General features: G+C 41.4%; 8 protein-coding genes across 15 annotated transcripts in view; 6 read left to right on the forward strand and 2 right to left on the reverse strand.

Moving 5' to 3' along the window:
- Positions 1-9,987: 9,987 nt before the first annotated feature.
- Positions 9,988-66,132, reverse strand: mybpc2a (myosin binding protein Ca). Of its 6 annotated transcripts, XM_035179828.2 has the most exons (33): positions 66,023-66,131; positions 48,782-48,817; positions 48,574-48,582; positions 48,422-48,442; positions 45,613-45,630; positions 45,220-45,240; positions 41,955-41,969; positions 41,188-41,271; positions 40,907-41,055; positions 38,859-38,976; positions 38,570-38,618; positions 34,979-35,035; positions 34,729-34,898; positions 34,353-34,485; positions 31,886-32,010; positions 27,478-27,583; positions 26,011-26,180; positions 24,197-24,362; positions 23,600-23,706; positions 23,477-23,506; positions 22,300-22,439; positions 21,889-22,048; positions 20,418-20,522; positions 20,055-20,243; positions 19,782-19,916; positions 18,437-18,604; positions 17,873-17,961; positions 16,256-16,451; positions 15,026-15,165; positions 13,814-13,973; positions 11,528-11,664; positions 10,656-10,842; positions 9,988-10,371 (listed from the first exon to the last, which is right to left on the reverse strand). In XM_035179828.2, the coding sequence occupies exons 1-33, from the start codon at positions 66,033-66,035 to the stop codon at positions 10,334-10,336; spliced, it is 3,441 nt and encodes a 1,146-aa protein (XP_035035719.1). In that variant the 5' UTR covers positions 66,036-66,131; the 3' UTR covers positions 9,988-10,333. The 6 variants fall into 6 exon arrangements, with proteins under 6 accessions (XP_035035719.1, XP_035035720.1, XP_035035721.1 ...); XM_035179829.2 differs by lacking the exon at positions 45,613-45,630; XM_035179830.2 differs by lacking the exons at positions 45,220-45,240; positions 45,613-45,630.
- Positions 66,133-73,670: 7,538 nt separating this feature from the next.
- emc10 (ER membrane protein complex subunit 10) lies at positions 73,671-80,826 on the forward strand. Of its 2 annotated transcripts, XM_035181266.2 has the most exons (8): positions 73,671-73,819; positions 73,943-74,009; positions 75,102-75,214; positions 75,911-76,024; positions 77,492-77,676; positions 77,935-78,028; positions 79,874-79,971; positions 80,524-80,826. In XM_035181266.2, exons 1-7 carry the CDS (start codon positions 73,727-73,729, stop codon positions 79,958-79,960), a joined length of 753 nt encoding a protein of 250 aa, XP_035037157.2. In that variant the 5' UTR covers positions 73,671-73,726; the 3' UTR covers positions 79,961-79,971; positions 80,524-80,826. The 2 variants fall into 2 exon arrangements, with proteins under 2 accessions (XP_035037157.2, XP_035037156.2); XM_035181265.2 differs by lacking the exon at positions 79,874-79,971.
- Positions 80,827-89,430: 8,604 nt separating this feature from the next.
- On the forward strand, positions 89,431-96,017 carry zgc:195001 (uncharacterized protein LOC567531 homolog). The gene is made up of 5 exons (XM_035180426.2): positions 89,431-89,532; positions 93,783-93,812; positions 93,991-94,053; positions 94,444-94,583; positions 95,235-96,017. Exons 1-5 carry the CDS (start codon positions 89,511-89,513, stop codon positions 95,637-95,639), a joined length of 660 nt encoding a protein of 219 aa, XP_035036317.1. The 5' UTR covers positions 89,431-89,510; the 3' UTR covers positions 95,640-96,017.
- Positions 96,018-96,547: 530 nt separating this feature from the next.
- Positions 96,548-104,324, reverse strand: akt1s1 (AKT1 substrate 1 (proline-rich)). Its single transcript, XM_035180425.2, has 6 exons — positions 104,174-104,324; positions 101,339-102,132; positions 100,981-101,242; positions 100,603-100,686; positions 100,344-100,519; positions 96,548-97,469 (listed from the first exon to the last, which is right to left on the reverse strand). The coding sequence occupies exons 2-6, from the start codon at positions 101,729-101,731 to the stop codon at positions 97,332-97,334; spliced, it is 1,053 nt and encodes a 350-aa protein (XP_035036316.1). The 5' UTR covers positions 101,732-102,132; positions 104,174-104,324; the 3' UTR covers positions 96,548-97,331.
- A 2,040-nt stretch (positions 104,325-106,364) lies between these two features.
- tbc1d17 (TBC1 domain family, member 17) lies at positions 106,365-114,809 on the forward strand. Its single transcript, XM_035181249.2, has 17 exons — positions 106,365-106,478; positions 107,504-107,599; positions 107,686-107,763; positions 107,855-107,966; positions 108,057-108,240; positions 108,405-108,513; positions 108,902-109,072; positions 109,468-109,593; positions 109,709-109,812; positions 109,942-110,036; positions 110,124-110,240; positions 110,587-110,687; positions 111,081-111,180; positions 111,492-111,589; positions 112,296-112,412; positions 112,498-112,584; positions 114,022-114,809. Exons 1-17 carry the CDS (start codon positions 106,416-106,418, stop codon positions 114,181-114,183), a joined length of 1,920 nt encoding a protein of 639 aa, XP_035037140.1. The 5' UTR covers positions 106,365-106,415; the 3' UTR covers positions 114,184-114,809.
- Positions 114,810-118,452: 3,643 nt separating this feature from the next.
- Positions 118,453-122,801, forward strand: ccndx (cyclin Dx). The gene is made up of 5 exons (XM_035181195.2): positions 118,453-118,530; positions 120,370-120,627; positions 120,719-120,934; positions 121,901-122,227; positions 122,416-122,801. Exons 1-5 carry the CDS (start codon positions 118,453-118,455, stop codon positions 122,578-122,580), a joined length of 1,044 nt encoding a protein of 347 aa, XP_035037086.2. The 3' UTR covers positions 122,581-122,801.
- Positions 122,802-123,271: 470 nt separating this feature from the next.
- On the forward strand, positions 123,272-130,008 carry nucb1 (nucleobindin 1). Its single transcript, XM_035181190.2, has 13 exons — positions 123,272-123,375; positions 124,962-125,085; positions 125,193-125,300; positions 125,432-125,564; positions 126,068-126,171; positions 126,751-126,936; positions 127,054-127,144; positions 127,237-127,295; positions 127,555-127,647; positions 127,744-127,833; positions 128,187-128,357; positions 129,372-129,489; positions 129,598-130,008. The coding sequence occupies exons 2-13, from the start codon at positions 124,966-124,968 to the stop codon at positions 129,681-129,683; spliced, it is 1,359 nt and encodes a 452-aa protein (XP_035037081.1). The 5' UTR covers positions 123,272-123,375; positions 124,962-124,965; the 3' UTR covers positions 129,684-130,008.
- Positions 130,009-134,991: 4,983 nt separating this feature from the next.
- Positions 134,992-143,878, forward strand: part of ppfia3 (PTPRF interacting protein alpha 3) — a 32,218-nt gene continuing 23,331 nt past the window's right edge. For both annotated transcript variants that reach the window (XR_004698565.2, XM_035180553.2), the window contains exons 1-4: positions 134,992-135,193; positions 136,218-136,932; positions 143,566-143,667; positions 143,830-143,878. The exon at positions 143,830-143,878 is cut by the window's right edge and continues 191 nt beyond it. Coding sequence is in view for 1 of the 2 variants with exons in the window: in XM_035180553.2 (XP_035036444.1) it covers positions 136,582-136,932; positions 143,566-143,667; positions 143,830-143,878 (502 nt within the window). In the remaining variant the exon portion in view is untranslated. The remainder of the gene's footprint in view (positions 135,194-136,217; positions 136,933-143,565; positions 143,668-143,829) is intronic.

The raw sequence follows: 143,878 nt of genomic DNA on the forward strand, positions 1-143,878 counted from the left end.
GTGCCTTTTGCTTTCCATTGCGTGGCATGTTTCCCCTCACCTTGTTTTCCTTAAATTCTTCTCCTTGTCATCCGCCCATGCAAGTGACTGGTGCATTAGGGGAACGAGTGAAGTGGCCCTCACTCTCTCTCTCTCTCTCTCTCTCTCTCTCTCTTCTCTCTCTCTCTCTCTCTCTCTCTCTCTCCCCATTCCTCCCTCCCCACTCTGCCTCTCCTGTCGTCCCCTTCTCCCGCATCGCTCTCACCTTCCTGCCAACCTGCTGCAAAGATCCTCCTCAAATTCATTTTATTGGCAGCTAGCATTTCCATGGAAACATCTCGAAACCATGGCAACTATGCGAACAGAGCCAAACGCTTTCAGGACTGCTGCACTCGTCCCCTCGCTCTACCTCTTTTCTCCCTCCGCCTCACACCATCTTCACTCTCTCCCTTCTCTCCTCCTCAATATAGACAAGACTGTTGTTGCAGTTAAACTAAACATGCATAGATATATTTATACATTACATAAACATCATGTGTGTGCATGTGCTAGAGATGTAGTGAACTTTTTATGCAGCTCAACATGCCGTGTCTGCACCTGTGTACACTTCATGCATGGATTTGACGGATTTGAGCTTTGATAGGTTTTGGCTGTGTGGCTTTGTGAGCCGATTGTCTTTAACACGTGTGTGTCGGTCCGTGCATGTTTTGTGTCCTCTCCGTGTGCACTCTCTGCAAGAACCAAACATGATTACGGGGCGAGTGCCTTATGCCTAAGCCTCCTTTCTCCTCCTGCACTACTTACCTTCAGCTTGTCCTCTCTCAAGTGTTTCAGCTGCACGCCTGTCTGTCAAACTCTGTCTCCTCCCCCGGGATGATGTGAACTGGAGTAAGACTGACGTGAACGACGGTCACAGCAGCCGGCCTCTGCCCGGGCCCGGCCCTGCTGCAGGCACCGGCCTCCAGCCACCAGGGAAAGTTAGATTCAGTTCTCATTGTAAAGCTGCAGTGGGTGTGGTGAATGTCTAATGACTGTAGCCCTTAAATAGCATCCCAACTTCATTTGTCATCCCAATTAACTTTGTAAAACATTTTGTACTGTTTTTTTACCGTAAGAAGTAGAGCACAACACTTTATATGAGATAATATAAAGTTTAAAATGATAATATATGTGATATAAGTCAATTCTGCCCGACAAAAGAAAAGTGAAGGAAACTAATATATGTACACAACTTAGTAGTGTATACCTCCATCAAGGCCCAACAGTCCAACAGATTTAAATGAACTAGATGCTTAATTAGATCTGTACCAAATTGTTTTAATTTATAAATATCAGCCCCCTAACCTTGTCTGTTTTTTTTCACCACTTTGAAATATTATCTTCCATACCTCATCCTCACACCAAGTTTTGTGGTGATCCGTCAAATATCATCTGTATGGGTTTGCTCATGGCACTGTGCCTGTAATGAGTTTGATGTTGGATATGTAGATGGTGCTATGTTCACTTACTGTGATATGGTTTCTAGGTTTTTACAGCGACTCTGATTTTGTATTTTTTCCGGATCTGTGAATACACAAAAGGCTAAAGTTGCACTATTTTGCATGAGAAACTGACTGTGTCGTTCCAGAGGAAGGGCAAAGCTCCCTTTACAACAGAGGAGGACATAAAGCGTGGACATTTTAGTTGAAACGGCGTTCACAGCTGACTGTCTAGTCAAACATATTTACTGCCTCATTTACCAACCCTGATAGATCCCCCTTCCTCAGATGAGACAGGAGTGAAGTAGGATGGTCGAGAATATATCTGCAGCATGAAACTTTCTGCAGCGTGTACCCTGCTTCTGTTGTGTAATAATACATTTTTTCAAAGTAAAAGTTTTCATTTACCTACCAGAGGGACTCACAACTTGGCTGGACTCCTCAACGACAGTGAGCTGGATCTGACTTCTCATCAGAGAGCTATTAAAAGTTGTTTATTTCTATTTTTTGAGGCCCCTAGCTTCTTTAACACCGAGGCTTTGAATGTGACAGTGCGCTGACTGAGACGAGAGATGTGAAGAAAGCGTTTATACAGAATCTCAACTAATAATGCTTTGTGTGACTTTTCTTTTGTGTCAAAGAGGAAAAGGGGGGAGTAAAAAAAAAAAAGTGCCAAAACTGTGAAATTTAATCTGCCCTATTTTAGATCCGTCGGTAATAATTAATATCTCTCCACAGCTCTGATGCGTCAATAGGCTTTGATTTTATCGGAAAGATCTAATTGTGAGGCTGTGGTCATACAAGCACAGGGAAACTAATAACATCACTCTTGACACGAAACTGGGCCGATAGAATAATCTCCAGCCTTAATGATAAGGGAGGAAGTGGAGAGGGATCTCTGCATCTGTTTAAAGTCGAGCTGCCCTTATTGTCCTCATCAAAGAAACCCGTGAACACACATCATGCAATAATCACTTTTATCTTGAACCATGACAATCTTCTCCTCAGCTTGTCCTCTCTCGCACAGCTTTTTTATTTTGATGTACTGTACTTTTGTCCAACCTCAGATTCTTTAAAATAAAGCACTTCCATTTCTTTTTTCTTGGCAAGTAAAGTGAAATTAGCTTAATTGTTTTAATGGGGGGAAGACCTCAAGGCATTTTTTCTTCTCCGCACTGTGATCGCAGATGAGTTTCTTCCAACTGAAGACTCTGCAAAATCAGAGAGGACGCAAACGGCGGCGAAAGCAGAAAGATATAACAAATAGTATTTTCTTTTTTAAGAAAGAGCTAAAACAATACCCTCAAATAATAATACAATTACTAAACATAATGCAGATGAAAGCGCGGCCATATACACAAGTCTATTCCCCAAAGACCTGCTCGGGATTTGCTCAGTGGGGGGAAAAAAAAACAATTGCAGTGCCATGAAATGAATAAAAGGTATATTCAGTTATCTGAGCCCTTTGAAGACGGGTGAGCACGAGTAAGCAAATCTAATTCAACACTGAGGGTTTCTCCACTGCAGAGGAAGAAAACTCCCCAAGTGCAGAGATTAGTTGTTCGTCGTGCCAGTTTCATCTTCTCTGGGGAGTGTGTGTGTGTGTGTGTGTGTGTGTTTTTTTGATGGGGAGGGTGGAGTTCGTACTGTGACAGACTGCAGAGATGACTTCAACAGTTGCAGGATTCTTGGGAGTTAATAAGGAGGAGCCGGCAGAGGTGAGGACGTTGTGATCAAACACATGCAGAACACAAACGGAGGAAGGGGGGGTGAAGAAGCAACCGAACAATATGTGAAAATCAAGCAGCTCATAAGCAGGACGGCCTGGCCCTCTGCAGCCTTCAGAACAGGCCCCTCTCCCTCCCTGCGACGCTTTAATGCCGACTCTCAGACTGCGAGTGGAGGGGTTGTGGAGCGTCTTTCAAGTGAGGAAATCTCTCGTCCTATGAGGAACAAGGGGGGGCGTGAGAATGTAAAAAAAAAAAAAGCTCACTGATGTTTAGATCTCAGATGATTCTGAGGCTGAGCTGCTGCTGCTGCTGCTCATGAATTCTTCTTCAAACCCTCTTGTTTCCTGGGACAGGGATGTCCAGACGTCTCTGAGTCACCCAGAAATATTGTTATTGTCTAGAACAGATTAAACTTATTTTATGGAGTGAGCACTGTCAGGTGTCTCACTGGGAATCAAACCCTTGAATTGTTGTCAAAGTGCCATGAACGATTTCTTGCTCTTTTTTTATTTAGTCGCTCCCAAACCTTTTCTGTCTGATATTCTCCCACAGTCCAGTCACACTTTAATCACCTGATTTTAAACTAAATCTTATTAAGCACTGATGATTAAAAATGAATCATTATTAATTATTACTTCTGCCAAGGAGGTTATGTTTTCATCTGTGTCTGTTAGAAGGATGATCACAAAACTTGTTAGGAGGGATGTGGTACGTCAGGAAAAGAACCCGTTACATTTTGGTGCGGCTCTGCCTCGGGGGACGGATCCAGGATTTATTTTTATTTTTCACAATTTCTCCGAGAACAATTTATGGATCTTGATGAAAAAAATCGGACTGATATTTATGAGCGTGTGTGATTGGGTGCAAATCTAAATAAAAATCGGTATCTCGTGAAAACGTGGTTTCATAAGGGGATTGTTGGGCCGTGATGGCCGTCATTCTAGTTGTATTCCGTGGGTTTGGTTTTTGGATTATTTGCAATTTGAGTTTATTACTTCCTGTTTTATTTTGTACTTACCTGTGTTTCTCATCTCTGAGCACTCCACTTCCTTTGTCTGCCTTCCCGCCCTTTGTGATTACGGGGCCTACCTTTCCCTAGATTCACGGGTGTATTTAGTCAGTGCCAGTTCGTTGCGTCAGTTTTCTGTAAGTGAACCAGCATTTCTCCTGGTGTTTATTCCCTGTGTGAGTTTTTTTTACCTTGCCTTAAGTGATTTGGATACCTCTGCCTGATTTGACTGCCTTTCTGTAATCAGGTTAAAGACAGTTTTTTGTTACTGTCCTGGTGAGGACTCTGTGTTAGGCTCTTCACCCGTTTCCAGTCTTGACAGTACGGGGTCAGGGTCGAGAGTTTGTTGTTTTGTTGAGGCTTCCATCGTATGGAAGTGTGCATGGTTTCATCTGAACTGCGTTGGAACAAAACGTTGGACGGGGCTGGATATCAGGGTCGTGCTCAGCATCTCCTCCAGCGTCTCCTTTCGTGTCTGCATTGCAGTATTCAGAGAAGTAGTTCTTGCTCCAACATGACCTGCTCAGTTTCAGTTGCCATTGATTGAAGGACAAAAAAAAATCTACACAGTGGCATCGAAGCACCACTGCCAACTAGTGTTTTGGACGTGATGTTAAGCGACACAGACACACCAGGTCACAAGTATCAATAACAGACTGTATATAAAGATGGTCAAAAGTGAAGCTAAAGTGTCTGGATTGGTCATAAATCCCACCTGCAGGATATTTTGGCTTCATTTCTGTAAAGTGGGAGGAAGTGGAGATGCGTCGTCCATCTTTATTTACTGTCTATGGTGTAAATGCTCACAATGGCGTAGCCCTCTTGTTGTAGCCTCTGCAACAATCCTGCACGGACGTATATATATAGCAGCCTTTAGTGATCATGAAATGAAATCTGTCTGCACTGGAGTGACATACGGTATATAATCACAGGTCAGCTCTCAGTAAGCAGTATTTTCATTTTCCCTAAGTGTGTGTGTGGGTAGTTGCGTCATGAGGAATGTGGAGACATCATGATGGAGCAGTGTTTACACCCGAGGCTGCTTCTGCCATTTCAAACGGCCTCGTAGTCCTTGTCTGTTACATGATCATGCAGATCAATCATCAGACGTAATTCCAGTAGAGAACTGACCATAGTTACTGCTCCACATCCAGTGTCATGTCACAGCCGACATCACAAACTGAAGGGGTTCTCTGTCTTTCTCCAACAGAACACAACAAAAGCTTTATTTCTGTGACTACAGTTTGCGTTTGTTAACCATCCTTCTCTCCTCATCTGAATATTTGTTAAGCTCATCATATATATTTTTTCTCTGCGACTAAGCCGTGGTGGCGGAGTTTATTATGTGGTAATATTTCAGGCTGGCTGTTTGTACTGTGCAGCCGCCATCCTATTAAGTGTCTTTCTCAACCACTCTTCGTCTTTATCAGAGCAGTTTATCAGTGTTTTGCATACATTTTTGGTGATTTTCACACTGCTATTCCTTTCACACTACGCAGATGGATTTACATACGCAATATGTGACTCACTCGTGTGTGCCAAAACATTAAACTCCTACACACAGACGCACACACACGTGTGCGCTCACACGCGTCACTTACGAGAACCTTCTGGTGACTGTGTTTTCCCCAAACTCATACTCGCAACTCAGCGTGGCAATTTTTAAAGGGTTTAACTCTAATTGTGATCTGATGCAGATTTTTACAGTCGGTCGTTCTTTTTTAAAATCATATCAACATCTTTTTTAATTCAGCGGACATACTCATAACAGTAAACCCAGTGGTTTGTGAAGTCTCTGGTTTGGCATTTAATCCAGCGCCATCTTGGTTTTCTGTAACCAGAAGTTACCATATTTGGGGGAGTGGGAGGCGGAGCCTGACTGAGAGCTTGAGGTCACTGCACGCCCACCTACACCTGCCACCTGCACTCATTGGACGGTACTACCTTTCAATCACATGGTATCCACACCTCAATGCAGCGGTACTTTATTGTCTATTTGACTCTAAGTGGGACAGTATAAGCAGTTTACTCTGTGCTGCTCAAGAAATGATCTCTGTTTGGCCAATGTGCATAGAAGGAATGATAACAGCAGTTTATTATCCTTTTCATACACGTGTCATGGATACAAGCAGCTGAAGTGAATTCACTTTTGAGGATCTGAGCTGTGCCTTAGTGACTTTTAAAGGAGTTCTGCTCATTTCAAACGGTTTGGAAGTCTCCCCTGAATGTCTTACTGTGGTTTTCCACACATTTTAAACAAGAAGGAGACTCCAGCAAAGACCCAGAACACACAGGGGGGATTATTCACCTGAGAACGCCTCAGCATATAGCAGGAGAAGCGGAAACGGGGAGAAGGCTGTGCAGAAGGACGTCCGGGGTAAATTGCTTAGCCTTTAATCCCCACTTGACCTGGACTATGAAAAGTGCCAGAAAATGGATGATATACTGAGAACAATTATGGAAAACATTTTCATTTTCATCTCATTCTGTATTTAACTGCACCACAGCCTCTGTTTCTTGTTTATGTCATGTCTATCTCGGGACTCTACAAAAACTAATAAACAAAAGTTTGACATGTTGTCCCCGTGGCCTTGGGGTCTGAGACGCTCATCATTTAATCACGGTGTCCGTGGTTCAGCTCCAGCTAGGAACCACTATCGTGTCACACCTACTCTCTTTCTGTCTATAAAAGCGAAATACTGAGAATAAATCACAGCTGTGGACTTGAGTTGGGGTTTGAATTGTACACGTTGCTTATAAAACAAGTCCCTCCCCCAATGTAAGTCCATAACTCCCAACCTAAACTCCAATCATGCTGAGCCAGAGCAGCATTTTGTAAAGATGTCCCTCATAAACTGTGCACAGAAGAAGCCTCACTAAAGGGGTTATGTTTTCGCCCCTGTCCATTTGTTGGTTGGTTGGTTAGGTTGTTTTTTTCCAAGTTCCACAAAACTTGGTGGAAGGATGGGTCAAGAAAGAAGTGAATACAATTTTGACGTTGGGTTACCTCTGTCCCATCAATAAAGGTGTTCCAAATGGACTAATAAATCAATCCTTCTATCTATCTTGCAGCTAAGACATCGTCTGGAGACAATAATGATCGTGGAGTGGAGCTATGGTAGCAAAATCCCACAGTTACACATGCTCGACAAATATGTGTCAGTCTCAGCTGTCAATCAAGATGTTTAGATGTGTAGATGTGTAGTTTGGTCCATGTCCTATCTGCTAGCTTGGACGATGCAGGGTTTATGACCTATACTTCAGCCAGCCACCAGGGGGCCATCAAGTCAATTTGGCTTCACTTTTGAGGAGCTGTCATGTCGTCCATCTTTATACACAGTCTGTGGGGTCAATAGATTAAACCATGGAAACCAAAATAAGAGCATCACACGATGAACACAAAATGATGACTGTATGTGTGTGGTGAAGGTGGATGTTGCTCAAAAGTAGATGGACAGACAGAAGAAAACAGGTAAATGTTCCTACATGACACGTGTGTGTGTTCTCCCTCTGTTTCGTTTAGTTCTCATCCTGTAATTACACGGATGAGACTCACTGCGAGGCTCTTTTCCCTCCAGTGCTCTTCCTCTCCCCCTCTGTCTCTTCCTCTCTCACTCCAAAGTCTGTGATTTCATGTATAATTACTTGCATAATTATAGTTCCCTCCATCCTACTGTTTCAGGAGGTCTGTTTCTGTCTCTCTGGTATCGCTTGTCTTTCTTTTCTTGAACACACACACAATGCCCTGCACACAGACATGAGAGTGCCCGCACCCCCACTGACTCTGCCTCCCGTTCGCCTGGTGGTAAGACTTGTCTTGTCACTCGCTTTTGTCTCGTCTCTGTCTGAGGCGGGCCTGTTCTAATATTGGAAAGACAGCAGAGCAGATACAGTGTGCATGAGGAGGCTGATGGTTTAACTCCTGGGCTGCCATGCGTCCTCATTAATTATTCATTCAGGCATCACAAACTTAAAGAGCCTTAAGGTGTGTCACAGGGAATGAGGGGGAAAACAAAATGCTCTATTGTTATTTTGTGCTTTTTTGTTTCTGGCTCCCTATACTTAAAGCTTCCTGAAACAGGGAGGGAGGACACACACAAACACACACACACACACACACACTCACACAAACTGACAGCAGCACTGTAAACCTGCACCATCTCATGTTTTGAAAGTTTCTTAAGACTTGCGGATGATGCCAGTAGATACAATTAGTTTGATTGCTTAGCAACTGAGCGTCAATTTCGAGAGCAGGAACAGAGGGCAAAGCTCAGGTGAAGTATCGAGGTTACACACTTTTTTTTTTCCTTCTTTTTCTGAAGAATCTGTTTTTCCCAAAACTTTCATGCAAAGTAGCGTGCAGCGTACCTTCAGCGCCGCTTTCATGTGTCAATCAGAAGAGCAACACACCGCGCTGTGTCTCGGGTTAACTGACAATGAGATTATATCAACACCACACATAATCCACACACTGCCACACACTCTTGCGGAGTCATTTCCTGCTCGACAGGGTTCAAAACTTAAGCTTTGTGCTGCACTGCAGGTCTACTGTGCAGCCAATCGTGGCCTACTTTCAGGTATCTGGAGGATTTTCCCTGCTTTATCTGGACATTTTCTGCCCTCACCCTATTTCAACTCATCTCTCGCAACATGCTGCAATGTAGAGGAGGAAAGTTTCTATTTTGTGCTAAATGTTTCAGGGCAGGTGGCAAGAGTTGAGATTGGGCCGGCGTGTTTCTGAAGCCTTCAGGTTCAGAGCTTGAGTCAGTGAAGTAGTGCTAATGTAATAGTTCTTAATAATCTGCCACTCACAATTACACCACAGACCCTAATGATGGTCAGTCACGGTCTTTGTCACTGTGCTCTTACCCCCTCTGCTGGAGAGACATGAGATCAAGACCTAGTCAGTGGTGGAACAGGCCTGGAGAGCCAAGTGCCGTCACGTCCCCAGAGGAGGCTGATGTTATTTGTTCTGCAGCTGGAAAACCGTTTGATGAGTTCTGTCAGAACTTCAGCTTTTTTTGGTCTCTGACTCGATCTGTTCCCCAAACCCTCTTCAGTCAGATGGTGGCATTAGGGGTGCGTGTGAGGGAGGGCGGGGGTCACCTGGGACGTCAGCCTGGGTTGCAGCACATCGGTGAGGCTTTAATTTAGTGTGCGAGGCGAGCCGCGGCGGACTCTCCCAGCAGAGACGGTGCTGTGTTTGTTTTGCGGGTGTGTAAATTAGCGGTAATTCGTTTGCTCAGTAATGACGTGGGAGAGCTAATTAGGGCAGTGTTGATGGGTGCATTAATTAGTCTCTAGTGAGTGATGCTAATGAGACCCTGATTTGGAGTGTGTGTTTGTGTTTGCATGTGCATGAGTGTAAGCTATGTATCTGTAAAGGCCTACCACTATAGGTCATGCCATTAGGAATGTAGCGTGAGAGCACGTGAAGAGCGGTGAAGACAGCGAGAGTTTGTCTGGGAGTCGGCGCGTGTCCTCTGTGTGTGCGTGTGTGCGTGAAGGACACAGCAGGTCTATATCTGTGTATAAGAACCCCTTTAATCCCAGTGGCTCCATGATGTCGGCCATGCCTGGCTGAAGGCTGATCCCTCCTTTCAACCATCACAGGGCCGACGGGGCCCTGCTCACACATCACCACACCGAACGCCACGGCGAGGAGGCGGAGGTGTGCAGGAGACCGGTCACACTGCGCTGGTTTCGGTGCAACAGCTGCATCACAATCATAAATTCATCCCAGCCTATAAAAACGTCCCGGACACAAAACAGACAACACAGGGAGCCGTAATGGATGAAAGGCTGTTTTATAAGTGTGCTCAGTGACAGGTCCACTTCACAGATAAGAAGGATCCATCTGTGTGTGGTCACAGCGGGGCAGCGCTACTACTCTATTCTGTGGCATCTCTCAGTCAAGGAGTGACAAGGTGGCAGCTTGCTGTAAGAATCTAGAATTTATGGCATATTACTGACGTGGCATTCATCATAACAGTGGTGAGAGGCAAGCGTATGGGGGGGATTGGCTTTAAAGCCTCACCAGTGATCTATTCTAATCATATTTATTCATGACTATCCCATTATACATAATCCAGTACTATTCCTGTTCAACTGTATCCTCTGCTGTTTCGTGCTGTCGCTCATTTCTTCGCCTCCTCTCCTTTCTCTTGTACGAATGCTGAGGAAAAGAGAAATTTGAATCAGCATGAGAGGCCGGGAGATCATCCTGTTTAAAGAAACTCGGAGTCATCTGTGGCTCCCAAACTTTAACTGACAAATACAATAAGGTGATTTATTTTTAGAGCAAAGCGGCGAGAATTTCAACTGATGTTTCACAACAAGAGATCAGTCAAAGGGTTGAGGAGATGGAGATTTGTCATGCTGAGCTTCATTGAAGGCTGTCAGAGAGACTTACTGCTTTGGATCTATGGCATTATGGGAGAGGGAGTTCAGAAAGCGTACCTCGAACCACCAGCTTGCAGTCCACCTCGTCTTGACCAAGGTCGTTGATGGCCCTGCAGGTGTATCTGCCCCCATCGAACAGGCTTGGCTTGCGTATCTTTAGAGTCAATACTCCCTGGTTGTTCTGCATCAGGAACTTGGGGTCTTCACCGATGATCATGTTGTTCTTCATCCAAATGATCTTTGGCTGAGGAACAGTGTGTTGGAGGAAGAGGCAAAATTGGCGGGATGGATGAGAGGAGAGAGGAGGAGGAGGGAGAGCGTGAACAGAGCGAGGGATGTCGGGGAGGGTGGCAGAGCAGAGGGAGGAGGGGAGAGGGAGAGGTGAAATTAGGTCAACATTTCGACTTGACAAATCTTTGCTGATTCGTCGGGAGAGGGAAAAAAAGGTGTTCAAAGATCTTTTTGCTCCACCTCTTGTTCTATCTTCAGACATAAAAATATACCCCTGCTGCAAAGGCATCAAAATCCTCTCTGACTGTTCTACACTCACTGTTTGACACTCCAAACTTGTACGCTCACTCACTGAAAAAGCACAAAGCATAAAATATCTGGCGCACCCTTGCAGCAGAGCTACATCAGTAAAGTGCACAAAAGCTGAGAGGTTCTTGCTCTGTAGTTTATAGTTCATTTGTAAGGTAAAGCTGGGGCATTACCTACTGTATATTCCACAGATTTGTAAGCTAAATGAGACACTTCTTTAAAAAAAATAAAAAATTAATATTGACATAATATAATATAATATTTTTTAAAATCGAATCTTTATTTTTCCTTGACTAAATGACTTTAATATAGTAAAGTGAAAACTAAATCACCTTTTCAAACAAAGCATCCCCGACACACACACACTGTTTCGCGGTAGGTGTAAATACCTTGGGGTAGCCGCGGACGGCACAGCTGATGGCGGTGGCGTAACCTGCAACCACACATCGGTCCACCAGGGGCGCTGTGAATTTTGGGGATGCAGTTACATCCTTCTCTTTGAAGGGTGGAGGTTCATAGTTCAAACCTGGACAGATGGAGAAGTGATATCAAGTTATTTCTTATTTATTCCAACAATAAATTATTGCACACACGCTTCTTAATGCACCAAATGTTTTCAGGTACAGTACATTCCTACTTTCCTTACACAGGGTATGTGAGTTTGGGAGAATATAACATGAGCTTCCTTGTGTGAATGAATATTAAACCTATTTTTAGCAATTGATGAGACAAGAGAATATTCTGAAAAGTTTTGTTTCCCATCGAAACGTGTGTGTAAGGTGTAAACCCAGATTGATTTAATGTTACTGGTCCTTTTAAAGGAGGTCGATAGTTACAGGTTTACCTGACCTCAGCATGAAAAGAAAGCACTCTGAGTGACCATCCCTCTCATCAAACAATCTTTGATATGCTTTGGCTCAGAGTTTATTGTTTTGCTCTGTTCCTCCACGGTTCAGTCGTGGAAAAGTTTCCAAGGTGCAATCAAAGTTAGAGTCTGGGTTGTGGGTTGAAGTTCATTATTGAGGAACAACAACTGTGAACCTTGATATCCCGGTAAGTAAGTGATTGTAGCTCATGATGTTAAGATATATTAGCATGCTAATTATATTAGGAAAGAGAGCACACAGGAATAAATTAGAAATGCCACTTGTACTCTTAGCATAACAAAAAGACAGGTTAGGATTATCTCAAAGAAGATTAAAAAATTCATGAATATGTGAAATGAGCTGCTTCCAGCAGGCTAATTAGATACCATGCTGTGCGTGATATGGTTGAGACCACTTGGCTTGCAGGCTAGCTAAATATTGCATGTGTTGTGGAGGCAAGTTTTATACAGTTTGTGCGTTCATGTGGTGTTGGAATAATAAGAAAAATGAGTTTAGGACTTGGAGAATTTGTGTGAATGCCAACTCAAGTTGGAGCAACTTGGAAAGTCTGAGAAAATTCTCGCACTGAAGTTGTAGAGTGGCTGAAGTCATCAACCATAAACTAATCAACATGATTTTATGTTAAACAGTAACTTGTAAATTGCCCATCTCTCTGTCCTTGCTCTTTGCTATTATGTTAATATTGGAAAGAGGTGTCTATGTCTGTGTGTGTATGTACATTTCGTTAGATCAACCATTTTACAACTCAGGAAATTGAACCTTCTGAGGAGCATGTCACTGCCCACTTTTAGAATGGCTCTGTTTCTAGAAGTAAATTTCCCCTCCATTGAATTTTCAGTTAATCCTTACAAAAAGATTTGGTTCATTCCCCCCCTGCCCCCATGGTCTCTTTGGCATGGGGCCCCCAAGGTCCCTTGAAACTCTCCAGACTGGAAACTAGCCAGAGATTGATGACTTGACCTGATCAAGCCAAAGACGGCAAATGATTCCTGGGGCACTGAAGGCAATATTTGTCCTAATTTTGATGGACATGACTTAAATTAACCTTCACCGAAGTATTTGGCTGGTTTGTGTCACACCTCTGAAGCCGCCTCTAATCAAGGACTGTGTGAAACATTCTACTGAAAGGCTTAATTAATAACCCAGTGTATTGTCTTGCCTTTAATAGCCATACCACATTCTGTTACACTAGCAAATTGTTTTAATTTGCCGATTACCATTTCAATTATGGAGACAGGGAGCTGACTTTTGTTTCATCCTGAGGTCAGGTGGGCACCATGATCAACAATTCCTACAAACGAGATTGGCTGGTTGACTGCCAAGTTTTCTGGGAGAGTAAGCAAATGCAACAACACGACAACAGTGGCAGCATTTGGCTGGTGGCAGGTGTTAATTTCCCAGCTTAGTTGCTTTCATAATCCGCGGCCAGTATTAAATTTTATTTAACACTCTGTCAAAGAATATTTCTGTTTAGCATAATCAGTGTGAATTAATTTTCTTTTAAATTAGATTCAAGCTATTAATCACGGCCAGCAATTAATCTCAACTTGCTCGGATGTTATTACTGTGTTCTATACTTAAAAATCTTATTACAGTTTGTATTTTTAGTCATTTTTGAATGTGAAATGTTAATCACCATCCCTGATAACTTCCTCTTTTCATAATGCTCAGTTTATGTTTTATCTGAATACACTGTGGCCTACAGCTCAGCGTGCATTAGATGCTTCTTGGCATGAAAAGCGACGCCATCGTGTAACGCTGCACAGTGCTCTGCAGGGATTTCATTACCTGTTTTGATAATGATGGCGGTGTTCTTGCTCATGCCAGGATTGTCACTGAGGCCGCAGATGTTTTCGCTGAACACTCGAAAGAAATACTCGTTCCCCATGACCAGGTCAGACACAGTGCAGCTGGGCCTACGGTTGTGCTCATAGACCATGAACCACTCCTGATGTGAGAGAGACAGATAGACAAACAAAAAGAGAGGGAGAGAGGAGAGGCAGAGGTTCAAAGAGGCTTATAGCTGAGGTTGAGATCTGTATAAGCTGAAGAATCTCCTATCCCTGCCACCCATGTTCCTCTAGTCCACCTTCCTGTCGAAGCATGAAACATAATGACCGTGACAGTATAGCGAGGCTTTTGCTGATACGTGACAAAACTATAAGCGGGAGCACAAATATAACCATCCTGAAAGTCCACTGGACACTTAAAGATGTTGGAAAACAGCAATGATGCAAGTTTCTGCTCAAAACAACAACCAGGCTGTTCCTTTTTATTTAAAATTTAGCGGCTATCAATATTGTCTTCTCAAAAACAACATGGAGAGAAGTGGCAGGCATATAATCACATTAATGTTTCCCAATAATTATCTAGACTGTGGCAGCCCGCCATTCTAATTGGTCCCGCCACACTTTCATTATGAACCCAAAACATTTTTTACTCTAACATAAGACATCTCTAATTGTCTTGTGCATGGTGTGTGCAGCGCTATTTGCAGCGCTGTTGACCGCGTGCTCGCTTGTGCCGTCTTGCTCTCGCGTGTGCGTCCATGTGCTACCGCGTGCTACTGCTATGGTCCATAATGTTTTTACCATCCTCGCAGACAGTCAGAGCTCATAGTTTCAGCTGCAGTTGTGCAACGCAAAGCAGCTGTATCTCTATCTATCTAACACACAAATAAAGGTTAAAATGTATTTTAGAAATACATTGATAGATGGTTTCTGTCATTGTAGGTCGTTTTTATCTCACTGATGTTTTTTTTAAAGTTTTCATGTTTCTGATAAGTTTGGTTTTAATTAGTTATTTGATGCTATAAAATGGTGTGACAGCTGAGACTGACGAGTCTGCACAAACATGAACCTTTTTCATTCTGTTAAGAACTGTAGTTATTTATTTATTTTTGGGTCACAGTCATTATCGCAGACCTCCAATATGGCAGCCAGTGAGTTGCCTCACCTGAACCCCACATCTATATTCCCATACACATCTCTTCATGCATACCTTAGTCTTCTTGTCAGCCTTCTGAATGGTGTAGCCGATAATCTCAGAGTTGCCGTCGTCTTTGGGCGGCTTCCACTCCAGCGCAGCGTTGAAACCCCAGACGTCTGAGACATGCACATCACTGGGAGGCCCGGGCTTATCTGGTGGGATTGTGAGAAGAGACAACGTTGGGGATAGAAATGGAGAGGATTTTTCATGAAACTAGGAACAAGATGAGTTTATTAGACAATTATGAGCAGAAAAGAAGAGACTGGACAGTTAGTTGAGTTAACAAACTCTGTTTCTCTGCCTGGGTAGAAATGTAGGTAAGCTGTTAGAAGTAGAGAAAGAGGGGTGGTGGTGATGAACAGATCTGGAGCAGGGAAGTCCCATAGAGGGAAAGGAATCAACAGTCGTAGGGGAGATTGACAGATTAGCAGAGCGAAAGACAAAGGTTCAAGGAAAGTAGGTGATCGCTGTATATATTCATAGAAAAACTGTGTTGGCATAGAAGTGACAAAGTACATAGAGCAGAAAAATGCAGTGTGTTTATCATCAGGCCCTCTGTGTGGCCTGCATCATAGACAGTGCAGTACAGAAATACTGTACAACATAGTCATGTATTTGTCATTAATCTTGCTCTGAGTGCTCTCTGTGGAGTACAGTACAAAGTGTGTGCAGCGCAACGGTTTCTGCCCGTTAATCCTTCATGTAGTATCTCTTGCTGAAACAGTAGGGTGACAGATCAGCTGAGGGGGGCCTGATCCGAGGAGTCGCAGCCTCTCATTAGCTCAACCTTCTCAGCAGCAGAAGTGACAGAGTAGCCCTCAAAATCCGAACCTAATCCCAGTCTAAACGCAAATAATCCCAACGGAGCCCCCCCTGTCAAATAATCCAACCAGTAACCTGACCCAGGGAGACAGGCCATAAACTGAGGAATGAGCTGGCGGCCACGGTGGCAGTGCTGGAGTCAGGATTATGCTGGAGAGAGTGGAATCAGCGCTTTGATGATTTGCTTCTTAAAGTCACAGATCCTTAGCAGTATGAAATTAGGAATTATCATCAAATTTGAAAAAACTTGTGACATGTCAGAGATTTGGGCTCAAGCCCTCATCCCGCTCACACAGGTTATTAAGCATTTACCTTGTTAAGTATGAACCATGCACGGTGTTCTAATCCTAAAGAGAGAACATGCAACAGGAGTGTTTTAAATTGAAGCTGAGAGGTTGTAGGTGCTGTGCCGGGACTGACCTACAATCTGAATGAATATGTCAGCGCTGTCCACCATGTTCTCGATCTGGACGGACAGTGTGTACTTTCCGGAGTGGGTTCTTTCTGCTGTGCGGATGAAGAGGATGGTGTCCACGTCACTGGTACGAGTTCCCACCGTTTTGTCCTCCAGGGGAACACCTTCTCTGAACCAGGTCACAATAGGGCGAGGCTTACCCTGTGGTTTAGAGTGACGAAAAAATCCAAATAAAGGAAGACATTTTTCAAAGAAGAAAGCCCTCAAAGAAATGTGATGATGTTCTGTGATTTTGGACGGTAGCCTTTTTTCAGTTGTTTGTGTTAGGAAATTCATCTCAACTAGGCACACCATCCTTTTTTTAATTTGTCTCAGCTGCAGTTAGAAAATATATCCCATCAGTGATGAAACAACCATTGGAATCGAGTCTGTCCACAGAATTCTACTGTGGGTGCTCTTTCCTCCCAGGGGAACAACGTGTAGCCACGTCCTCTGTCTCAGAACATGCTTTTCATCTATTTCTTCAAAGGCAGACAGAGCTGAGTCTCACTTTTTGTTGTCTGTTTTTATTTATAACAGTTGCTTCCCCTTTGCTACTTGAGGTTAGCTTCTTTTCCCCTTTCCAATCATTTGCAAGCTACTGTCAAATGCTGTGATGATTCTTGTGCCCTTTGAGTGCTCGCTCTCTCTGCTGCTAGCAAAGTTTACATATCGGATTTACATTTCAGAAGAAACTAGAATTTCCACCTCGCAGTTGGAAGCCTCTGCCAGCCAGTCAAGTAGAAATCCACAACCATATAGGGGAGACTTTGAAGGAATTTAATAAAAAGGTATTCCGTTTATTTTATGATTACTTTCATTTGACCTCTTAAATTATGGTAAAAAACATATTTTGGGAGGTCTTGATCTTTTTGCCACCAACGTCTAAGTAATTCATTGTTTGTGCCAAATTTGAAGAAATTCCCTTAGCATTGTGCTGAGATATCGCAGTCACGGGAAGATCTGATTCCTGAAATGCCTCGATACCAGCAACATAAAACAAACTGCCCAGTCAGATTTCAACCAAACACAAAGTCCCAGCGGATGTCCCAGAATGGGCAACCAAAAGTAAAATAGGATGTTTTCTTGCCTGTCTTCCTAGGCAAGTTGAGTTTATACTTGAAAATAAGTCACTTAGGAGATCCCATGAAACCCCTCAGTGATTAACTGTTTAATGTGGAGCAAGGGGGGAATTTGTAGGCTTCAAGCCAAATGCTACTTTTTTTGTCCATTTTTCAAGTAAACCAAACTAAAAAGTTGATTTCATTTTGAAAACTACAACAACCTCCATCCACACAAGCGTTTCAGCTCCGTATCGTCCATAGCGACAAGCAAGTAAGAGCAAGGATTGCTTTGCTTGGACCTGGACCAATGAGAAGGTGGAACTGTTACTGACTGGTTAGGATACGTTGTGACCGAAAACACCAAATCAGCAAGCAATTGTGAGTGTTTACATCATCATTTCCAAACGTCTCCATACCTACAACACTTTAATTCTGCTATTACAAACCTAGTCTGTATTACTAATCTTAACCGCAATTTAACTGAGAAAAAAAGCCAGAGTTTGGCCACCCTAAACTAACCTGGAAGGGGATGACCAAGTTGACCTTATCGCCCACAACCCTTATGAGTTTGGTTCTCAGTTGGCGCGGCAGGCGGATCTTTGGAGACTCTGGGTGGTTGACACAGGAGAAACATCAAAGGAAGAGATGAGTAGAACTTGTGGATGTGTGGGTGGTGTGGAGGAGTGTGGACATACAAAAATGTACAACATGTACAGTTAGTTTGTCATGTTAATGAGCAAGTATGTGTGTGCCAGGAGTATAAATTATTGAGACAGGAAAATACAGAGCGGAATCATTCCTTCTCAAATGCAGCACATGTTTAAGAAATAATCCTTGAGAAGATTTACAGTGATTTTATTACAACTAAGACCCAGTGGTAAGCTTGATAATTGTTTGTTTATTTTTTTTTAGCAAACAGCACTACTCTTCAATGGCTGAAAATAGCAATGGCAAATGAGTCTTAGAGTTTCTTAGAGTTCAAAAAGATTTTGCACCAAGAGCACTGTGGTCCACTTTACATCTGTTGAATTTCTGTGATAAAAAAATAAAATAATGATAGGAGACTTAAAAAGCATATCTCACCCATGATCTCTTTGATGGTGACAGCCTGGGAGAGAGTGGCAGGGCGGCTGCGGCCTGCGATGTTGACTGCCACTACTCTGAACAGCAGCTTCTCCCCCACTGGGAGATTCTTCACCCTGTAGTGGTTATTTTCCACTGGTGTCTTATTAGCTTGCACCCACTGGTCACCTGAGGGATGAGTGAAGAGGCGAGCAAGGAACAGATCAGAACCAATCCAAAGATGTCTGGATAAAGTTGAGAAACTCATTGGGTGTATAATTCTGTAATAACATTACATAATAACAATGTTCACTATTTGACTGTTTGCCGAGCCACATCACATTTCCCTTCTTTCCATGACAATGGACAATTTACCACTCCAGATTCTAGTCACAAGACAATGGGTCCTTTCTTTTTGACAGAAGTCGATAAAAGTTGGATTCCAGGCTCTACTTAGCTAATTAAGCTGACAATATTAATACGAAATCATAGTGGGGCCACCAGTAATAATAGAAATAATGTAAAGTGAATGTGCTGGTCGTAATTCTTCAAAGTCTTTCCATTTAACTTCGTAGACTGATGTATAGTTATTACCTCCTTGAGGTAATAATAATTCTATCTGCCAGGGAGGTTCTGTTTTCACCCTTGTTTAACTATTGTTTTTGGCAGGATTTCACAAAAAACATTGAACAGATTTCTACAAAACTCGTTGGAAGGATTTGGGCATTGGCCAAGAAAGAACCCATTTAAATTGTGTGTATATCCAGACATAATGATAGAAATTATTGACATTTTTATAATTTCTCCAGCAATAATTTATGAATCGTGATGAAATCAATCGGGTATATTCAGGGGACTGATGCGTTTGTGTTTTGGTTTTGTTGATTGAATTAAAGGAGACTGTTGGGCCTTGCCGGAAGTACGCACTGTACTGAGTGCTAGTTAGTGGTGTCCTTGAAAGAACAACCTGGTCACTATTGTTTGTTGGAAAGTTGGACGGATAAGATAATGTTTGCAACTTTTATAGAAAATCTACACAGTTTAATCCTTTCCTTACACTTTTGTTCTTGTGTGTTTGGTTTTGAGAATGCTAAAAAAAAAAAATAAGTCAATATAAACTTTTTAAACTCCAACATATCATTAAACAAAATTTAAGATTACTAAGCTACTGTATGATTGACAGTTTGTACAAACAACCTTTGCAGTATCACAACATCTTTTTAAATGGCTATAAAGGGTACTTACACCTAAAAGCCCCATAAAGTTATGCTGTAAATGAACAACCAACCACCCAATCGATTTAATCCTACCATAACCCTCAATAACAACTCAGTATTAAGTGGTACATATTTTTGCATATATTTACTTCCTTCCTTGCAGTACTCAATGATGTAACCGTCGATGCCGCCCGCTCCGATTCTGTCTGGAGGAAGCCACTTGAGTGCACAGGTAGTGTCTGTCACATCATCCACCATGAGACGAGTGGGTTCGCTGGTGGGGGCTGAGAGAGACAGGAGCTAATTAATACGTTAATACCCAGTGTAAATTGGATGGGAGGCAGGTTAAGCTGCCTCCATGAGCATTGTGTGGAAAAACCTCTGTTAATTAACCATTCTGCTACTGACAAATGGCAACGCACCAATGGGCATGAAGGGCTTTGAGTTTCCACTGGGCTGCGAGACGCCGATGCCGTTGACTGTAAACACTCTCATCTCATAGAGAACACCTTCAATCATCTTCTTAGCTTCGTACGTGGTGGACTCGTAAGCATCAAAGTTGAGCTTGGTCCATCTGGACGAGCCAACCTTCTTCCTCTCCATCAGGTACCCTGGAGAAAGCAGTATCAACATACGGTGAAGTCATTAAAAAATGGCTGAGCTTTCTTCAGAAGGGAGTTCAAACACATTGCACTGCAACAAACAGAGAGCATTCTAAACTGCTGTTTTCTCCTGGGAGGAAGACATCAGATGTGAACATTAGACGCTGTGTGTTCCAGGGGTACCTTTAATGGGAACTCCGCCATCAAATGCAGGAGGGTCCCATGTGATCGTGCCACAGTTCTCGCCAACTGATAAGCATTGGACATTCTCAGGAGGATTGGGCACATCTGGAGAGGCAGGTTACAGTTGGAAATGGAAGGGGGGGAAAGATGAAAAAAAGCGAGAAATGGGAGAAGTCGTGGGTATGAGAGAGGATAAGAAGGTAGATCCTTTTAAGCCATACAGTATTTAAAAAAGCCGCAGAATCACGACTTGGAAAACCTTATAATCGTAGATTAAATCATATATATACTTCAGCACCATTTTCAACCCCGGTGCTTATAATGTTAAAAGCATTCTTCAGTACTATAGATATTTTGTTTTTCATTCAGTCCATTAGTTAATGTTCATGTCAAGTGGATTTGCTGTCTGCCTATAATAGTGCCAAATTGTGGTATAATTATAACAATCTTATATATATTCATAAGGATGATGAGGAATCATTTAAAAAATGAGTTCCTTTTTTATGAAAACCTAATTAATTTAATTAATTTTAATTAAATGAAAGAGACTTGCCATGATTTCAGGGTAACTCTTACTGCCCATCTTTCAAAGCAATAAAAGCAGACTATGACATATCATTTTTATTTCTATGTGAAAATAAAAATAAAACAACGGCTGCCTTGAAATCCTGAAAGTACACCTAAAGCATGGAGGTTATGTTTTCATCTGCATTTGTTTTTTTTGTTTTTTTTTTATTCTTCGACATAAAAATTGCTTAACTGATTTCTGTTCAATTATGAGGGGAGGCGGGGCATGATCCAGGGAAGAACCCAGTAATTTTGTTATGGATCCAGATCAGGGGGCGGATACGTTTTTCAACCTTTTTTTGATTTCTCAGCGAAAAATTCTTGGATCTTGATGTAAAAAATCAGGCATGTTTAGGTGACTGACATTTATGAATATGGGCAATTTGGTGCAGATCCAAATAAAGATCTAGATCTAGTGAATTTAAATGATGTGGTTTATAAATTAGTTAGCAGTGTTACAAAAAAACAACTGGATGGATTACCACAAACCTGGTGGAAGGATGTGGTATTTGGTCCGGATCACAGGATAGATTCAGGAATTGTCCCTTTTTTTTTTTTTACATTATGAGAGTTTTGGGATGTTTTCACCAATTTCCCAGAGAATAATTGATGGATCTAGATGAAAGATGATATTTAAGGGACTGATTTCTATGAGTGTGTGAAATTTGGAGAGCCTCGATTGAATTTAAAGGAACTTGGGCCTTGGCAGAGGTATACACTGTTTTGAGTCCTATTGTAGTTTTCTATGATTTTCGCATATTTATGTCCATATTTTTTGACATAACCATTTCACAGTCTCACAGCAACATCCTACAGCTCTAATTGAGCCATGGAAAATAGTATGGGAGCCACGAAAGGAAGAATAATCAAGTGAAAAAGGACAAAGTGAGAACAAGCCACTGACCCACGACCTTGATAAAGAGTTCAGCCTTGTCCTCTCCAGAAGGGTTAGTCACTGTGATGGAGTAGTGGCCCTCGTCGCCTATCTCCGCCCCCTCTATGACAAAGCTGCTGGTGGTTTTGCACGACTCTACACGGACTCGTCCCTCGTCCTCAGCCACCACCTACCATACAGATCAGGACAGAGCAAGAGAGAGTCGGACAGGAAAAAGGAAACTGTTGAAGAGAGCGATGACGGCACAGCTGCTACAATGACAGGTGATTCAACCATCCCACTCTAGTTCATGTTTCACTCTTCCTTTGTGCTGTTCAGTGACTCACGGCTGGTTGATGCACAAAGGTAGAACGTGTCTGACGTGTGTTCCAGTGTTTATGAAGTGAATGGTGAGAATCTGCTCTATAGACTGTTCCTCACCTGGTCTCCTTTCATCCAGCACACTGTGGGGGCTGGCTCTCCCGTGATCTCAACGTCAAGGCGAAGTTTGTTTCCAGCCACCACGGTGATGAGGTTCTGGTTGCCGGTGCTGCTGGTGTCCAGGTGGATCTTGGGTGGTTCTTTCATGAGAGGTCATTGAGGTTAGAACGATAACAAGTTTGAGATAAGACACCAACATGATTTTGCTTTGTTGCGTCACATGGATGACAATCTGTGCTAACACTCAACGTATTAGATCTGATGATTTTTGGGGATTAGCATCATGTTGAAGTGGGTAATGCTAAACAAGCAAGTTGGGGTGTGCGTCCACTAGATTGCATCCCGGGCTGCATTTTTCTATCCTACCCCGTCTGAGCCCAAGAGGAAACAAACCTACATGACCCAAACCTGAAAGACATTTTTGCTTTTGTGTCCGAACCCGACCAAAGCCCAATGCAGTTTATATAAGTTGAAGTGAGTTTGTGTTACTCTGTCCCTGAAACACATCATTATTGCTTGTTTCCCCCGATTACACACATGTACAGTGTCAAAAATATCCCCAGCCAATGTGACCGACCTGACCCGAACCAGATTACCTCTTTAAAAAATGTGTCCAAAGCCGGCCTTTGTCAGGTATCTACACTCTAGTGTCCACTAGGGTGGAGTGCAAAGGATTTCAGTAAAAAAAAATTGTGTGTCATGAGCACTTCAGTTAAATAATTTTTGCTTTATTTTTGCATAGTTGCAAAGTCACTAGTTGCATTTCAACACCCTTTTAAGGAGGAAAAATGACCTACTCTACTGCAGTGATGTCATAGTGTACAGGGCATGTAAGCACACTGTGACATCACTCTACAAGGTGGACTTATAGCCGAAAGTAAAACACTGAGTGGTGCTTGTGTCATGTATCAGCACTTCTTTGTTTTCCTAAAGATACCTAGAACTAACACATCCTTATTTTGAATACTGCAACAATACTATTTTCAATCAATGCTTTCTGAATAATCTTCCTAAATCTGCTTTGTAGGTTTAGGAAATTACCTCACAGGTTTGACAGAGTTAAAGCTACAGAGTAAAAGGTTAAAGAAAACATCTGTGATATTGGCACTAGGTGTCCTGCTCTTCAGCACTGTCTACTGTTAATTACATGTCTATACAATAAGACAACAACACTAACCTTCTAGGGGAACATATTCAATCTTGATTTCTGGGGAGAAAAATATACAAATGAAAACATTGTTAGCTAATATCCAGAAAATGCATCAAATGCTTCTCATTTTGATTGTCGGGTCGCTCTCACCCAGGAAGTTGAGTTTTGCTGAGAGAGAAATAGCGTAGCCATCAGGGACAAAAGTATAATCTCCAGCGTCCGAAGGAATCACGTCATCAATCATTAGCTTGTGGATCCTGGGTACACGTTACCAGATGTAAGCAAGGAGACAACACGTATTGTGATCCACAATTATGCAAAAGACAGTTGCCCAGGCAACATACTTCATGAGGCAATATTGCAGAGTGAGAAACGTGCAAAATGGCTTTCACCTTGTGTGACCGCTGCTGCCTCCTACCATCGGCAGCTCTGACGGAGGGATTACTGAGAGAAACACCAGACCCTCGGGGAGTGTGTGTGTGTTGTGTATGTATGCGTGTGTGTTTGGACCTTAGAGCTTTACAGAATCCAAAAATTGGGTCAAACGACTAAGAAAACCGTTTCGTAATAGTTTGCCAAGCCATGTGACAGACACTGCTTACTGTGATATGATTTTGTGAGTCTGTGTGCGTGCATGTCTGTATGTGTTTGTGTGTCCGTATCTGTGCGTGACAGCCGGGAAAGGGAGCTCAAGGCAAATGCTTTCTGACGTTCATACTTGGACCCCCATAAGCAAAGTTACATTACCTTCCGATGTGCGATATTTTGATGCGATCACTGGCCTGGACTTCAACCCCGTCCTTGAACCATTTTCCCGTCACTTTGTCATCAGACACTTCGCACTTGAACACAGCCTGTTCAGCGGCCTTCACTGTCAGGTCACTTATGCTCTGCAGAATCTGCAGCTCCTTATCTGTAGCAAAAACAACAACATAGATAGATAGTGCAGCATTTACACAATGAAATGTAACATTTGACAAGTGTCATAAATGTGTGGCTACAGGTTTTCACTACAGTAATGTCATTAATTTTACGGGAACTGAGTTGTACGTATTTATTTAGAATATATTAACTCACTTAAATTTGCACTGGTAATCAGTTGGCACACACTTCATTTGGCTTAGCACAAAGACTGGAAACACGGTTGTTTTGTTCTGTCCAGAGGTAACACTAATTCAAATGCTACCACCTACACCAAGGAGGTTGTTTTCAGCTATTCTTTTGTTTGTTTGTTGCGGATCCAGGATTGTTCTTTTTTTTCACTTTCTAACATCACGAAAGAGGAAGATTTTTTAACATTTTCATTGATTTCTCAGAGATGTGTGAATCTTGATGGAAATACATGTTTTTTTCACGGAGCCAGCCTTTATTGTGCTAAGCTAAGCTAAGAAAGCTGCTGCGGCTGTAGCATCATATGAAACTGGTATCAATCATGTAACTTTTGGTAGGAAATCAACCGAGCACATATTCAAAACTCAAAATATTCTTTAAAACATACTCTCAGCTTCGAAAACATTTCTCTTTTCACTAATTGTGAGGGGATTACTTGTGGCAATTTCCCTCCAGTAAGTTTTCTTGACTCCTGTTGATTTCAGCCACAACATGACACACTGTGGTACGCTACAATAATGAGGACTCCCTCCATAAACTTGTGGTTCACCCTATGCCGGCGTGTTATTTTGCCATTTAGGTTGGAACACTCTGGTTAAATCAGCCACCTGGTGCACTCCAACTATGACTGGGGAGTCCAGACAGACTTTTTCTCACATTCTAATCAATTTAGGAGATTCGTCTGGCTCGCAGGTTCGCAGCAACTTAGACAGCTGAACAGGCGAGAGATGAGACTCCGCCATCAGTTTTCGAGGTGCTAAAGCAAATTAGCATGACGAATAGGGTGATGAACAACTGATACAAGGGATTAATGGAGTAATATTAATTATGACATGAGTAATGACAAATTTATTGCTTTTCATGCTTGTCAAAATGGAAAACATCAAGATGCGCTAATGTGTGAATTTTCTTTAAGGTCCTAATTAAGGAACCATGTCTGAAAAACTTGATACACCAGCTGATGTCTGGAACTTTCCACTTCTGTTACTATTAGATCTAACTTTGGATTTATAAGAGTATTGATTTTCTATGTTCACTGCTCTACGGTGGCTCTGAAGTGCAAATCGTCCCTCCAATCAGCAACGAGCTTCGTCGATAGCATGTACCTACCTTTTCCAGTAGATGTTTATGCCCTTTTGTATTGTTGTTGTGTTTTTTTTTTATTGGGTTTTGTGATGTGCCGTTATGTTTTGCACTTCATGAACATATATGTCATGTTTAAGCATTTAAATATACAGAATTATTCAATAGTTTTTAGAAGAAGTCAGGTCATTCAAGACCTTTAGGTTGATGAATTTTGATTCTTCAATCTTGGTTTGATGTTATTACCTTCTTGAATCTCAGGTTGATTTTCAGTGTTATGATTTCAGGAAGCACGGCATCAAAACACAGAACTAAATGTGATGAGAAATGTTGATCACTGGCAGGGACGCTACACGAAGAGAAATTACCTTCAACCTCCATTTCTGCCTTCGACTCGTCACCGTTGGTGATGGCGTAGTACATCCCAATATCCTCCTTCGTAGCTTCGTTTATGATCAAAATGTGCCTCTTCCCATCTTTCTTAAACCTGTACCTTGAACCTGCAGTTTCTTTGTTCAGCTCAACTCCATCTTTCATCCTGAGGAGAAAACACACAAACATATATGTTGTGGTGACCCAGACACACAGAGGTGAGAAAGAGCTGATTGAATGGTCTGCTCTGTGCTACTTGGCTATATAGCCTCCAGGATCACAAGGTTTTGGAACATTTAAAAAATGGTGCAAAAGGTGACTTTTTGTATTTGGACCTTTTGTTTTTATCTTTGTTTGCGTCTTGAGTTAATTATTTTCTGTTTTACTTTGAAACTTCTTTCCTTGTGTGTCTGATTTTCCTGCTCCTGTGATTGTCTGCATATTGATATAATCTATCGTGTCACACCTGAGTTCAGTTACCCCTGCCTCTCCTCTGTCACTTTGTCTGTTCACACCTATGGCCTTTCCTTGTGTTTCAGTTTCCTTATACTTCAGTTTCTTTAAACATTGCTCTTTGTCCTTGTGCCTCGTGTCTGCCTTTTCAAGAAGCCTCTATCACAACAGTGCTGTAAAACAAAGACTAGTGGCTGCTAGAAAATAATTGAAAATACACTCTTAGACTTGTGTATATTTGGAATTTACTATATGAAAGTCACTGTTATTACCAGGAAATACTTCTTGCTTTATTAAATAAAAGCAACATTCGACACTGACATCACACTTTGCAATAATGATGAGTAATTTGTAAGATGTGTCAACATTTACCATTTGTTCTCTGAGCTGGCAACCCTTTGTCTTTATAGCTGCTTTCAGACATACACTGAACTCAGGAGATCCTCCGCACTCTCTCCGGAGGAGCTGCGTTGTGAATGCAAATGTCCAAGTGTGAGCCTCCAGATTATCTGCAGAGTTTCTCCGCCTGGTCCCCTACTATAAAGTCTGCATTAAGTCCATCGAATCCGTACAACCTCCCGCCGCATTGTGCAATGTCTGAAAACGGCTTATGTTTATTCCTTTTATTGAGGAATAGTTCTGAACCTTTAGCAACAGATTATTAAATGACTGTGGGCGTGGAGGTGGCTCAGGGAGCACCTCCAGCGGATAGCTGTTGGCTGATTACTTCCCTGGTTATAAAGGCAGTAGAGAGCTGCCACATGAGGGAGAAACACGCAAGAGACTGACACACGTGGAGAGGGGAGACTAAGCCAGAGAACTGAGCTGCTACCAGAAAATTCATGTGCCTGACCATTTATGTTTGTTGTACCATTTACGTCAATACAATATTTAGAAAAGTGTGTGGTTGGTGTCTGGCTGTTGTTGGGAGACCCCCATGGCATCGTCCCTTGCCACAGTGACTAATGCATTTCTGATGTGTAACTAAACCACGGGGCACAGTAGCTCACCATTTGACGTTGGCTCCTTCCTCGGACACTTCCACCTCAAACTCCACCTTCTCATCCACCACAGTATGGACATCATCCAGATGCTTGGTGATGGTAATTGGAGGCTCTGCGGAGAAAGAGAAAGCCTTAAGTCACACCCCCAACACAGCAGCAAGGTGTTGAGTCAGTTGTACTACACTGTATTGTCAAAATCCCCCACTGTACATTGTGCCTAAATCAGCCGAGTTATGATGACTAAGAACATGAGTGGAGGATAAAATAAAAGTCTGGTGCACATGGGAAAAACAGAGCTGGAAGGCATCAGCACTTGTGCAGAGTGACTAATGCATTTATACACGGCCTGACAAAACAACCAGTCCTGTAAATGTTTGATCCTGGGGCTAAGTTGAGACTTAACTATCGACTGTCTATAGTCAAACACAGTAAACTTACTAAGATGAATTGCTAGTGGTAGTGGATACATAGTTTCTGTCCAGTTAACAACTTGAAGAAACACTGTTGAACACTTTAAAAGTAATACAGTTGTATTTTTGTTTGGTATCTGAAGTTGTTTTCTAGCAATGAAACGGTTACTTTAACATCCACCATGATCATAATCAACCAGCATTAGTCAGAGCATCAATTTGTTAATTTCATTGGAAAAATACTCATTTTAATTCGGTGGTATTGATTTCAAGAATTCCATCGAGCCCGAGTAGCTACAGCTTTAATTTAATTTGATAGTTTTCCCATACGAGCACTGTTTGCTTTGTTCAAGCACAAACTCCAGGTATTCTCTCTCCCCGTCTGTCGATGGGTGGTGGATGGCATGTATATTAGTGTTCTCAATGAGTGGAAAACACACATAACATGTGCGCGCAGTCTTCTGAGGTTGAATAACGGCATGATGCGCCCCTGAAGTCCTTATCAATGCCACCTACCGCACCTGTCTCGTGGAGGTGGAAGGTATTTCGAGTCTCCTGGGGTGGTGCGAGTCACATTGTGTAACCACATGGCGTGATGCCTGATGCTCCGCTAGCCTCAGCTATTTGTCATCGTCACCATCCAGTCCCCCTCCGGATGTCTCAATTCTCTCCAACCTCAGCTGGTGCGCCCCGAAGCTCTCTGAGCCACAGTCACAGCACCGCAGACACATGCACAAATTGACAGCGGGCCTCACAAAAGTTTTGTGAAATGAGTTCTACAGTGTAATTCTGGGCTTTTCTGCATTAGAAAAAACTATGAGGAATTCATTCCCCTCAGGAATACGTGAAGGAGACACTACTGAAAAAGAAAGCAGTGGAAAGAAAACAGTGGGTACGTGGAATGAAAGTTTACTTTCAGCTCTGATGTGACCTAAATACCTGAAATGTTTTCTAATATGAATGACATCATCATTTTAGGGACAGTTCCCTGTTTAAATCCCAGCTTGGATGGGGTCTGTGTAGAGTAAGTATCTTCTCACATATCCGCAAGGGTTTTCTCTGGGTAGCTCCAGCTTCCTTCCAGAGTCTAAAGACATTAGGTTAAATGGAGATTCTAAATTAACTGTAGGTGTGAATGTAAGTGTGAATGGTTGTTTGTCTCTGCAGATACTGGCGACGTTTCCAGGGTGTACCCTGCCTCTCGTTCAATGTTAGGATTGGCTCTAGTTCCCCCTGTGACCCTCAAAGGATTAGCTGTAAAGATAATGGATGGATCATCAATTTAAACCAAAACATGTGTTCCAACAACTTATTGCCTTATATTCATGTAGTTAGTTAAGAAATTTATATATTTTTGAGGAAATGTGCTCATTTGCTGTATTAGAGGCTCCGTATCATTGCTTTGCACAAAGACGAAAAATGAGATAACAGCTAGTCTGGCTAATCCAAATGTGGCAAGGGTGCCAACAATCCCCTAGGTTTCTCTTTGCTTGGGTATTGCCACTTCCTGAAGTCAGCACAAAAAGTTGGGAAACAACTTCTTACTTGAGAAAATCCCTGCACATGAAGCAGAACTAGTCCTGCACATTACTGTCTGAAAAACCGAAACATCTTGTTTTGGTTTTTGTTTCAGCACCTGAGCTTTTTGACAAGGTAGCTGTTTCGCATTTGTTCTTCAAACTATGATTAGCTAACTGGCTGCTGGCTGTCTCCTTGAATTTACAGTTGACATGAGGTTGGTATCGAGAGCTTAGCAAGAAATCTATAGTTATTAATGGGTTATTGTCAATAAAGGCTAACTTTTGGAAACAGTCCTGCAAAGTATTTAGATAAAGACTAGTTAATGCAGGAACATGTTACATGAATCTACATCTAACATTTAAGACTCATTCCACAAAGCTCTGTGAGCATTTGATGACTTGTGGTGAAAGACTAGTCATCCAAGAATCACTTCACAACACAACAGAGTAAAAGCCCTAGCCTCATGTCCAAGTATTCATGTCTAAGTGCAATGACTGCTAGTTTTGTCAAGCTGTCATAAGGTGAACCCTCCAATGCCCTCGGTAATGTCAAGATGAATCAGCAATAAAAGGTAGTGATGTGGATGTTTGCAAACAGCAACGTGAATGATATCTTCACAGACACAAACACAGATAGAGGCCGTGGCTGCATGGGAGTAGTGCCTGTGGTGAAGAGCTTACCCTCTGATCGTGTAAAAGCAGGATTGGCAGCAGTGAGCACACAGAGTAAAGCATGGGATTAATATAGCAGCAGTAGACCCAATTACATCTATTAAAACCCACTCACAAAAAAAGAGACCAACCAGAGACAGATACATCAATAACAATACACACACACACACACACACAGTTAGTTTGTTAACATACTGTAGGCCCTGTTCACATATAATTTGTCCATTTAAATCATTTCACAAAAAGTGTTATTATATACACTGCTCCAAAAAATTAAGGGAACACTTAAATCACACATTAGATCTTGATGAAGAGGAGCTGCCGACACACTCTGGCCACGTGAGGCCGGGCATTGTCCTGCACCAGGAGGAACCCATGACACACTGCTCCAGCATAATGTCTGACAATCACTCTGAGGTTTTCATCCCGGTACCTTACAGCAGTGAGGGTACCGCTGGCTATGACATGGAGGTCTGTGCGACCCTCCAACGATATGCCTCCCCAGACTATCACTGACCCACCGCCAAGCTGGTCATGCTGGATGATGTTACAGGCAATATGTTCACCATTATATTGCCAGACTCAAGCTTGTCACATGTGCTTAGTGTGAACCTGCTCTCATCTGTGAAGAGAACGGTGGCAGACCTGCTGATTCTGGTGATCTCTGGCCAATGCCAATCAAGCTGCTGGGTGCTGGGCTGTGAGCACAGGTCCCAGTAGAGGTCGTCGGGCCCTCATGCCACACTCATGGAGTCTGTTTCAGACAGTTTGGTCTGAAACATGGACACCAGTAGCCTGCTGGAGGTCATTATGTAGGACTCTGGCAGTGCTCCTCCTGTTCCTCTTGGCACAAAGGAGCAGATACCGGTCATGCTGCTGGGTTGATGCCCTTCTACGGCCCTGTCCAGCTCTCCATGTGTAACAGCTGTCTCCTGGTACCTCCTCCATGCTCTTGAGACTGTGCTGGGAGACACAGCAAACCTTTTTGCGACCATACGTATGGGTGTTCCATCCTGATGGAGCTGGACTGTTCAACCTGATTGGGCTGCAGGTGCCGCCTCATGCTACCAGTAGTGACAAGGACACTAGCAGAACACAAAACTAGAGAAGAATCACACAGGAAGGATAAGGAGAGAGCAGCTGTCTGTGGCGACCACATGTAAAACCATTCCCTTTTTGGGGGGTGTCTCTCCATTGCGCCTGTTGTCACTTTCATTTTCACAAAGCAGATGAAATCTATTCTCAATCCCTTGTTCTTCCTAAATGCACAGATTGATATCCCTGAAGTTTTACTGACTTGGTGTTAAACTGTGACAATTAAGTGTTCCCTTAATCTTTTGGAGCGGTTGTATATTTTCCAATAAACCTCAAACATAACCCAACAGAATAGGAAAATCTAATATATAATATAAAATAATAAACTAAAATAAATCAAATATCACCACAAAATATTAATATTTAAATTGAGCAATATTAAAATTGGCCTTTGAAAACATGCAATTCAGTCAAACTCTAATAAACGAGACAGCATATTAATAGATACAGCACAATGACAGTGATACATGACAATAATCAAAACGTAGAAATTTCACACGCCACGTGTCCATTAAAAATGAGTGAGCAGACAACAGAGTGCCGCATGCTACTGTGTGGCATGAAAGCATTGAAAGAAATAGATGACAAACACAGACACAAGAAGGGAACAGAGCTGTCAACCTCTCAGCGCTCAAATGACAGCATTTGCTAAACCGAGCAGAAAAAAAACGTTCGCTCCTGAAAGGAGGATTCCTCCAAAGACAGTGACTCATATACCTTTGACAAAAACCTCCGTGAAGCACTTCTCCTCCCCAACCACGCACTCGTACATTGCGTCATCCGAAAGGTTGCACTTGTTGATAATGAGTGTCCGCTTGTTGCCCACGCTCTCAAACACATACCTGGACACACAGGGATGATGGAGGAAGATTATATGAGGATGATAAAGACCAAATGAGGAGAGAGAGAGAGAGAGGGAGGGAGAGAGAGAGAGAGAGAGAGAGAGAGAGAGAGAGAGAGAGAGAGAGAGAGAGAGATACTGCTTTCAGTAAAACCGAGTCACAATCAGACACAAAGGGCCTGTAGACAACAGAGTGACTCATAGTTTTAGACCAAGACAAATAATCCACACATTCACGCAGAGCTTCAGGACTCACGAGAACTGTGTGTGGTGGTTTTGCTTTTGAACACACATAGTGACAAATATCAAAAGACTACAGTAGTGCCTCACTCTCATCACACAGGTAGTGATGGGAACGATTTCCATGGTTACGCTCTTGACAAGCTTTCATATCAGAGAACTCAATTGTATGAAACTTAATGTTAACTGCTTTAAGGCTGAGCTACAGTTGAGTTGTTTTGTAAAAGGAAGATATATTTTCACCCATGTCTGTTTGTTGGTTTATTTGTCGGCAGGATTATGCAAATTGACTAAACTGATTTAAGCGTGTGAGCAATTTGGTGCGGATTGAGATTGTTCGGCCTTAGTAGAGGTAGACATTTAAGTGCCACCCTAGCTTAGTCCCTGTAAAAGACTGACGCGAGTCAGAGCATCCACGTTTGTGCATACATGTGCATCTTCTCTTTACTTAACAGACATTTACAAATGCAACAAATGTGCCACCTACTTCATCCACAATGCAACTTAACTCAACTACTGAGTAGAAATGACAGAAGAAAGGTCAATGGAATAGTTTTTTTTTATCAATATAAGTAAAATGGGAGAAATTGCATTGGAAACCGACTTATTAGAATGGGACATTCCTCAAAAATTACATCCATCTAAGGTGAGCTTCAGTATTAATAGTAAAACACTAGATCTAAAGTGTATATTATAGTATTTTGGGATCATATTCATACGTAGTATATCATCCTAAACAAACACATATCCCACAGTTGTTTGAAATTAAACAAAAAAGACCAGGATTGTATAATTCTGTCTCTATGCTCATTTTAGGGAATTGAAATCGTAATACCAGTGTCTCTGTCTGTAACCTAGAACATTTGATTTGTTAGAGCTGGATGGTCGCAGTGCAAAGCCTGGGAGCACCTCCTGTGAGGCTCCATTCAGGGCAAGAAAAGACCCCTCTCCCATAGTAACTGTCTTAATCAAAACAGGAAGAGGCCTGCCTCACTTCAATGAACAGCATGAAGCTCCTCAAAATGGCAGATGGCGGAGTCATTGAAAAAAATGCCAATTGCAACAGCTGTACTCTCTTCAATAAAACACCAATGGTTGCCTTTGAAGGAGGAGGGGGAAAGAGCAAAGAGGCGGATGACACAGACTCTGGTGAGAGCTCAGCAAGCGAAAGACGCTCTAACATTTATATGTCCTGTTAGTCATATACCAAAGTCAGAGCTTTAATAAACCATTTACACAGCACTGTTCAGTCACTGTAAAGTTTCATGGCATATTGACACAGACTTTTTTCTCTAATACAACCTATAGTCCAACAAATTACTAGTTGTATTTTTTGGAATAACATTAGCTACATAATCAAATCAATTAAGCTGGTGAGCTAAATTATCTAAGTCAAGCCTGGTTAGCCATTAGCCTGTGTGTTAGCGTTATCATTTAGCAATTACATTGGGAAATAATGTATAACTGATACACAGTTAAACAGTTAAGTTTAGATAAGGACAGTTGTTTTTGTTGTGTTTGTTTTTGAATGGAACACCCTTTACCATAAGCCCTAGACTTTTGCAGATCACAGCTCGACAGAAAAAACAAGCCAATGAGTGAGTTAATTGGACACAGTTACTTCAGCCATGTCTGAGGAACGGACCAGACTGAAGGATTGTAGTTTTAAGATGGCAAAGATCATGACTAGAAAGTTGGAGGGGAGGCACTTTAGAGGAGAGCGTTGGCTAGTTGTATAGATGGATGAACTAGTCATTTTCATCAGTCATTTATTTCCGTGTTCACAAAGTCATCATTATTCATGAACAGGAACATTTTAATGTCTTTTATCTCATTGTCTTGATTTTAATACTGCACATTAAGTGGCCAAAATGTAATTAATTGTGGTTTAGATTTATATTAAGGCTATCAGAGAGTTAAGTTCGGGAGAACGCTGGATTTGGGCATTTGGCTGTCAGTCTGCGACCATGTACCCAATCACGGAGGCTGCTTGTTAAATAGAACATGCCTACATACTTCCGTACCATCATGGTCCACTACACAAACACATTCCACACACACACAAATACATATACACCTCCCAAACAGTAGTAATTGGCTCACTTGGCTGATGGCTTGATTTCCTGTCCATTTTTCAGCCACTTGACTGAAGCGTTCTGGTCAGCCACCTCCACACTAATCTGGATCCTCCTGCCCTTGTCCACTGAGTAGGCTGGATCCAGCTTCCTGAGGAAAGCTGACAGTAAAGTATCAAGTTAGTGCAGTTCAACCACTGCTTTTATAGCCAAATAATCCGTAAGTGCCAACCCAGCAGCGAGCATATGCAAGCACACATTCCACCTGTCGTCCCAGCTATATAACTTGTCCCCCGAGGCCTTTAAACACTGAGAGCTTTCCTTTCATGTCTGCCGCCTCACTCCTAGTACACAGTCTGCTTTTGCCTCATAACCCCTCTCTTGTCTCTTCCCTCACTCCTCACCGTCACTCTTCTTGGGCTCCACCCTCTTCATTTTCTTCAGCCTGCTCAGCATGCCCCTCAGGTCTGTGATGCCGTACTGAAAGGCAATCTTCTCGTAGTCACAGGGCTTGGCGTCCTTTAGGATTTCCCATACATCCACTTCCTCTTTGGGCCCCTCGAGTTTCTTCTCCCTGATAATGTGAATGAAAATCCCATTTAATAAGACAGTTCAAGATAAAAGATGCCTCTCTGAAAAAGTAAATGACTTTACCTTTTCTTGAGCAACGCACTGAAGTCAAGATCACCAGCATCCTCACCTGCATCTCCACTGGAGTTAAAATAAAATATTTTTATAGGGAGTAATAAAGCAGCATTGATAATGTACATCCAGTAACAAATTCCATTTGATTCCACATACCTATCAATAGGCAGAGAAATTACAATACACAATTATAACACCAACAAAAAACAACATGATCAGATACAACAGCACACAGTTGTCTTCTAAAGAATCGGTGCCTATTGTTAATGCTTACCCTTTTTTCATCCTGTGTTCAGATAGACGCAAAAATAGCATGTGTGAGAACACAGAGCACAGCATTTGATGAGGACTACAAGTTACCATCATGCCCTGAATTCAAGTGACAGAGATCACAACAGACAAGCAACACGTAAGCAACAGACACAACAGAAATAAGCCATAAGAAACATGTTTGAACAGAAACTTAATTATGAGAGATAAAGCACTTCCTCATGAAAGCGTCTGAATGGGAAAGTAACATTTTGTTATGATTAGCATTGTGTATAAAAATCCTCAGACATACTGTGGCTCCCCTGTTTTTTGGCTGCTAAGGTTCAAATCCATGAAGTGTTGTTAGCACAGATGTCGCCAAAGGTGATGTTATTTGTGTATCAGTGAATGGGAAGGACCCCCATTGATTAAAGGGAAAAGATTACAGTTACATGCTGAATAACAAGAGAAGAACTTCACAGACGGGGGGGGGGGGGATACAATCGAGTTTCACTGTATAAGCCATTTATTTCCCTCACATGCACGTTTGCCACTGATGGGGGAAAATTCACGTCATCAGTCATCCTCTCGCACTCAACAAGGTGACAACTACTATATGTGGCACACACCAATAAAGGTCTACAGGCTTGAGTGATTGTTGTTTTCCACTGTGAACAGGCTTGGCAGCTCCTTTACAGTATAGAATGTATTTGCCTTGCATGGTTGAGGCTCATTGAACCCCTCGGAGAGCAGGATAAATGCCAATAAATTCAAAGCCATTCTGAGTGATCATGTTTGTTCTATGGTAGAACGGTTCACCCAAGGATAACATCCATCCATGTTATCCCTGCCATGCAGATGGAAGTAAATATTCCCAGGGTGATAATGCTCTCGTTCACATGGTTCACTTCATCAAATGGTTGAGTGTATTGACTGCAGCCTTTGCTGACTCCAGTAGTTGTCTACACAATGGCTCCCACATGATTACCACTTTGTGTTTCCTTTATTTTGGCATTTATCTGTGCGTAAGACTGTTCAAGTTTAAATCCTGCATGTTCTCTGACAAGCCTGCAAGCATACTCATAACTCAAACATGCATACTTCTTCAAAAACACAGCTCTAAACACTGTGTGAGAAATGAACAGATGAGTGCCAAAGAATGCTATGTAGTCCACAGAATATTTTCTATTTCCCTTTGAAGCCTTTTCAGCCACAACCAGTCAGAGAAACAACAACATGAAGAGGAGAAAATAGCCTAATATGCCCCAGGCATGAGATGGAGAGCTTGGGCTATTTCAGACATGAGACATATGCATTACAGGCTGGATTAGAAAGACCTCAGAGAAATAATGAGTGAGTAGGCTTTATGTATAAAGCAGTGGTTCCCAACCTATCTGATCTAGCCCTTCAAATGAACCACTACAATCACAGATCCATAGATTTTGTTGTCTATTTCAATCATTTATTCAACATCGATTTAACCCTACATTTACATAATTTACTTTTAACTATTTAATCTATCTGTTACTTCTATGTTGCCCTTTTTACCCAACTTCTTCTGCTGTTACTTTTAGCTAATTACTCTGAACATATTACCTTTAACTATCTGTTATGTCTTTCAACCATGTATCTGTTAAATTTTGATTTTTTGACAGATTATCCAGTTCTTCTACATTTCTATAATTTATCCTTTATGTTAGCATTCAATAATTTATACATGATAGTTTTCAACCATTTACTGTATGTCATTTTTTGCTAACCTATTCTGCTGTTACTTTTAGCTAACAAGTTCGACCCTATTACCTTTAGCTATCTGCTATATGGTCCGTTTATCTGTTTAATTTAATTTATAGGCCAACATAAATCTGTTTCAACCATTTACTCTATGTCATTTTTAGCTGTTACATTTCACACGTTCAAACAATATATCAAATATATCCATTATCTTTAGATTTCTATACCATTTTAGCTAACGTTTCAAGATTTAGCTGTCTAAAGCTATCTGTTTTAACCATTTAGGTGTTTTCAGCTAATAAAATCAAACTTAATATCCATTAGTTTTAGCTAAATTTGAACAATTTATCTGTTATTTTTCGCTTCTCAATACTTTTGTCAATATATAGATTACATTTATCTGTTAATCTATATCAAGCATTAACCCCTTAAGTCTCTTTTAAATATTTAACCATTACTTTTAGCTATTGAAACCTTTTATCATCCTATGCTTTTAACAATTCATCTGTTACTTTAATGATATATTTCAACCTTTTTATTACGAGCTTAACATTTAGATTTAGCTTGATTATTTGCTACATTTCTCTAAATTGCAACAGGTAGTGTTTCACCTAATTCAATACAAGTATATCTTTTAGATAAATTATTTATATTTCGTCAAATTATTCAAGATCTATCCGCACACCCCCTGGCAACTACAGAGGTACCCTGTGGGGTACAAGTAGCCCCTGTTAGGAATCACTGTCATAAAGAATGGTGTCAGACCACATGTATTTGGTTATGCTGCTGTAATACATGTTAGAATATCCACAAAGATGAGCACCAAATTGGAAATAAGATCCTTCATACTTACCATCTGGAGACTGAGCTGCATGACCTCCACATAAGAGGTGTTTAACACACTCATCAGTTCTCTCTCCAGCAACATACTTGAGTTTTAACCAACTTTTCACTTTTCATTTATCACACCGACCTCATCCCTCTCTGCGAATAAGCACACTGACATCCTGTCCAAAGCACAATATGATGCTGTCTTGTTGCATGTTGTTTTTTCTCATCTTACCTGTGCCCATATGATCAAGCTCTAATGGGGAAAGGAAATTATATTTTTAAACACAAATTACAAATATGGAGACTCGATCTGTCAGTGCGAAGCTGTCGGCTGATTTACGATCACACAGCACACGTACAGTACATAACAGCTAAAATAAAAAACTAATTAAAAAGCTACACAGTCCCAGGAAACATATAGATGCACTTTGCACAGGGAGAAGCAGAGACAGAAATAGACTGAGTGAAACAGATACATATAAAAAAAAAAGTCCCTTCAGAGACTGTCGCCAAGATGTGATGAAATACACAAGACAGTAAACCATGAGGGACTCTAGGTGAAGCAAACCAGCAAGGCGGGAGACGCACCCAGACGTGACAGAAAGAGAAAGATGGCAGACAGTCTGACTCGTACAAAGTCAGCTACAACTGAGGGATAGACAAACACATGCGCAGAGACTCGTTGAGACTGACAGATGCCCAGAGGCAGCGATCTACAGAGGAGCATAAGGGAGACAGTGTGACGGGTGACATGTTGAGTTGGCCCTCGCCAACGCTGACACTCACGATCGCTTAAACGACTCCAAGATGTTGTCCTGCTGCTCCTCTTGTGCAGCTGAAACCACACAGAAGGACAAAGGCTGGTGAGAATGCGGGCTAGGTTAATTCATTACACAGCAGGCTTGAGCAGCAAAGGAATAATGGACTGATGACCTCGCTAGGCCACTAAATGATAGGACCTAATGTGCATCGCACTCACTGACTTCTTGGCTGACAAAGCCAGTTACGTAGTAATGGTGGATATGCTGAATGGAAGATGACAATAATGTGATTAAGTGTCTGTCTCAGGACCTACCCTGCACGGCGATGTCGAATAAGCAGCTGTCGCACTTGTCTTTGGCGCTGACCTCGCAGCGGTAGCCACCTGCGTCTCCATCCACGATTTTGATGATGCTCATTTCATAAGTGTAGATCTGACGGAAAGAGAATGGGATTTGTTATTCCATCAACACCAATACACACACACTCTCATACAGTACATGCACAGATATGCGGTACGTGCTCACAAACATGTGCAGTTTTATAAAGGCAACACAGTTTGACTGATAATGTTTTGCTGATTAAGGCATAGGAGCAACTTCGGCCATTCTTCGCAGATGGCTCAGTCAGCAAGACGGTCGGTGCAGCTTGTTTCATTACGTATTCATCATTCCCTCCATTTTATTTTCAACCATTCTTCTCTGAATTCAATGCAAAAACAAGAAAATAGGTTTCTGCATCTTTATGAATGTACTTTTTTACAATTCAGCAAATCTTTAAACGTTTGTGTTAATGAATACAAGATGGTTGGAGGGGGAGTATCTTTTGGTTTAGTTTGATAAAACGTACGTTATTGTATGTTAAGCAGCTCTTGTGGTGGACAGGAAAATGGTTTAAAAAATCCTACTGTTACTGTTTGTATTTTTATATTTAGTTTGAGGTTCTATATACAAATATTGACTAAAATAATTACAAAATCTAGATGGTTCTTAGTGCCATAGTAAAATCAATTACTTTGTTTGTAGGATTCATTAGTTGTACAGTTGTTCAATTACACTATATTAGCTGTCTGGGAAAGTCCTTTGTTTATCGATTCCCATTTTCTCTTCTCATTTTGATTAAATTCTGCACAAGCATACATGAATGCAATATTAGAATATCCTTTTGACTTTGATGAGGAACTCTGCATTGGTGTCAATGGGGTTTCAGAAACCTTTTTGTCTTTTAAACAATAATACTGGACATTTGCCTTGTTGAAAAAACTGCAGAGATTAATATATTGTCGAGCCGAAGATTTTCAGCTTCAGTTAAAAAAATCAAAAACAAAAAGATTAATAGTCTACCGCCATACTTGCAGGTCTATGAGGCCGTAGCACAGTGGCTCATAATTCTAACGTCAGCGTGCTAACTGGGAAACCATCAAATTTCATGATTATCTATCAAACTTTTAAAACCATTTCAAATCCTTGACCTTTATTGGATATTAGAAAAAGGTCAGTAAGATTCATCCTGTCGAGTCTGAGTTAAGTTATGTTTTTTTTCTTCTGTTTTTGTACATTTACAGTTTTTTCCTGTTTTATTTTGTTACTTTCCGTGTTTCTTTTCAGTGTACTTCACTTCCTGTCTTTGCATTCCCACCATTTCTTGATTACCTGCCCGCCTCCATTAGTTTCACCTGTATCTAGTTTACTCTGTGTTTCTCTTCTCTTCTCTTCTCTGTCAGCAATCCAGCAGTTTCTCTGTGTTATCCTGAGTAAGGTTATGACCATGCATTGTTTTTTGACCTCGCCTTTTTACCCCTTTTATTTTGGATACCTCTGCTTGTCTTGACTGACTTTCTGTTTAGACTGTTTTTAGGATCTCTCTACAGGTGAAGTTTGCATCTGGGTCCTCACCTTGCTCTAGGTTCATGTCCTTTAAGGACAATGTCTTTACAAAGTTTCATGACAATTCATTTAATGTTTTTTTTCTTGCTGTACCAATGACAAAGTGTATCAGTGTACAAAGATGGACAACATGTCTCCACTTCCTCCTACTGTACGGGTACAGGTGCTACCATCTTTAGCTGTTGTCATCTTTAAATCAAACAGTTGAACATGCATCAATCAATAGGTCATGTCACATCTTATCTGCTAACATGGAGGAGGCGAACACTGCAGCTAGCCAGCAGGGGGAGATCAAGATATTTTTTGCTTCACTCGTGTATGTGAGCTTTCATGTTGTCCATCTTTTAATGCTGGACCCAGTGGTGGACCAACTGATCTGCACACACATTGCCATCCACAAAGCCACACAGCTTGCACAGCCTTACATCTACGTGGAGCAATGAATGCACAGACACACATTCAGTATGAACATGCCCACCTTGGTGTTCCTGTCATAAGACTCTTTAAACTTCAGGTGCTTTCCAGCTTTGCTACCAAGGTCGAGCCACTTCCCCTTCACCCATTTCATGATCGGCTTCCTTGTTAATTTTGTGGAGTCCACTTTAGCAACAAACGTGACGTCCTTGCCTGCCAAGAACAGTAATGAAATGCAGCGATTAATTAAAATTGATTAACTGTCTGAATTCCAGCTACAATTTGGCCTGAAGTAAGCCACTCCCTTCGTTTTGGAAATAATTCAGGATTTTTACGGCAGATCACCTTTTGTTGCTGTGATGCTCTCCGGCTTCAACACAAACAAGCCGGTCAGCTCGGCCGGCTGAGGATCCTCCCCCGGTACGAGCTCTGTAACATGTGTGTTATATGGAGGGATTACAGGGGACAGATTAAAGCAAGAAAACACAATCTGGTTCAACACTCAGATAAAGACACAACAAACAGATTGTAAAAGACAACAGAAGACGAGGCGATCAAGCAAACCACCAAATCAGCAGTCTTCTTAACCCTGGTGCTTTTTACGTTTAAAATAGACACTTGCTGATCGTTAAGTGTTATTTGAAAACGAGAAGTCTTAAATCACTAAATTCTACCCTCTGAGCTCAGGGATCTATTCATTTTGTGTAGTTATTTAACACTGAAACTGAGCAACAGTCTTTCCATGAGGCACAACCATACAGCGTGTCTACGTAATGCCTTTGCTGTTTCATTGTATAAACCATTTGGGAGCATCTGACGTGTGATAGGCGACTAAGGAGGCCGCTGGAGCAGACTGGCCCCAGGGAATAAAGAAACTCCTCAGATCACCTCGGAAGACATCACATTAGAGATGACTCCGCAATCTGCTGCCACCCTGACAGAATACGCTGAAGCTGTACACTCTTATCTTGACGATGAAAAAAAACGAGCAGCTCTTTTATCCGTTCACTTGTTTCTTTTGCAAGTAAATTGATGTAACCTCTGTAAGGTGTTTGCTTGTCAGTTGAGATGCTTTACAGAAAAAAAAACGCTAGCGTATCAATTTCTCTTACCATCGGGAGGCAACTCTGCATCGCAGGGGGAAAAAAAAGAAAGACAGAGAGAGAGCGGGGGAACACGTCAGTCTGTGCAGTAACTGTGCTGCGCTGTTAAACATTGATTGGCCCAATGCTGATCTTGACTTTAGGTGAGGAACACTCACACGTTCCATCAACGTGCTCTCACACTCCAAAAAACATTCCTCTGACTCCAATTAACAAATCCTGTTTTTTCCTTTTACCAAAAAGAAACCACACAACTGTTAATTGGTAACATCTTCAAAAATTGTGTTCAGATATCACTTTATCTGCGCTGAATTGTAACTTACATGAATTTTTTACCTCCGCCAAGGAGATTATGAGTTTGCAGGATTATGCTAAAACTACAGAACGGCCTACCACAAAACTTAGTAGAAGGACGTGGTTGAGGTCAACTTTTTAAATGTTTGTGCGGATCTGGATCAGGGTGCGGATTCTGATCTTTTGTTTTTCGTTGATTCGTTGATTTCTCAGAAAATAATGAATGTATCTAGATGAAAAAATTCTGGCATATTTAAGGGACTGATATCTATGAGTGTGTTTATAAAATAAAAATAAAAATCCAGATCCAGTGAATTTAAATGTGGTTTCATAAAGGGGACTGTTGGGCCGTGGCGGAGGTATGCAGTCTTTCTGTTTTCTCTTGTTTCTTTCACAGTTTGAATCAGACATAGAGTTAAGTTTCATAACAAAGTGTTTATACACAAGCAATAGGTACAAAATAACGCCGCATTGAACCACCAATCAAGTAGAGTGAGTAGCGCCCCGGGTGGACATCCATTGGACACGCACAGTTTCTGAGAGAATGGATCCAGGGTCACATGTCAAATAAGGTCATGCACCTCCATAAATTCAGAGAGCCACACTGTCTGCGCCTCTTCCTCTCTCTGCTTTTATGGGCTCAGTTAATTTGATCTTTTAATCAAAAGTGCCCCTGAGGACAGATCCAAGTTCAGATGTTCAGGATGATTTAAAAGGTTTCAGTTAGAATGCTAAGTGGGTGAAGCTGATCCTGGAATGGTATCCAGGGGACACTTTTGAATGTTTGCACTCTTATTTATTTATGTCACATTGGACACTGGCTGTGTTCTGGATGAGGGTTGCTAAGTGAATTTAACTCCGCTGTCCTTGGCTCTGGGAACGTTTGGCTTTTTTGGACAAGCCCACCGAGACTAATTGACTGAAACCCTATGCAAACGTTATTCATATTTCGGTGTGATTTGTAACAACCCACAATAAAAGCAAAGGGGGAAAGCTTTATTTTATGGGATCATTAATTTCCCAAAATATAGTGATCCATTCAAGAAACTTTCAGAAGTAAATTTGATTTCTATTTTTGGCGAAAACAGAGACCAAGTTTGGAGTTAATTGGAATTTGACTTCCCCAGTGCAACAACAGCAAATGCCCAAAAACAACATATGTCTGTGTTCAAGAGACGAAACCCTCCTACAGCATGTGGAAAATTGCGATTGCGATTATACAATGATGAAGGTCCTAACCTGAATGAGATGGTCATTCAAATCCTAACCACAATGTTTAATCCAAACCTTAACCAACTTATTTTGACCCAAATCATGATCTTCCCCTAACCCAGTCAGTTTTGGGCCTAAACTTATCATCTACTTACTGATCTTAACCACAGCACCATCACTTTATACATGACAGGTATGGGGCATGTCGCCAGCTGCTGACAGGGTTATCGGATCAGAAATATAATTTTCAATTCATTTTAGAGAGTTTAAAAGCAGTCGCTGATTTGAGGAGAAATTTCCAAGAACATTTAAACCCCCCAAAAAGATTTATCATTTGCTGATCATTAGAAACTGTATTCTTCACGTAGAGCTACATATGAAATGTACATGCACGGATTGCATGTTTACTGACTAAAACAATCTTGGATGCACTAACTCAGCATGTTATTGAAAGTAATTATTTGTCTAGTTACTGTTTAAACGCTGTATTTGACTTATAATTAAATCCAAATTACACAGCTGCTTCTAGGAAATTATTAGGAAAAGATCAGAAATTCATAGACTCAGAAAAATCTGTTAAATACCAGGTCATTTAATACTTAACCCCCATGCTGGGTATTGCTGTATTGGAATAGTAACATCTACCCATTCCATCCATAAATGATAGTCCTATACATAGAATGTATAGTAATATAATTTCACAGTTATTACTTATTCAGTATATCATCAATTTATCATCAGAGCACCAGCAGACAGGAAACACTGTGTCTCAAATTCCCTCAATCAAGTTAGGTTATAAATGATGAACGAAAGAATCTGCAGTCTTACACGGAGCTGTTATATTCTCCAGCAGTAGGATGATGTAGTAAATCCACATGTTGAGCACAACCAGTATAGATATGGATTTTTAGGTGGCGATTCCCAGTGAAATAAGTCTGACAACAATATATCAGCCGATATATTTATATATTACAAAATTCATAAAATGTCAGCATGAATGCACATCTTTTCTGCATTGTTAATTCTTTAAAATATATTTTTTTATATATCAGAAAAATCCAATGCAGACACCAATATGTATGTGAAAAGGCTCGTATTGGCTGATTGACAGTCAGTCAGGCTCTATCCACACGACACAAACATGATATATACCCAGCAGGAGTACAGTCAGGATATATCACTTTTTTTTCAAAAAACAGACGTCATCAGTTCATTTCCCATTTAAAACACTCAAACGTTCCCTTGGATGCTTTGGTGAAACCAATTAAATCACTTTACTTTTAATCGCTTTGAAATATTTTTTTTTAATTGCAAGTCGCTGTCACAGGCTACTCTGTTGTGTGTTATATTTGTATTTTATGTATTTATGTTACTGTCAACTTGTTTCATGTGACAGTTTATCTGACTGTGACTTGAGGTGCTTTTAAGTTGTGTGTTTGCGTTGCTTTCATCCTTTTCTTTTACTTCCCTTCATCTATTTGCTGCAATGCACTCTGTCACATTTGTTTGTTACCAAAATAAAGTTAATTTTGTGGTTATTTATGCTCTCGATGTCCAGAAATCTATGTCCCTGCAAAAAGGATTATCCTCATAATTACTAAATCAGCGCAGTGGAAGATGATCTAAGTACTGGCCGTCACCAGAGCAATCCCAGGCTTCAGGAAGGAAGAGTTTCAGACCATCAGATGCCTAAACACACGAGTTGCAGGCAGAAAAAAACGGAGAGCACAAGCAGGCTGGGAAATAGTGAGTTATGTCTTTTTCTTACCATCCCCAGACTCATTGTTCTCTGAATGAAAAGAAAGTCGGCACATGGAAATCAGTCAATGGAGGGTTAGAACTCTTCCCATAGTACTGCTGTGGTTTCCTGAGACTGTGTGTGTGTGTGTGCGTGCGTGTGCATTTGTGTCTGTGTTTGTGTGTGTGTGTGTGTGTGTTGTATTATGAATGAAAAAGCTGTTAAACAAAGATTTGATTAAAGACAGTGTTTAAGACGAATTATATGTACAACTGCAATATCTTCATACACAGACACTCTCTCACACACACACACACACACACACACACACACACACACACACACACACACACACACACACACACACACACACACACACACACACACAGTACAAACACTCTAATGACAAAGCAAAGCCCTCACCTACAGCAGGCTGGGCCTCTGTTAATGAAGAATAAGCACAGGTTAAGCAGATAGACTGGACAACATGAGGTTCTTCAAGCATTCATACACAAGCATTCATGTGTGCACACTGCACATAAACACACACTCGTGTATGACAGAATAACACTCAGCTTCATGAACCAGCACTTGCTCTGTGAGGTATATTGATCCTTTTAGAGATAAATCGATGTGGGTTAGTTTAACAGATGAGTAAAGCTACAATGAGCACAAACGCGCACGCACACACCCACACACACACACACACCCACACACCCCCACACACACACACACACACACACACACACACACACACACACACACACACACACACACACACACACACACACACACTGACAGAACTTTAAAGCCACAGGGCAGCGCTCACTCTCTACAACCGGCTGCATCTCCCCCAATAAAAGTGACATAGTGATGTAATGTGAAAGGGAGACAGCAACAATTTAAAAAATATAAAAGAAATTGTAACAATGAAATCAGTCTAAATGATGTGTGTAGTAAGAAAATGAAATAAGCAATGTTACTTTTGAGACTGGTGCACTGATTTTCGGGTTCATTCTTCTCCCAAAATAGATACTTTCTTGGAAGTAACTACGCAATGTTACAAAGCAGTATTCAGGCCGCTTACATTTCAAGAATAAGTTTGTAATATTACAAGAATAAAATAATATAATAATACGTGAAAAACTCATTATATTCTTATCATAAGTCGTAATTTTACACTAATAAAACATATTTTGACTTTTTTCTTAATCACGTCATTAATCTCGTAATATTGTGACCTTTTTCAAGAAATCTCAGAATTAGTTTTCCTCAATTTTCTCAATATGCCCCCCCCCCACACCATGTTAGGTGTCTTTCAAACAAACGTGCTCTTGACTCTCCAATAACTCCACCTTCTTCAGAAGGTGGAGTTATTGGAACACAACGGGCACCATAATATGAGGATTTACCAATGTTGGCAAGGTGCCTGATTAGGTCGTCATTGAAACATGAGATGAGCTGTGACGAACCAAACTCTTGTCGGCCATGTTTTTTCAGGTCAGGTGTTGGCTTTTCGTTTTTGTCCTTGATACTTGGTCCATCATAAATTTTCGTGAAGGGGTGGGGGGGCGTTTCTGTGCTTTTGCCACTTTTCCCCTTCAAAGACAACGTGAGTTTCAGCTTTGGTATAACTCACTGCTCTACCTCCTAATTGCACCTGCAGATACACACACACATTTAATCAGCCAGCGAGCCACATAAAGTTTATGCAATAATTCCACTAAAATTACTGACAGTGACACACACACACACGCACAGAAACACGTGTACAACTTTCTTGCTCACACAGTTGCTCCAAACTATGAACTGATTTATTCCAACAAATAGACTTTGCACATTAATGTACAACAAAATGAATTCACAGGGGACTCGTTGCTTATAACTTTAACAAGCTTCTGGCAGAGGAAATCTACATAAACGTTAATATTTTGTATTCCAGCGCCTGACAAATTGAAAACATGCAACATTGCAGTGCGGTACGTGATTCCGCCTCATCCATACATGTGCGATGTATGTACATGGCTCACATATCATGGAGCTATAGTCTGCTGTGGGATGCTAAACCCACGCGGCATCTTTTCAAACATTTAGCTGAATGCATTACCCTCAGCTATGGATCGGGACTTGAAAGGTCAAGATTTTTCAGGCACAGTGGAAACGGAAATGAGAGGAAAAATGTGCCGTCCTCACTCTGCCTCAGACCTCTTCCTCACACTTACAAAACCGCATCATCTCCCAACCTACACCAGGTTGAGTAACACACTGAACCTCATCGACAAACTGATTAGAAAGTAACTGCCTTGTCTTTAGTCAGCTGAAATACTGCTGCTGCTGCTGCAAACGTTCTGCAAACGTTCTGCAAAATGCATCTGTAATAAGTCAATGATATAACATCACACTGACAGGGATCATTCTCCTGCCTGTGACTTTACCTTTATTTCTGCATCATTACTAAAATTAGGGTTTGAATGCAGGACTTTTACTTTTAATAGTCATTTTATTTTGGGATGTTTCTACTTTAACTTTTTCTCAAATTTCCATTTGTTGGTTTGTTTATGAGTTCAAGATTAAACCAAATACAGATGTACAGATTATCACTGATGTGGTAATGGGTCAAGAAGGAACTCTTAAAACTCTTTTACATGGCGAGAATTCTTTGTCGATTTCTCAGAAAATAATTAATGGATCTTGATGAAAAAAATCTGGAGGGTTTAGTGTGTGCAATCTGGTGTGAGCTTCATGGTCAAATGAAAAGATGAGTAAAACGTATCTGTAAATCGATTTCCTCGTCTCAAAGCGATAAACAACTCTTGTTTTATAAAGAGAGGGATTCACCGGGCAAAACCCTCAGCTCTCGTCCTTTTTTAAGTAGCTGAAGTACAAAAAGATAAATTTGTGTGACAGTATGCTTTCACAGATTTGAGAGCACTCGATCTCAAATACACACGTATGATATGTGTTCCTACACCCCGCTGCTTACCCATAAATTAAACACCTTCTATTTGGCTCCTAACGCTTAATTTAATTATCGTCTCTGGTGCTTAAAATAAACCTATAACATGTTCTCGATGCCAATAAAAGAACAAAAAAAAAACTGTGTTTGTGTGTGTGTGTGTGTGTGTGTGTGTGCGTGCGGCAGTGACACAGTGGGGATCATGCATCTCCACACTCAGTTCCATCACCACAGAAGTTCACTGCTTCTGTGTTTGTTTCACTCTTTACATCTTACCCTCCTCCTCTGCTGGCTTCTCTGGATGAGGGGAAAGACACATTATATTGCACAAGATGATGATGAAGATGATGATGACGACGTATAGACAGTTACATCAATGGGACACACACACACAAACACAAAGAATGAATGAAGTGTGTTTTTCTTACCCTTCGTTTCTGAAAATGACAGAAGCAAGAAAAATGTATCAGAAAATTAAACACCCTTTATGGGAAGCTTTTATTCAAACATTTGTCTTTCTGTGGTTATGATAGTTTAACTGTATAATTGCTGATTAGTGGACGTCTAACTCAAAAATAAATTGGATTTTTGGAGCACAGCTTGTGGCCTCAGATTAGATGTCATCAAGGCACTTACCAGCAGGGGCTGCTGGAGCCATATCGCCCTGGGCTGCTGCAATTAAACAACAATTATGTAAATTAATTTGTACATTCTCATTATTTCATATCATGCAACACCAGCAGCATAGTGTTAAGAAAGTCACAGTTTTAGGAGTGGGGACTCTAAACTGTTTAAAGAGCGGCAGCTTGTGATCTGAATCCTCAGGAGAAGAAAAATCATGGTAATTTCAACACATATCTGGGGGCAATTGTTCGTCACTGAATTCTTCTACAATGCTTTTTTTTACGGTATCAAGCTTTTTTACATGTGTGCATTCTCCTCTATACTGTGGACACACAAGCACTCAGCATTTCTAAATCCCACACCTTCACAAAACAGCACAAAATATGCACTTTAAAACAAACAGTTTAATTTGAGTTACATAAACACACACTCACAAGCACCCGCACATGGAAGCTACATTCATGCAACCTTGCTTTGTGCACATCTTCTTGATTTCTGTAGGGTTTGCCTCTGGCAAAAGAGAGAATGTTGGATTTCAGCAGGGGAATAGTGCATTATTCAGATGGTTTACAGAACCAGTGAGGCTGAGATAAATATAATAAGTTGTTTCACAGATCATGAGGAATAATTGGGCTTAAAAATTCTGAAAGTGGCGGCCTTAAGACAAAAATGCTTCTGATAGGATAAGTACATCAAAGTTGCAGGATCCCAGATCTAGGTTACTTTAAAAGCTCAAGGGTGTCTAATGAGATGGCAGATTAGGCAGGTTTCTGTCTGCAAGACAAACTAAAGCGCCTGGCTGCACAGTAATAATTCAACTTTGGCAGCATTCATATCTTAACCATCAATTTCATTAATTTCACAGGTCTGTTCCCTCATCACGACCCCTGTTTAAATGCTTTTAAAAATAGGTTTCACTTTGCCAGAGTTACAGCTGAGGCAGTAAAGGAAATTAAAACGCTGAGCCCAAGAGATGAACGATGACGACATCTTGACAGCTACCATCTCTCCAAACCACCAACAACAAGCCACAACTGACCCTGCAGAGCAAGTGTCCCATGAGTCTACTTAACAGTGGGTCTAAGATATCAAGGCTCGGCCTTGGCACTCCGCTTGTACTCAAGGCTGGCACTCTATGTCTGGAATACTGGTGGTGGGGGGGGGGGGCAACACTTCTATTTTGGATAAGGTTTTTTTTCAGGCAGCAATCTGTTAATGCCTCTCTCAGCACTTCAGTCCAGGAGGGGATCCGTGACGCACCAGGCAGTAAAAACTTTCTTTAGATTCCTGCTGAAGCATCTATCCCGCACCCCTCCTCTGTAAATCAGTCAGTGAATTTCAGTTTACATACTGTATGTGTTCCTCCTGTCCTCACTTTTTCTCTCTCGGCTGTTTTACCTTGATGTCAAGGTGTTTGCGAGCAGGATTTGATCTCTGACTCATCATGACATAACGGAAAGAGGAGGAGGGTTTGTATCTGAGGAACAATCATCACCCTGAGAGACGACTGGGGTTTGAAATAAATGTCATAAAATCACCATGGAAACAGATCCCTGCTGTTTCAGATATGTGTGATTAATAATATAACCCTTTTTTCCCCCCAGAAACAACCTGAAATTCGTTAAGTGTGTGCTAGAGGAGCAGTCCCATCGGTGTCTCGCTAATCCAAAAGGAATATTACAGGTTCCTAGACGAAATTTTCACATGAAAGACTGATAATAAATCATATTGAACCCCTCAGCATTACATCAAAGTGGAATAAAATGTGTCTGCTCAAAGATCCGTCTTGTTTCTCAAAAATGCATCTGACGAGCTGTTTGGTTTTTTTTTCATTTTGAGATATTTTTGAATTTTTATTTCAAATAAATGTGTGAGGACAGTTTGCTCTGTTTCACCGAGCACATCCTTTCATCAGCCTGCAACTGTAATATCATGCTAATAGAAACCTGTCTGAGTACGAGGGAAGAGGTGAGTATGACATGACATTGTTTGATGGTGACAGAGCATTTTCAGGCTAAAAATATACAAATCTTTCTTAGATGTAAAAGTTTAATTTGCCGCTGTACGAATGCTCAGGCAGAGTCTCAGTTATTACCGGTGGAGTGGCTGCACATCAATATAAGAATCTCAAATAAGAGGGCTGGTTCAATATTTGAGAGAAAGATATTGATACATCTTAAACGTTATAGGAGTGGTATAGAATGTGCTGTGACATTTTAAACAACGGTTCAGATTGACGGCCACATTGGTGGATTATGCAAAAATCCTGCAGTCTCAAAACTAAACTCTCCAAAACAGTATATGAATAAAACAAATATTTCAGTCACGGGGTGAATTGGAAAAAAACACCTTGAAGAGGTAGAGGAGATTAGACTTGCTAATATCAAGAGATGGTAAAAAAAATAAAAAATAGCCTAATTCTTATTCCAACAGGCAAACTCCCTCTTTACATCATAACTTGAAACTATCCTGATGAAACAACATAGTCTGGCTGTAACAAACATTACATATAATACCTTTTTACCCTGTGGCAAGGGGCTGTCTGACTGCAAAGAGGCAAGAGAGCGAGATTCTCAGCAAACACTGTGCATTTTCCTCTATTATTCCCAGCAACATTGTGTGTGCAGCAAATTGAGTTTTCACAAAAGAATTTTTAGCCCGTCAAGGTCACTGCTACCCCCTCAAGGGATGATTACATAGGGATTTTATACATGTTATCAGGATCATCCTTTCATATCTAATTTATAAGCTTTTCACTGCTCAGTATTGCCTATTTTTTCCCATTTAGGATGTTAACAATGTGAGGTTGGGTGTCTGGCGAGCGCTTTAGAATTTTTCTGTATGTCCCTGCTGAAATACTTTATGCAGATGACTGGAGGGGGGGGGAGAAATGCATTTGATTATGCAACATCAAAATATACCGCACAGAAAAAATATTTAAAGCTGTTCAAGGCACATTTAAATATTGGCAGCTCCATGTGGCAACGAGTGGTAAGCGTTTGAAAAACAACAACATGGATTTAAATATCCAGAAAGGATGGAATGGTAGGAAGATAAGGAAACTCCATCTTGCCATGAACAGAGCACTTGTTTCTTTGCTGCTTCAGAGACAGTTTGCATGTGTGCTCGTGGGTTAATATGTTGTAAATGACATTAAAAAATGAGTGCAAATGGTGTTTGACCTTTGGAGAGTCCACCGGCCTGTGAAGAGTCTCAGGCCCTGCCAGCTGCCCTGACTCTGTGTTTTGACACAGTGGACTCTCAGATCGAAATGCTAACACCAGCATGCTAACATGCTCTCCAGTGGCATTGCTAGCATGCTATTGTTAAGCAGGTTTAGTGTTTACCACGTCAGCCATCTCAGTTTATCGTGTTTAGCATGCTAACATTTGGCAACTTGCACCACACACAAAGTACAGCTGTGGTCTGATGATGTCATTTGTTTTGCAGGGACATTTTGAGCCTATGAAAAGTCAAGTGATGCCTGAACAAAACATTAATGAAATAGTTGTTTGTAAGTAGTTAAGACATTTCCATTGATGAAAAATAAATATGGACATTTAATTGAGTTATGCACTTAATTACGGTTGACAACTTTCAGTCCTGGTTGTTTGAGCGACACCTGTAGTTTCTGATGATGACCATACATTTTATTTAAAGATGGATGATATTTATTTTATTATTTTTACAGCTCCCCAAAAGTGAACACCAAAGTGAAGCCAAAGCGTCTTGATCACCCCCTAGTGGTTGACTGCCGTATAGCTCTCTCCTCCATGTTTCCTTACAAGAAACATCAAAAAGAACATGTAAAATACGGTTTTCTCTAAGATGGTCTGTGTTTGTTGGTCTTTTAGGTTCTTATTTTATCACACTAAAGATGTTCATGTGTTCATGTGTTCATTTGTTGACTGCCAAGACTGACTCGTGATTGGTCAAACGCGTATCTGCGGGACCTTGAAACAGCGCGAAGATGGTGTTGTTCATATCCAGGATATTTTGGCTTAATTTCTGGGTAGGAAACGAAGAGGTGTCGTCCATCTTTATATACATTCTATGGGATTACAGAAAATGTGCTTTAATAGGTCACAGAAATCTGAGGGCAGCGAAACTCTTGTGGTTTTAATAGAGAAATCAGGGTATAATTCGCCTGCTCCATCATTATGTGAGAAATCGTGATCTAATTTTATCCTGCTCTCAGCATGAGTCTGTGAACAGCGGCGCACAGTGAGAGGAGCTGGGTACCTGGCTGAGAAGTTGGAGGTGTGCAGCCTGTCGCCTCCAGCTCTTCATCTAACAGCTCACAACTGTGGCTGCTCCTTACTCTTCCATCACTCCCTGAAAAATTTCAGACTGATCCGCTGTCAGAAATGACAGTTTGGAATGATTGCAATAGGAGAAAACCTCACTGAAGAAAATGTTACATTTCCTTTGAGGACGCCGTGACAAAAGTCAGGTCTCCTGTTAAACGCTTTCAATGTAAAGCTTCAACTATAGAAAATGTTCGTTTTGCATAAGCTGCAGCTTAATACAGCATTTTTTCGGGAAATGTTACCATAGACAAGCAGTTCATAAAACTGCAAATATATTAACGTTGCAATACTTTCATCAGTTTTCATTACTGTGCTACCTCAGTTGGCGATAGTGACTTGACAGTCATTCACAGATTACAGTATTACAGTATATTTGTTTTATGCTACTTTATACTGCTTATATTGATTTCTACTTTGCAGATCATAATTATTAATACAAAACATAAAACCAACTAATTATAGATTGAGCTACTCAGCAGTGAACTAGTAAAATTACCAGCTGCAACATTAATGATCCTGGGTCACTAATTATATGAAGAAGGAAAGGTAACAGGAAGTCAGGAGAAGGGGCGGAGTCTATAAAAAGGGGGTGGGCAGTTCACCTAGGCCTTGCTTCCTGCATTGAGGCACACCTGAGAGAGAGCGAGAGCATGATGCCAGCTTTTGCTTGATTTTATTAAATAAATATGTTTAAAAACACCACTTTAAGAGTTACTCTGTAGAAGATGAAATTTAGGTTTTAGCTCGTTGTGTCAAACTAAAGATTTGTTGAATATTTATTAAAAGTGTGTTTTGTTAGATCTTGGAGGGACTACTAAGGCCGATCAGCCAAGTAACAAGGTATGTTCAAACATTATGAAAATACTTACTGATAGTGATTTTAACTAATCTGTTGAATGGGCTGCGTTTCCTGTTTTGTTTTCTTGTGGGTTTTTCTGCTGTTAAAGGGGACTGAGTGGTGGAGGGGCCATTTTGCATGTGTGCTTAGGTATAAGCAAATATCCGTGTTGCAGATATTTGTTAAATTATTTTGTAACCATTTCACCATAATGTCTGGGCCCACAGTGTTTATCTGTTCATGTAATATAGAATTAGATTTTTGTGTGAGTTGTGCACCCGCCTTGATTGTGGCCTACATTCAGCTCTCCTATTGCTGCCGTCTAGTTGATTAGAGATTTTGGTATAGCTACTTTAAACTAGATAAAAGGTCAGAAACGTCTTCCTTCACCCCTGGTTGTTTCACCCAAACCCATCAATGTCTGTCTAATGGTTTAACCTCTGGGAACCAGGCATGTCTGGTTGATATAATCCATCAAGCAGATGCTGAGATATTTTAATGGACAAGTGAAAAGTGAAATAAATAAGAAAAATCCATCCCCTGAGGATCATGTAAATTAATCAAATTTCATGACGATCCCTCCAACAGTTAAAAAGATTGTTAAAACCAAATCACAAATGTCAATCTGTTGGTGAAGCTAGAGGAACAATCAGAGCTCTACCAGAGTCATATTCATCCTGTGGGGATCATCAATATCTGTTCCAAATTTCATTTAATTCAATTTCTTTGTCATCCATAGAGTCCAAAGCTTGCATGAGCAAACGGGACCAATATGTCAGGAAAGGACGGGAAGCTATGATTTATATTTTTAAATGTTGAATTTAACCTTTAAGTTTCCTCAGCTCCGTACCCAGCACTGAGATTTAATTTGGGCAGATGGGGCAAATCTACAGCATCTCAATTAGTGAAGGTGCGACTTTGGTCTCTAGTGTAGCTCGACTTTGTGATTCAGCCTGATAAAATGAGTGTAATTTCCCCCCCAAAAAAAATCTTGCCTCGTGCAGCTTTTAAAAACACTTTTTCTTCCTAATTATCCACATAAATGACCCATTTCTCCTTCAGCCCACTTTAAAAGGTCCTCTCTATGTTTCCTGTCAGCCCGCCTGTTCGCCCCCTGCTCTGCGTTGAAAGCTGTAGGCAAGCCGCTAAGTCACAACCAGGACAAGTGTGACCCTTGATCCAACCGCGATAATGCTGAAGGTATTGCACAGCTGATGAACACTCTGTCGGGGCGGCTCCATCGTCGGCCTCTTTACAGTCTTACAGTCTCCGCGTCCTGTCTGGCCTAGATAAATTCACTCCACAGCCGTCTCTCTCCCCGTCTTCCAGGTATCTGTTAAATGGATAATGTCGCCTGTGCTCTCCATTCCCTCTTACTTTTCACTTAATGCAAATCCCTACTCTCAGCACTTTTTTGTCCCACCATTTCTTTGTCCTACTTTAATCTGATTCCACGTTCTTCTGAGGTAAAAAGAAAAAAAGAAATGCTTAAGTGAGATGGAGTGTGAAGAGGTGAAAAGTAAAACTGTGAGAGAGAAGAATGAGCCAGGTCAATGGGTTCAAGGATAGCGTGAAGCTTCATGTTAATAGCCTGAGGATTGGGTTCTTCAGTTAGGGGAGATGAGATGAGATACACTGTTTATATTTAACAAATATAATGTGAGATGGTTGTTGAAAGAAGACTGTATTTACTCAGTTTTCGCTGACTCTGTCACTGTGACTACATCCTTTAAATATACACATACTTTATGGTCAGTGCATCTTAATTATAGACCACTTTTATTACCAAAAGCTTATCACTACCATCATTTTTAAACTCTTGAGAGCTCGAAATGGTTCTGACCATAAAGTCTTTAAGATTGAGTAAATAATACCTGCGATGAGACATGGAGGGGATCTAAGCGTAAAACAGGAATGTGTTGGCTGTTGAAGCTCAGTTAAGGAGCAGAACACTGACTGTGCCTGGTTGGGGATTTGATTCCGTCCAGACACGAAAAGATGTTTGCATGCTTGAATTTTCAAGGCTATAAGCAGCCTCTCAATGGCATGTAATTTTCTCTGTATGTACATAGCAGCACGATTAGAAGATTGTATTTCCCTAATCTGAAATAACAGATTTTTCCAGAATGAGGGAAGCAGAAACTGTAACCAGGGCACTATCATATTAACATTCATGCTGATGCCATAGACTGTATACGACGATGGACAACATGATAGCTCCCAAAAAGTGAAGCCAAACCTTCTTGATCACTCTCTCGTTGCTGGCTCCAGTGTAGCCCTTAAACTCTGCCTCCATGTTTGCAGACGGGATATGGACCAAACTAAAAAGTCTAAATGTTTTTCTGTTATTTTAGGTAGTTCTTATCACACTGATGTTCATGTTTTATTTTGTAGGTAGTTTATTTGATGCTATAAAAACGGACTGAAACATCATTAGACCACCACAGCTCAATACCACATTACACTGAACGCTACAGAGCAGTCTCTGGCTCCAAATGACGAACGCAAGATGGCGGCACCTGTTTCTGAGACTCTTTGGCTTCATTTCCGTATAGCAGTAGGAAGTTGGAGATATATCGTCCATCTTTAATTAGTCTATGAATCTGAAAAAACAGTGTTTTGGCCCGATGGGGCAGCAGAAACATGCTGTAACCACAACACTGTTATATAAACACCTTTTAATGCTCATCTCCGCCATGGCTAACGCAGAATCTCGCCATGTTAAAACAAAAAAGAAATTCCCAGATCTGTCCATTTATCTGGATCCCCACCAAAATTGAATTTAGATGTCCCATTCCTCCACCAACATTCGTATAAATGAATTCTTTAGTTTGATCGTAATCATATTAACAAACAAAAAGACTTGTGAAAACATAGCCTTCGTAGTGGAGGTAACAAGCCCACACCAGATCCCAAGCCTTTATCTTGTATGGGTCACCAACGTCCTCAATTCGAGCCACAAAATTTCTTGGAGTTTTTGAGTAATTCTGCGAACTACCAAACTGCAATGAAAACATAACCTCCTTTACTCAAGTAACAATGAAAATATTGAACCAACACTGTATGCATGCGCACAACAGCAGCATCCAGCAAGCATGTGATCAAACATTAGCGAAGGTTTGTTTGTTTGTCTGTATTTAACATGAAAACAAATATCTGCATCACTTCATAAAACAATGAGAAGATTAACATTGATCATCCTGCACACAGTGTCTGTCTCTCTCTCTCTCTCTCTCTCTCTCTCTCTCGCGCTCTCTCTGAGTTGCTCTCTCTACTTGTTATGCTTTGAAGGGTAACCTCTGTGGAATGTGCTTCGTTAATCTCTCTTGACATTTCCCCGTGTTCCTTTGCTGCGTATGTCTCCTGCTTGTTCTTTCGGTTGAGCCAAGGAGTCAGGCCAAGCCAAACATTTGAATCTTTGAATCTCTCTCTCGCTCTCACTCTCTCTCTCTCTTATATGGTTGAACAAAGTCAAAAACGGGAGCAAATTCCTCATATTTGTCTCGATGTGTATTTCGATGCAGTTAACTCTGCAGCTGTCTCTTTAAACTCTGCTGATATGTCTAATTCAGCTGCTGTGGAATGCACCACTTAGGTGGTTTTGTTTCTGCTGGAGCTTGATGTTGGAAGACTGCTGAATACATTAAGTCACTTGAGCGTGTCTTCAACCGTAAGCTATGGCAACGGCAGTCGTGTTAACTAGACACCGGGGCCCAGGTGGCCTCCTCTCTGGCTGAGCACAATGCCATTTGGTGGGAACATATTCCCACTGTTCATACTTAGTTAATGCAGCCTGGTGCCCTTTTACACAACACCGCACTGACAAACCTCTACAATGGACAAGTGTGTCAATCACAGGAGAATCTATAAACTCACGTTTCCATTACTGGATACGTGCAGATCCAGCAGATTGCACTTTTACTGACTTTAGGGAGTCAGACCTGTTAGTAAGACCTCAAAGTCTAAAGCTAAGAGCCACAGCATCTTTCTCATAATACATACATGCGTTACTTAATCATTCATAAGACATAATATTATAATAGTATATACTTAAAGTGCTAAAAGTTTATTTGGCCACTAATGGCAACTCAGAATCTACGCCCATTTTTAGATGCAGTCTATGGCAGGGAGGGTTTGATGAAAGAAACACTCAAACTGCATTATGGGAAGTGTAGGATTCCGTATGTTTTGGAGAGTGACCCAAAAATGCTGCCATCTTTTTTGTTGTTGTTCTTTAGTTGATTTTAAAAGTCTGAATCTTAAAGCCTGGCAGTCTTAGTGCAAACAGTTTAGCCATAAACTGTGTAAAGTTCCTTAACCTTGAAGATGACATGTTTAATAATCAGTGCAATAATGAACTGAAAGCTAATTTTTTAACTAACTTTCCATCCGCTCCAGTTAACACATATTTGCTGCTGCAATCCAACAGGGACATTCCTCAAGGCCTTAAAAGCACCTTAATCCCACTTTCAAAGCAACTTGTTCCATTATTATTATAATCACGCTAGGCCAAGCTTCTGCTACTGTACTTAAATCACATGATGGTGTGACTGAGAGGTGTTTTTGTATTTATATAATATTCAAGTATACATCAGAGCGGGGTATAAAGAGAAGATTAATATTCAAACTATCTATTTATAAACCTGAGTGTGTGGACGACTATCAATGGTAGTATTAGTGGCACTTGGCTGGCGTCCATGCTGGGGGCAGAGCATGACTGATGATGTTTCACCATTTTATGGTGACGCTGGAGAACAGTGCTGTTGGCAGAATCAGGGTACACTTAAGCCTCTGCCTTCCCAATCACTCAATCATTTGCCAAGTTAATACGACAGCTTTGATGATCTGACTTGCTGCTAAAGTATATCATGTACTGAAGCGTATGAGACCCCGTAGGAGGGGGAGGTAAATGGATAAACCCAGAGTAATGACTAAATAGTAGCTTGACATGCAGATTATTAACGGATGTCGTAAAACCAACATCATATTCCAGTAATTCCAGCGACAGTCAATGCTGCAATCGACAGATCAAATACAATAACCACAGGCTGTTTTGAGTATTTCTCTTAAGTCGCACCACACTGTAGCTTCTTGCTAAATCAATTTTTAACACGGTTTAAAAATCAGGTCATCATTAAGGTTTGAAGAATCCAGCTAAGAGCATAGATTTGGATTTATTTTTAGGTTTGGGAGACACATTTTTCGTTAGTTATAGTTATATGATTGACATGCTGCCAAGAAGACGAGTGATGAGATGAGCCTAAATATTTTAATGTCTCATAAGGTGCATGTCTTTTCCCAGAAACCAGCTGGATTTAAGGGCACTCATACGCAAATGCAGATAACCGCCTGCTGAGGCGTTACGTATCATCACTTATTGAATGTGGGAAGTGCAGGATGTGACGCACAGTCAGTTTGACGTTGCGGTTGTTGGACGAGCGTCTTTTTCGGTTGCCAGAAAGGCTGTGATGTCACCGGTCATATTTCACGGAAGTTGATCTCCACGAGAAGCCACACTGTGGATTTGCCAAAGGAAATGCCCCCTCGCTGACAGAAACTAAGTGAATGGGAGGCAAAGGTTGGCCAGTGCTCCATTCACATATTTTTGTGACCATGCCCGAAGGGAGCTATCAGACCTGCCTTGTTTAGTCTGGACCTTCGCAAGATTATTCAGAACCACAATCACAGGTGGTAAAGGTGCCTCCGACCACAGTCTGGACCAAAATTTTGTCCGACCAAAGGAGGTGGTCTCAGTCCGGATCAAACCATGGTTTGGTTCATTTGCAGATTGAAGACACTTTTTATATTGTTCCATCTTTTTGACCATTTGCAAATGATGTTTAAATAACAAGGACTCTCATTTGATGCCTTTGAACTAGTGTGGAGTACTGAGCCTGAAGTTGGTGATGCTGGTAGTAAAACCATAAGGATATCACCGTGGAAACCAAATTGACCAAATTAACCGGTTCATTCATTTTCTCTGCAAACAGAAAGACTGCTGAACTGACAAGACACCAACATGAGACGCATGCCTGTCTACAAACCAATCAGTGTAGTTGTAGGTAGATGCAGCCCATGTAGGTGCTGATGACAGGAAGTATGTATGTCATACAAAAATTTTCAGTGCACTCCCTAAATTACAATGTAGCAAAGACATGAACCTTGGTTCAGACATTCCGGGGAGAAATATCCTAAATCTACCTATTTCTCTCCTTGTTTGCACAAGAGATAGAAACTACTTCCAGGAGTTGTTGATTTTGATTGATAAAATGTTGTTTATATCATCTTGTTTGTGACCTTTAGGCATTGACTGAAACTGTCAGCTGTTTATTCCACATGATGGATAAGAGCTCACTGTTTTAAAGTTACTGACCGTGAACAAAACGAGCAGACGTTTGAATATTTCGATGACCTACTTTTTGTTTCTGGTTGCTGAGCTTCACCTGGGAGGGTTAAAAAAAAATGTCTTTAATATTTCAAAGGATTCTTTTTTTCTCGCAAACCTGTGTCAGTTTGTTAAAGGTGCATTGAATAAGACTCAGAGCACATTGGTTTTTATAATCTAATTCTCACTAGATAAATTAATTGGTTGTATGTTAACCTTCCAAAAAGTATATATGTTAACATGTTATAGTTACTGAAGTCAAACGTTGAATCGACCGAAAAGGTGTCACACAAATCCTTATTAGGGTTGGAGAAAAGAAAATGTTTTTATTCTAATACTAATAGAATAAAATAGGTCACAAGTCCAAAATGTTGGGAGACTGTGATTTAATCTTTAAAAAATGTTATGTATTATTGTAAGCTGTATATACAATATATTTTCAATTACTCCTGTCAAATACATGTTTGCTTTCAAAATGAAGAACAAGCTAATCTGCAGAAAATCTGTAGAAAATAATCTGTAGATAACGTGAAATTTTGTGAGATTGCAACAAACCTTTTAAGAGTTGCTAAAGTTGCTGTGATCTGACGTTTGGTCTCAGGACAACTGTGCTGTCGTCTTTTCAGAAGCGTGCGTTTTGTGTTGTTTTATTATTGAAGTACGGCTGCAATGCAGGATTTATATGACAATGTATTCTGCTCTCTTTCCTCTGCACATCTCTGCAGCGTGAACTGTGCTCTACTCATACAAAGACAAAGGTCATTAATAATGTTACTCCCACTGAGACAAATTGATAAACCTTTAAAGGTGCCGATGTTCCTGTGTTATTTGGTGTTTATGCATGCTGTAACGGTCATGCATTAAACCTGTTGTGGCCGAGGATAGAGAGATTAGACATGCAAGCCTGTGGCAGGAATGTGAGGGACGGGCTCGGCTGCATATAACCCTGGGTTATAGATGATGATAAGAATTATGACTTGTTTGGATTCCACCGGTGATGTCTCTCTCCCTCCACCCCTCCCCGCTCCTCTCTGCCTCACACGAGGATGAAGATTTATGGATGAACAAGGGGGAAGAAGGGAAAGGATTTCTTAATGGGGTTGGAAGAGGCATAAAAAGGTGTGTGAAATGGAAGATTCGATTTTATGGCACGGCTGTAAACTTTCTTGATGGTTTGAATGAACTGTTATAATGTGAGGTGAATAAAGTCGCCTCAACCTAAGAAAACAGTTTTTAAATGCAGCTCTTATTTAGGGGTGAGGAATCTGTGGAGTTCGGTAAACAAAGGTGGCTTTAAATACCGTAACAAGCTGTCATCCACTTCAGCTTTCGATTCATTTCCCTTTGTCTTGCAGCTCACATCAACACAGACTGTGCTGCAAATAGGCCAAGGCCTTTCAATCACAGAGGAAGCTTTTAGAATAAAGTCTGAGTGTGTAGCCTGTGCACAACACACCACTGGGGCTGTGTTTAAAGAGTCTTTGTAAATGATAGATCAGGGTTCAGTTAACTTTTTGCTCTCTCTCTCTCTCTTTGTAGGCCCTCGTAGCACAGTCACTCGACTCTGCATCTGTCTGTAATCCATCAAGCAGCCAGTGCATACCTGTGGGGACCTGATGACAGCCTTGGTATGAGGTAATGCTACACTGGACATGCGTTTAGGCAGGGGTGACAGGATGTTAGCCTCCTCCTACCCTGCAGCTAATATGGGTGACAAGAGGTTTACAACTGCTACCCTGCAAGAAGATTCGTAGATGCCCGGTAGCTAGTTTTAAAAAGATACACTTCAAGTATAGCTTCACAGTGATAATATGCACACAGCGGTCCACAATCCTGCTCAGTTCTTGTCCAGTCTTAATTGATTTATCATGAACTTTAGGTAACTTTGTTGATAAAACATGTGGTTAACCAGACAATGGTGTTAAACCACTTAGCACAATTGATTCAAGCAGAAAAAAAATCCATGAGGAATCAAACAAAAAACTTAAATAAAGAAAAAATATAACTCCCAGAAGCATGAAAATAAATGCAGAGTAGACCAGTAGCAGAGCTGAGCTGCTGTGGTTTCTAATGCTCTCAGTATGTTTGCTGACTCGTCACTCAGGCTCAGGATCATGTCTCTGATGGTAGTAGAAGTCATTTTCTTCTTCTTAACTTGGCCATGTGGTTTGAGCTTATATAAAGTGTATTAAAATGCCGCCATCTTGCAGCATCATTTGAAGCCTGAGCTGTAGCGATCTGTGGATGGAACCTCTGTATCGAGGTCCTGGTAAAGTACACACGCTCGACCAATCACGAGTCAGTCTCAGCTGTCAATCATGATGTGTTTTTTTAATAGTATATAAAAATGATACTAAATAATAAATACAAATAAACTTTTAGCATTTTAAGGAAATACTATAATAATGTCATCGTATTTCTAACTTTTTATTGAAGAAAAGGGTGTGTAGCGGTGAGCTAATGGCATGGTGAAGTAAAGCAGCCGAGTTGAGAGGAAACAAGTGAAGTCACTAACAAACCATTGAAACCATGAAAACAGCCTCTTCTTTTAATTTGTTCAGTCTCATTAGACAGTTTCACAAAAGCCTGAAGAGTTAGCCAACATAGTCCCAGGCTAACTGAAGCTGCTAACCACAAAGAGCGGTAACAATCACCGAAAAAGAGAAGAGCGTGGCTCCTAATGTTTGATTTGCTAACAATGTTGTGTTGTAGATGATGACACCAGAGAAAAATGTGTATCTCATTATTGGAAATGTAAGGTGGTGTAAGGAGGATATTTTTACCTCCACCTAAAAGGTAAGGTGTGTTTATTTGTTTGTCTGTTAGAAAGCAGAATTACGCAAAAACTCCTGGATAGATCAACACAAAATTTGGTGAGAGATGTTGTATGGGTCAGGAGAGAATCCATAAAATCTTACTGCTGATTCAGGGATTTTTTGCACTTCAACAATGTGAGATAGGATATTATTCCACGTTTTCCGTTGATTTCTCAGAGAATAACTCATCTTGATCTTGATTCCACAAGGCATATTTAGGGGGCTGGTATTTATTAGTGTGTGCAATTTAGTGCAGATCCAAAGAAAAATCCAGATTTAGTGAATTTAAATTTGGGGACTTCATGAGGGGACTGTTGGGCCTTGGCGGAGGTATGTGCTCTTTGAGTGCCCTTCTCTTTCACTCCTTACTTGTTCATACATGTTTTCTGTTGTGAAGAGGGTCTAAATATACTCTGAATTCATAGGAAAAGGTGTTAGGTCTACCCTGTGCAACAGATGGATGGAGACATCTCTCTGGGGCCTCACTATTTGATTTCAGTCATGATTAAAGTCTATCTTTGCAAAACTGGGCCCTGCTCTATCCTGTACAGGGAGGGACCTGTACTAATGCTGGCCTATTACCAGTAATTCCTGAACACACTTAGCAATGGAGCAGTGCCAGAGAACTGGCACCCTGCAACTTTTGGCATCAACACTAGTGCTCAAGGTCTTATTGTTCCATATGTCACTCGTTCCAAAGAGCTCATGCTTCCTCAGAAAACAAGTCAACAAATCAGAGCTGTTGAGAGAAACAATGATCGTGCCAGGCTGACGTCTTTTTTTCCCCATAATAGTTCAATCAGTGTTTATCCAAGTGGTCGCACCCGTCCCCTCCCAAAGGCGCCTTTCCCTTCATGGACCCATGAAGCCACACCCGGGACTCCCACACTTGAGAACTATTCTTGTGGCTGTTTATTGGGATGCGTGCTCCTTACACTACCCAAAGGCTTCTTGTCCCATAACCGTTGAGACCAAGCAGAGGGTGTCACATGAGACACCTGATCGACAGGGGCAGAGGGGGCCCCAAAGCTGAGAAAGCGTCATGAAGTTCAAGAGATAGGCAACAATTTGGGATGAGTGGAAACACAAGAAGAAGAGGAGCCTGGGAGGAGGTAGTAATGGGGTGTTGAGAATATGATACGTGTGATGTCAGGACGCTGGTAAGATATATTGAAAGGCAGGGATGGGATGACTGCCTGATGGAGAATAAAAAAGGAACCGGTATGAACTGCTGTGGAAGGCAAAGATTCAGATCTATCAAATGAACTTCACACATCAACACTGACACGGATCGCCATATGTGGACTTTTAAGGATCCGATGAATAGCGCATCTTGGTTTGAGGGAAATGTATTTTGGAATTTTTGATCACTGAAACAGAAAACATGATTCCTCGACTGAAATCCAGAAAAAGTTTCGATTTTTCACGTAGGCTACCCTGCAGATTGACGAGGGGAGATGGTGCCAGCGGATGAGACGGCGTAACAGAATGAGGGAGTCAATCAGGGTCAGACAGATTGTGTCTGAGGTGCAGAGATATGACACAAGGTAGTTACACCTGACTTGGCAGAGGCCCCTCGAACAAATCATCCCGCTCATCTCTTCGCTTTTATCGGGTTCCTCCTCCTTTCCCTCCCGTCTTCCTTCCCTCTTTTCATCGTGCATGCACTCGTTTCTCAGGTTTCAAGCTACCCGCTGATTTACCACGCTTTGAGGTCACTGTTGACAAAGGCAGCCGGGCATATTTTAGGCCCCATGACTGATGGTACATTATGACATACGTTACAGCCTGTGGAGTTTACTGTCACATAATACAGTATCAATGGTCGATTAATGTTTCAGTGCGGAGGTTATTAAATGCGCTAGCACCTACATGGTAAAGGTTTGCTGCACTGCTGGGACTCCATAAGTGCAGTTTAGTTGATGTGCAATGAAAGGTCTTATTATCAGTCATGAAAAAAGGCATTTACTGTCCTTTACACACCCTGTTTTTCAATTTTTCAATTGAAGGACTTCGATTTATTTAAATTTATTTAAAACATCGGTTAATTAACCTTAATATCGCATAACTGGACTTGCCCATTTATTTGAACAGCCCTGTAGATGACATAAACGCAAAGCATATGTACTTAATCTTTGCATAAAAGGTAGTCACATAAAATAATTACATATAGCAATTAATCTCTACAGTTATAACCTTAAACCTAGTTTCTGACGTCACCATAAGTATGTGTGCTGACTTTTGCCCTTTCACCACTCCTGCTGCTTTCCTCAGCTTAATGCATTAAAAGGGCCAGAGAACATCCCCCGTTTCTCTCACACACACACACACACACACACACACACACACACACACACACACACACACACACACACACACACACACACACACCCATCATATTTGTCCCTGCAGTGACCACAAGATCCATTATCACTGTCATCGGAGGCTTCTCTGGGCATTTATAGATGTTTCTTTTCATAACTTTGATCTAATTTTACATTTACTTTGATGAAAAAAAAAATAACTTTACATCTTCCTCCCTAGAAACTGTTAGATATTAGTTGAAAATAGTAAAGTTAAACAGAGAACGATTCACATGCACACAGACTAATTTCATATTATGTGTGGGGGGGGGAGTTGTGACTATAATAGATAAATAAAGCGTATCGTCTTTGTTTTGGAAAAGTAGTAATAGTAATAAAACTGCCACATCTTGGTATTAAAAGTAATACAATACTAATGATATTCATACATACAAGCCAGTGTGCATCATGATGCAGTTACAATCTAAATGATCCCAAATTCTAACATTTCATCAAGAATGAGTTTAAACTATGGGTCAAAAATTATTTTGTAATTCCAATTCCACTGCATCTTCCGTTTGTTTTGGGGTTATAACCTTACCTGGCTCAGGCATGTCTGTGTCTGGTTACAGTGATTCCTCTGAACGTGTCTTCCTTCCTCCTTGTATGTGGATCTGCCTGTATTTCTTCCTTCGTCCCCTTTTATCACCTCTACATCCCCCCCCCCCACCCTCCCATCAAAAACACACACAGACTCCACACCACTGCCAGTCACTTCACCCCCACCGACACCCCAAGAAGTGGAACAAGGAAGGAGGAGAGTGACAGTTTGGTTGTCACTTGAAACCCTGGCAGGAGCAGCGGAGCTTTGCGGAGGAGAGGGAAGACACCATGAGGGGTAAAAGCGTTTCAGAGCCATTAAAAACCTGCCAGCTGATGAACTCATGAGGCCCTGGAGACAGAACGTTAACAATGACCGATGCTGATCAGCTCTGACTGACAGTTTGACCGGGTGATAGACCTGTCAGCGTTTAAACGAAGCACACTAAAACGACTTTATATAACATATCTTCACAGGGAACAGGATCAAAGTTGACCAAAAAAGGGAGCTAAAATCTTTCATATCCCAAACGTATACTTTATTTCATAATTCTTTTGTAGTATTTGAAATATAATTGTGATAAAAGCCCCTTCACCCACCCTTCTTCACAGCAGTAAGAACCACAGGGTGGAAGAGATCCAGGCCATTTTTATGTCTCTGTGCTCATTTTGCACCTTTTGATGTCATTTTGTTTATTGTGGAGCATTTGTTTCTTCTTTATTTGTTTTCTATTTATTTGTGGTCATATTGTGATTGGTTTTGTGCTTATATGGCAATTTTCTTCATCTCTTTGTAGTGGTTTTGCATCTCTTTTTTGTTATTTTGTGTGTCTCTTTGGTCATTTTGCATCTCTCTGTAGTCATTTTCATGGTTTTGGTTGTCTCTTCTTATTTTGCATTTCTTTTTGGTTGTGTCTCTCGTCATTTTGTGTCTCCTTGTGGTTGTTTTGCATCTCTTTTTACTCCTTTTATGTCTCTTCGTGGTTATTTTGTGTGTCATTGAGAACATTTTGTCTTTTTGTTGTAGTTTTGTTTCTCTTCGTGGTAATTTTCTGTGTCTTTGGGGTCAGTTTGTGTCTCTTTTCTTATTCTGCATCCTTGTGGTTTTACGGCTGATGTTTTTTTCGTTTTTAGTCTGTTATCTAGTAACAGCCGCATCATACAGAGGCTCTGGTCCAGGGCCTTCATGACCCCTTTGGCCCCTGGACCCCCTGAGCACAGATAGGCCTGTTCAATAATCCGTCCCTGATAAATGACACTTTGCTTCACAACAGAAATGTATAATGTTTCATAAAGAGTAAATAATGATAATGTAATATAATCTAAGTTCGGTATAACTCAACCTGTTATAACCAAAGGATGAGGTGAAAACGTGAGTCTTGACACTTGTTAAAAAAGTCAAATGTAAGCTCACCCTTCCTCACACAGTTATTTTCACACAGTCCCTGAAGCGGCTGAAGAAGAGGTGTAAAGGAAAGAAAAGCCCTGGGATGAATATGAGGGAAGAGCAGCAGCAGCAGCTTTGTGCTCCTACAGGCTCTGACAATCCCATTTGTTCTCCAGCAGCCATCCCTGTCATCGGGGTGTGTTTTATGAGACTGGAGGCTCGTGCACACAGATATGAGAAACAAGGTCAAAGACAGTAGCAAGAGGTCGGTAACCTTATGAGTTCTTGAAGAGGTATACATTTTCCAACACGTTGCAGACATGACTGTAAACACCTACACCCCATGTTTATATGATGAGGATTTGCCATAGATGACATGTGTTGTGAAATAAATATATATTCCCTTCACATTACAAAGAAAACACATAAATATGAGTGACAGAAGCACAATTGTGGACTCTAAATGGTAATGCATCACGTGTGGACATTCTAAACCTCAATGTTTAATTCTGCACTCGTCTTCTCGCTCGCCCAAATCGCCCGGGCAGCCGTAACCTTGACTGTAACAATAAACATTCTTAAGTCAGAAAGAGAGGAAGAGATTGAAGAACGGCTATTTAGGGCAAGTGCAACTTGAGATTCAGATGTTCAAGGAGAACAAAACACCCTCAAGGAAGATTAGAGGGCTCTGTAAAAGTTCCATGAGTCCAATGTATATTCCAATTTTAAATTATTCAACTTTTAAGCAGAATTAACTTTAATAAATGGGGGTTATGATTCCGCAGGTCGTCAGCGATGATTTCTCATCTGTTTCGAACAGGTTGAAATGATTCATATATTGTGGATTCAAAGCAGATATAAGAGACTAACTATAGGTGTCCTACATGATCCGGTGAGCCACTATGGAGGATGACACCACAGTTATTCAACACTTGCATTAGTGCACGTTAAGCCAAACTGAGGCAGGTCCTCTCTACCTTTACAGTCACTTTCCCATGACCGACCACCCCCACTAAAGCTCAGCGTTCAATATTCAGCATTGAAATTCAAGCCTAAGAAATCATTTTGCGGACAAAACTTAATTGACTGCTCACATTTTTTAAGGATCATGGCAGTGAGAAGATGGCGGACTAATCTGTTGCACAAACGGAGGCAGGCTTTCTAAATATTTCAGTAAACACACAGCTCCGTGTAAACCTGACAAATTTCATCACATGCTGCCTGATTACCAGGGTTGATTTGATGCCACATCAAAAGATGCTAATGAGATTTTAGAGTGTTTTCTGTGTCAGAGTGCGGCAGCACTGTCGGATCTCTTACTTTAACATAACATTTAAAAATCAAGACAACATTTTCCAATTTTATTTTAAGAGCCTGGTGAACTGCATGGTTTTTTGTATACAAGTCACTGATGTGTATTTGACTGTGTGCTAAAACTGAGCACGATAAACTGTCAAGAAAGTGATTGATTTTAATCAGTAATGGAAACAACCACATTAGACTTAATTAAGATTAGTTACTTTGACAAGTCGAAACATTTTGAGGTTTTTCTCCTTTCTGTATCAAGTTTGATCAACTTTAAAGATTCAGTGTGCGCTGTGCACACTGCTCCTAACAGGAGGCAAATCTATGGTGTCCTTTAGATAATGTAAAAGCATGAAACATCCTCCCTCGAGCCGTTTTCACACATGCACAACGCAGCAGGAGGTGATTTGTTTGAGACATTTGTTTTCTTTTTGTTTTTGTTTTTCAGTTTTGCGTCTGTCGCATGTTAGAAGTGTCTTCAATCCTGCCACTCACTCGCGGTGAATCCTGCGGGGAAACTCCTGCTGTGTGCTACGACATATGCACCTTCTCCAGAGAAATTGCGGAGAATATCCAGAGTTCAGTGCGTCTGAAAGCATCTTATCACAGAAATTAATTTGACAGTTCTGGGCTTCTGTAGAAACATGTCAGTGCAACATGGTCAAAGCAGGCCAGCAACGACCATTGAGTTGCTGGTACAGGAGACTGCAGTTACATTATGGTTGGAAGCCCAGATGCCCCTGCCACTAACTTTCAGCCAAAAGCTTTGTAATCTTAGAGGTTTGTTTGGACACTACAACATCTAGTGTGTGTATATGTCTGGGATGGTGGTAAATAGTTAATCACTTTCTTTCTCAATTTTCATGATCCTTTTTTAACAGTGCACAGTCACACAGGACCTGACAGCATCTTCCTTCAAAGACAAAGTCCTGTCGTCTTCTCAGCTAAATATACATGTGTTCATATACTTCAGTAAAAATGGGAAGGTGACACCATTGTTTTGTCCAATGACAGAGAGTAATGGGTCGTCCCACTGAGCGGGATTAGATACTGCACGTGTCTGAATACTTCAAAGGCAGAAATAAGCGGGGAATTACATGCTTCAGTCGCCATATGGTCCGTACAGAGCGCCCCCCCCCCCCCGCAACCCCCACCTTCAAACTGAACAGGAGCCAGACAGACAGTAATGTGATTACAATTATGTGTCACAAGCACATTCCAGTTCTTATATATCCATCCAACTTTAATCCGACTTTGAGAGTAGGTATTTAGTTTAGTGTAAAAAAAGGCATAGAGGTAATGACCTCTGATCTACTGAGCGGGCCACATGGCTTTCATAGCACTGCCATACAGGTCAGTAGTAGCCAGTCAGAGTTACCTTTGGCCTCAGTTTACCCTCAGGTTTGGCTCTTAGCCTAATTGTGATTAAAAGGCTAAAACTCGCCATGGTAAAATTTAGATTATTATTATTTTCATTATAGCAACCAGTCTGACAGAGACAATGTTAACAGTGTCAGGTTGGACATGTATAAAAGTGTTTTTATTGTTTTTATCCTAAGAAATGTTTTTATTATTTTAGTGGTTTACAGTTAAAGCGCCCAAACCATAGACTTTATATAAAGATGGACGACATGACAGCTTCCAAAGGTTTAGCAAAACCTCTTCCATCACCCAAGGTGTCTTGCTGCAGTGAATGTCAAATAAACCTTCATTTTAGGTAGTTCTCAGTGTTCATATTTCAGATCATTTTGGTTTTCGTTTGTTATTTGATGCTATAAAAACGAGGTGAAACATCATGATTGACAGCTGAAACTGACTTGCAATTGGTCAAGTGCATGATTCAGCAGGTCCTCGCCACAAGGCTCCATCCCCTGAACACTACTGCACAGTCTCTGGCTCCAAAGGACGTCATTGGAGTAAGATGGCAGCATTCATAGCCTGGATATTTTGGCTTCATTTCTGGTTAGTGGGAGGAAGTGGAGATGTATTGTCCATTTTTCTTGACAGTCAACGCCCCAGCACCATGGACTCAGTTATCCAACCAATTTAATCTTTAGGGTCATCTTGCTCTTTGTGTAGCCATGTCTTAACTCATATGAATTTTTAGTTTTTGACCTTTCCCGGATTGAACATTCCTGTCGTTAAAAATTATTTTGACTTTTTTTTTTGTCAGTAATCTTCCAATGTGAGCCAAATTCTCTCAAATGTCAGAACGGAAATGTCCCCAGACAATGGTTTGACACCCTCCAACCAAGAAATGTTGCTTGAGCGTGAAAAAAACGAGGTGAAATCAAGTTTGTTGTCTAATCAGACAGTAAGTTCTTGATATTCTCAACTTTAAAGGATTAACACTCAAAATTCAAAAATCCTTTTCAGCACTTTGATGCTGAAATGCTGAAGTTTAAAATGATAGATGCCTTTCACTCGTATCCACAGAGGTTTTATTGCATGTCAGCAGAACTCTTCAGCCAGGAATAAATTGAGAAATAACTTACATCAATCACTTTTGGCAGAAACCTGCTGCTGCCTCTGTCTTCTTTCGGGGTGCGATATTTTCTAAGTTATAGGCTCCTTTGGCTACGAGCCCAATCGGGGAAGTCACAGACGTTCTGCCCCGCGGTCGACCCTTTGACTCTTTAAAAAATTCTGGCAACTGCAAACCAAGTTAAATGAGTAAGTGAAGCCAGGATCTAATTGCACACGGGCCCAGAGGAAAAGAGCAGCAACATCATTTATAAATTCTTGTTTGGAGGAGTAACATATCATAGCCTGTGCTCACTGAGTCTATATTGAGCTAAACGAATGCTGCTAAAAAACTAAGGTCACTGAGACGCTGCTGTATTAAGGAAAAAAGATCTTCCAGCAGCTTTTTCTGCACTGACAGTTTTAAAACTGATTGTCCAGTTTAGGACTAAAATGGGTATTGAGCTGATCACATGTTGGTTTTAAATGCAGGTATGACTGAGTCCAAAAACAATTCTTAATGCTCAATTTATTAATATCCATAAAATAGGTGTGAAGTCAAGTGCTTACCTCCATTGAAAGACAGCAAATCGACATTCAATATATAATCACATTTATTCTCCTCTTTTTTGTATTTTTGTCTTTATTCAACGGGGACAGCATTAAAGAGCGAGAGGAAATAAAGAGGGAGACCCTGGCGGGAATCTAACCCGGGACATTGCGATTACACGGTAGGCTTCTAAAACCCCTTTGCCATCAGGCGGTCCCTGCTTTTTAAAAAGCCTCCCAGGCACTCTTGGCTACAGCACTTGTGCCTGTGTGAACAAACTTGGCATTAAATGTCCACAGGAATCCTCTTCTCCAGTTTTACAGCCCGCACCCACCACGACAAAGAAAGTGCTCAAGGTCTCGCACATGAAACGGAAAGAGAGCAGAGCTCACTGGAGACGCATGTTCTGTGACACATGCTCTGATGCCAGATGTGAACAGCAGCCTGTCACAGCTGGATGAACACACAGAGTCGACGAACAGTGAGCCACTGATGTAGTTCTTCAGATCAGTGCAGCTCTGATTGAGTCCAGGTTTACGCTTTAAAAAGCACATTTGGTTGAATAATACCGTGTTTGACACAGAATGTATAAGTGCAGACTAAAGGATGTTAAATCTCCTCATCACAGGACATAAATATTTAGTGCTCAATTGATAAAAGGGCACCTTAAGAGCCCTTTCAAAAGGAGCGGGGGTGAGGCAGAGGTTGCGGGCCTCTTCTGGTCTGTTAGCAGCCTCTGTTGGCCCTGGACGTGTTAGTGCATCCACAGTCAAGGTTGTGATGAATGTTCACAGCACTGCACCGACTTCAAGGTACTGGAACCTCTTTGTAATGACAAGGAGAGGTACTACACTCTGTTTGTTGGAATCTGTCTGACCCAATCAGCAAATTAAGAGAAGGATGGCCCACAGCAGAGTGTATATACCTCGGCCAAGGCCAAACAGTCCCCTTAAATTCAACCGGCTGTATCAAGTTACACATGCTTATACACTGTAGATACCGTACTGCATCCTTCCACCAAGTGTCATTAAAAACTGTTCAGTTATTTTTGTGTCATCTTGCTCACAAACACAAAACACAAATCGACAGGAGTGAAAACGTGTGCTGCTTGGCGGCTGTAATGATTTATTAATCCTATGCATATTCTACAGTAAATAATGCTCTAAATATGAAGGGATACACAGAAAAGACAGATTGAGTATTTCTTGTATTTTAGGTACATCATCGATGAAATTACAAACTTACATAACCAAAATTTAGAGCGGCACTAAGCTGAAATTTAGGGAGCCAAAAATAGAAATGAGAGGTGCTTTTGTTTTCTCAAAGTTGCCGCTGACATGTTACAAGACAGCAGCACAGATCCTGCTTCATTAGTTGGATTCTGACAGCAGACAAAGACACGACTGTAAGCACCTTTACAAATTTAAAGAGTAAAATAATGCTCCTACGCAGCAGCGCCTGCACAGAGGATCACAGCATCGCATGTTCAAAAACAGAAGTGAAAAGTAAAGTTGATATTATATTGAGAAGAATTTATTAACAACGCACAAGTAGGTCAATACGTGCCTTTAAATAGCTCAGTGCTGACAAATAACTGTGTGTCTGCGTGTTTAGATGACATTTCCCTTGTCGCCAGCATTTAAAGCTGCCAATCATTTAAGCCCCAAAAGAATGACGTAAACTACGTTTTGTGATGTTTGAATAATGAAGTAATTTCTCAACTTAAGGCAAAGATGTAATGGTGATGAAAACATTAATTGAAAACAAAGATTAGGATAATCGCAGTAGATAAAAATGTCATCATAAACTGAACTGAAGACAAAAATAAATTTAGTTGGATGAAAAACTCCCTAAATGTGTTTTGAGAAAAGAAAAGAAAAGGAAAAAGGAAGAGAAGAAAATGTTCCTTTGATGGGCTTTGTTGTGAAAAAACACCGGAAATGCTGCTGACGTTGTTGTTGTCAAATTGACACTGTCTTCCGGTGGTAGTTCCTGTCACAATGGCTCGGTCACTTCCATTTAACATCGCAGTTGTTTGTTCTGTTTTGCTCTTTGTGTGCACGACACTTGTGTGTTGTAATAACGGCAGAAGGGTGAGTGTAAAAATATCCGAGATTTCCAACATTTGTCTGCAGGGAAGCGGAAACTGCACCTGTTAGCGGTGGGGTTAGCATTAGCGGCTAAAGGCTAACGGTGGGGCTCCTTCTTGTTTCCAGGTCGGTGATGCCCTGGACCTGGAGTTCGGGGGCTTCTCGGTGCCTCTGGAACACTCCTTCGAAATCGGTGAGGTGGTTTCTATCATCGTTGAATCACCGTCGTTGTGTGTATTGTGTTTAGTGGTCACGCCGGTTAGCTAGCTAGTGCTGGTAGCCATGCTAAAGTCAATGGAGAGTGCTTCACACCAGAGTCCATTCTAAAATCCCTCAGTTTAGTATTTGTTGACGTTTTTACGTACATTTATTGACCCGTTTGATCAATGGACATTTTTCAGAACTGCTACTAAAGGTCTACTATAAATCTCGGTGTGAAGGGTAAACAATATTTTAGTTTAGTTAATTGTACCTATTTCCATTGATCACATTTAACGACAGTGACCACAGTGGGTTGGATTTTCGACAGACTTTCACCGAGGGATCATTTAAGTAACTGTTTTTAATTGCTTCCATTTCATGTGACCCACTGAAACCAGATCAGATATTATTGCTACCCTGGACAAATAGAATACACATTTCATTTGATATTAGTGCCTCTTATGTTTCAAATGAATATAATGTTTTAAAGAAGAATCTCACTCAGTATTGCACAGACCTCCTCCACATTCCCCTTATTAAACCACATTTAAATTCATTAGATCCTGCTTTTTATTTTGATCTGCACAAACCTGCGCACACTCAAATAAATATCAGTTCCCTAAAAATGCCTGACATCATCCCTACCCTAGACAAATAGGATACACATCTTTTTTATTGGTGCTTCTTATACGTTTTAAAGGGTATATTGGGTAATAATACAATTCAGCATTGGTTTGGAATCAGTGGGTCACATGACATGGTAGCCATTAAATAACGATGCATTTATTTCCTATTCAAATGGGAATTTCTTCAGTCATAAAGTGAAAGGCTGTGACATATCCAACTTTAAATTGCCTTCACTGCGGTACAATGTAATTTCTTATTAATATGTAGATAAATCTTTGGAAATAATATGGTCTGATCCCTCATTGAGTCATGTGGTTAATGTTGTTATTTTCTTTTTATATATAAAATGGTCCTACTGCTTTTTCTTTTTTCTTTATTAAATGACAGTAAATGTGTGACTGTGGTTTATTCATACTGTATGTCCTCTTTTCACTGAACGTCATCCTCCTCGTTTCAGATGATGTTGCAAAGTTTGAGGTTCGTGGAGCACTGGTGTTGAAAGCTGGGAGGGAGCCCAGCGCCTCACTGAGTCAGAACCAGCTGTCGGGGGAAGACAGAACCAAACTGAAGGTGAGCTGTGATTATCAGGTTGACTAGATTTCAATCAGAAAAGAGATGATGTAATCATCTATATTTCAAATACATTTCTAAGTAAATGGTTTCTTCATTACAACATTTGCAAAGAGTGTAGACGAGCAGATTTGAGCAACAGACCAAAGAGTCCAGGGCCGTACAGTGCAATGAATTTATAGTTCACAACATCATCAACTCAACTAAATACAAATGTAACAGTTATTTCAACCCCCTGACTGTGGAATGGACACAATCTTTCTTTTTTTTCTCCGCTTATATAAGGTTTTATATTATTTCAACATTTCAGTCCATAAAACATTCCTGTTTCTTTTATTTAGATTTTTTAATTAAATATGTTTTGTTATAATATCCTGTGAATAGGTAATGTTCCCGCTGTATAAACTGAAAACATCTTTTGTCAATACATGTCACTGTAACTTTTTTTATTATATATTTAGTATATTAATTAACGAGTGTAGGTGGAGCTGGATTTTCTCTGCACAATGGTTTTCCTTACTCCTTACTCCTTATTATTTTCAGAGATGTTTACTCATGCTACATCTTTGTGCACTGTGCTACAAAACTATCAACCTTTATAACACCACATGTGTGTGCAAGAAAAGTAAACTCTCAACCCTGAAGTCATACAAAAAGAATATCTAACCCTTGTTTTGAACTTTGATGACTCCACAGGAAGTGGCTGCTGTCGACGGTCTGTACAGAATCCGAGTGCCTCGTGTTTTCCGACAGACAGACAGACAGACAGAGCGACAGATGGAAGGTTATCTCACAGCGTTTGTCAGAGCCGTATGTATTTCACTTATTTTTACCAGTAAATGATCTTCAGGATAAAAATCATTTACATACAGTTGATCAATAGGACTGTATGAGGACACTGAGAGAACTGTGATGAGATGAGGGGGTTTTGGAAGTCTGACAGCTTCTTGGAACATTTGTGCCATTGATGGGACGAATGAGAAAGTGTCTTGAGTGGTTTTAAATTGATAATGAATGATCCTGAGCTCCCTTGTCATGATCATTGCAGAAACAACCGCTGTAAACCTGCTTGTTGGTCTAGTGAGTGTTCTCATATCTCCCTTTTTTGATTTAATGGTCCAGTGTGTAAGATTTAGGTGAAAGGGATCTATTGTCAAAAATTGAATTTAAAATAATCCTATGTTTTCACTAGTATGTTATTTATAGTAGCCTAAACAGGACAAACTAAAAACCTGAATGCTACCATTAGGTTCTCCTTCATGCTTGGAAGGGGAGGGTGAGGGGCATTCAGCTGCAACATGCAACTTCCCCACTAGATGTCACTAAATCCTACACACCGAACCTTTAATATGTGGATTAATTTTTTCTCAGTGGACATTTTGTTTAGTTTAGTGACTAAATAGTTCACTTAGTATCTTACTGTTTTTTTCAGTGGTTGAATAAATCCACAATGTTATAAAAAAACATCACCACTTGGTAGATAAGACAGTTTTAAAAGTGGAGCCGCTAGAATTCACAGATATTGAATGAGGAATGTTATGAAGTAAATGTTTTGTCTTAAGCTATTTTGTGATTGTTTGCACAAAGTTATTGTTTATACAGTGAACAATTTATCTGGACTTCTTATGGATTTTCTTCCAGTGATCCTACAGCCACCTAAAATTATTTGCGAATATTCACTGTCTTCATGTTTTAATGCTTAAAAGTACGTTTGACTTAGATGCATTATATTAATTTGGGTGTGTGCAGCATGATATCACTCCCAGAAAAACAAAAATTTGAATAAACTGCACTGTGTGAAATAATTATCCTTTTAAGTTTATTCAGATTTTCGAAACAGGCATTATTTAGATCTAATGAATGAAACATCATCACATACAACATACTAACTAGAGCCCAACCCTCTTATCGGCTCTAACACAGAGTTAATAGTATCTGCATTTATGTTTGCAGATATGCACCAACTTTTATTTTACAGAATAAACAATGCAGAAATGTGCATTTGTGTTTGCATTTTACATAAAACTGTTCTATGTATTTGGTTGTATTTGTGTTTTCTTCTTATTTATAGTTATTGGAAACTATAGCTTAAATATCATGCCTCACTTCCTTTGTCTCAATGGCTTGATAATGACCTCTTAGGAATCATTGCCAATTTCGAAAAATTCATATATAGGTCGATACATTGTTTTTTCCCGGCTGGGCTCTGACACTACCCGTGTGATGTCAATGTAACTGTAACATGAAATTGTTTTCTCCTCTGATTCTGGCCTTTAGTGTGCCATGGTTGAGTCCCATCTGAGCGACTCCATCACACTCAACACTGACGTCTCTGGGTATCTGATCGGCGTCTCTATAGTGACGTTACCTGGGGCCTGTCGGGGCACTGAGGTTGAGGACGAAGTTGATCTTGAGGTTTTCAACACTACGCTCCGTGTCTTGCCACCTGTCAATGCACCTGGGTCAGTCCTTTCATCTCATCTACTCTTCTTATGTTGGCACATCGCTGCCTCTCATATCTGTAACTGTCTGTGCATCAGTGAAATCCTCTTGCGTCTCTCACTGGAGCCTTTGATTCAGTTATACTGTATTTGTCTTGGCTGAGGCGCTTCTTGTAATTTTCCCATAGGTAGAACAAGTCTCTCTGCGCTTTTTCTGCCTTTCAGATAAACTCTCTGTTTTGGGGTTTGTTTGAATATTAATTGCCAACTGTCTTACAGACCGGAGACGGCTCTGTTCCTTGAACGAATCGAGCTGGAATCGGAGAAGAAAGCAAAGAATCCACAAGAGCAGAAATCTTTCTTTGCAAAATATGTAAGTACTCGCACACTGCAACCTGCTGATAAGGCCAGCAAGTGCTGCTTAAAGACATACTCTCCTAATTGTTATAGCCATATAGTTAATATGTGAAAATGCCTATTTTGTTAATTTCTCTTCTCCGTCAGACCCACTACAACTATTTTCTGTGCATGTTGCAAAATATAGCACAGAAGGAACATCAGTACTGTGATTTTTGCCGATATTTGTGGCAGAAAAGTATAAATATCTTCTGAAAAGTCAAAATGGTTGCACATCTTCTGTTTGTTCCCCCAGTAGGGTTTAGTGTTTTGAGGGTGTTTTCACACCTGTTGTTTGGTTCGTTCAGTTCATTGAAAAAAACTGATGCATTTCTCCTTTTTGGTCTAGTTTGTGTTTAAACTGACTTTTTACAAAAGACCCAAGAGGAGTAAAGATGAGATCACATGGCCTGACTGGTGACTAGCTGATTGGGCTGTTTCAGTGGTGCTGCACGGACCAGGCAGCAGGTTATGCAGCACTTTTCTGGTTCAAAAGCGTTCACCTTCCCAATCATCATAAAGAGCTTACAAAGGGTTATTAGTTGAGACGGCACCGTGCATATCATTAAGAAACAAATACAGGAAAAAAAGCAACATTTTGTACTGTAAGATTTGTATGTGGTTGCTATGTTTTTTCCTTTAGTCACTTTTTATTGTTTAAAAATACACAGAGGTGCCCAAACTCAAACAAATCTCTTAACTTCATATGTATGACCCTGTTCAGACCTGGTATTAACATCCATCTTGAGTGATTCAAATATAAGTGGACCGCTCAAAGTTCAGGTCTGAAAGCACCCAAATGTATCCTGAGATCCCATCACTCAGATCACATTGGGAGGTGGTTTGAGACGCATGTGGCCACATTCATTTCACTGTGTGAAGGCAATTTGGTCCTGGGCCACATATGAAGGACCACCTCCTCAGCTGGTGTCCTCTGACCTACTACAGTTTCACAATGAACAAAACATATTTTTAAGCTTCTCAGGATCAAGATTCACTTAATTGTCATTCAGACCGTGCACAAGACAAAGTGCATGTGCACAACATTACATTGTGGTTACAGGAGACACATTTTAAACGCAGGATTGAACAGATGAACTTGATGGTGTCCACTTGTGATCAGGTCTCTCAGGGTAGATGTTAATACCAGGTCTATATAGGGCCTAAAACTTTTTGATTGAAAAGGGAAAATCCCTCAACTCTGCACATATGTAACACGTATGTTCTACTATGGTCACCCATGTTGTATAAAAACTGCCCACACATTTATCACCAATCAGGAAAGTGCTTTGTGAAAAGTTAGCTACCAGGAACATGATCCAGTGATAGTTTCACGTTTGGATTTATGGTAAAATTACACCTACTCTCACTCAGCCTTGAGGTTTGTCACCATAGATAAAATGTACCCGATTCTGCCTGGATCACAGCGGCCATAGCTCACAGTTAGTTTTAACAGAACCAAACCGTCAGCTGTGAAAACGCCCGGAGTTGGTTTGAGTCCCAGCTCTGTAGTGTCATTTCCCCAGTTTCCCCATGTGATGCGGTTGCCTATAACTGAACTCGTCCAATCCAAGATAATTCAGACAGCCCAGTTCAATTTTCAACTTTCGAAACACAAAAAAACCCCTGTTAGCTAGAATAAATCTCTCTGCCATCAACCTCCAATATTTGGAAACATCTCTCGTCTGATCTGTTTTATGGATCTCACCATTTGTTTTGCGTTGTGCTGTGTGTTTGTTGCCATGTTCAGTGACCTGTGTTGACTCTGTCCTGTGCTGCATCCAGTTACAGTGTGTTGACTTAGTGCTGTGCTGTGTTCCAGTGGTATTTGATTCTGGGAGGTGCAATCTTCCTCATGGTCACCAATTCGGCAACGCCCCCAGCAGGGGGAGACAGAGAGCAGAGCTGATACCCACTGAAGTACTGTTTTCTTACTTGTGGTTCCCTCTGTCCTCTCCTTCCTCCTCCTCCTCCTTCTCCTCCTCCTCCTCCTCCCCTCCATGTGTCAGGTTTTGTTTTAACTCTTTAGCAATGTAACTAACTGAAAATCACTCGTCCGTTTCCCACTTGTTCCTCCTTCTTCACTCTTTTTTTTTTTCCAGGTTCAATGCCAAATACATTTCAGACTGATAAATAAAAAGTTTGAATTCAATGTACTTTGTGTGTTGGAGCCTCTATGCTGAACTGAACAGAAATCCTTCATCTTAAATGTGGGTGTGAATCTGTTCAGCGTCTGTTTGGTGTTTGACCTTGAGGTTTTTCTTCTTTTGTTCTACAGTCACTCACCCACTTTTACACGTCACCTTTTTTTCTCTTCCGTTTAGAAATTAGATTGAATCTAATCTGGGATGACCAAACTGGAACTGTTGTAGACGCACGTCAGCGATCTCAATCAGATTAGTTATTTCGGAAACAAAGATATTCTTGTATTAACTGCCTTTTTTTTGTTTTTTTTGTACTTGTCTCCTCCAGTGGATGTACATCGTTCCTCTTGTTCTCTTCTTGATGATGTCAGGCGCTCAGGACCAATCAGGAGGTGGAGCTGGGGGCGGAGCAGCCAACGGAGGTGGCCGATGATCGGCACACATAGTTTTTTTCTTTATGTGAAAATTTACTCAAATAATTCTCTTGAGCAGTTTTTAATTGCTGTAACATAATGCTATTTCAGGCAATGTCTAACAGAACTGAAACCTGTACAGAATAGAGGAAATAATGTGCCCTGCAGACGACTGCATTTTTAATACTAATGTGAAAATAAAATATTTGTTCCTCGAACACGCAGACTGAAGATTTTTAAACTTCTCAGCCACAGTTTCTGTTTCACTCTGAGTCTCAGATTCAGTTGTAACACCAGTAAAATAATATGAAGTGTGATATTCTGAAATAAATATTCCTTAAAAGGCAGCAGATCTGGACATAATCAAAACAAATGTCTGATTTGTTAAATTTAGATATTTGTAAGATATTAAACTCCCTGCATACTCAAAAAATGATTAATAACAACTTAAGATTTTAAGCCAGAATTAATGCTTAAAGTGGTTATAATAGTCTCACCAAATTGAAATTAAGTTACAGTGGCTTCAGTAGTGAATGCGTTGAGGGGGCTGCAGCACCCTCTACTGGGGGCTCTTTCGCTGCAATGCAAAAACATTTACTAACCAAATTAATAAAAAACTAGAACTCACACTAATGCACATACTGTACCTCAGCCAAGGCCCAACAGTCCTATTGTGAAACCACTGTGAAATTCACTAGATCCAGGTTTTTATTTGGAGCTACATCAAATTACACATACTCATAATATATCAGTTCCCTTTTTCCCCTTCAGTTTTTCCAAGATTCACGAATTATCTTAGAGGAATCAACCAAATGTTGAAAAATTCCTCTCATCTCACAGTGTTTGAGAAGGAAGAAAAAATATTTTTAGATCCGCCCCCTGATCTGGATTGGGGCCAAACTGTAATTGGTTCTTCCCCGATCTGTACCATAATCTTCCACCAAGTTTCCTGGAAATCTGTTCATTTGTTTTGTCTAATCTTGCTTAGAAACAAACAAACCAATCAACATTGGACAGGGGTGAAAACGTGACCTCCTTGGCTAGGCTAGAAACATTTACTTAGGTACAGTAATGAAGTAAATGTACATCATTACATCCCAGCAGTGCAATCAGAGCCACCTCATACCACATCTGAACAGTGATCAGAGTGGCTGCTGCTGCCCCCTAGAGGACTGTTGTGAGAGTTATTCAGTAAATACTGCTGAAATAAACTGCATGTATTCCAGTCTATTCGAAAGACTTCATATTGTTAATTTAAATGTTTATATCTACTGTTGTGTTAAGTATTGTTGTAAGTAGATAATGTAGTGTACACGTGCTGTATCATGCTTGGAGGGAGGAGAGTACTTGACATAACAGTCCGATCCAAACTAAAGGCTGACTACTTGTCCCTCTTTGATCTTACTGACTCTGGCCTTTTTTGGAGAGCTAATGTGAAGAGCTGTGTCTTTCCTCCATCGCCCTACCACCTATCTGTGTATTTAGAATCACGAGTCCGAGGAGGGAGATCACACTACTTCACAACAACACGCCCCTAGAAACAGAATGTCCTAAAATCCCAGTGTCAACATCGCCTCTCCTCTTTCTTATGTCAGACACTCGGTCTGGCTGTTTTTAGTCCGCGTGTCCGGCTGTGGGGAATATCCTCTTATTTTCAGAGGCTCAGCGCTGAGCTTCAGCACTTCCCTGGCCTCTGCCCTGGGACTATCACCAGCTGGCCCTTTCTCAGAATGACCCAGCAAGTCACACAAGCTCACGCTGGGCTGCTCTGCGGGTGCTTCTCGATGCTATCTTTCTGTATAACATGAGGAATAAGGTGGTAACAACAGCTGAGGGAAAGAGGAGAGTTTTAAACTGAGTGACCCACATGACAAAAGTCATCTGTTAGGAAAGGGATCCGCTTCTGGCAGGTGGGGCAGAGGTTACACTCGGAGAGAAGCTGGTGATCAGTCGGCATGTTTCTATGTAATGTCTCCGGAGAAACATGATGAGCCGTGATTTAACGTGTTTTGAAGGGTTTCCTTGCGCTTACACTGATGAATCATCGGAGGCCTATCAACATGGACTGTGATGGATACATGCTGTTTGTGCGTCTACCAGGAAGCTGAGGGATGCTGACGCTGAGACACATGATTGCTGTGATCTTTAGGACAGGGGTCATGTGTGTTTTCAGTAACACTCCACACACAAACGTATATTGCTTTCAACATATGCATAATAAATTTAAAGGCTGAAATTACACATAAACCTAGGTTAAATCCCAGTAAAACATATTGTAATTAATAATAATAATAATAATAATCGAAAGCCCTTTTTACCTCTAACTGAATTTTCTAATTATTATTATAATGAATCAATAGAATAGCACTCGATAGACCATATTCCTTTTGTCAGCGGCAATGCAAAAGAATAATAAAGTACTAAAACCACATAATCTGATCCAGATTTTTATTTGGATCTGCAACAAATTTCACAGGTTCATAAATATCAGTCCCCTAAACATGCCTATTTATGACTCCCTCTGTGTTTGATGATCACCTGAGAACTCATAGACTAAATTACCTGGTTTTCAAGAGTGGCTAATGTGGGGGACTCGTCTGTGTGTGTAACCATGAAACTCAAAACAACGAGCTGAAAGAAGCAGATTCTTAATACAGCTGTTGATTCTTGGTGAGTTCAGTCCAACAAACAAACCTTGCACAGTTCACCTGCGGCGTAATAATCATACGTTACAACGGATGAGAAATATCGGCCGTTATAAAGCATGAAAAATGTATTGGTTTTATTGAATCAACCTAATTTGTAGCACAAACAAACTTTTTCACATCAACTTTATTGTAGCTGAATTGGTTACTAGCTAGTTAGTGTTATTTATCAAGTATGGCATATAAATAGTGATTATTTCAAATGTTTATCAAGTGTGTATGAATCAGTGAGAACTTATCCAGTATTTGATGTTTTACTGTTCATGTTAAACATATTGTGTAAAGAAGCTTCAAGTATTTTTGCAGCCTTGGTTTAATCACTGTATTCAAACAGATAATGTTAAAGTAACTGGAACTCATCATCATTTCCTCATACCACAGACTGTACACGTCTCCACTTCCTCCCACTGTACAAAAATGAAGCAAAGAATATCTGGGATACAGCTGCTGCCGTCTTCCACCGGCGACGCCATTTGGAGCCAGAGTCTGCACAGTAGTGATGGTGTTGCGGAGCTGTGATATCGAGGACTGATACACAACCAGTCGTGAGTCAGTCTCAGCTGTTAATCATGACATTTCACTCGTTTGTATCAGAGACATGAACCCTCGAGCAAACATCAGTGTGACAGAAAGAAAATGACAGAAACAATCTTTAGAAAAGTTTTATTTAAAGGGGACATAGCATGCAAATTCCACTTTGTTAGTGCTTCTACAGGTTAATGTGGGTATCTGGCATGTCTACCAACCCAAAAACTCTGGGGAAAAAACACTCGCGCGTTTTGTTATAGTTCCTCTAAGTCAGAAACGTCATGCTTGAGCGACTCGATTGCGCTTCCTGGGTTTTGTGTCGTAACAAGGAACTGGAAGTCTCCCTACATGGTCTTGGCCCACCCCCCACCTCCCCCCACCACCTCAACCCCCCCGTCCCCCCACACTCGTCAAGCCGGGTTTACACCGGACGCAGCGAGGCTGCGAGGCAGCGCAGCGCCGTTCCCAAGCACGCAGCCGCCTGGCTGTTCACACGGGACGAGCATTTCTCCGCTGGTCAGCCCGCGATTCACTCACATTTGTCTGGATCGTTGGGACTGGGAGGCTGCAGCAGCTGCTCGGGCGCGACCGCTCGCTCTCCCGTGCGTGAGCTGGAATTTGTGTCAGCGCCACACAGCCAGCAGTGTGGAAGACTTCCGCAGTGTTCGGCGCTACTGTAACCCCGAACCCCGACATTCAACGGGTACAACAACAAGCGGAGAAAGCAGAATCGCGGGCTGACCTTATATATACAGTCTATGGGGCTGACCAGCGGAGAAATGCACGTCCCGTGTAACAGCCAGGCGGCTGCGCGCTGGAGAACGGCGCTGCGCTGCAAGCGGTCTTCCACACTGCCAGCAGTGTGGAAGACCTCCGCAGTGTTCAGCTCTACTGTACGCCGGTTACAGTAGTTACGCCAGGTTTACACGGACGCGGAAGCGCTGCACGAGGCAGTGCAGCGCCGTTCTCCAGCACGCAGCCGCCTGGCTGTTCACACGGGACGAGCATTTCTCCGCTGGTCAGCCCCATAGACTGTATATATAAGGTCAGCCCGCGATTCTGCTTTCTCCGCTGTTGTTGTACCCGTTGAATGTGGGTTCGGGGTAAATGATGGTCTTCATAGCCCCCGCCCCCTCTCTTTCTCTCTCTGTCTGTCTGCTTGTGTGCTTGTAGTGGATGGGCAGAGGGGGACATTTAATTATGTGATTGGGAAAATTAAAACTCCAGGACAACAGAAGGGGAATACAAAGTACGGGATGCATATTTGATAATTTATATCATATAAAATATGTAATTTATATCGTTTAAAATCATGGGGGGAGGGGGGAGCTGGCTCATTCGCATTTAAAGGAACAGGCACTCAAAACAGGTCACTCTGTGGAGGGCTGTTTTATACAGGGTAAAAAGGGTGCTGTTTGAAATGATCCTTGTGGTATTTTGACCAAAGTATGTTACAGACATTTCATTAAGACCCCAAGGAACCATATCAACTTGTGGTAAAATGGGCATGCTATGTCCCCTTTAATGTGTACTTTGACCTTTTTAGTTTGGTTCATGTCCCATCTGCTAACATGGAGGAGGTGAGGTTTATGACCTATACTGCAACCAGCCATCAGGGGGCAATCGAGGTGTTATGGCTTCGGTTTTTCCGGGAGCTGTCATGTCGTCCATCGCTATAAACAGTTTGTGGTACGCTCCAACCAACCCATAGATGCATGATTTAGAATGAATTACTAAAATGTTCTATAAATCTCTCATATTATGGTTCTGTTTTGCAAACATGTAAGACTCCATTTGACAGGAGATAAGGGAACACGTGGTTTTGAAAACATTGTATGTAACTGAGAAATATCGCTGAGGAAAACATGATGGAGAATGAGGAGGGGGGGGGGGTTACATACGTGAAACAGGCTGCGGCTCACATGGCAGCAGTTACCCATAAATCTCTTGGCTCTCTGTTGCTTGGACACCATCAATGTCAGCATGATTGCATGTGTTCGGCGGGTATAGGCGGCACACCCCAGCACAGATATGACACATTGTGATTTAGGAGCAGTTACAAGGTTTATGTTGCACTGAAGCCGTGGGGGTCACATGAGTCTGACCTGTCGTTTCCACGCTGTAAATCTGGACGTTTTAAGCATGTGTGGTTTATTAATGATGCACTAAACTCTGTAAACTAACAACGTTTGCCTCGTCTCCCCCACAGCTTCCTGCCAAAGAGTCGGCATGAGCTGCCGATTTTTTTACTTGAGTCTGTGTTATACTTTTTTTTCACTGCAACTCAGACAAACTGTATGTTTTACTTCAATGCATTCACTATGGTCACCAGTAGCATTCAGATGAATGTTTTATTTCATAAAAGTATACATAAGCTTATAAAATAAATCGTAAATCAAAATAAAACCAGTGGTTCTCAAAATGTTGGGTTGGTGAACCCTTACTAGAAACCAGAGTCTAGTTTGATTTATTATTCAGTGTTTGGGCCCAAAAGATGTCAGACTTTACTATATTTTTGAAAAAAAACAAAAACTAGAGAGAATTTTGCTGCAGAATTTAAACCTTTTTCTGCCCTCTCTCATTAACCCTCTCATCGCCTCTTCTGATTTACCCTTTGACCTTCCGAGGGGCCCATACCCTAATTTGGGAACCACAGAAATAAACATCCACACTGTATGTAAAGTATTCTGATGTCGCCTTGAGCTGCTACAAGACTAAAATGGTGCATCTGTACAAATAATAATATTTAAGATGCTAGCCAAACAACAAGTACTTGTAATTTTGATAGTTTAAATACTTTTAATACTTACTTTTAGCGTTTGTATTGTTGTGTTGGTGTTTTGACTGATATGGAACATCTAAAATACTTGTTATAATCCATATTAAATAATAAATAACCGTTGTGTGAGAGCCATGAGTCGCTGCGGGATAAACACCCGGCAGCGTGCACAGTGAGAGCCAATCCACGTGCACAGCAATGAGGAGAGGGAAGTGAGAGGGAGCAAGCACCTGCCTTGTCAATCAGACGAAAGCCTAGAAAACTACAAGAAAAGGTCCGGACAGCTCAGCTGGCCTCCACTGATTACAGCCTTATAGTACTGTATCCCTGCCTCCATGTCACGCTATATACATGTCACCATAGCACCATCATGTTAACATGTAATGAAGTAACACGAGAGGACATTTAATGGCTAAGCAGGGTGGTAAAGTAAACAGGAATATTGCATGTTGACCGTGGAGTGTGTAATGTTTTGCATAGCGGCCTCAAACATCCCCAGAGGTCATGGTACAATAGTATTTACGCCCCCTCTTTGACAGCAGTAAGCAGCAGGTGCTAAAATTTGTTTTCATACCTCGCACGGAGCAGATCTGGTATAGAAGCCACCGCTGAGCGGGCTTTTACACTCCATTAAAATTCCTCCTCTAATAGCAGCCAGGGACACTCTCTAATGAGAGGGAAGTTATTTCCTATTTAAGTTTTATCAATCAATATTGGCCTATGAAGGAAATCATCCACACGCAGAGGTTCCAGCTCACACATGACGCGCTGCCTAAAGGAGTTAACCGCTAAAATTAAAGCTTTATTGCTTTTCAGCTGGTGAACATCGATCATAGTTTAGTTTATGATGCAACAGGCTTGTAAACCAGGGTTCTGGGAAAAGGTTCTGGAAAAAAGTACAATTTGAATATTGTTTATATTTTATGCTACTTTTTATGCTGCCAATTCAATTCAAAACTTTATATTTTACTGCACTTATCTTTCAGTTACAGTAACTAGTTACTTTGCAGATTACGATTTTGCCAATTCTATGATAGAGATCATTGTATTTGTTGTAAATGTTGTACATGTCGCTGATAATATGGAATTATTTTGTATGTTTTCACCCCTGTTCATTTGTTTGTTGGGTTGTTTGAAAGCAAAATGATACAAAAACTACTGAACAGATTACAATGAAACTTGGGGGAAGGATGTGGTATGAATACATTTTGGTGCTAATCCAGAAGATTTTTGAAGGTACACGACTGAAGATATGTCCCTAACATCCGCTGGTGGTCGCTAATATCTGCTAACGTCAACTGGTGGTTGGCAGCTTAACAAGTGCGGTAGACCTTCGAACATACAAGGGATATTCTCCACCTTGTCCGATGTTCTAAAATAAGTGTGTGTAATTTAATGCGGCTTGATTGAATCTATGGTGACTTCCTTTTTTGTCGTATTCTCGGACTGAAATCACAAATGTGAAGAATTGCATTGTCTCACGTGTCCATTTGATAATCAAGGCTTTCTTCATTTTGGGCAACTATAACTTTTCATCATGTTTGCAGATGTTAAAGCTTTAGGTTATTGCAAAATCACACATTAATGTTGGGCTGCTTCATATTTGATGGTAAGCCCGTCACACAGACACATATACCAAACAAATACCGAATACTTTGAATGAAGTGAATGATACTGAGCGGCCAAAAGATGATAGTCCTTTTTTCTCTTCTGCACAAAGGACATGGATCGATATAGAACTTGTCCAGACAAGATATTAGATCCATCTTGTGCCAAAAATATAGTATCTTTTAAGATTCTGCTTAGCGAAATGAGAAGATGTACACATCCTCTAGTTCCCCCAGGCTTTGAATTAGATTAGGATGAAATAGAATGCACTAAACTGAAGAAGAAGATGACCAAGACAGGACCAACAGATCCCTTAAATTCAATCAAGCTGCACCAAATTTCACACAGTCATCAGTCTGATTTTCTTTTTCAGCAAGATCCATGAATTGTTCCCTAGGAAATTGGTGAAAATGTTAAAAAAAAAACTTGTCCCACCAAGTTTTGTAGAAATCTGTTCAAACAAACGGACAGGGAAGTAAACAAGTTGTCGGAGGTAACTTCACCACTGAAATCTTTACACTTTGATACTTATACCTAGATACTGAGGAAATGTCAGCAACATTTGCAGCGCACAGTTACAAGCTGTTATTTTCAAACTCTGACCGCACCAGCAGATGAGGAGACTTTGGCCCAAGTTCTCAGCCAGAAGGCATTTACAGGCGCCGCTGAGCGATGACATCTGAACCTGACGATGGCCTCCCGCTGATTCACTGGCCTCCACCTTGAATACTGATTTCCTGTTTTCTCTATATACAGAAACAAACGCCTGCAGCTCGTGTCAGTTCACGTTGCTGTTGTGAAACCCGTTGTTCATTCTCTGGTGGCCATCACGTGAATTCAGCAGCTCTAGAAATGTGCGATGATCACGTTTGACCCCCCCACATGGCTGCGCAGTTTTCTTTTCATTCACTACATAAATTGTTTAGTTTACATCATGTCATATGAATGTGTTTATCAGATCTGAGGGGGAGTGTAGTGCACGCACATGCCCAGTCCATGTGTATGCAAAAGAGCGCGCATACTTGGGATATACTGGGTATTTGCTTGTCGGTCTCCATCCATGTGATCCCTAGAAAGGATCAGGAGTTTCATGTGTCAGGACGATCCCCCCCCTGCAGGCAGCTCCTACTTCCAAACAAAACTTATGCACACCCCCTCCTCCCTGCTCGCTTTCCCCCCTCCCCACTCATATGGAAGTTAATAAGAGAGACCCTCCAGACACTCGCATTCAGTGCAATCACAAGATCTCCCCAAGTTTGACGCCGCGAGCACCGAGGGAATCATGCCTGTGCCCAAGAAAGCAGGTAGGCAAGCATCCTCACCTGAGTCCCTGCGGGGACCCACAGGGATCATTACACCATGTGGCAAATGAGCCATTTACCATTTAGAAGTTATTTATCATTGACTCATGACTGTGAGCATCTGTTTTTACATCAGGTCAATGACAAGTAAATTGTATTTCAATTTACAATGAATCATAGAATCTGTGGTGTTTTCCTGGGATTTAGATTCTGCAGTTTAATCTTTAGAATTCATATTTTTCCACATTTCATGACGTGCAGCCTTAAAACTGGATCCGAATTTGAATCATCTTTGTGTTGTTGTTTTTTTTTACATTTTTCTCGCTGAAATGCATTTGCAAACCTTATTAAAAGCAGGAAAATTAAGAGTTTTCATATTTAAAATTATAATTTATTTTCATAGATTGCACCGATATGTATTTCTATAGATTTGTATATTGCGTCTGTAAATGCCCAAATTTCCCATGAGATGCTTGAATATTCATCAGAAGTATCACTATGAGTCACAGCTTGAGAAGTTTTAACTTTATTTATTGCGTGTCAGTGTTTTATTACACATTTATTATGTGTGTCATATGTTGTTTATATGATGTTATTAAAGAGCCTCATGCTGACCATCGCTGAAAGTCTGCGCGGGGCCAGACATCCCTCCTCACCTTGGATCCTGCCAGCTTCTCTCCAGCCCATTAATCATGTCAGCAAAGTGCTAGAAAGAGCTTCTCCCTGGGAGGTTATGGTTTCTCCTGCACTTGTGCCATCGGTTACCGAGCGCCCCTCAATGTCAAAGCCCCCTCTGCAAATTCAGGTCTCACATTTCTGCTCGTCTTTCTCGTTTTCTCTCCCCTCACGCCACGTGGTGCCTTCGTTGCTTCACCCCCTCACCTGTTGCACCATATGTGGGCCTATTGTGGCTCTCCGGGCCTCTTATGGATATTTCCAATCCACGCTCAGTGTTTCCTCTTCCACACTTTCCCCACCTCCCCCCATTTTGCCAATCCCTCCCCTGAGCACCCAGCGTAATGAAGTGTGAAATGCTAAATGTAAAAGCCCAGCCCGGTTTTATTTGTGGCAGTTTGATTCTGCCAATTGCCACCATCAAGAGTTTCTGTCACTAGAACAGAAAGATAATTGATAATACATCAATATGATTAGTTTTTATTGGCTGCATAGAATCTAATTAACGTGACTGATCAATGTATTTAATGTTTTTAATGTTGCAGGTCTTTGTGTAGGAGCTAACTTAAAGCTTTACTACCTAAATTCTTTCTTTTCCCAACATTCTTCGTCCTCCACGTGTGCCCTATTTCCTTCGCATCTCCATCTCACACGTGCGCTCACCGTGCGCTGCAGGGCTTCCAGCCAAGGAATCTTGACACTTGACAGGGACCTGAGGGATGAGCCTGGGCTCACGCCATCCCTGCTCATCTCTCCGCCTCTCTCTTTCTCTCTCTCACTCTGTCTGTCCTCCTCATCTCACTATACCGTCTGATCTTGCTGCCTCAGTGAGATCTTCTGAAACTGATCCTCACGGATAAGGTGGCGACGTCCCTCTGAGAGGTGAAACTCAAGTTTTGCAGCTCGTCGTTGGGCCACATCACAATCCAACTCAGATCGATCTCACTGAAGATATCTCAATCCTTCTCAAATCTGCCTCTGTTAGCCTACTTTGTAGTAGTTCTTGCTCAAACTCCTCCTGAAAACTGTCAGCTTCATCCAGGCATTCAGCCATTATTCCCACTTGATTCACAAAATCTTTTTTACGGCCCCTCTGCCCTTAAATATTTTTACCCCTCACACCTGCAGTCTTGCAACCTGCTCCGTCCCCTCCATGTCTCTATCACCACGATGTCAAGTCATCAATCTTCTTGAGTATCTGTTTATCTCTGCGGGGTTTTCCTGTTTATCCCGCTGAGCGTGGACAGGCATCCGCAGGGGTTTAACCTCCACAGAGCAGCTGGGGAGCTATCAAACTGCATTTCCAGTCGCCCCCCCCACCACCACCAGCTCAGTTATGGCCAGCCTGATCTGTCACTCTGAGGTTACCGAGGTGTTGAAGATGCCAGAAACACCTCGCAGATTTGAAGATGACTTTATTCACAGTGTAGAATTTCTCCAAGCGTCTCCCAGTCTCTTCTCTGTAATTCCTCTTAATGCCTTGATCACCCCGACATTAATCCACACGGCTTTTCTTTCATGAAGGCCCCCCACCGGCTCACCTGCTGTGTCCCTTTAATCGGGACACGACGGGGGAAGATGGATGAAGTGATCTTTCACTAGGCGTCTTTCTGCTCCATCGTGCCATTTCCAATATGGCCTGCACGACCTTCACTCCGCCCCTCTCCGTCCGTCCTGCCAGGTCTCCCCCCTTCGTCTGGTCAGGATCTGTCCACCCCCTGTCCGCCGCCATTAATGTCCAAACTGTAGTGAACATGCTGCTGAAGTAAGTAAGGACATGTGGACGAACTCCAAACTAGAATCAGATCTGTTATTGAATCTTAAGCCTCAGTGGAGTCCAATTATTATATCGGCATGCCCAAGCAATTATCACATTCTCTGGTCTTAGTTGCTTAGCAACCCAATCCCATCCATCATGTCTGATGTGATGTGTGCAGGTGTTATACCACACCCCTCAATTCGTCCTCTCGCCCAGGTTGTCGCGCTGCTGCCCCCCCCGCAGCTGAGGGTCACGCAGGCTGGATGGGTTATGTTTCCTCCAGGCTCTGCCGGGATGGGCATACCACCCGAATCCGCTGACCTCAGGAACATTGACGCCAGCTCTGCGAGAGCCACAGGCCAACAATGGTCGCATTGAAAAAAAGAGGGTTATTCAGTCCTTTTACATGCATATTAATAATCTGATTACAACCACATAAACACACAAATGGCTGATTCGTACACTGGTCTTAATCCCTCATAAAACAATCTACACAATTCACACAATGACAACAAAAATAAAGAAAAAAACAAAAAGCACAAATGATACAATGAAATCCTACATTGATCACCTGAATTCAGAACATGAACCAAACCATAAATATGATAGCAGGATGAACAAAGTAAAACAATGAACAATACCTGGTGGAATGTAACTAAATATATTTACTCACGTATTGCTCACTTTCACAAGTACACATTTGAAGTACTTGTGCTTTGGTTTAACACTGTTTACTCTACTTCGTGCTTCTAGTTCACTGCAATTCAAACTATATACTGTCCTCCGCTTCATTATTTCTACAACTAATAAACTATGACTTTATAAAAAAAATATGTATAATGCATATGATAAAAAATGAAAACTACCCAGTAATACATGAAAGTAAAAATCGAATCCTAAATAAATGTAACAGAAGTTTGACTGTGAGTGCTGACTCGGCTGACTTTTCCTTTATAACTGACTATTTTTACACAGTTGTAGTGCTACTTGAGGAAATGACAAAAACACCCTTATATGGAACTAGAAAACAAATTGAGGCCCTTCCTTCTAATTTTGGTGACACACAAATCAAGATGATGTGATGATGTAACTGTCTGATAGGTGAGGAAGAATGATGAGGACCGAGCCTATTTGTCTGTGTGAAATCTGAGAGGCGGTAACATGAGCGAAGATGACCTATAGGCAGGGGAGGCGACGGAGAGTGACCAGACGGGCCAGTGCGAGTTTTCTCCGAACGTCAGGAGACAGGGTGACTCACGAGCTGGAGGAGGAACAAACGAACAGAGATTACACACTGGCCCACGACATGACAGGCATGCCCGGGGTGGTTTGAAGTAACAGCATCGTGCAGAAAGTGTATTCTTAGATTGAGACTCCTGCTGCTGTCAGTGGCCGTGATGTGTGTGGCTAACAGATGCGGGCCCGGGCCTCTGGATTCCCCACGTTGAAACCTAAACCTTGAGCAGAAACTTCATGAATCAGTGCTGAGCGGACATTGCACACATACTGGGCTGTGATATAGTGCGGGTTGAGAGCAGCAGGTGATTTACTGGACGAGCGGCAGCCTGACAGAAGCACTGATGAAGGGGAGAGGCTGCGGAGAAAAAAGATGAGAGGATTTAGAGTTAACTTGTCAGTGCCATCCTGAATAGTGTTGTGCATTTCATTTTACACAAGCCATTGTGAGGGGAATCTCTGGGGAGAGGCCATAAAGCATCCCATATCTATTTGTCACATGGCTGCAGCAGATGTGGTGAAATAAACACACACACACACACAGTCACACTTACCGATTCACTCTCATCTCTTTCTATTCCAGGAAGAAAAAACAGTGCAGCTCCCGTGGAAGGTAAAGAGCAACATTTGTTACTCCTGTTGGATTGTCTTCGTAAATCACCAAGAGGATAACAAGATCAGTTCATTAAATTCAATAGCTGGTGTCGTGTAAATCAGATCATCCACACGTGATAAAGTTTAATGCATTTTCCCTCTAATGCTCTGATTATCTCTCCTGTCTGTTCCCTCAGAGAAGCTGCCGCAATATGAGCCAAATGTCCCTGAACCCACCACCAGGGCTGACTTCATGAAATGTAACTTATACTTTTATGTTTTTAATGTTTATTTCAAAAGAAAATCCAGCATCACTGCCATACAGTGAAAATGATGGCCAGTCAGTATTGATTCAAGCCAGTTGTGGATAGTAGTGGAGTGAAGTATGGAGTCTTTGTTGTGCCAAAATATGATTTATTAAGTCATTAAAAGGTTTAATACATTTTGAATATTAAGATAGCGATAGATTTATAATTATTAACACACAGAATAATAAAACAATATAAGACATATCGAGATATGATTAATCAATAAATGTTTGTTTCCACATTTAAACAGATTTTCTAACCCTATCACTTTTGTTACTTGGGTAACTTTAAAAACAATTTCAATAAGTCTTGATTTCATGTGTCCCTCCTCCTTTCTGTCAGATTTTTTCCAGCCCTCTCTGGATGATAAAACTGCACAGAAACTGTTGTGGATTTCAGAGAGCGGCTCCAAAGTGGCTCGTACGGCTGATGCAGTCTGCCCGTATCCCAACAGGCCTGAGAGATACGACCACTCACCACAGGTAGGCCGCTAACAAAACAGTGATCACACCTGCAGTGTCATCACTGGTCTCAGTCATTGTGGAATGAGAGGGAGCATGAGAGACGGCGGTCATGTGACAAAACATTTTTTGCGGACGAGTGGTTTAATCGAGAACAATGATGTGTTTTTAATTAGCAGAAGAAGTAGAAAGTTGCATAAAATAAAAAAAAATTGAGTAAACCATCTCAAAATAGTACTTAATTACAGTAACTGAGTAAATGAACATAGTTACTTTCCGACACGTTTCCTTAAAAATATTTTTGGGGATTCTGGTTTGTTTCCTGCAGTTATTTCAAAATAAAATTTCACACATCAATAAACTGCATTACATTGTCATGTAATTCTTTGCACCATGGACCATGTCCCATCTGCTAACATGGATGAGGTAAGGTCTATGACTTACTGCAGCCAGCCACCAGGGGTCTATCAAGAAGTTTTGGCTTCACTTTCTTTGGAACTGTCATGTCGTCCCTCTATTTAGTCTATGGTCCCAAGAAGATCAGCCATTTTTATATAACAATTAAATACGTTAAGTCTTTTTTCATCAAAAGGAATTGTTGATCAATTCTTTTTACAATCAACTCTAATTCTGAGACTCGTCTTGTGTAATGTTGGACCTTCTTCTCCTCAGGTGCTGTGTAAGGAGAATCTGCTGGGCCATCGAGGGTACTGGGAGGTGGACTACGAGGGGTGGGTGGTGATCGGGGTGATCTCTGAGAGTGCGCCCCGGAAGGTCCAGGAGGGGGTCTGCGGCCTCGGGGAGAACAGTGGCTCCTGGGGAGTCGGGTGGTCCGGCTCCTGCTACCAGGTGTGGCACAATGGCGAGAATGTGGACGTCAAGCTCACCCCGTCCTCCACCATAGGAGTATATGTTGACCAGCCCGCCGGCATCATCAAGTTCATGCTGCTGGAGGGGGAGGGCGAGAAGGAGGTGCGGCTGATTCACAAGTTCAAGGTCAACGTCCAGGAAAAGCTCCTCCCCGGCTTCTGGATCGGCACCGATTCCTTCTCCCTCATCCGGAAAAAGGATCAGTGACAAATTAGAGCAGGTTTGGGTGGGAGGGGGGCGGGAGGGGTCACATGGTGTAAATTTAAGAAGGTGTCAAGTTGTTTGGGGAACAAGTGTCGGAGTTGTAGAGCCGAACCGAAGCACGTCGTGAAATCTCTGTAGCTTGTGTTCGCTTTCTCTGGTGCATGAAGAAAGCTTTTCAAATCCAAATATAACCAAATGTGCCTTATTTTATTTATTATTGTGTATCTATTTACTTATTTTATTTAAGATAGAAAATAGGCAAAGCGGTGTATGTTTATATATACACAGGGCTTTACATGTACTTGAGTGCTTGTTTAACTTCAGAGTCTATGTATTTTTTATGTGCTATATGTAGTCAATAAATTAAATTGTTGTGTAATATCACAGACGTCATGTTTTTTTTACCTGCCAGTGGCTAAAGGCATTCTATTTCCGGGTAGTCTGTCCGTCCCATTCTTGTGAACACAATATCTCAAGAACGCTTTGAGGGAATTTCTTCAAATTTAGAACACACACTCAGTTGGACTCGGGGATGAACTGATTAGATTTTGGTTGAAGGTCGAAGGTCACTGTGATGGTGGTCGAACGTCCAAGGACCTCACAAAAAAATGTTTTGGCCTCTTGAACACGATCTCTCAAATCTGCCTTGAGGGATTTTCTTCAAATTTTCCTCCGTTGTCACTTGTACTCAAAGATCAGATTTCACGTATCAAAGGTCACGGTGACCTAATATGAGTCTGTAAAAAGAAATGATGTAGACTGGTAGAGGGGTACAACCGCAGGGCTGTATTAGTTCGTATTCCTAAATATCAGGGGTGTGCAGCAAAACAGATTTTTATAGTGTAGTACTAGTGCCCTCTGGAGGATCATAGTGGTATAACACCCTCACACAAAATCACACAGTCTTCTCGCTCTCTTGGTGTTGCTCCTTTATTTGTAACATAAAAGTAATTCCTGGAACATTTATTTGTTTTTGAAATGTCAAATGTGGACATTTGTTCATTTTCAATCAACCCATCTTCTCTCTTCCCTACACACAAACACACACACACACACACACACACACACACACACACACACAGTCACACACACAGTCACTTTCTCATTCACTCAACATCTGGAGCGAAGTAACAAAACAAAAAAGAACGCCATCCCCTATAATGCTGTATTGATTTACAATCATTCGATCAGTCAGTCATTCATTGGCAAAAGTAAAAGTACAAACAGGCATGTTATGAGGAGGTGCTGGGGTCCTCCGCTCACATTTTTTAAAAGCAACATGCTTCTTGTTACTTCAACTTTTTCCTCAGGTCCAGTACTAATGTAGTGTTTGGAGACGTGAAGTCACTAGTGTTGTGAAATGTGTAGTGACGAGGTGGTGGTGGTTGGTTGGTTGGTTGGTTGGTTGGTGGAGTGATGGAGTGATAGTGTCGAAAATGTTATTAGTGTTCATAACATTTCTTTCTCCGTTACTCCTCGAAGCATGTGCCGTAAATTTTGGTTAGTGAGATAAATGGAGGTACTAGCTTTTACACCGTTTCACAAACTGTACGTCACATCTGCCAAAATACAGGCCCCGCCTCAGCCATCCGTTGTCATGACAATATCTTTCTCCACGTTTTCTTCTCCACTCTCACTCACTCCCCTCTATCCCTTTCTCTCTCTCTTCCCCCTGCTCGCCTCACACCCTCCCTCTCAGTGCTTCAGGGAGAAGTCCCCGGTGTTGAGGCGGGGCCGAGGCAGGGCCCCGAACATTTCCGTCCCGTCGGTGGCCCCGGGGGCCAGCAGGGCTTTCATACTGGCCGCGATGTGATCCAAGTCAGCACAGCCCACCTAGAGGACACACACACACACACACACACAGAGGAGACTGTGTTAACAAGGCACAGGAGGGTCATGGGGGGTCAGAGACGAGAACCTGGACGTAAAAGGGGAAAATCCAAATTCCTGACGCTCATTCACTCAGAAAAAAATTCTTTGTGAGAGGTTACTTGTAAAGTATTTTCCCAGCATGACCTCACACAAATGTCACACATACTTTTACGGTCACATGAACTGATGGAGCTGTCGTGACCATTAGCTGGTGCATCAGAATACTGGGAGGTGAATTGTTTCTTTGTCTTGGTCTTTAGATGCCATGAAACATGTCAGCATCGACAACAACAACATCAGCAGCCGCAGCATCATAAACAAACAAACAGCTCGTTTCATTCATCAGTTCTTTCATTACCCGTTTCTTTTAGGAAAATTAGTTGAGGTATTTCAATTTAACTAATGGAAGCAGAACATTTTTATTTTATCTGTAGAATATATTCTAAAGGTTAAAGTAAATTAAATTGTCTATTTGATGGAGAGAAAAAACAACTTTCAGTCACTCGTCGTGGCGGATGAAGCAGCAGCAGATTTACAAACACCCAATTCTTAAGATGTATTGGACACTCACTGACATCTACATTGTCACCATATTTAGTAGAGATATTAAAACATCCATAACGCCCCTAAATTGAACTTTTCAGACCAACGTTCCTACACTTTCCTACTGATTTGCAGATCTATTCTGAATTAGAAAAAATATCAAAACTAGAATAAATTCACTGGATCCACATTTTTATTTGGATCTGCTCGCACTCACAAACGTCTCCTTTAAACATCACTCTCCTAAATATGTCTGATATTTTATGGCAGTTTCAATGTCTATATCTGGCAAATATGTGACAAACGTAAATATTTGCAATCCTTCATGTCCCTGTTTCAAAGTAAAAGCACTAGTGTTTCTGTGACTGAATCCATTCATTTAATTTAACAAGGTTTTATAGTTATTGTAGGACCGGACGTTGCACAGCTACATACCGCAGAGTGCTGGCGTTTGGTCAAGTACTTGGACCTACTTTTATTCGAGGAAATACAGAAATCATACCAGAAACCTCACGGAGCCGCTCCACAGCAGACACGTGCCCAGTTTGAGCAACTAACGCGTACAAGCATTTGCACAAGCAGATCAGCAACACAGCCGTCACGTCACATGCACTCGGTGTGGCCCGGGTGTAATGGGTTCTTACTCGGGTCATGCCTCACCCCTCCACAAAGTTTCATGGAAATGGGTTCAGTAGTTTATGACAGTCGGACAGACACTGATGAAAACATAACCTCCTCGGCTGAGTGAATTACTTAACTAGATTAGCTCCAGAAACACGAGCAGTAATATTCACATATTAGAAGATAAAGCTGCTAATGAGTGTGGGGATTTTTTACAAAGGCTTTTAGACAGAGTTGTAATTTTTTACATGTTTTTGCCTATGTCAATGATGATAATGCATGAATTATTTTTGGCAAAAAAGTTTCATTCATAATGTGTGTGGATCTTTGTTCTATTAAAACTCTGAAGGTGAGAACTCTTTTACTTTCGCTGAGTCTCATGAGTCCCCTCTTGTTATTAGGAGTGGTAAATTATCTGATGAAAGTGCTTTACAGGGCCAAAGAAGTTATAAACAGAGTTCCACCATAACAGACAGAGAGCAAACACACACATACACTCTAAATAGAATCACATAGAGTCCAGTAGTAGTGCATAGAGACACAGATCTGGTACACATACTGTAAATAACCTGAATGCCTGTTTAAACCAAACACCTTTGACCCACAGAATCAACAAACCTTTAAAATATACGTAGGGCATTTTACAACTTTGGTGCTATTTTCTCAAAAGCCCTGTCACCACACGTCTTTAGACAGCTGTGTGGGAAGTGTAATAGATTTAAATAGTCAGATCTGAGAGAGAGAGCGGATTAATAAAGGTGGAGGAGATCCGTGAGATATGTAGGGTCTTGATGGTGCAGTGATTGTGTAGTAAGAATGAGAATTTTAAACTAAATTGTGTAAGTGAAGAGAACTAAGAATGGGAGCATCTGTTTGACCTAACGAGAGGTCTAGCTGTGGCATTTTGGATCGCTCATAGATGATCTGTTGATCTATTCACCTGGTTTCAAACTTCAGCTTAATCTTGATTTAAGGCCAAATACATCAGGCTAATCCCCTCACCTCACTTTGAGACACGTGCTCCAGAACATTACAAGCCCAATTCATGCTTCTGGATCAAATCTACACCGTAGCTCCCGTGTAGCCTACGTGTAGACGTACACACTTCGCAGAACACTAAGGCGTACCCTGACGTGCACCTTACCAAAGATTTAACTACGTGTTGCGTTAACGCAGACCACAAGAGCTGCGATTGATCCACTTGGTGGCATTGCATTTCCGGCAGACAGTATTTCTGACATCTCCTGCTTCGCATCACTTGATTTAATGGTCGAACAGACCACCTCCTCCGACGTCTTTCTTTTCTTCGTTGCAGTTCTTTAAGAAAAAGTAATTGCTCTTCAACATCTATCTGCTCCAACTCCAACATGATAACACTCGCCATTGTTCTGGTGTAAACAGAGACACCGTAGAGAATTTGTAAATAAGCGGACCGGAAACTGGAAGAAACTCAACACAGAAGCATTGAAACTCTACGGTCACTAGCGTTTCAGTGGTGTAATTGCAGAGCAACGCGCACACACCTACACAATTTTGAATGCTCACAACGGCGTAGGCCCAGTGCAAAGGCTACACGCGTACCTACGGTGTAGCTTCGACGGCCTCAAGTCTCACAGTGCAAACCAGCAGCTTCTGTGACAAGCTACTTTGTGTGTTTGAGTGTGTTCTCACCCGCTCTCCGCTGTTGCCGTCTCCCTGAGCGCCTCGGGTTCCTCTGCAGCTCCACACGGGCACAGATACAGGCAGCGAGCGGGCCAGAGCCATGGGGTGGGCATGACGGGATGAGTACACAGAATGACCCATGGCCATGCCACGAGGAGGAGGAGGGGCGTCCTCACTCAAAGAGCCTAAGACATATAGAAACAAAAAGAATGAATGGAGATAATGAACATAAACGGACATACATGGAGTCGAGATATCAAACTCTTACCATCAGTGCTCTCCTCCTCCCCATCCGATTCAAAGAACGGCTCACAGTCCCGAGACAGAGAGTCCTCGTCCATCGAGAACACACCTGCAGCAGAAGGACCATAAATCTTAAGAATACTTAAAGAGACACAGATAAACCAAGGGGGAGGGTTTCACACAACGAATTGAATTTGCAAACGATTAATAATCGTTTGAAATATAAATATCAAAATAGTCACGTGACACTTGGAAAACAACAAAATACGTGGAATGTTAGTACAAAATATAAAACTCGTCCTATCTTTTAAAACAGAATAATAATATTGTTGGGTTTGGAGTGAAACGGTTCTTTCGTCCTGTATAGTGTCGCACGCCCACGACCAACTGTCTCGCTCCTCACCTGCACTTTCATTCCCATAGGGTCTCCTCTCATCCATGTCCTCCTCCTCTTCCTCGTCTTCGCACTCTTCTTCCAAATCCACGATCCCAGAGCTCTGTCTCCCTCGCTCGGCCTCCAGCATGCTACTCTCCCTCTCTTCGTTACCGTTCTGCCCGGCGACCTGCCCGGTACCAGCTCCTGAGCTGTAGATTGATGGGTAGTTCTGGGAGTACTGTCTGCTGTTGGGGCTGACTCCGCCCACCACACCGTCTCCTGTAAAGCTCTGTGACGACAGCAAAACAACCCAGAATAGTATGGATGAGAACACTGTGATGGAGTGGTACCACAGTGCAGTGTGACACACAAGCAGACCACTCACCCCCCTGTGTCCCGGGTCAGAGGTCAGGTCAACCACCAGCTTGGTTCCTCCCTCCCCCCCAGACTGGCGTGTGTGCTTGTGGGCTGTTAGCATGGTCGTGGAGTGCAGCACGCCGATGTCGTCCATGTAGCGGCGCGCCGACTCGGCCAGGAACCCCTGACCCCAAATGCTGTAGGAGAAATCACACTCCCTCGGAAAGGCACTGCTGCTCTCCCGCTTCCTCACCCCGTCGCCATCGCCCGCTGACGACCGGAACTTCTTGCAGGCTGTCAGTATGGCCAGGTCGCAGCCTGACTTTTGGCAGTATGTTTCCACTGCAGAAAGTAGCGCCAGCCAGCTCTCCTTGTGGTTGTCTGGGATCTCAGGCTCAGACAACTTGGTGATGGAGGCCATGATGTTGCTAAGTGCTGTTTATAGCTTTCTTTAGTGGACTACGTGGACGAGAACAATGCTGATGAATGTTGAAGAGTTTAAAGACTAACCAGAAGCTCGGATACGGCTGATTCTGAGGAGCATTAAACTCAATAAAGCACAGTTACAAGTTATCAGTTGAAGCTTTGGTAGCTGTGGTGCACCTGAAAACTTGAGATTTGTTTCTTCTGTCTTGCTGGTGTTGAAAATGTTTTTGCACTGGCGAAGAATGCTCGATCAGGTAGAGAGGCACTAGGTGACTTTAAGATATGATAAATATATTAATGTAAATATAATTATATGTATATTTATAGTGGCCGATGTCCTTACACGCACTGGAGAGCCAGGGGAGAGAAAAGCTGTTGCCAAGTTGCTGGTGATACCTGGGTAGATAAAAACAAAATATGAGTTAACACAGGGTCAACAGCACAATGAGAAGGGTCGGATGAGATGAACGGGTCAGCTCAGAAATAAGAGCAACGTCATAGAAAATATAAAATGAGGAAATTGATTTAAACACAGTAGATGACAATTAAAATAAAATCAAAAACTAAACCCAACCCAGTATTAATCATCCTAGGAGCTCAGCAACATCTGTTGTCTTATGGACTTCTCATTGCTATGACACTCTTTCTTTTATTCCGGAGGAAGTGTCAACTGTTGAATTAAGACTAACTGAGCTGACAGTGAAAACTTGCTCTTAGATAAAACTTTTATTTGGCCCCCCATAATCTCCAATCTGTAACGGTGAAACAACACAAATTCTGTTTATAAAAATTTAGGCTACATGCAATATTAGGTAACACTCCTGGGCTGGGTGTGGACATTCTGGTTTTACTGCTCAGTGTGTGATGCCAGGATTGTTTCTTTTCATAACATCTGGCAAATAGTCTACACGCAGACTAAGACAGTGCATATCCAGGATATGTGTGGTTAGCAACAATCCACACTAAATGAGATAAGAAAAGGGAAGAGCAGAGGGTGGTGGATAAAAGACTAACTAGACAACAGGAAAAACAAGAAAAAGGAATCTAGTATAATGTTACATGTTTGATTGTTAACAAACCAGATCCTGCTTTAATAGTAAACTGATTGTATTTGTATATCAGATTTTTTTCGTCAGACAAAAAGACTCATTTCAATATGTCACCTTAGAACCTGGGGGACTATAATGGCCACTAATTCCTGACATGTTATGGGAAAACAATTAATAATTACGATAGTGAACATGATCCTTAGTAGATCCAGTTACCATACACCTGTCCCCATATGCAGAACATGGCATAGAAGTGAGCCGTCACCTTTTCTCAGCTTAAACTTGATACTGCCCTCATCTCAGACAGTTTTTATTGTTTAGAGTTATGTGTGTTTGCTCTAAAAAAAGAAAAAGGATAGGTCTATTTTTCCTCAATAAAGATATTTGAAACAAACATGTTGACGATAAGCTGGTGCCAAATATCAATACTTCATTATTTGGTTTATGGATATTTTACATTAGAATGATGGCACACGTTAGAAGTTATAGTGTGTTTGTTAAAAACTTAAGAGACACTAATATAAGTCCTAATGCACTTTCTTTTACATTGTCCCATCTCAGTTTGTGTCTGTGAACCTGACACCAATCTGCAGTGAATAAATACACAAACGCTGCACTTCACCTCTTTAGGGGCATTTTCAACTCTTCTTCGGTCAGATATCGCGATGCATTGTTATAGAATTCTCCTGCAATATATCGATTATCGCAGAATTGCTGTATCGTGACATTGTTATCGTGGGCTATCTATCACCTATGATTTCCCAAGTTACACTGCGATTCCCACACCCTGTATATAACAATTTTATATAGAGGTATTAACACGTTTATAAAGTAAACAAACGTGCAGGAAGGAGATATGCTGAGACATGAATTGAGTTATAAATGAAGAAGCCTGAGTCGGGTCCAGAAATATCAGGTTTACAGTTCAGACTTAAATGCAGAGACCCTGTCATCTGCCTCCTCCAGTGGAAGCGTATTGATTTGACGTGTGGTTGCATGTGTTCGATTACGTGCAGCTGAAGTCGTAAACACAAGCTGTGCAGACTGATGTGTCCTCTGACTGTGTCGCAGCCCCCACCTCTGTGTGTGAGCTGCATGACACCAGCCGATGCTAACTACTGTAGCTCCTGTAGCTTCCTAATGACCCAGCTCTCCATTGATCCCCTCGCTGCCGTGTTAGCAGCCGTGTTGTCTGGGTTTAACCCGCAGACCGCACGCTCCCCTGCCCCTGTTGTTGTTGTTGTTGTTGTTGTCGATCGGGTTGTTTACCCACTGTGTGTGCAGCCGCTTCATCATGGACCCTCTTTTCACCTCCATTTTTCTGGCTTTTAGCACGAGCCGAGACGCGCAAGTGTAAATTACGGAAGCTCGGGAGGACGTTCACCCACCTGTTCGTGTCCTTTCTTCCACGTTACCTGATGTTAATCGATCTTTAACTTTACTTCTTCTTTTATCGCTCGGATTCTGCTTCTCCCACGATTTCTCTCCCCCAGCTAGGCTCTGCACCCGCAGCAAGCTAGCAAGGCGCAATCACAGCGCTTCCGGCCGAGGATTTAAAAATAAAAGACTTTGTTTTTGCAAAGATTCTTTGACAGCTATGACATAATAACAGCAATAATAATAATAACTGTTATCAAAAAATTTAAAAATCTACAGTACAACACAGTTACCCCTCTATTTAATATGTTACATGCAACAAATACTGTGTGGTGTATTGAAAATCTAATGCAATGTCCAAAAAAACAAAAACATTAAACAACAAAACAGTATGTGTATGTTAATGCATATACAATTATTTACAAAAATTGTTAACATGTAAAATATGAATCTGAAATGGTTCGTGCTTGTATTTCTACAATGTTGTATTTCTTTTGTTTCAGTAAAAGAGCTGTCTTATCACCTTTGTCATCAGCTAGATATATGAATAATTTATAACAAACATCACTCCTTCTTTTTCTTTAACAAAATCTGTGTGTAGGCATTTATATTTGGCTCACCTTCATTTTCTCTTTGCCAATTGAACGTGACCGATCGAAGCTTTTATTTTGAAATGTAAACTCAGCTACCATATGCTTTTGTTTCAGACAGCTCAACTTGGCGTAGCTCTGACGTCACCTGTTTACTGCCTTCCAATCGGACGCACGTTGTACACGTGATCAAGAACTCGTCCTCGCCTTGTTCTCGTGCACGTGTACAGCCCACCAACTCCATCTCACCTGCACCACCAACCCATCTCTTTCTGTAAAGTCCTTGCAACCCACCCACCAGCTGCTCAATCATCTGCAAAGACACTCGAATTGCAATGAAGAAAAATTCTGAACAACAGCAAAAATCTCAAAACAGCTGCAAAAAAACTCAAATCTGATGCAATGACACGCAAGACCGCAGAAACTCAAACGGTTCCAAGGAAACTAATGAGTAGTGCAACAAAGAACAACTCCAAACTGTTACTGATAAACTCACACTGCTGCAGAAACACACAGCAGCAAATAAACTAAAATAAGCTGCTAAAAAACTCTAAACTGTTGCAAAGACACTAAAAACGTCCAAAAGGAAACTTAAAACTGCTATAAATAAACTAATAAAAGATGCACTGATACTCAAAACAGCTGCAAAGAAAGTCAAAACGGTTGCAAAGAAACTAAAACAGCTGCAAAGATACTAAAACAGTTACAACAAAATTCAAAACTGTTGCAAAGAACTCTAAGAACTATTCCCTCAACGCAGCGACCCACATTAATGCTACTGTGTGTCTGCAGGGATGAGTCTTTGCATCAAAACTGATGCAAAGACACTAAAACAGTTACAAAGAAACTCAAACCTGATGCAAAGACACTAAAACAGTTACAAAGAAACCTTAAAACAGCCACAAAGAAACTTAAAACTGATGCAAAGATACTAAAACAGTTACAATGAAACCTCAAAACAGCCGCAAAGAAACTCTAAACAGCTGCTCAGAAACTCAGAGCTGATGCAAGACACTACAAACTGCTGAGGAGGAACTCAAATGATCACAAATAGACGTAACATGATTCCAAATTGCAGCAGAACAACTGAAGACTACAAAGACACAGAAATCCCAGTACAAAGATACATAGCAGGATCACTTAGAGATGATACTAAATCTTCCCACAGAGGAGCACAGCAACATAAAATTGAAGTTAAATCCAGGTCACATATAACTCTGAAAGATAAGTAATGAAGCATCAAAGCAATGCTTGAATAAAATGATTTAATATCATTTTATTTACAAATTTAAAAGTATTCTGAAACTATCTTTAGAGTGTCATACCATATCCGGATTAAAATAAGGACAGATTTTAACTTATTTTTCCAATATTTTATCATTATATTTTAATACAAACCAGCATGTCAACTGCCCCCCAGTGGTTGGGAACGTCATCAGTATGTTGAGTAGAATTTGAATGTGTTTAAATTAACATGTAAAGTGTTATTACAGACAATAATATTCGATCTGACATCACGTATCTCTGAATGGGGTTTCTTGTCGCGTTGTGGCGTTAAAAAACACCCAGAGTATATACAAATATCTGATTGGCTCGTACTCCATGACGTATCCTTGGGGGCGGGGGCTTTTGAGAGCAGCAAAAGTGTGACGTCATATTTGTTATGGAAGAACGAAGCAGTGACTCCGGCGGCGGAAGAATGGAGCAAAACATCGAAGATTACAAGGTAGTTCTGGGTTTTTACAAGCATTTGCCGCCAGTATTTTGATGTGCGCACGTTGACAACTTCCCCCACAACTCGACCCTCGTTTTTCGGGTGGAACTAGTCGAGCTTTCGGGGGCAATGTTAGCTTCTAGCTAGCTGTCGGTGTTCAATAAATCGCTGGAGAAGATAAACCTGTCAGCTACACGTTCTGGATGTTTCATGCTCTGGGCTCTGTTGTATTAGAAGCCCGATGGATGTGTTTTACTACCACACAGACAAGTTAGCTCTGTAGCTAACTAGGTCAAAGCTACTTCAGCACAACAAGTTCAGTTTTTCAATGTGCGAGTTTCTGGTCTCTGGTCCAGTGACCTGACAGACCAGACGAGCTGGAGTCATGTGATCACTGTCATTTACTGCCTTTGATGTGAGATCACTACACAACCCCCACACACATCATGCAGTCTTATCTGGTCAACACTGTGTGCTCATTTAATTTGACATATATGTTGTTAAACCACATAACACATTTATAACAATGGCCTCAATGTGACCAGATTTTTTTAATGTATTTATTTGACAGGGACAATGTTTATTGATCAACATTAAATACAGAACCTAGCATGAACATGTCCACCAAGGAAACAATGTGTCTATTTTATACAGAATAAATGACAGCAATAAATAAGGTAAGAGAAAAATAGGAGGATGGAAAGAGCGGATGAATTATAAACTAAGCTAGACAACCAAAAAACAAGAAAAGGGAAATGAATATAATATTGACATGTTTGATTGTTAACAAGCCAGTCCCTGATTTAAAGGTAAACTGATTTTATTTGTATTTTAGAATATTGGTCAGACAATACAGCCAATTTCATTATGTCATCCAAGGCTCTGGGAAATTATAATGAGAACAATTTTCAACGCCTTGTAGATACTGTTAGCATACACCTCCAGATTATGTCCCCATAACCTCACTTTGGCACAGAAGTGAGCCATCCCCTTGTCTCACCTTACTTTGTATAACTCTGGGATTTCTTCCTCCTCAGCTGATATTTGAGAAGGAGGGAGTTTACCTCCACACAAATGCCAAGAGGAGCAACCAGGACACTACCATCCCAGGGTTCATCCGCGTTGTGGAGCGGGTAAGAAAATATGTCTGAGTCAAGCTTGCTATATAGAGGGAAAGCCCCGGAAAGCACTGGGGTCATTAACTGTGTCTTTGTTCTAGGCTGGGGTGCCAGCTCTAGAGTGGAGCCCACTAGAGGATGAGGGGCGCTGTGCCCCCGCTGTACTCTACTCCAAAAAGGTCGGTAGTCATGAAAAACAACAAAATATTCATATATTTTCTGACTCAAATGTAAATGAATGTCATCAACTTTTTTTGTTTAACCAATTAGGACGGAGAAGGAGGGGAGGAGGATACACACTTTGACCCTGGTTATGAGCCGGACTGGGCTGTTATCAGCACTGTGAAGAAAGATCGAGAACATGTCCCAGTCAAAGAGTCAGGTGCCTTTTACACTTCTGTGACCTTTGACATAGAGTTACGTTGATAAGAAACAATGTATGAAAGTAAATATCCCTGTATTTCTCTTCCAGATCAGTGGTCATTCTCTCTGCCTCTGTCAGAGCTCTACTCTCTTCGGAGGGCCCGCTTCTCTTTGGGTCGCAACTTTCTGGTGTTGACGAGTAGAGGGGGGCACCCGCTGCCTGCTCTACACTTCCACAGGGGAGGAACCAGAGAACTTCTTCGGGCCCTGCATCATTACATCATCCTGGACCCGTGAGTATTATCACTGTGACACCCCCAACAGCCGCAGCAGCAGAGTCAGTGTGTTGGAATTTGTCTCAGCACTTTGAGCAGCTGATGGACCGTTTCAAGCAGAACTGTTAACATGATGCGTCACATGAGTGGAAATAACATCACATGCATTTTTTTGTCATCAGGTCACCAGTCGATGGGCGACTCTACCTTGCTTACCCGCATGAGTCAGGTGCACTCTCTCACTCTTTTGATCGGCTGCACCTCCTTGATGACGGCTCGGATCTTGTTTCGGTAATTTACTTTTATTTTATTTTTTGTTTTCATTTAAAAGAGAGCAGGTTTTACATGGTACATTTAAAGTGGAAATAATGTTTTCAGTCTAAAAGTATAGTTACTAATATCAGTCTCCATCATAGCATAAATTGATCATAAAATCTTTCTTAGTTTTTAAGCCAAGTGATCAATACTGATCAAAGTCACACTGTGGACTATACTTAATTTTAAAACTTTACAACCTTATCACTGGCGATCCTGACCTCCCCTCAGACTCACATATTGAAGCCCATCCAGAGTCACAGCCCATGAAAGAAGTGTTTTCCTGTCGAGCCAAAAACCCGTGAGGAATTCAAGTGAAACACCTCTTCATCTGTCACTTTGCTTTTTTTGTCTCCTTGAACAGAGATTCATCCAGGACCCCTATGCCACAACATTTGGTGGTTTCTCCAAAGTCACCAATTTCTTCAAGGCGGCCCTCCGGCCTCCAGATTCCCCCGTCCACTTGCGCACTGCTCAGGATCCAAACCTGCCCCCCCAGTCTGATGACGAGCCTGGATTTGAACTCATCAACTGTGTAAGAGAAAGATACTGAAAGGACCATTTAGAGTCCTGCCACCCACAGGTACTCGATGGGTAACGTGTCAAAATATGTTTATAAAAATTCACTGGTACAGGCACAGGTAAACCAGGAATTAAATAATTGTACTGTATTTTTAACATTTAAATCATTTTGGTATGAAGCCTAGTCAGCCGTAAGGTTTTTTATTGTGAAAGTCTATAACACAACCTTCTCTTCCTCTCAGATAACTGTCACTACCGACAGTGAATTAGCTAGTACATCAAAAATAAATCCCATGAATGCCCACAAAAAGAGTGAATATGTTCTCAGTGGCTTGTAGATGTTTAAATGGGTCAAAAGAGACGTGAGAATTGGAGACATTAATCACTTGTTTATGTTTTTCCGTCTAGGGGGTAGAGCTCGGTCCCAGACCAGACGTAACCAGGGGACAACCTCTGGACAAATGGGAGGAGTTTCTGGACCCTGAGGGCCGCGTGAGGAACCCAGAAAAAATCAAAGAGCTGGTGTTCAGGGGGGTAAGGCTGTAAATATAGTGACAGGATACTTATCCCCTGTTTCTAGGATTCCTGTTTTATTTTTAATTTTTATAATAGATACACATTTTATTGATGTTGTTCTTGCCTCTTGCAGGGCATCAAGCCATCACTAAGGAGAGAGATCTGGAAGTTCCTCCTGGGTTTTTATCCATGGAACAGCACTACTAAAGAACGGGAAGACATTCTGCGGTTTAAAACGTCAGTGATTTTATTGTTTTACATGCTTTTGATGGTTTGACATCAGTTTGTGAATAAGCATGTTTTCATAAAGTGTTCAACTATTCCTTCAACACAGTGACCCACTTTAATGCTACTGTGTGTCCGCAGGGATGAGTATTTCAGAATGAAAGTGCAGTGGAAGTCCGTCACTGAAGAGCAGGAGATGAGGAACTCCCTCCTCAGAGGCTACAGAAGCCTGATAGGTCAGAAAACAGAGGATCAGTTCATCGTTGTATCCGTCCGCTGCTTGTGATGCTGAAGTTGAACTTGGCTTTGTTGTTTTGTGACAGAGAGAGATGTCAGCAGGACAGACAGACACAATACGTTCTTTTCCGGGAACGACAATCCAGGACTGACCCTGCTCCACGATGTGCTGATGACGTACTGCATGTTCAACTTTGATCTCGGTAGGATTTTACTTTGCTGGTTGGCAAACAGAAGTGCAACTCACTACGTGTGTGTGTGTGTGTGTGTGTGTGTGTGTGTGTGTGTGTGTGTGTGTGTGTGTGTGTGTGTGTGTGTGTGTGTGTGTGTGTGTGTGTGTGTGTGTGTGTGTGTGTGTGTGTGTGTGTGTGTGTGTGTGTGTGTTGTGACAAAGTAATGTGATTGAGTCTTGTTATTTTCGGTTCCGTTACAACTTTTTTTTATAAATAACTGTAAACAAACAAAACTAAGAAGATGATATGATTTGTTAATCTCAGGTCTTGTGTCTCTCTGGCGCTTTCCTTTATTTATTATTCTCCATCTGCCCAGGTTACGTCCAGGGGATGAGTGATCTCCTCTCTCCTCTCCTGTTCATCACCCAGAATGAGGTGGAATCCTTCTGGTGTCTGACGGGCTTCATGGAGCTGGTGGTTAGTAGACGTTTCTCTCTTCATCAGGATCAGTCGCTGCAGCTTTTGAATTTGGGAGTTCGTCTGAATAGTTCTAGAGATCAACAGTGAAAGAGAATGAGTGAAAGTTTGACATGAAGTTCTAATGCCCACTTTTATGTGGTCAGTGAAAACATTTTTGTAATAACTTCATCAGCAATTCTGGTTTAAACGAGAACAGAATGCACACATTGTTATATTTGTGGTTTGAATGTCTTTCAGAAGGATCTTTGTTAAGTTTCAAACTCAATAAGTCCTAAATAAATCACAGCTGTTTTGAGAATGTGTTTTTTTTGTATGTGTTCATTTAAATGAGCACATACCTACACAGACTTATCGGTGACTAATATGCCTCCTCTGTTTTCATCTATGCAGCACCAGAACTTTGAAGAGTCTCAGGAGGCCATGAAGCAGCAGCTCCTTAAGCTCAGTATCCTGTTGAAGGCTCTAGACCCAGAGCTGTGCGACTTCCTGGGTTAGTCAGTGAACATCCATCCACTCACATTCTGGATTTGATTAAAATAATTCCTAAGTCATAAGTATGGTGCTAAGAAAAGTGGAGCAGAAACAAGAATAAAGAGGCTACTCAACATTCTGCATCCTTCAGGCTGCACTTAAGAATGTATTAGTTATGTATAGAAGCATCTGCAGATGGGTGCACACCAGGTACATATGCATGAGAGGAAGTGCCTGAATTTCAGTTTTAGGGATAAATCATTTACAAGGAGCTCATTCTTGTTGTTTTGTTTGTTGCTGAATTGAAAACACATTTGTGTTGTTCCGCAGACTCTCAGGACAGCGGCTCACTTTGCTTCTGTTTCCGCTGGCTGCTCATCTGGTTCAAGAGAGAGTTTTCCTTCGAGGACATCCTCACTCTGTGGGAGGTGAGCGCACAACATCTGTATTTACTTACATACATGAAGGTTTTTATGATGCTCAAACAGCTGAAGGTCCAAAGACATGCATGTTAACTGGTGACTCCAGATTAGCCGTAGGTGTTTATGCGAGGGTACGTGGTTGTTTGTCTCTACCAGGGTTTTGATTGTACCTGAGGGTGGAAAAAGCAAGGACCTGTTAGCTCAGGATCTGTAGAGCGCCCACTTTGATCTTGAACATTAGATTTCACTGCCCCAGTCTTTTCAGCATTTAAAGGTTTGTGTATATAATTTGTATCTCCAGATGCTGCCATGTTCACCAGACAATGTTTGGAGATTTCCTTTTTCAAGTGATCAGGTTCCCTTTTGGCATCAGGTTAAAAACGAATGTCTTCTGCAGAGTCATTTGACCTGGGAGCCAATGTATCCATTACCATTGCAGACAAAAGCCAGGTGTTAGCGGGTGTTAGTGATTTTTTTTTTGCAGTGGAAAAGGAGCTTAATTGAATTGTCCGCTAAGTATTGATTTTATTTTACAGACCGAAACACCAAAATTAACCAAATGGGTTTTATGTCTATAAAATGTGCCTGAACCCTGCAATGACCAACTTTTTATTTGTGTGATAGACTAGCAACATGTCCAGGTTGTAACCTCCCCCTCACCCAGTGGGAGCTGGGATTGCCCACCTCTGTAACATCCTGTTTTCTCCCTCAGGTCCAGTGGACTGGTCTTCCATGTGACAACTTCCACCTGCTGATAGCCTGTTCGATCCTCTCGTCCCAGAGAGGAGAGCTGATTGGCTCAGATCATGACTTCAACACTATTCTGAAGGTGTGCACCGCATGTGTGTCATGTTTACGACTCAGTGTGTCAACACAGCAACAACAGCATTTGTGTATTGTCATTTGATCTGCAGCACATTAATGAGCTGACGATGAAGTTGGATCTGCAGACTGTTCTACGTGGAGCGGAGGCCATTTATCTGCAGTTTATTCAGTGCAAGGTAAGAAGAGTCATCTTCCATTTTTTGTCAAAGACGGCAAGGCTCTCAGTGTTGTACCTGTATTTTAAAAGCTCAATCCAAATATCTGGTAAGAAGCTTCCGTGTCATTAATACGTTTACATCAGGAATTTCTATCCTGCAGGTTTGCATCTCCAGGGATCAAAACCATAAGAAATAGGGATTTCTCTCAAATTCTGTTTACTTCTTCTTACATATATCTAATATTTGTTTTTTTCTTGTCGAAAGTTGTCACTTCTCCTCACCTCTTATAATCTGTCACAGAAAAAAAAGTGAAACGGGAAAAGTAACACCTTGCGTCAACTCATAAAATTCACAACAAGTCAACATTTATCTGTTTCACGCAGCTTCACAAGCCAGAAATATTGGGAATCATTTCCAGTCCATTTTTTTTTCCACATACGAGTCTTAATATTATTTATTTGTTATTCATTGTATTTGTAAAATATTTCTAATGATGTTAAAAAGCATCAAATGGTTTTGCCCTCTACAGAAGATATAGTTGATGCATCATATTCAGATTTTTTGGCCTTTACTCAATAGTAATGAGTCACATCTATACATACCTGGGATTGTCTCATTTCTCACTGTTTATCCTATTTTTCTGAGTCCATGCATTTGCTCCTCCAATGATTAGAAGCCAATTTAGGTTTTCACAAAAAAAAAAAAATCTCCAGTTGTAATTTTTAATATCCATCAGCTTCCTTTAAGATTTTTTTCTCCTTGTGAATTCATCAAAATCTGTGCTGATCAGGTGCATTTCAGCCATAAAGTCAGTAAAGATGAAGGCCTGTATTAATGCATTGGTTTGAAGTGATATAGTGTAATGGAAATTTACTTAATAACTACTTACGTTACTTAATAACTACTTACTTTACTTAATAACTACTTAGTTTATGCTTGCAGCAGACATTTCCATCTAGGGTACAGCTCGACATAAACTTTATGCATATCGGATGTACGTCCACTGTCTAGCATGTGACCCCATCGTCTAAACATGTGTTGCGGAAGTTGATCCTGAGGTCACCTGAGTCAATAGTGACCTTTTGCTGTACTCGAGTTGAATTCTGTTTATCTACTCAGCTGACTGACAAACATCCTTACCACTGATAACATTATTTCCTCTCCAATACAGAAATTATGCAATCTATAAGTTCCGGACACAGAACAATACATTCACACACACACACACCCCTCACGTGTTTTTGGTCAGGGCGTAACCCACACAGAGACACTTAAATATGAGCACAGACACTTCACTGTTTTATCACACTCGCAACCTCCACCTTGCCCGTGTGATCCTTGCTGCAGAAAGCTTTTACAAATACACTGACAAAGACAACTTGACTCAGAACCTCGTTTATTGACAAATTTCCAACACAATAGAAAAATAATTCCTGTCACCTCCTCCCTCCACAGGAGCTTCCCCTCAAGGTGCAGAGGGTTCTCGGCCTCCACGTTCCCCCCAGCTCTGACGAGGACAGCCCGGACTCACAGGCCGGCGAGGCACAACGCCTCCTCAGCCAATCCCAGGCCGGAGCTTCCTCCTCTAATTCAGCACGTGGTCGCCCTTATCCTTAAATCTGAAAGTCAGCTGATGGACTGACGCTCACTAAACGATGAATGAAAGATATTTATATGTGGAAAAACAGAATCTATATATATACATTGTGATCCAATGAGAAGGAAGACTGTTGTTACTGTTTGTCAGGGGCAGGGGGTGCTGTTGAAGTGTTTTTCTTTTAATGTACCCCTGAATTTTTCAGTCCAAGATATTTAAACACTATGTTCGTACTCTTCTTTTTCTTCTTTTTTTTTACCCGGACAGCTCGTCACTTCACATCCTCCTGAGTTTCTGTCATCTCTCTTTTCTCTCCGTCCTCTGTTGGATGCTGCTGTTTTACCTTTTCCCCAAGTTATTTAACAGCTGTTTTCATCCCCACCTGTCACTACAGTGTACTCTCTTTGTTGAGTCTGGTTTAGATTTCCCTCCTGTTCCCTTGCCACTGTTCCTGAAAAGGGAAGATATTGAAGTATAAACTGACTGCCAGCACCTTGTCAGTACAGTATGATGCCATTCCAGCCCTATGCAAAGTTTTTGCATGCCTTATAGTTTTCACATGCGGCGTGGTAATATTTTAAGCCTTGTAATTACCTGTATAACGTTTTCATCCGCTGATTATTACCAAATAAATGGTTGAATCATATCAGTCTGTCTCTCTTAGGTCTGCTCGGCTACTCTCTTAAAGTATTTACATTTTACTGCCACTGTATGATTCTCCACCACTATGTTCTATAGCCTCTTAGACAGGTTTAGTTACTTTAACATTAAGATTTTGTATTGAAAAAACATGATAAATTCATAAAATTCGATGTCTGACCTTTCTGGCTTGTTACCCTGTACAAAAAAAGCAAAGTGTGCTCAAAGCTCCTTGGTTCATTACCTCCACCAAGAAGGTGATGTTTTCACGCCTGTCCGTTTGTTGGTTGGTTCTCAGCAAGACTACACAAAAACAACTCAACAGATTTCCACGAAATTGGTGGCAGGATGCGGTATGGGTCAGGGAAGAACTTATTAAACTTTGGTACGGATCCAGGATTTTTTGTGTAGCTTGATTAAATTGAAAGGGCCTGTTTGGCCTGAGTGGCAGCTATGAGCTCTACTGAGTGACATAGTTCCATGTGTCTCTGAGTTGTTGTCAGTTCATACTGTCTCATACTGTTTTCATTTGATTAAGTGTTGAGATCACATGTTGAGAATATTTTACATAGAAAAAACAAAGATCAGCGAGAAGCATAACGAATAAATAGAAATTTGAGATGCAGATCTGAATACTTTTCTTGTGACGCAGCCGTGATTGCAATCCAATCTACCCAACTGAATATAAAGTAGGTAAAACATTTTTATTCTTACTCAAGAAAACAAGACTTTTACTTAAGATGCAGTATTTGTACGTTACTGTGATAGTACTTTAACATAAGAGTGAAGGATCAGTAATTCCTCCAGCAGTGATGATCTGATCATGTGTTTTTTTGTGTCACATCTTCATCTACACAAAAACCTCAGTTGTAAAACAAGTTGTGGAATAAGAAAATGGATATGTCCTCAGGAAACATCAATGGAAAAGAAAAGAATGAAAAATATTTAAGTGAATTCGACTCGATTTTTTTTAACTCATTAAAACACAGTTGAGAATTAAATATGGTTAAAAGGCAAAGTGTGAATAAGTGTATTTATAAACGTTTACATTTGGACATACTTACATTTTTTTTCATATTTTTTATCTATATTTATAAGAGTTTTAGGTTTTTAATGAAATTCTATTCTTGATCGGAGCAACTGTAACAAAAAAACCTTCCCCCTGGAGATCAAACTGATAAAAAAATAAATATTTCCAGCTAACAGTGACATCTATGAGTTAATGTGGCGTCTTTAACTTGTGAACTGGTTAAACTTTGCCCTCTCCCCTCTCCCCCTCCCCACTGGCCAGCAGGTGTCTGTGTGAGGTGAATGGCGGAGGGGAAAATAGGACCTCTGTTCTCCACTGTCCCGGGAAATGAGCTGGAAAATGAGGGGCGGGGGCGACACACCTCCTTCTCAGGACCCGCTGCACTATTCTTTTGGCCACTCGCTGTCTCTTACCCCCTCGATCTGTGTTGTTTGAATACAGCTGCGGTGTATGAATTTAGGAGGGTGCTTAAACAGGCCCACGATCTGTCACTCCCTGTCCCATCCTCCTCCTCCTCCTCCCTCCTGACCTCACTTGACTGACAGAGCCAAACTTAACTCAGGCCCTCATTCAAACTCAATCTGCTTTCAGTTCCTCTCAAAGCCTGTTTTATAGGCGAAGGCCTTGTCGACAGCTTTAAACCCCATTTTCTCACTAATGCCACAATCGACCAAGTGTTGGAGGATTATGGTCTGTTCATGTTGTCATTATGCTGCATGTCTTAGGAAAGCTGTTATCTGCGGTAGATGATGTGGCTGCACAATCTACTCTCTGACTTTCCTATTCCGCTGTGTATTTGTGTGATAATTCCACTGCTTTCAGTATGAATCAGTCAGTTCTACTCACTTATCTTTGTGCTCTCTTTTATTTACTTAATTCTATTTTACATTTTACATTTTTCTCTTCTTTATTTCTTAAATCTTTTCTTTCTGGAATCAGATTTTCTCGACTGTACTACATAATCCAATCAATAATTTGCCTTCTTCTCATATCAAAATCCAATCAGACTTGTTTTTAATACTGCCGTTCATGGAAAAGTTGCAATACAAGGTGTTAACAATACAGTAAAAAAATGTATAGTACTGAATAATATTATAATACTTATAATAATGAAAAATAGAATAAAATAAAGCAGGTCGATTAGATAGAAAGAATGTTAAAATATAAATGTAGGTGAACTAAAGATAGTGGGAAGTACTTTAAAACTTGGGTTTGGAAAAGTGCTCTATAGATAAAATAAATTATTATTTATTTTTAATCATTTAATTCATACCCCTCTTTTAGGCTTATAATGGTGTGAATTCATTTTGTGCTGATCTTGTCATTTTGGTCACAGTAACGTCGATATCTGTGCACAGGGCAAATATCTCCCGAAGATTTAAACAACAGAACGAAGACATGAAATCATAATAATGTCATCAGATCATAACTTGTAGATCAAACCCAACTGTGCTTTATTTGAAAGCAGCTGTATGATTCAGACCACGTGTCCATGTGTCAGTGTACGGGCTGCTGTAGTGGAGACCCAGCAGTCATTCACTTTGTGAGGAGACTAGAAATTAAACTGATGTTTAAAATAGTATTTTCAAAAATGAAAAAAACAGGAGGATTTCTCCTTCTTGAAACGTGAAACTTTTCCACAACACATATCCCTTTATATCGTTACCACTGTATAGCACCACCGACAGCTATTACTGTAAACAGTTTACTGAAGTACTGTACTGAGTTCAGATACCTGTACTGTAATATTTTACATTTTAGAAGTTTTAGTCCTTTACGGCTTGAAGGGAAATATCGTACTTTTATGTTCTTTGTACCAGTTAATTTACAGAAATTTGTTTTAAATAGGTTTATAAAACATGATGCTTGGATTTACCTACCCATCTGAAGCTCCACTTCAACTAAATACATGTACATCAGCAATAATAATCCAATATATAATATTTAATAGTATGACAATTTTTTAAAGGGTTATTTAATTTCCGCTCAGTTCTTTTATATTTTATGATTTTCATAGAATTTTATAGAAGTCAAGTATTTTATGTTGTAGTGTTAAAGGATCTGAGAACTTCCTCCATCACTGGATACGTGATGAAATATGAAAGACTTTAATAAAATAATTATATTTGAAGTAAATAAAAAATGTCATCAAGTTTAAATGATTTTTGTGTTGCACATGTAGTTGTGAAGTTTGTGGAACTGCTCGTCTGCTCCGCGCTGAATGGAGCATGAATAATTGATGCTGAGCTGAAATCATGGTGCCATTGTGGTCGTCCATTTAACTCCCATTTGAAATGTGAGCTGCCATTGAAACCTCTAATGTGCGAACAGCCACCTGTAATGACTGCGTCAAATACAATCTGTATTCTCCACTGGTGAGTGCGACCCCACTGTGACCATCAGAGGAGTCCCCGGGGAGCGTGTGAAAAGTGTGTCTACCCCATGAATGTGTGAAGTGTGTGTGTGAGGCACCAGCAGCAGGCAGAAGGCCAGGGGGCTGTTGTCTGACACTGATTTGTAAAGGGAGACAATACGGCTCATTGACCTGCCCCGGCTCCACTGTCTGTTGCACATACCTCGCCTGCCCAGCCCTCCCCAGTGGCTTCACTGCTCTTTAAACATGAGCAGCAGATTGCCACAGGCGCAGGGAGGGGAGGCCGACGGGACACAGGTTGCTTTGACAATGAGAATCCAGAGAGTAAAGAGAGGGATGGGGCTTGGAGAAAAAAGAAAATATACCAAGTACTTTTCAGGAGTTGTTCAAAGACAACAGGATTTGCTTGTGTTTCTCATCCACGAGGCCTCTTCACTTCTAACACCCAAAAAGTCCAGTTGCCTATGAACAGCCCCTGAAGACACCATGACCCGATGACAGATTAACATTTATTTAACTCATTTTGGGGTGAAAAGTCTTTAGAGTCGTTTCAGGCTCGTAATCCCTTGAAAAAACATATTTGTTTCCTGTGAACATTTGTAATGAGAACTCATGTTCCCGCTCTATTTACAAATAAACATGTATCTCACACAAAACGTGACATGTGACATTTGGTGAAGATTGGATCATTTATGCATGAATTAAAACTTTCATAGCGATACATAGAAATTCACTGAGCCGTCACAGACAATTTTTACAATGAGTCATCATCAAAGTCCTAAAGGCTTCCTGATCAAATTTGAAGTGGATGTGATCAACCAGCTTTGAGAAATTAAAAAAACATAATGATATGATGACGTATCGTTTCCTGTTGCCAGTAGTTGGCGCTATAACTTTAACTGGATAAATCCAAGTCTGTTTGCATCCTTTCATTGATGGCAAACTGAAGAGAAAGGTTGCAACTATCGAACTATTTCTTTATCGTTTAACCTGTGAATTAAATTCCTGATTGGTTGATTCATTGCATTTATTTGCATTTGCAAAGTTCTGTCATTTTGGAAAGAAGGGTGTGTCATTTTTTGGTTCATGAAAAGTCCGAAAATAATAGAGCCTCAAGTTCTGTTAATCAATATTTGTCCCAAAAAATAATCAAAAAAGCAAAGATACTTCATACAATTGTAAAAGGCAAGAAAAAAAACTTCACATTTGAGATGCTGAAACTAGCACATCTGGACCATTCGCTCTGGAAAAATGTTTCAATATCTGATCAAATATAAGAATTTCCTTTAATTAATTATATTACTCACCATTTCAGCTCCATTGCCCTTCACAGATTCACGGTTTAATTTTGTTAATCTAGCCTGACGAAGTTTCTCACAAGATAAAAAAAAAAATAGGAGAAATTCTTTAATATTTGCACAAACATCTATATTTTATTTCATCATATAACTTTTGATCTTTAACCTGTGATCCAGTGTTAGAAGATGAGGATATTCCCTGTTATCTACCAGCAGCTATGATTTAACATCCATCCATGTGTTTGACATATTTCCTGCCCTCCGCACGTTGTAAACAAACACCCTCATCCTTTTGTCATCCATTCCCATTGTCAGAGTGTGGAGGTGACCTTTTCTCTCCCCTCTCTCTCTCTCTCTCTGCCTCTCACCCCTCGCAGCCTTTTCTTTTCCTCCCTTCTCTCTTTCACTGTCGGAGACAAGCTGTTGCTCTGTCCCCTGCGGGCCACTCCCTCTCTTGTCTGCTCCTCTCTCCTCCTGCCCTGCCTCCCTCTCTCCCCTCGCTCTCCTCCTTTCCCCCTCTCCCCACCTGTTGGAGCAATTGTTGCGCAGACCATATTGTTGTCCTCTTATTATTTAATGTCACTCATGAGGGTCCCCACCCCTCTCTGCCTCGGACTTTCTGCCACTCCCTCTCCCTCTCTCTCCCTGCTGGGTATAAAACTCAGAGGACTCAGCTGGGGGCTGATATTCTGCACAGCACCACAGGACAGCAGGGTCCAGGTTTCAAGAAGGGGGAAAAAAGGGAGAATCTGCAGGGATTTCCACACGACCCCTTACCTGCACAGCAGCTCAGGTGGCAGAAGGACAGTATCTGCTGTTTTTCCTTCCCAGTTGGACATAAACAGGTTCATATTTTACCCATCAGGCTGTGCAGATGGACAGGGGCATGCCTGTGTCTCTGTGGTGCGAAGAGGTCGAGGATGACCAGAGTCAGGAGCAGGGCCAGGGCCCCAACAGAGGCTCGTCTCAGCTGCGAGCCGCCTGGGACCCCACTGTGTCGGGGCACCGTGTGATCCTGAGGCTGCTTCACGTGGAGGAGAGGTACATGCCCTCCATGCTCTACATCACCCTCATCCAGAGGGATCCAGAGCGCAGGGAGGAGCTCGCCAAGTGGGCCCTGGAGGTATGAAACTCTTGATTCTGCCCCATGATCCTGGATGAGTTGTGTCACCGCAGCAGCTGTGACACCGGTGCCCTCTGTCTTTTCTCTGCAGGTGTGCTGTGAGATCGGTTGTGATGAGACAGTGTTTCCTCTGTCTGTCTCTCTGATGGACCGCTTCCTGTCTGCCACTCTGTCTGTGCCCGTCTCACCGTACTGCCTGGCCGCCGGCTGCATCCTCATCGCATCCAAACTCACAGAGTGCGACAACATCACCGCAGACACTCTCTGCGCCGCAGCCGAGTACAGCTTCCCGCCCTCGACCCTGCGGGTGAGTCCATCACTTGGTCATTGCAGAGGCTGGAGTGAAAGAGTGAAAGAGTCCAGTAAAGATAACAACTCTGGTTCATTTACAACTGTGGCCCCCTAATAGCATCACTAACTTACATCAAACTGCAGTGTAAACTGTAATTTTAAACAATAATAATATATTATCGAGTTTTATAGCTTTTATGGTACTTAAGCTTTATGAGAAAACATTGAAGTAGCTATATCATAGTATAAGGTGGAAAAATATAAGGGGAATTGTAGGGAAACAAACAAATTAACAAGTATCTCATGAACTAAAAATACCAGTAAACCACCAACTGGAAGTCAACCTGTCTAAAACTTGAATTTAATTAATTTAATCAACAAACTTCCATTTTTTATTTCATATGTCTTATTGATCTGATCAACTTTAGAATCTATACTGTTACCTGAGGAAATAAAACATACATGCCCATCATCAGTTCCAGTTCAAAAGATGCATATGAACATCGTAATAATGGTAGTTCACCTTTTGATTATCTTCCAGATTAATCAGTCGATTGTTTTGTCTGTGAAATGTTAGGAAAACGTCACAGTGTTCAAGGTGGCGTCTTGTTTTTCAGATAAAAAGTCATAAGAGTTCAGCTCACTGTGATATATGATGAGGAGCAGCAGCAAATCTTCACATCTGAGAAGCTGCACTAATGTGCAAAAAATCGCAGCTTATCTTTCGATATATATTTATAATATTCTAATTGTGTGACAACTGTAATAACTATTTTGTAACTTTTTAACTAATACATCAGCTTTCCATCTGATCTTGCCGCTAAAGTGAATCAATGATGCAGCTCAGAGGTTTAAGTCAGAAGTTTCCATCACTGATCTTAAATGCAGCCTTACAATTTAAGCACATGTTTTTATGAATAACTCCATGTTATACCACACCACGACTTTTCTAATTCTTAAAACCACCTGTTCCCTCCTTTAGGAAATGGAGCGAGTCATCCTGGCCACTCTGCGGTGGGACACAGCAGCGGTGACCCCTCAGGACTTCCTCCCACATTTCCTGGCCTCAGTGGAGCAGAGAGGCGATGGGGACGGCGGTGAGTCTGCGGAGGAGCGGTTGTCCACCCTGCGGCGGCACAGTGACACACTGGCGGCCATGTGTGTCTGTGACTCCCGGTTCCTGGGAGCACCTCCATCACTTGTTGCTGCAGCATCCCTCAACTGTGCACTGCGAGGCCTGGGCAACCAGGGGCCCTCTCAGCTGGCTCTCATGAGTGAAGAGCTGGCAGAGCTGTGCCAGACTGAGCTGGTGAGTAAAGACCTGTTCATTTCATTTGAATTGGATTTGGTTTTATTATTATTTTATTTTGTCAGGGAATGGGATTTGCAAGAGCAACGTGTTTTAAGCAACTACATTTAGAAAACTTGTCATGTCATATGCATGAAGAGTTTGCATCTCTGACTAAATCCACTCACTTTCTCTGTCTTGCTTCACAGGCAGTGCTGCAGTGCTACAGTGACATGATAGAGTACGGCCTCCGCCAGCGGCTGAGGAGTGGGCTTCAGCAGGGCCCCACAGAGAAAGAGGCGGAGGTGGAGGAGGAGGTGGAGGAGGATGAGCGGGCCGGGACACCCACTGACATGAGAGAGATTGATTTCTAAACACTGAATCAGCTGATGCAGCTCAAGTGTAAATCAATCAAAACCATTTAAGTTCATCAGTCAAACTGATATAAATCGAAAAGGACCCCAAAATGCTCAGACATGGTTTTATATATATATACATTTTGAAATGATTGATTATTATTGCGTGACTGTTAATTTATTTAATTTTTTTTAACTTTATTTATTTGTGAACACTTTTTGCAAGTATGTGTTTTCCATGTGCCATATTTTATTATTATTATTATCTATTTCTATTAATTTTATTGTAGGCTTAGATGTCATTTTGATGCATTCATATTTATATATTTAATTTATTATCACGTGCAATTGTTGACTGTGTTTATGTTAATTTATTTCACTATGCCATGACTTTGTGTTTATGTACTGAATTAAATATACAGCAAATCTATTTTTCAAACAATTAAAAACGTTTGTACAGAACTTGTGTCGATGTATTATTTACCACTGGGATAATGATGCGTTTAGGTACAGTATTATTTGTAGGAGTGTAATTTAGACGTTCACAAAAGCAAAATATTTATACTTAAATCTTTTATATCACATTTTTACAATGAATATACAAAAGGTAAAAACCCCTCGGTCCATAAACTAATAATAATTTGGCAAATTCTCTAATCTACTGGCATTACTTAAATGTCATCATTCGTGAGGTATAGTATTTCCAACCGTCCCTGAAGGCAGCAAGGCGCTCCTGCTTCATGACGTCAATTTCCTCCGACGCAAGGAAAGATCGCGATTTGATCGTTTGATCTGAAAAGAACAACATCTGCGGTAAGAGACGAGTATTTAAAGACGTTTCTCTGTTAGAATTCATTTAAATGACTGGTTTGATGTCAGTTGGGTTTAAAAATGTGCAGGAAAGCGTGACATATAAGCGGAGGAAGTATTCTCCCTGATATTTCCCATAGCTAACGCCTGCGTTGATGGAGAAATAGCGCTTGTATCACCTTTAAAATTACGTTTAAAGAACGAATAATCCAACGTCAACTCACATCCATCATGTGTTTAATCTCACCTGTGTGTTACAGCCACGGAAATATCCATTTCTGTCTTGAATCCTAATCACTAACCTCTCATCCGCATCCATGTTTCCTCTTTTAAGCTAGCTGGCTAACTAGCTACAAACACGAACAACGTCATCAAAATCATTTTCTGTTTAACAGGCAGTTTAGTGACACTTCCGGTGCCCTTTACGAAATATATCCTCCTATTTCACTCTCTGAAAAGAGATATTCCTGCTCGAAACTGATCTTCACGCGAGATTCCATTTAGGAAATGTATGATTATAAACATCTCCAAGTGTTGAATAAAGTCATGACCAGAAAATGTTTTGCTTTTGACCTTTTATAAATCTTTGAAGTCTCCTGCTGAATTCGGCATATAATGTGCACACCAGCCACCAACCATTTACACCGAATGTGATTGGTTCCATCTCTCTGGCGGTTATCACAGGCTATGTTGACATAGAGTTATTCAGGATGTGATTTGAGTGGGGATCATGTCTATATCCGGGTTTCTGTTGTGTTCCTTGAACTTATGACTGCAGATAAATATTGAGTAAATAATGTCTGAAGTTCAGTTTATTTAAATAATGTAAATATAGTGAAAGTTTGACACTGATGATAGGTTTACTCACTCAAGTTTATTTGAGCCTTTCAACCAGGCAATTCAAAGTGTTTACTGAAGACGGAAAGACAGAAAGAAAAGACATAGAAAAAACACAAGACAGTATAAAAAATATACATAATTAAAATAAATCCAAGTACAACATTAAAATATCTGAATATCTAAAATATCATATAACACAATATGATATAACTGATTAATATTCAATGAAAATCCAGCATAGGACTTAAGATAAATTGTATTATTTCATAGTTTTTATGCAAACATTTGCAATATTGGAATAGTCATGATGGAGTCCAATATTTCACTGAAAAGAAGCTGTATGCATCTATTTCTGATTGAAATTTTTTGCGGCACAGTTCAGTGGTTAGCAGTTTCGTCACAGCAGGAAGTTTTCCAGTTCGAATCCCAGTTTGGCCGAGGTCTTTCTGTGTGGAGTCTGCATGTTTTTTTTGTGTCCGTGTGGGTTTTCTCCGGCTTCCTCCCACAGACGTGCAGTTTGGAGTCAGATTGATCAAAGACTCTAAGTTAACTGTTGGTGTGAATATGAGTGTGACTGGTTCTTTGTCTCTGTATGTTGCCCTGTACAAAAACTCACAAGTGAAGGATCCCTGCAGAAATGGAGAGGTGTATTAAAAAGATGTCCTGCAGGCGAACTGACGCCCTACCAGAGATCCATCTTGTCCAAGTTTATCACTCACACACCTCTGTTGTTATTGTTTGATTTAAAGGAGGATGAACCTGAAACCTGGCTGGCTGCTGCTTCTCTCCATTGCTGCCGGGGTCTGGTCAGTGCCTATTGATCGCAATGCAGGCAACCAAGAAGTTAAAGAGGAAGTACAGGAGGAGAATGCTGTAAGAGTCCCTTTCTTCTCCTTTTCTTTCACCGTTTCATGTATGAGTTTGAGCTGAGAATCCGTTTGGCGTTAAAGTAATCCTTCCATTACAACACACTGTTGCAGGACACAGGCCTGTACTACGACAGGTATCTCAGAGAGGTGATCGAGGTTTTGGAGACTGACCCTCACTTCAGAGAGAAACTGCAGACAGCGAACACAGAGGACATCAAGGTTAGAATCCATCTCTTACTATTTCTCTTTCTTCTCCTCCTCACCCACAAAGCTGCCCTCGGTCACCTTTACCAGCACCAAGAGGATCTGACATTTGATTTGTTCTCTCTCCCGGGTGTGTTCTCCGCCAGAATGGCCGCCTCAGTAAGGAGCTGGACCTGGTCGGTCACCATGTCAGGACTCGGCTGGATGAGCTGAAGCGGCAGGAGGTGTCTCGGCTCAGGATGCTGCTGAAGGCCAAACTGGACAGCACCAACACACAGAGTGAGTGGACTCATTTTCCTTTGAACGGGCGAGGAGAGTGTGTGTGCAGATTATATCAGAGTTTTTGGTCCAACTTTTAATCGCCAGTGATACTTATTATCAATTGACAATATCCATGTAATCATTGATAGATAATCGGAAACTTAATTGACAGATCTACTGTTTAAAGTGGATATACCTACACAGAGCACATTTTATATTATGCAAGTGAAAAAGAAAAAACAAACAAACTAAATACTTTAGAACATGCAGCCATTCCCTTTAAGATGTTCCCATTTTCTTTAACAGACGTAAATTTGGAATGATAATCATAATATATGTGACAATCAGGCAGCTGTTGCTTAGTTTACGGTAAAAGCGTACAGATGTGCAGTGTTGTCATCCTCGATTCATGTGCGAAGATGCAGATGCAAAGAGCTGAGATTTTATCATTTGAAAAATAAATACACAAAGTCATGTTTGTCAGAAGTGTGTTTGGTAATTCTTGTATTTTTTCCATGCAGGCCTCCAGATGGACCACGCCTCCCTGCTGAAGCAGTTTGAACATCTGGATCCACACAATCAAAACACATTTGAGGCAAAGGACCTTGAGCTGCTGATCTCGACAGTAAGACTCTGCTGTGATGAGTGAGCGGAGGGATTTTAGTTTCCCTCACTGCTTTCAGACATGCACTGAGGCCCATTCCAGATGTTTTCCGGAACGTTTTATGATAGCTCCCTTGTAAAATGTCTGAGTGAGCCCATGTAAAAATTCAGCAGGAATATGTCTGCAAAAGTCACAGCGAGCGAGTGTTGATTCCGTTTCTAACCTTACAGACACGATGGAAGAATAGAAATATCTCAGGATGACAAAGAGAAGCATGTAGAAAAAGCAGACGAAGATGTCATATTGGAAAGACAATGAGATCCAAGAGCTTTTGGCGATAAGGGCTGATGTCAGTGTTGATGTGCAGTAAACAAAAACACTGAGATCTCCTCAGTGGAATGATATTCTCTACCCCGGCTCCACCCCTCACCTGAATGTCCCAGACAATTTCTTGTTGTTGTGAACGTGTCTGACCCGTAGAGAAGTGATAATTTCCCCCCACATTCTTGTAGAATCACCCTAATCAGACTCCAGGGTGCCAAAAACAATGACAGGTGTGTTTCTGCAAATTTTTTGTTTACATGTGACTCCTTCGTTCAGGCCACCAAGGACCTGGAGAACTACGACGCCGAGAGACACGAGGAGTTTAAGCGCTACGAGATGCTGAAGGAGCACGAGAGGAGGGAGTACCTGAAGGGCCTGGACCTGGAGAAGAGGGAGAAAGAGGAGAAGAGACTGCAAGAGCTGCAGGACAAACACCGGCAGCACCCTAAAGTTAACGCTCCGGTGGGCAAAGGATGGATCTGTGTTTATTATCAGTGGAAATGTGTGGCGGTGAATGAAGCTTTTTTTTTTTTTTTTTAACATGCGTTTCCTGTTTCTGCTGCATCTTGTCACATTCAGGGTAGTGTTGCTCAGTTGCGGGAAGTTTGGAAGGAGACAGATGGCCTGGATCCCCAAGAGTTCAACCCTAAAACCTTCTTCAAACTGCATGGTGGGTCACAACACCTCCTTTTTAACCCCAGTTCTTTTTCATTCCGACGAGGTTGATATGAAACAGCTCCCATGATTCTCTGCCCTGTTTAGATACAAACGAAGATGGCGTTTTAGACGAGCAGGAATTGGAGGCTCTCTTCACGAAGGAGGTAAAAACCCTGAAGTTCATTACAGCTCCTTTCACTTAAGTTTTGTTTTAGGGTTTAACTCGAGGTTTTACTCGTTCAGTTTCCGGATGGAAAACACATTTAAATCTGACAACAGAATATGACAAGTGGATGATCATCAGTTTGAAAATACAGCTGTTTATGTCGGCGTTTTAGGAAAATACAAAGTTTTGAACCTGACAGTAGTGATATGCACCAGCATCCTCACGGCAGCTAACATCTGTTCATCTCCCTCCTCCAGCTGGAGAAGGTCTACGATCCAAAGAATGAGGAGGATGATATGATGGAGATGGAGGAAGAAAGGCTCAGGATGAGGGAGCACGTCATGAAGAATGTGAGTCTTTATTTACTTTCATCTCTCTTCATCATATCCCATTAACTGTTCTCTCTGCTTTGACTGAGACATCGTCCTTGTTTCTGCGTTTTAAAGGTTGATACAAACAAGGACCGGCTCGTCAGCCTGGAGGAGTTCCTGAAATCCACAGAGAAGAGGGACTTTAATAACCCCAGAGAGTGGGAGGTAAAGAGCCCAGAGGTGGCCTGCCGGGCAGGGATGTGGTCGGGTTATTAGACCGCCTGTGGTTCATGTCCTAGGACAAGCTGTGAAAATGTGGTTGGTGAAGTTAAGTGGGTCAAGCAGCTCTTTGTTTAACGTTTGGTGGAATTAGGGTGTGAACACAGCAGGACTGGATTCCTGACAGGCTCTGTTCGTAATACACGTTGAGCATAAATTAGCCTTAAATCTGCTTTATATCAACATTAATACCAGGCTAATGTTGCTGACGTACTTTCTATGTGAAGCATTAGAATATTTCCCTCACTGCTACCTCAGTAATACCGTCACTTCTGTGTGTTCCCCTGCCGTCTCTCCAGACTCTGGACACGAAGCCGGCGTACACGGAGGAAGAGCTCCAGCGATTTGAGACTGAGCTCAGAGACAAAGAAGAAGAGCTAAAGAGGAGGGCGGAGACGCTGCGGCAGGAGCAGGACCTGCTGAATGAAAGAGGCAAAGCCCTGGAGGCTCAGAAGAAAGAGTACCAGCAGGTAACTGTCGCACCGCGTCCCAAACCTTAGACTGTAAATAGAAATGGACGCAGACTTCGAGTCTAGAGAGTGAAGCCATGTGTGGAAAAGGCCTGAAGCATGTATTCTGTTGACTGACCAGAAGCAACTCCATATCTTCAAAAGAAGTTTGTTCTCAAGCTCTAGTTTCATCCTCCAATGGGTGCAGGTCACAGCTGTAGGTGGGTGTGCACTGCCCTCAAGCCCTCATTCAGGCTCCACCCCCTGTGCTACCAAATATGATTACTTCTTAATACTAAAGTAAAAAAAACAAGATGGCGCTCGACAAAATGCCAAACTCGAGGATTCAGAAAACGGCAGCTTACAAACCAATGGGTGACGTCACGGTGGGTTAACACATCCAAGGTGATTCATACCATCTGAGACGCTGGGGTGACAATTAAATTGCACAACGTCAACAGCCAATTCAGCATGTAAGAACACAGAGACTTGTTCATGAGAGATGTTCTGATACTGATACCAGCATCGGAAATGTCTCTGATACCGCTGAAAAGGTAGAGCATCTTTAAAGTTTCACCCAGATCAAAATGTCTTTACCCGGAAAATCACTTTTTCTCCGCTGCTCCAAAACAGTAGTTACGAAGAACTGTTTTTAGAGCAGAGAAGAAGGGATTTCTGGCAGTGCAGCGTTAGCCAGAGCAAGATCACAATGTCAGCAGTTTGACTATATTTAACACTGGAAAGTCCCAAAGGCAAAACAGTGTCGTGCACAAGTAGGTAAGACTTCAGTTTCGAGGCTTGGAGAAAGTGATGCCACTTACAACACCAACAGCAACTATAGCAATCATCACTTCTATACAGCTGGTAAAATACATTATACAAGTTATTTTTTAAACGCACTGGTATCAGAACTGTACTTGATATTGACTGATAAGCAAAGTCCAGGTATTGGAATCTGTGTCAGGAAGGGGAAGATGGTATCAGAACATCTCCAGTTCAGAATCATTTTGTGTTTTTTTGTTTTGTTTTTTCAAGGCGGTATTAGAGATGTCCCAGAGACAGAAGGAGCAGCAGGCAGCAGATGGGCAGCCCCCTGCAGGCCCTAATGGAGAACTACAGTTTCAACCACAGGCCCCTAAACCTGAAGTTAAAGGTAAAAAAAAAAAAACCAGGACAAGTGAAACATGTGGCAACGTGTTGTCGCTGTGGATTTGTGTCGTTACAGTTTTCAGTCCGTTAATATTCTCCTGCTCTTTTACAGAGGAAAAACCTCCAGCTGAGCAAGAAGTTCAAGTCCAGAACAATCTGCCTGCAGAGCCTCCACAGAATCTGCCTTTACACACTTAAAGCAGCACGCTCTGACAGACTTCACACACACACACACACTCACACACTCACTCTAATTTGCACTGACACAGATATCCAGATGGGTTCTACAAACTGAGTAATGTGAGTAGTATGTGTGAACTCAGGCGGACTGGACTCGTGAATCATGACGTATCGTACTGTGTGTTCATGTCTGTGGTCTATGTTAAATTAAAGCTCTCAAAACAACAGATAAAAACTGTAAATGTATTTTCAGAAATCTCCAGTTTCAGTGAAGTTTTCATTCGTGCAGGGTCTTCAGTGTAAAAACAGTAACATCTTCAAATAAAGTGTTAATTTAAAACCTCTTAAATGGACTCTTTGAATTCAGATGACCTCTCAGTTATATCCACTCAAAAGCTGAGCAACTTACACCTTTCACATTCTATGTCTCTGACCCCCACCAAGGTTTGTATGTTAGTCAGCATCACTTACATATCAGCATGTGTCCAGGCGTCTATTATCATTTTTCATCAAATAATCAGATAGTGAAGTGGAGCCTTCTGATATTTTTTGTTTCATTGAAATACATATTTTTACTGTATAATTCATTATAAGAGTTAGAATTTGCGAGTATGGTTTTGTTTTCAGAGTAAAAATCAAAAAACGTATGAAATGTTTTCAGGGTAATTCACAGTCGGTAGTGAAGTGGAAGCTTCTGATATTTCAGTCTTGAAATTTCATAAAAAATTGTTGCTGTATTTCCAGTGCAGTGTGTTTGACTTGGCCAGTTTGAAAGTTGACTCTCAGCCCAGAACTTTTCACCAGTTACTAAGACACGACACACTTTTGTGTTCACAGAGTGTGAAAGAGGGCGTCACTCAGGTAACTGGGATCGCACCGAATGATCTGCTCATTCCAGTTTGTGGGCTGTCGTCATGTTGACTCGTGTTAGCTGTCGTCATGTTGACTCGTGTTAGCTGGGATGTTGCTCAAGGTTGTTTTCTTAGATAACAACAACTTATAAGCAGTTACATTAAATTAGAAAAATAATTAGCTTTTCAAGTTTAGACAGAGATAATTGGGTATCTGGTGATTTTAAAACAAAGATCACGGTTTTACAGTTAACATGTTTGCAGCCACAATGTAGCAAATGATTAAAAAGTTGGTAATTATCTTAATAAGTGAAAATGTCTGGGGACCTAAATGTCTCACAGGCTTGATCCGGCACCAGTCAGCCGTTTGTGACCCCACTCTAAACTAAAATATGATAATTGCTTATAAATGAAAATATATATTGAAAAAACAAATACAATCTATTTATTATAAACTACAACTGTTAAAAATTTGGTTTCCACTGACTGTTGTGACATCATTTGGTTCTCAACAAATTATAGAATGTAGAGCAGTAAATATTTTCAACTTGAATAATGCGTTCATCAAGATCTGATGTGTGATTTAAGTGTTCCCTTCATTTTATTGTTGTAGCTTGATGTTAATAGCTAACTCCCAATTTCACTGTAATAAAAAGGTTGCATTGGAAAACGTTAATTTTTAAATGAAGGTGTATAAAAATACACAAATTGTGCATAGACTCTGTATAAGATCAGATGAGCCTTGATTAATTGCAGGAGAACAAAGACATAAATACAGAACAGATGAAAAGAAAAAGTAAGGAATAAACAAATATTATTTATATCTATATGATAATGATAAAAATACAAAGTGTAGAAGAGATGTTTCCATCAGTGTGGAAGCTGGATGTGAGTGTTTCACCCTGTTTAGTTGTAGTTTTTTTCTGAGCTCAGCCTCCTCTTCCTCCTGCTCCTCTATCTCCTACTCCTCTTCCTCCTGCTCCTCTTCTTCCTCTGAGCCTGTTGTCCACTGTCATGGCTCCCCGGGGGGCCGCTGATCCTCACTGTTGTCCCGCTGTCGAGATGCTTCTCTGGCCGCTGCTCGCTGCATTCCTATCAGCATTCCTCTAACCCGCTGACCTCCTGCAACCCCCAAGGGGCCCCTCCTCTCCTGGTGCCCGTGCAGCTGCCTCCTGTCCGTCACTGCTGTCATATCGGCCAAATAAAGACGTCCTGAGGAAGCTGCCTGGGTCATGAAGTCGGTATTTATTCGCTTTGATTTGACCAGTTGGACTCAAACAGAGCTGAGGACATTTATTCTGAAATTTCAAGTTAATATAGAGACAAAAGATGTTTTATTTTAGACTCTGTCTGAGATTATAGATGTTTCTGTTCTTATAAAAACAAAGCAAGGTACTTTTATTTATATAACACATTTCATATACAGAAGTGGATTCGAGGGGCTGTACAGGAACATTAAAAACAACAGACAATATATTCAAAAAATGTTTAATCAGCAAGCAGAGTTAAAACAATTTTCAAGCTAAAGAAAAGATTATAAAGAGTAGAATAAAAGGTAAAACAAATAAAAAGGATATGTACAGTATGTAGAAGCACTTATGGTTTTCTTGCATCTATACAGCAAAGGTTTGTTGCATCCTTAGCACACGTTAAATTGTTTTAGGAAACATCAATCAGTCTGATTTAAGATGTAAAATAATACTGAAAGTTACAGAAACTACTTTTTAAAGTTGATTTCAATGGATACGAATAAATCAATCAGCACTGTGATCTGAAGTGAAGGTGAAACCAACCTGTAACAAATTGAATTAAGCTCTGAATTTAAGTTTTCTTTTTTCTTTTTTATCTTAACATACTAATGGTTAATATAAAGAGAGAAGTCCTCAAATACTTATATTGCTTAATATTCCTTTAAATTATTATGATTATTCATCTTTTTTCCTACCATGCATTTCTGAAGAGCATGTAAAAAAATAAAATGATGAACTAATATCACTTTTATGAAATCCAAGATTCTTTTTGTTTTTATTTTGAAAGGTAAATGAATGTAACAGACCTATTTAATATCAATATATATCCATTAAGGTGAAACATTATGTTTACATTTAAACATTAATCCATATTTGGTTCATGAGATGATTCACTTTTTTACAAGTAAAGACCGAATGGTTTCCAGATTTCTTCATAATCATTTCTCATACAGAATGTCATCACTTTTTGTCCTGATCAGACCAATATAGGCTACATATGTCGAGCAATCAATAAATAATAATAATAATTATTATTATTATTATTATAAATCAATAAATCCAGGCCTTATTACTTTTAAAAATAAAAGCCTGTGTGCATATGTGTGATAAAAAGTCTTAGGTTCTGGAATTTGTTGCTTGAATCATTAAATTCACCAGAAGTCTGACTGTGTGATCAGCTGTTTATTGATGATCCGAAATAAAGTAAACTTTAATCTGAGGAGGACATTACGTCATCTCCAACACCCCCCTCCTCCCCCTTTCCTTACCCAGAGGTTTAACACCCGCCTTCCTCATTCTCTGATTGGCCGAGGGAGCGAGCCGCTCGTGACCGTTGATGGTAACTGGTCAATTCTGACGGACAGGTTTGTCGATCTCCTGACATGAAGAGTGGGTGATTGAATTATTCTGAGGAAATGTAACTCATTTTTCTTTTATTTAATTTGTTCAATTAAAATAATGTATTTGCTACAATAAACATCCATTGTCCCTGAAGTTGATACAAACTTATAATAAAAGTAAAATGATTAATAAATGTCAATGTCACAGAAAACAACAACATCCATGATTTCTGCCTCAAATAAAAACATGTTGGTCAAACCCTGGTGGTACCAGTGCAGTGCATTTCTCCCATTCAGACGCCAGAGGGTGCAATTGTTCAATTGTTTCTGTCAAGTTTCATCCACCACAGGCTTTAGAATAAATCCAGAGAAATGAGCTGCTCTGATCCTGTGAACCGGTTTGAAGTTAAAGGGCAGAAGAAGGAAAGAGGAAGTAAAAAGTGCGTTAAGAGGAGGAAGAGTGAGGAAGTGGAGGCTTCATGGAGCTTGTTTCTTTAAGGGCCGCATCCTTCATAGGAGAGGCAGATGAACGACGAGAGAGCGTCAAGTTTCACACAAGCATCCGGTACAGGAGCGGAAGCACTACGTTTTTTATCGTCAGAGTAAAAGCGCCAACTTTTCTCCCTCTTCAAATAATAAGGTATGGAAATAAGTATTTTGTCAGCCCTTACTTTTTTCTTCTCAACAGAAATCATATGATTCTTGCTTTGATTTCTCAGTCTGTAGAGTATTCATCAGTATAATGAACAATTTAGATCTTTTACCAAAGTAGAATAGCATTTGAATCTTTAGTTGAGAAAAAGTACAAAAGCATTGACAACAGGTGAGTAAAGTATCAAAAATAAGGAAGTAGGAATGTAAAGTAGCTTATTGTTATACATCTCTACCTTTGAGCACTTCAACCTAAAAGAGATGTTTTCTTTTCACATTGTTATATTTTTGGAGGCCTGAAGAAGTAAAACAGAAATCTTATTTTGCATTTGTTTGTGGGTTGTTAAAGTCTAAATCATCGTCTTTTGATCTCTGTTATCTTTACTTTTATCTCTACTCTTTTACGTACAACAACTTGTACACACATACAAGTGATTATTATTTGTACAAATTGAAACTGACACACGTCAACAAATACAATGTGATACATACCAAAGATTATAACAAAATTTAAGATTCAAATTTATTTCATTTTTCGCAAGTTTCTACAATATACTCAGTCAATTGCAGGGTGACTTAAGCTAAAAGGCTGGTGTAATAAATAGGTTAACAATAATTAAAGGTTCAGTTTGTAGAATTTAGTGAAATCTAGTGGTGAAGTTGCATGTTGCAGCTGAATACCCCTCACCTCACCCTCCCCTTCCAAACATGAAAGAGAACCTGTGGTAGCCTTCAGTTTTCATAAAATATCAAAAGATGTTTAGTTTGTCTAGTCTGAGCTACTGAAAAAAACATGGCTGCCTCCGTAGAGAGAGGGCCCTCTCCCAATAAATATAAAGTATTTAAATTTAAAGGGCCCATTCTAGGGTAAAAGAAAACAACAATTTTGTTCAATTTAGATGAAACACTACTAAAAACATCACTAGGATATTTTATATTCAGTTTTTGCCAATAGATCCCTTTCACCTAAATCTTACACACTGAAACTTTAAAAAAGATCGGAAATATAAATAAAGTTGATAAATACATTCAGGTAGTGATCTCACTTACAATATAGTCAAGTATAGAATTTTAACAAAGCATATAAAGACACCAAGGAAACACAAATAAGACAGTTACATTTGTAAAATCGAAAAACAAGCGCTAAAGGAACAAAATACAGAACAGAAAATGTCTCCTGCTCCACACTTGCCCGTTTTATTGTGAAAGTCCTAACCGGACGTCGCGCTGTGTGCGCTGCGTGCGGCTTGACGCAGCTGCCGAGCCGTCGCTCCCTGAGCAGAGACGGGGAGGGGACGGGGCTGAGGCTGAGGCTGCTGACCGGGCTGTGACAGGGGGATCGAACCTGCAGCCTCCGGCTCCTCGGGATGCTCTGATGGAGTGAACCGGCCTCAGAGATGCGCCTTCGTCTCCGCTCTCCGTCGACCATGGACCCGGTAAGGACGCACCGGGGGAAGGGTGGTGGTGATGGTGGGGGGGTGCTCCCGGTTGATGCTCGGCGCGCACATCATCCTCCCCAGTTCCAGCTGTTTTCATGGGAGGGAAGGGGGTTTGATAGGAAATAGACGCGATCGCTCAGAATAAAAACACAGAGAAGAACCGATGACATGACGTTAATCTTCATCACGTCACAAAATCATGTCATCGGATTGTGGCGCGCGCGACGATCGGGCGTGTTAATTAGGCCTTCATAATTTACAGGATGATTGGCACCTCCCACCGTGATGTGCAAGCCGTGCGTGTGTGTGTGCGCGTGTGTGTGCGCGTGTGTGCAGCCTCACATACAGTTTTTTTCTGTATTCAGGTCATTTATTTTCTTAAGACATTTCCTGATTCATTTCCTGTCTGAGGATCATCAGCCTCCACATTCACCAGGACGGTTTTTTTTACTGATGGTTTCCGGAACCGTAGGAAAAGACGCTCAGGCTGCTTCCTCCTGGATCCAGCCCATAATTACAATTCATGATGACACCCTTCTCTTCTTCCTCTTCCTCATCTATTTCCTTCTCTTCTCCTTCCTTTTCGACAGCCTCCTCTCTCTCTTTCTATCTCTCTCTCTCTTCCTCCAGGCCTGGATAATTGCTCTGGATTTGCGTAACGTTACGTTCCGTAGGGCTGTTGCCATTCACGACTCATTTCCGTACATCACGCGCATTCATCATTATTACCATTATGGCCGTGGACGCTCGTGCACATAAAATAAAAAAGCGGAGACACGCGCTGATGGATGAATTAGTCCAGACGTTTAGTATCGCGATGTCAGGCGGTGAGAGAGGAAACACTGCTGTGTCACTTTGGATCCACATGAGCGATGATCTCAACCCGGTGGGAAACACAGGTTTCTCTATTTTCAGGGAAATGTGCGGCCTTCATCCTTTCATCCTCCTCCTCCTCTCAGCTGCTCTCATCATCACGTTTGCCTTAAATAAACACACACACCTTTTTCTTCTTCCCCTCCAGGTTCTTCTTCTCTTCTCGTCTCAGTGAAGCCCAGGGGTCAGAGGTCGACCACCGAACCTGCACTTCTCCCTCTATCCCCTGCACCCCCCCCCACTGAACCCTCAGCCTCTGTCACCCAACACAGTTTCCCCCAAATCACTTCCCTCCCATATTCCTCCTCTCATTTTGCTCTCCCATCATCTCCCAGCACCCGCTTCTCGCTGCCAGCCTCAGCCAATCAGCCTCAGCTGAAAGATCCTTAATTAAAAACAGTGACTGTTGAGTATTTCATGAGGAGAGCCGGCCAGTCCTCCACCAGACACTGCGTTCGAGTGTCCTAGTCGTTCATCTTCTCATAAAACGCCTCTCACATCAAGGCCTCAAGATGATGTGCGAGGTGATGCCCACCATCTCTGAGGATGGGCGCAGCGGGGGAGGAACCGGCTCTTCGCCCCCGGCCAGCAGTGGAGGAGGAATAGGAGGCATAGGTGGATACGGCAGCCGGGAACCCCGCAGCGGAGGAAGTGGCAGTGGAGGAGGAGGGGGCGGCACCGATGAAGGTGGAAGCACGGGCAACCTGGAGTCGCTGATGGTGAACATGCTGACAGAAAGGGAGAGGCTGCTGGAGAGCCTGAGGGATACACAGGACTGTCTGGGGACGGCCCACCTACGTCTGCGGGAGCTGGGCCACGAGAAGGAGTCGCTCCAGAGGCAGCTGTCCATCGCCCTGCCGCAGGTACGAACGCCGAGGGGGTCAGCGCGACAGTCAGAGGGAGGGTGGGAGCTGCTGACACTGAGGGTCAGGTGTCGCACACTGATCACATGATGTCCGTAGAAACGAGAGGAAAAAACACTTGTCCTACATCTTAGGGTTTGATCTGCATGTTGGACTAAAGGAATATTTCACCTCAAAATCAAGAGTCAGTCACTGAGAGCGGAAAATAGCTGTGTCTCAATTCAGGGTCCGCATCCTTCAGAGGTTGCATTTGAAGACTGATTGAATCACATTAGCACACGAGGTTGTCCTCTTTCGATGGCTCCTTCAAATGCGTCCTTTCATCCCAGAGAAACGAAGGAACCAACAGGTGGATTTGTTAAAGCAACGAGACGAGTATCACGCGTCAACTCAACCGATCAGCTAACGGTACCCATGTTTAAAAAAAACAAAACAAGTGGCATTAAAACTTTCTCGTCACGTCCAACTTCAGATTTGATGCTAGGTAACAATAATAAGGGCGGGATTATCGCAATCCGACTCATTTCGATTCGCCCTTTGCGGTCTAACCTGCCCATGAAGGGAGCAGTGTTTCGGTAGACCCCCTCCTCCTAAGGATGAAGCCCCTGAACTGAGACACAGCTAATGTCACATTAGATTTATCCAGTCACAGCATAATAAAGGCTCTGTAACAAGATGAAATGCATCATGGGTACTGCAGAACAATAATTACATAATTATCTCCTCAGTGTTTATTATGAATAATTTTTGATAATGAAAATCCAGGAGATGATTTAGGATGAATTTTGGACAGAAAATATTTGGGTCATTAACCAAGTGTGTTCTTATTATTTCACTAGAGCAGAAGAGGTTGAGATCTACAACAGATTAATCTGGTTTCTGTTTGTCGACTTCACTAAGATGCAGATTTTTTGATTGACACACAGATGTATTGTTAGGTTGCCGTGTCTCTTTCAGGTGTGGATTTTAGGGAGGAAAATTGATTATTAGGGAGTAAAAAATTTCAGCTAAGATGCGGTTATCAAACACTTATGACAAAGATATGTAATTGAGCCTTGATATTTTACAGTTAAACCATATTTGAATCTGCACCAAATAAATATCAGCCCACTAAATTTGCTGGATTTTTACTAAATCAATGAAATATTCCCTGAAAAATGGTGAACATTTTTTGAAAAATGCTGGGATGTTAAAGTAAGTAAAAAAAACTCTGGAACTGGATCCGCCCCTTAATCTGCACTACAATGTAAAGAGGCCCCATCCTTCTACAAACAAACAACAAACAAACAAACAAACAAACAAGAATGTCACTCAGTAGAGCGCATACCACCGCCAAGGCCCAACAGTCCCGTTACATTCAATCGAGCTGCATCGAATTGCACACACTAATAATTATCGGTTCCTTAAATAATTTTTTTCATCAAGATCCACAAATGATTCCCCGGGAAATTGGTGAAGATGTTGAAAAACACCCTCTCTTGTAATGTTAAAGAAAACAAAAGAAAAATCATGGATCCGCCGACCGAATCCATGTCAAAATGTTATGAGTTGTTTCTTGGCCCATCTCGCATCCTTCTAGGAAGTTATGTAGAAACCCGTTTGGTACTTTTTACGTATTCCTGCTCACAAACAAACAAACTAGGAAAAACATGACTGAGGTAACAAACACACGAAAGACACAAAAGGGTTTTAATTCTTGGGCAGAAAATCTGTGTAACTTCATTGTGCGGTGAGTGAGCCTCAGTCAGGCTCAGTAATTATCAATCACACAACAACAAATTAAAGAGTAAACATATGTACAAAACTACAGAGAACTGAGCCCCCACGTCTGTAAATGAACAGTCACAATGACACAAGCTTATAGTTGAATATCAAAGCTCCGCCTGCTCGCCTTCCAGCCATGTGAGTGACAACACGAATTCCATGATGATCGACTCCGGTGAATCCACATTCACCGTCTGTCTTCAGAGAAAGTAAACAAGCCTTATGACTGGAATTTGCTCTCCTATCAAAAGTGCGCTGATAGTGAATATGGTTCCTGTCACAGTGTTGAATTATTGATGTGTGAACCTGTAAGCAGGGTTTAATGTTGTTGTTGGTCAAGGTGGCGCTCAGTCGGATTCCTTTATTGCACCATTGTGTCCACGTCCACTTTGGTTAGAGCCTTATTAATACTTATAAGCTCTTCCTCCTGATTAAAGTAACTCTAAACTACAGAAACACTTGAGTGTCAGTACTTAAAAGCTGTACCTACTAATTAACTTAACTAGAAACTACAGAAATACTTAAGTATCAGTGCTTCAAAGCTGTACCTCTTGATTAAAGTAACTATACTCCAGAAACATGTCAGTATCAGTACTTCTAAGCTGTACCTCCTGATTACAGTAACTACAAACTACAGAATTACTTCAGTATCAGAACCTTAAAGCTGTACCTCCTGATTAAAGTTACTAGAAATTTAAGAAATAGTCTAGCATCAGTACTTCAAAGCTGTTCCTCCTGATTAAAGTTAATAGAAACTACAGAAATAAAGTGAAGACATTGTGAAGACAATATGTTCAAAATCATTTTTATTGCACCAGACAGATTTTTTTTCAAGCAAATGCTTAAAGAGTCTTATCAAACGACCTGCTGGGTTTTTGAAAGATTGCCACATGTAACACAAGAGAGGAACCCTAAACCTGTAGATGACGGCAAAGAATCCCCCCTTCTAGCACAAAAGCAAATATTATCCCACATCTCAGCGCCCGAGAGCTAATCATTTCGCAATTCCACTCAACATACAAGGGCTGTGACTGTATTTTCAGGTGGGAGTCATCGTCGGACGCCTCAGGCAGCGGCGATGCCTCCCCTCGTCGTTAATACCTATTTTTCTCTGTTGCCACGCCTGAGACATCAGAATGAAATAACAGATGTAGCGCCGCTGCACGTTCTAACGCAGAGTGACTGGACATTAAAGGGCCGTATTACCTCAGCGAGGGGAGATCAATATGGCGCGCACATCTGCAGAAACACACGCGGATAGAGGAACACATGGAGCGCTCGGATCCATTCTACAGTAGATGAGTTCACTGAGTTTGTCTGTGTGTAGATGTTGCCAAGACAGAAGAAAATAGAGGGAGAGAGGGATGGAGAGAGCGACAGCATGGCACAGAGAGAGAGAGAGAGAGGGAGAGAAAAAACCTGGTCATATGAAACACACAGGGACTAACAAATCAAGCTCATTTGCATATTGCTGCATACTAATGAGTGGCTTCTAGAGTCTGTTTTTTAGTTGTCGTGTATCATGACAGGGGAGATTGAAGTGGATGAACGGGGAGAGCGGCAGGATGGAGCATGAAAAGCGTGAGAGGTGAATGCCAGCACTGTGGAAAGGCAAGCTGAACGATTTGCATTTGACCAAAATGATGGTGAGCGAAAAGAGACAGAGAGAGGAATCTAGAAAAACCGTTCATCCATCTCACACCATCCTTTATATAAAGTAATCCCAGAATTATAAAATCCACTGGGCCCGTAACACGCCATCTGCACACAGCAACTTCCTCCCTCGCCCCTTCCTATTCTGTCTTTTCAAATACGCTTCCTGCTTTCACTCCTTTCTCCCTTCCTTGCTTAAGGCAGCCCACCCTGCACATCAGCTCAGGAGCTTGGTGTGGACTCATTTTGGCGTTTGAGAAATAGCGTGAGGTCATTCGCCCGTGTGCTGCCATGTGGGGGTAAACTGATCACTGTTAACATAAACGCTGAAATAACAGCAGCGCCGCACACGCATCACTGCCCTTTAGTGGCTCGTTTGCATAAGCGTTTAGAAAAAAAACACATGATTCAGCGCACACGTGTGTGAGGACGAGAGTGTGCTCTGTGTCGTGTGTGTGTGTCACGCCACGATCAAGCGCTAGAGAGTCAAGACTTCTCCAGGAAGTGTTCACTAGAGTGTTGGGATTATAGATAGATAGACAGACAGACAGACAGACAGACAGACAGACAGACAGACAGACAGACAGACAGACAGACAGACAGACAGGTAGGTAGACAGACAGTAGGTAGATTGACATGATAATGTCTCTCATCCTCTCTTTGTTGATCTGTTGCCATAGATACCGTTTATTTGCATTAAAGGCAACAGATTTTAATCATAACTGTCGTGTAGCTAAACTGTACAATTATACATAATTGTAGGAAATTACCTAAAATCACTATTGAGCTGGACGGTTGTCAGTTGGAAATATTAGACATTACACTGCACTGGCCCAGTTCCCATTTACTCTGGTACTTGTTTTAACCTCCAGGCGTTTGTTTTAATGACGGCTGAACCCACAGCCAGTCGTGGTTATTGCACAATTAAACCAATTTCAGGTGCAACACATGCAGTAAACCTGGCTGTTAGATTTTATATCGAGGTGCGGTTTAAGAGTCCCGGTGGCCATGATCTGTGAGCGCTGTGGTAGACATGTTAGAGAATATACTGTACTCGCTGTCGGGCTGGTTCTTAGTGAGTCGTTTCCTCCTGCAGCCACAGTGAAGCACGTATGCATGTGTTTAAACTGAGGCAATGAAACTTTGCTGGTGTTGATTGTGGGAGTTTGCTAATGAAATCAAGATTTGTCAAATTGTTCGCTGTAGTTAATTGCCCTGTGTGGGTTAACCGAATATTTTTTTATTCTGTGGGCAAAGTCAGAAGAGGTTAACGAATGCTTAGAAATTTCCAGACGTCCGAGTCGTCATTCATCAGTCAAACAGGGAGGAAAAAACTGAAGAAGCAACACAAGAGAAAAAAATTAACCCATTAGACTTTGATATATTTTTATTTCCCTGTTTGATACCTCCACTCCCAAGCTTGTTACAAATTCCCCTTACCAGTAAAACCAGACAACAAAGTTAACAGTTAATTCCTTCTCTTTTATGGTTTTCTGAAGGTTTTCCCAACTTTTTATGTTTTGTGGTGTCTGTACCATACAGGCCAGTTGCCATTATGTTTGCTTTTCGTTGATGCATCCTTTGTTGGTCTCATCGCCTCCAAGTCGACATTTATCAATCGTACAGGGAGAAATACATGAAAGAAGCAACAGAGGAAATAGGACAAGTCTGGCACATAGACTGTAAATAAAGATGGACGACGCGTCTCCACTTCCTCCCTCCATCCAGAAATTCTATGAATGCTGCCATCTTGCACTTCAGTTTGTGCTGTGATGAGCTGCTCTGCTCGTATTTACATTTGTACGACAGGTCGGGCTGCTCCTGCTGCCCGTCTCTCCTCTCGTCTCTCCGCCGCAGGTGCAATGCATGATGGTATACAGTATATTGCTTGGTTAGTGACCATCGTTTGTTTATTGTTGTTATATTTCATGATGCATTATGGGAAACTATATAGGGTATATAAAAAAAATGTCACTAAACATTCCCGACACCACTCCAAAATGGCGAACTCACTATATAGTGGACCATAGTTAATAGTGAGTCATTTTGGACACCACCGATGTCTTTGGGTAAAACCACAGCTTCCTTCTAGAGCAGCTGCTTTTAACAACATTTAACCTTCTAGAGGAAGCAACAACGTTTTACCGATGTTCTCTCCCCTGCTAGCTTGTTACTACTTCCTCCACCTGTAAAAGCAGCTAGCTAATCTCTTCCGACGACTCTCGGTAACAACAGGCTCTTTTCTCAGCGGACACTGTGAGGAGGAGAAGTGCAGGTGTTAACAATGAAGTCAATTAGACTAGAGCAGTCGTTTATGGTTAGCAGCAGGACCGTTCCTACTGTGCCAGTTAAAATGTCTCAAAGAGTTTCCCTCTGTGTTTGAGCTTCTTGTTTACACGCAAATGTCATTTTAAGTCACGTAAACTGAGATTTTTACAAACTTAAAGGGATAGTTCACAGAAAAATGTTAATTCACTCATTATCTACTCAACACTATGCCGAAAGAGGGGTGGGTGAAGTGTTTGAGTCCACAAAACACTTTTGGAGTCTCAGGGGTGAACAGCATTGCGACCACGTCTTTAAACGTAAAAAAAAACAACAGGAAAAAAACCATAAAATTCCTCTGTACTGCTCCTGTGGTGTCCTCGAAGTGTCCAAAACCCCGACATTCAAATTCAACTCGAAACGACGTCCTTTACACCATGTTTTTAGCCTAAATGTCCTCTGGAGCCGCGTTCACACTGCACACAAGCTCTTGCCCAAGGGTACGTGTTGTGTTGAACATGTTGTAGTCCACGAGGAAGACTACACAACCTACTTTCCTGAGGTGTTTAGTGACATGATTGGTGGAGCTCACTGTAACCATGGAAATGTTTACCACAGCCCAGAAAAATCATGTAGGGTACAATCATGTGCTTCAGCGTTACATAACATTTACCTCAGAACAATCTTGACTGTTTTCTAACATTATGTGCTCTGAATAAAATGTTTTATGGTTACCAATTATCACGTAGGTTCATGGCTTAAAACTCTTTTATAGGGATTTTCTGAAACATCAATGGAGAAAATGACGTTTAAGGAACTTTGGAAAGTACATTGCTTCCATAGAAAAACGTTGTCTTTGAGTGTGTGGGATAAGCATGATCAAACTGGTCATGTACTTGTACAGCAACCGCAGCATTGAGTCCGTAACAGCGCCCTCTTGTGACCCTGCAGGAGTTTGCAGTGCTGACTAAAGAGCTGAACCTCTGCCGGGAGCAGCTGCTGGAGAGAGAGGAGGAAATCTCCGAGCTGAAGGCAGAGCGCAACAACACACGGGTCAGTGCACTGACACGTCTGTTTAACATTATGTTCCTGTGTTTATTTGGCTGTTAATTAAAGTTCAGGTATTTATCTATCCCATCATCGGAGACATTTTATGATCACGAGAGCTGCACCTTGGGGAGGTTTTATTGTATGTGAACCACATGTTGTTTGCAGCTGCTGCTGGAACATCTGGAGTGCCTGGTGTCCCGTCACGAGCGCAGCC

This window comes from Hippoglossus stenolepis, chromosome 16 (assembly GCF_022539355.2).
Source record: "Hippoglossus stenolepis isolate QCI-W04-F060 chromosome 16, HSTE1.2, whole genome shotgun sequence".
NCBI classification, from domain to species: domain Eukaryota; kingdom Metazoa; phylum Chordata; class Actinopteri; order Pleuronectiformes; family Pleuronectidae; genus Hippoglossus; species Hippoglossus stenolepis.

Coding starts and splice junctions, on each gene's coding strand:
- zgc:195001 (XM_035180426.2), top strand. CDS start 89,511: ATGCCTGTGCCCAAGAAAGCAG. Junction 93,813..93,990: donor CAGTGCAGCTCCCGTGGAAG/GTAAAGAGCAAC, acceptor CTGTTCCCTCAG/AGAAGCTGCCGCAATATGAG. Junction 94,054..94,443: donor CAGGGCTGACTTCATGAAAT/GTAACTTATACT, acceptor CCTTTCTGTCAG/ATTTTTTCCAGCCCTCTCTG.
- nucb1 (XM_035181190.2), top strand. CDS start 124,966: ATGAACCTGAAACCTGGCTGGCTGCTGCTTCTCTCCATTGCTGCCGGG. Junction 125,301..125,431: donor CGAACACAGAGGACATCAAG/GTTAGAATCCAT, acceptor GTTCTCCGCCAG/AATGGCCGCCTCAGTAAGGA. Junction 127,834..128,186: donor ATAACCCCAGAGAGTGGGAG/GTAAAGAGCCCA, acceptor CCGTCTCTCCAG/ACTCTGGACACGAAGCCGGC.
- akt1s1 (XM_035180425.2), bottom strand. CDS start 101,731: ATGGCCTCCATCACCAAGTTGTCTGAGCCTGAGATCCCAGACAACCAC. Junction 100,687..100,980: donor CTATGGGAATGAAAGTGCAG/GTGAGGAGCGAG, acceptor CTTCTGCTGCAG/GTGTGTTCTCGATGGACGAG. Junction 97,470..100,343: donor ACGGCAACAGCGGAGAGCGG/GTGAGAACACAC, acceptor TGTGTCCTCTAG/GTGGGCTGTGCTGACTTGGA.
- emc10 (XM_035181265.2), top strand. CDS start 73,727: ATGGCTCGGTCACTTCCATTTAACATCGCAGTTGTTTGTTCTGTTTTG. Junction 74,010..75,101: donor GGAACACTCCTTCGAAATCG/GTGAGGTGGTTT, acceptor TCCTCGTTTCAG/ATGATGTTGCAAAGTTTGAG. Junction 78,029..80,523: donor AATCTTTCTTTGCAAAATAT/GTAAGTACTCGC, acceptor TGTCTCCTCCAG/TGGATGTACATCGTTCCTCT.
- ccndx (XM_035181195.2), top strand. CDS start 118,453: ATGAGCAGCAGATTGCCACAGGCGCAGGGAGGGGAGGCCGACGGGACA. Junction 118,531..120,369: donor TGACAATGAGAATCCAGAGA/GTAAAGAGAGGG, acceptor TTTACCCATCAG/GCTGTGCAGATGGACAGGGG. Junction 122,228..122,415: donor AGCTGTGCCAGACTGAGCTG/GTGAGTAAAGAC, acceptor CTTGCTTCACAG/GCAGTGCTGCAGTGCTACAG.
- tbc1d17 (XM_035181249.2), top strand. CDS start 106,416: ATGGAAGAACGAAGCAGTGACTCCGGCGGCGGAAGAATGGAGCAAAAC. Junction 107,600..107,685: donor TCATCCGCGTTGTGGAGCGG/GTAAGAAAATAT, acceptor TCTTTGTTCTAG/GCTGGGGTGCCAGCTCTAGA. Junction 107,967..108,056: donor TGTCCCAGTCAAAGAGTCAG/GTGCCTTTTACA, acceptor TTTCTCTTCCAG/ATCAGTGGTCATTCTCTCTG.
- mybpc2a (XM_035179828.2), bottom strand. Junction 32,011..34,352: donor GAAATCAAGCCATCAGCCAA/GTGAGCCAATTA, acceptor CTGTGTGTCCAG/GTATGTGTTTGAGAGCGTGG. Junction 16,452..17,872: donor ACTTGGTCATCCCCTTCCAG/GTTAGTTTAGGG, acceptor TCTAAACCACAG/GGTAAGCCTCGCCCTATTGT.